The sequence below is a fragment of the Tauraco erythrolophus genome, chromosome 3 (assembly GCF_009769465.1).
Source record: "Tauraco erythrolophus isolate bTauEry1 chromosome 3, bTauEry1.pri, whole genome shotgun sequence".
Lineage (NCBI taxonomy): Eukaryota > Metazoa > Chordata > Aves > Musophagiformes > Musophagidae > Tauraco > Tauraco erythrolophus.
The window spans coordinates 27,360,506-27,504,684 of record NC_141467.1 but is presented as its reverse complement, the minus strand read 5'-3'; the positions used below and the strand labels follow the sequence as shown (position 1 = coordinate 27,504,684).

Sequence of the window (144,179 nt, the reverse complement as noted above, 5' to 3'; positions counted from 1 at the left end):
ACCGTGTATAGACAGAAAAACAGTTAAGTTCAGTGACATTCAGTTGTACGACAGTGATGCAGTTAAGAGAGTTAAAATAGTGTTGTCTTAGTATCTAGCAACCAGGGGAACATCCTTGTAAAACTCAAGGAACTGAGTGAATTGGAGACTTGGTGTTCCTTTTGTGCCTTCTGAAGTGCCTGAGATTTGTTCCGATTAGTGCTTGTCACAGGAAATATCTCAATTCTTCGGAATTAAATTATATAGGCGTAGAGAGGTCTTCACAGGAGCTGTTTTGGAGGCTGCTTTGTGTGATGTTGGTGAGTAGCATGCGTGCAAATGCTCGGGAGATGTGCGAGAAAGGCTTAGGGTATAGATGCTTCCTACACAGCTTTAAGTCCTTGCACGCAGGTGGTCTCAGTAGCAAGCCTTTGTACCAGTGGGTAGCACAAGGGAGAATGAGCACGTGGCACTGATCTGTTTTACTGCTTGTAGAATGAAGTAGATTTTTCTTTGATCCTGCTGGTTTGGTCATCTCTCTCAGCATTTGAAAGCAAATGTGTGACTGTTTTAGGATTCTTTGAAAATTGCAGCCTATCTCTGGATCAATGTGTTCGTCTTTCACACGGAGGTGGGGATGGAAGATTAAAAGCCGTGCTTTGGGCAATGTGCATTGACTAATACTGGAAATAAACGCTACTGTATGGGACATTGCTTCTGGATCTAGCATGTCCACTGTGTCATACGACTGTGCCATTCCTTCCAGAATTGTTCTGAAATCTATTTACATCGAGCAAATGTTGCAGTCATAGATGGATTTATGAGGATAGTGATTTGACAGACCATGCAAGCTTATAGATTGTAAAATTTGCTGTATATGGGGAAACTCAAGTGTTCCCTGATGAAACTCCCCTTATTTACGGGGGTAGTACTGTGAGTTGAAAAATATTTTGGAGATGGCTTGTGTTCCTCAAAACGCCTGTGAAAGATGAGGAGTGAGGGATATCCGCTTTTATTGCTGCACAGTAGGGTACAGCCGTGTTGACATCTGATGCGGACTCAAAATTGCCGAAATTCTGTATTGGCTTGATTCTCTCGTGCTTACGAGACGTGGTAAGCGTGTTTCTGTGGTTTGGCAATGGTGCCTGCAGATTTCACAAGTAGTGAAATTTGGGTCTTCATGGTTTTATTAAAATTATCTGAAAGTACGTCTATGTCCTTGGGAGCTCTGAGTAAATAGAGCTCACTTGGAGAAAACACTTGGAAAAAATGAAACTGACCCGTGATAGTGAAGTTTATTCCTCCTGGCCTCTTTTTTTTTAATTCTCTTTTGCACGTTTCTAATTTTGTGGCATGACAGAAGAGGAGAATTGCATACTTGAATTTTTATCTGGAGTGAAGTTATCACTGCCTGGGGGCTGTGTTATAAAAGCGTTAGAAGCATGCCATGCTCTCCCTCTGCCATGGCTTGCCGTTCGACGGCCACGCTCTGCTTGATTGCATGCTCCTTGGTCCTTCCAGGTCTCGTCTGCAAACCCCCAGCTCTTGGCAGAGCTGTGACTCGCCAGGTAGGCTTCAGCAGCGCTTTGATGCCTCTAATGATGTCCTTACTGCTGACGTTGGCTCAGAAAGTCCCGAACCCAGCAGACCCAGGGAGTGTGTGTAAAGACACAGCTGGGCATATGGTAAAGGAAAGGTTTGGAAGTGCACAGCTATATTAAATCACTTTCCTCAAGCCATTTGCGTTTTTTTTTTCCTGGACACCTTTCAGTTCTCTCTGCTGTCTTCTCTCACCAGAGGTTTCTGTGCTGCAGAAAAAAGAAGGGAAAAACGTGTTCATGAAATAACGAGTTAACTTGTGTAGGTATAGTAGTAATTGTCATAAAGTTTTACATTATTAGATGTAAATTTTACAACCAGCGTCTTAGAAGAAACACTTAAAACCCTTAGATTTAGGCTCATAGGTACAATTTAGATAAGAATAGAATTACTTTTTTTTTTTTCTCACGTAGTCTGATTCTAGCTCTTTTCAAGCTTGGACAATGTGAGTGTATTCTGATACAAACCTTTGTAATTACATAAAATTGATAACAAGCCATATGACCTCTGGTTGCAGATCTAAATATTGGCATCCATTCATTTATTATGTCTGAGTATGTCTCTGCTTAAATCAGTCTCTAATTCATAACACTGTCTTTATTACAGTTTGCATAAAGAAATGTATTCAAATAGAACAGTATTTCAAGGAGCACTTAAATGGGAGAACTCAGTGGGTGATAATGCACTTTTTATGGTGAAAAATGTTTTCCTTTTTAAATAGCATTTGATACTTTATTGCATTAAATTATTTTTGTAACAAAGTGGCTTAATTTGTATGTACCTATTCAGTAGATGGAGTTATGTTGGTTTAGTACTTCAACACATTACTTTTTTCACCTATCTCAAAACTTCTTAATAATCAAAACAAGTGAATGTTGTGTAACTTTATGATACTGTTATGTAAGTCATGAAATTCAGTTTTAGTAATGAAATTAAATGTAACGTACAAAGAGCAGGGACCTTTTCATCTACAAAACTGACTTAGTCTTAAGTGAAAGTCCAGAATTTTACAGGTGGCAGTTTCATTTTCCAGCAAAGCTGAAAGTAATGTTTTAATGTCTGAATCCAGTTTTCAAAAAAATATACTTGTGAAAATACAATATTTTTCACTTTATACAGCAAAAATATGTGTTGTATCTTGCATATTTTGGTTTCATAGTGAAGAAATTCTAGTTTAAATAAACTGCAAGTTGCCTTTCAGAGAAGGAGGAGGGGAAAAAACGATATTTTTTTTCTTCTAGATTAAGTTTTAATATACAAAGCTTTTTTTCCTTCTTTCAAATCTTTCCTGAAATTACCAAGTCAAAAAGACTTTGGTTTCGTGAAGCCTGTTTTTGATAAATTTGATTGAGTTTTATTTACCTACTTAATCTGAACTGTGTCTTCTCCTTATCCTGTGAAGTCGCTTACTGTTGCTAAATATACCCATGTATTTTAAAGAAGCAAAGCTGTGCGTGAGTACGACCCATTCAGAGCGGGGTTGTGGGGTAGGGAGGGACCTGCTGGTAACCCGAGAACAAGAGCAGATGCTAAATTAGCAGCTGGATCGTTAGTAATGGGTCCACAAATGTCTTCTGGAAAATGATCTTCTCTGGACGCATGTAGCGTGGGTGTGTGGGTTATTCAGAGTTTCTAGCATCTAGTTGCTCTTTGCTCATGACTCAAAGGAAAGTCGTGGAGCTGCGAGGATTTTTATTTGGGGAGTGACTGCCAACTTGTTTTCATTGAAAGTACAGGCTGCATTTATAAATTCTTATTTATTGTGTGGCATTTTTTAGTAAGACATGAAATTGGTAAATGCAAGTGCAAGGAGATTGCTAGCAGTGTTTGAGTTACAAAGTTCAGTAGAAAACACTAAAAGAACTGTGGAAAAGCAAATAACATTGTAAGGGCATTATTAATAGTCCCAGGGTTATGTTCTGTTTCCACCTTTTACATTAATAGCTATTGACCATTGACTGCAGTCAGAAGTGAATCAGATCGTGACTGCATGGGACCCTAAATTGTGACTGAATAATGATGACTTATAAGTGATGTGTGTTAAGTGGTAGCCAAGCAGGAGAATCCAAATAAATAAACATCAGCAAGGGGAGGAAAAAAAAAAAAAAAAAAGTGAGCAAGCTGTCAGAAAAGCACTATTTATTTGGGAGATGAAACTTTAATTTGTCTGAGTCTCTCGATAATACGTGGTTGAAATCTATCCAAACGTTTAGTGTAGCTTGCCACAATCTGCTCTTTCATGGCCCCCAACTACAGCACATCTTTGCCCGCTGCAATACTATGGACTCAGCTGCGACAAGGAGTATCTGTCTGGCTTTACATTGAAAACTAATATATTTCTTTATTCCCTGTGCCAATGATTAAGTAAATGTGTGCATCTACAAGTCACCATTTCCCCATGTTGAAGAAAAGTCTTTTTTTTTTTTTTTTTTTAGCTTGTCAATGTGGTGAAAATTATTTAGCTTTCTAATATAAACAGCTACAAAAATGATACAGGTAGAAAAATGGTACCTGCATGCCATGGCCCTAGTGTACATCAGAAGCTTTTGTGATTTCTTTGTTACTCAGGGAAGACTTTTTTGTGGAGGGCAAGAAAGCCTCCCAGCTGACTAGAGTGACTATTAACAGTGACAGCCTTGTGGTTGGCAGGATGATAATCAACAAAGTAAGTTTGTGGTTTTCTGAGACGGTGGCTGTGAACTAAAAACAAAACAAAACCAAAACCAAAAAAATCCCCAAATGAGCCCTCTCCAAACTTGTGTCTGGACACCCACATAGCTGTAGTTTAACATACGGAGGTGCTGTATCCTGTTCATCTGTCCTCCTCCGGTATTTCCACTCCAGTGCCAGGAGCTGACTGAAGGTCAGGAGAAAGTTAAGGCTTTGGGGCTGGCAGTGAGGTCTTCACTGAAGAGGTCAGGAAAGGCTCCGCAGGTCGTAGAGGTGAGTCTGACAGGAGCCCCCTTCTAGATGCAAGCCTCTTAGCAGGTACAGAAAGGGATACACAAGCTGGATCTACAGTTCAAGACTTTGCTGTTCTGAAGAGGATGAAGAAGAATTGTTTGAATTTGCGAACCCTTATCTGCTAAACAACTGGTCAACTAGACTAGATCTTCCCTCCTTTTCCCTTAAAAATTAAGCATCTGTGTGAAAGAGAGGGAACAAGCCGAAGTCAGTGTGTTTCTGTGGAAGTACAGAAGGCAAAGAGAAAAAAAGCATAACCAGTTTTGGATTGTGTAGTGGCTATTTATCTAAGGGTAAGTATGGAAGAATGTTGAGTTTGTATGGCTGGTCAGAAAAAGGCAGAGATATTGCTTGTTTTTTCTGTGTGTATGTGTATACACAGATAACATTATCAAGTTTTAATTAACATGTTAATGTCTGTGGTAGAATAGTGCATATGGGTGAAGAAGATATAGTGTTAATCAGTTTCAAGTACATGCATGGGGAGGGTTTTATTTTGGGAAGAGAAAAAAAAAGTTACCCTCTGGTAGCTTTTTTACGGGGAAATTAAGGAGTGTGATTCTTTAGTTGCCTTTTGGTGAGGAATTGCTTCCCATCTTTGGTACGCATGACTGTAATTTAGCGTTAATGGAAAAACAGAGTAGCTTGGTGTAAATCCCCCAGACAGTACACTCCATTCTAGTGGGGATTCAAAATGTTCTGCTGTGTAGCTGATGTGCTGGATGAGACCACTGCCTGTCGTGAAGCAGGTGGGAAGAAGGGAGAGAGTTAGGCAGTGTTTGTGATCACCAGGACAAAAGCAGCTACAAGTTTGGTGTTTGGGATTTGGTTATTTTGTGGTTTTTGTGTGTTGGTTTTTTTTTTTTATGTAATCCTTTTTTTAAAAAAAATAAACAAGTATCTCCCCCATACAACAGTTTACCGTGAGCCTTTGTCAATAGCAAAGAAGATTCTTCAGAGTGACACTGATGCGCAGAGAATGGTCAGGCTGTTTCTGTGTACAGTTGTACAGATTAGCCAGTTGTCTCTGAATACTTCCGTCTTGCAGGATTTTTTTAAGTGACAGTTCTATGCAGTTTTCTTACATATACACTTCCATGCTTTAAGCCAAACCAAAAGTCTGCATTTGCGTTACTGTAAATTCCTGTAGTTATTCAAATACAAATCAGTGCTGCAAGGAGTGTCTGCTGTCTTATATTTCACATGTTAGTTTTGAAACTTTTGGGTAGTGTCTAATGTTTTTTTTCATTTCCATTGTTTAAGGTGAGATCTAAATACGAGAATGCACTGCATGGTCTTTGCGCGTGAGATTGTCTATATTACAGTATTTCGTTGGATTCTGCGCACTTTCCTGAGGTTAGCACATCTTCAGTGTACCTTAACCCTTATTGAACAATTATGTGTTCTTCGTAAACAGAACTAGATATTCAGGATCAGAGAATTCCTATTTGGCTAAATTAACTTCCTCTTGTTTGTACCAGTGTGCATGGTACAAAATTTTCTAATGCTTCCTAATTTCAGGTATGATGTGTGATATGAACACGGTGATACGTTGATCTGTAAAGCTCTGGATCACCCCATGTAATTTCGTGATAGAGTGCTGTCCATTGCATGTATAGGGAAGAAACCAAGCGCAAGCTTCAGTCTTCTCGTTTATATTGGTGTAGATGAGGAGTATTTCTGTCTAAATTGGTGATTTGAGAGACAGTAGTCACTGTTTTTTTACTCGATGTGGCTCTTTAATACAGCGTTTTAATATAAATTATATAGTAATTTTAAAAAGCACTATTAATGCAGAAATAGTGTTTATAATTTATCATAATTAAACATCTCTTTGGCGATTATGGGAGCTAGTGTGGAAGGTCTGGCTCTTCAGTCTGAGGCTTTGGTCTTCAACCCTGAGCTTGGGTTGCGGACAAGAGCCAGCGAGCGCAGTTAAGGAGTCTGCAGAACAGAGCTTTTAAGGTCACGTAGGCATAAGCTTTAGCAGCACTTGGGATTAAACTGTTTGCCCAGGTGTATGCATCCATATTCTATCAAATTTTATATCCTTTGAAATTGTGGTTAAAACAGAATCCTCGTTGAAGTAGCTGATTGAAGTAAAGTCTCTCTGCAGTTTCATGTAAAGACCTGAGGGCTGCTTCAGTGCTGCATCTTCTGGGAGAGAAGCAGCACAGAAATCATAGTCAATGTGTGGTTTGATGCCTCCTTTATCCTTATTCTAGTTGCTGAGCTGCTGCAGAATCTAAAATACCTCAGGTACAAGTTAGAGCAGCCCCTTGGAGAGCTTTATTTCAACATCTGAATGAATATACGAGTCATTTTTTTCAGCAAACCCTTTGCACTGGGTTTGCAGTGGGAAACATTTTCCCTTAGCATACGGCCTAGCATATTTTTGTAAAAGTTCTTTGCAAATTAGAATTACTACACAAGGCTCGACTCAGAAATGGAGTGAGTTTGTGTCCCTAGGACAGGTAAATTCTGCAAACGCAGGCGTGACAGCAGATGCCCTAACTGTGTGAACCCAGGTCCTGCACAGAGAACCTCTTCTGCACTTGCCTTGTGTCTTTCTGATTGTGGATGGGGCACAGATGATGCAGCTTTATCACAAAGTTTTGGTACTTCAAGGCTAAATTAAAATACAACAATAACAAGTAAAATTTATTCCAGTCTGCCGCTGCCATCACAAAGGAGGAACAGTCTCTTACATTGCATGTCTTTTGGTTTATTTATTCCTTATATTATAGTTTTGTTCTAGACCCTGACCATACAGTAGGCATCTGTAACAGATGAGCAAAGCTGAGGATTTTTGCTGTTGGAAATCACAGTGGATTTTTCCAGTAGATCCAGCTGTTGGGAAATACAGTTTAAGCATTCAGACAAAATCCTCGTGGTTTTTTAACTCATGTGAATGGAGGTATTGAAGACTCAAGTGATTTTATGCCACCTCTTAAGTTATTTGAGTTCTGTTTGGGTTTCTGCAGCAGAGGACAAAGAACAAGGAGGCCTGACGGAGGACAAGTATTAAGAAATGCTCATTAAAAGCCTCCAGTTCGTCCGGGAGCCTCTACAGACATTCCCTCCTTAAAGATGTTTCAGTGATGTACCCGTTTCACTGTGTGTTTTGACACAGATCCAGTATGATGTAGCATTTCTCCTCCTTGCCAGCCCTTCCCCCCCTCCCCATTTCATGCTCTTTCAAGTTTGCCGTGTCCATCATGTTTCTCCTGCTGGCTACACCTACGTCTCAAGCCTCCATCCTGCTTTTTTGCTGAGCTGAGTTTCTGGCACGTCATGCTGTGCCAAGTTACTTTGACTCCATTGCTTTGTAGGAAAGCCCGTTGATGCTGACTCCAAACCCCTCGGCCGGCTTACATGCCCCTCTCTGTTCAGCAGGCAGGTGTAAAAAGTCTGCTCCTGTGTGCAGGATTATTCTTGGCCAAAACGTTTCTAAGATAACACAGGTGTTGCCGCGTATAAACCCACTTCAGAGGGGAGGGTGTGAAAGGAACAGGGCATAAACAAGGCAGATCCTGCGCATTTCTGCGGCACCGTGATCCCATGAAACCTGCCCAGAAGAGACGCCAGCTTGTGGAGAGATTGCTTCATGCTGTGTAAACTGAGGTTTGGCTTTGGGAGAGGATTCCTTTTTTCTTTTTTTTTTTTCTTTCTTTTTTCTGGAGGGGGTCATTTCCCTTTCATATCCTTGCTAACTGCAGACAGAGGAGCCGTTGTGATTTAGCTACCAAAGACTCATTGATGATTAGCTACAAATATAAATCCAAGATCAAGAAAAACAAAGCGGAGCTCCAGTGCTGCTACGGAAATAGTTTCTCTTTCATGGCCCTGGGAGGATGAACGAAGGAGGCGTGATACTTCAGCAATTCGAATAAAGCTGCTGTTTGGAGTGATTTCAGGCAAAACTCTCCCCCAATAGATTGCATGGTGTACTGTATCTACCTGAAAATAATAGTACTATTATGGAATGGCATAAATACACAACCTCATATGGGTAATTTTAGAAAAGAATGGTGGCATAAGTGTCTGGATTTTATATTTGAAGAAACATGTACAGCAATATGCCCAAGAGGAGGAAATCTGTCTTACTTTTTCACCCACAATTCAGCCATGATTTTCAGCTTTCAGATTCACACCACATATCATATGAGTTCCACTAGCAGGCAGGTAGGTACAGATGCTGACTTGTAGGTTTGCGCTGGAATACAGCAGTGAGGGCACAGAGGGAGATGTGCAGCTGGCTGCTGCTTACAATAACTCATGTGCTTTGTACTTCTTAGATCCTCGAAGTATATGGGATTCCGATTTGATTGGAAAGGGTAGTTGAAAGCAGAGACTTTACAGAAGGTGTCATTTGCCAGCCTTGGTTTATACCAGAGGTGAAAGCACACAGGTAGTTAGCACAGGAAAACATCGGCTACCATGAAACAGAGGGGATAATTTTTGTCCAGTATGTCTTGGTGTCACTGCTATTGAAAGTTAGAGATTTTATTTTCCAATGTTGAATATTCTCTTGAGACAACATAAACAAATACTGTTTCATTAACTTTTTTAGGTATTTTTTTTTCAGTTTGAGAAAACAAAATGCATGTTTTATATTGTGTGACAGCTGTTTAGTTATTTATGATATTGAGTTGTCCTTTTTTAATGCCAAATTTTCATCGTAAAATACAGTAGTAGTACAGATTATTTTAGAGATTATGACAGTTGAGGACTATAAACTTTATATAGAGACACAAACTTCAGGAGCATTTCTAAAGTGGTAGTGTTTTGTATTTAGTCTAAGACCAGACTGGTAATGGGAGGGAATGTGGAGCTCATTTCCAGGAATTAAATCAGACTAATAGGACTAATGTTGCTCTGCCTATAGCACAGTATCAGTGGCTTTTCTAGAATAAATTTATGATATAAAATAGATTAAGAACGTGCTTCACTGGCATTGCTTTTTGGCAGTTCGTAGTAGCTCATCCATTACCGTGTTGTGATCTGGGAATCCTTGTTTTAGCATATGTTGTTCTGGGAGACTTGCATGTTCTTCACCTGCTATGTGCTTTCTCGGTGAACTTGCAATCCAATAGCTAAAAGAAGTCTGGCTGTTACTATTAAAAAACAATTGCTGCCTTTTTGAACTAATACTGCAACATGCCAACAGGGTTCTTCGGTTTTCAAGCTGCAGATCTGACTCAGACTAAATTCATTTGCATTTGAGTGTATCAGAAACTGATCTGCACTATTGCTGTAGCTGGTGAGAACATTCTTTCAAATCTTGGACAGATGTCAGATCTCCTTCCTTCTGTTAGTACATCTTTCAGCTCCTCTGCTAGTGCGATTTTTAAAGTTTATTACATGCAAGATCGAACAGTAGAGTGGGAAAGAGAAGTTTGTTTTAGAGTATCCCTGAGTGCAGAAGGTATTAATGGGTTTTTCCTCTCCCTTGAAGCTCATGTTCAAACTTGAGCATTGTTAGTTTTCTGTGATAGTAGTTGGCATCAGATGGAGAGATAATGAGAAATCATGAATTATGATGCTGATTTGCTTCAGTTCAACTACTGGTGCTGCCAGGATGTCCCGCTGCCTAGAACAGAACAGAAAATGAGCTTAGGATATCTAATCAAGAATTAAACCAGAGATGAGTAAATTGATGTGAGGAAAAATGAACAACCACTGTTTCAGGATCTGTATCTAACTGTAGAGTAACTATGACTGATGCAATATTAAGCATTTTTCTGTTGGTGAGCACTTTCCACAAAAATACTAATAAACAGTCAGGAAGTCAAATATGCAGATATGCTTAAAGAGTCTTTTTTTTTTTTTTTTTATTCGTCAATTTCTTACTCTCAGCAACATGAAATGGATGTGCCCTGTGATGCATCATCCCATTATATTGACTGTAAAAAACTGCTTCTGCTTTTCCTTCTTGCTCCAAAATGGGATGCTGTAGAATAGTTACTGTATATGCAACGGGAGTAGAGACAGTGCTCTTTTTTTAGCACACAATGGCTTACTTGTGATACTAAAGATTAGCTTTCAGCAGATTACTGAAAAAGAACCCCAGATATACTGGCTATCTGGCAGTAATGGATTTCTCTGCAGACTCTTTTCAACTGGAAAGCATGGCACTTTAAACAGCTTTTGGTTAAGTCTGTACAGAGTGTCACTTCTGTTCTTAAAAAATAATTAGAAACATAAAAATGAGTTGTTTGAGTCTGAGGGCCAAGTTGCAGAATGGCTGATTTCTTAATATTAGCTGATGAAAATACTTGTAGGAGGTTGGGTTCAGAAAACCTCAACTCTTAATCCCACTGTCTGGGCAAAGCAGCAAAATTCAGTGGTTCATGCATCAAATTCTTCCAGCAGCCCTGCTGTTGATTTTTGGAGAGTGAAGGCACTTGCTTCCCACTCTTCTTCTCAATTTACATCTTACAAAAAGGGATAGCTTGCCTACCTGTTACTAATGGTTATAAATTTTGCTAAAAATGCAAAATGTTACTCCTATTAGGACATAGGTAATTAATAGAAGTAAAGTTTCCCACCTGGATTTAAGCTTTTTCATCCTTTTATCAGTTTTTCAGTTTTGTAGTACTCCACTGTTCTTTTTAAGCATACCTTCTCTGTATCTTTCTTTAATGTATATTGTCTTTGTTCCTGCAAGTTATTTTTTCCTCTTTTTTCCAGTTTGTACAAATACAGCTTTCATATTCTTTCTTTTTCTCCTGATGCCTTCCATCCCAAAGATGTGCTTTGTCCTGCCCCGGCAGGGGATTGGACTAGATCATCCTTTGAGGTCCCTTCCAATCCCTAACATTCTGTGATTCTGTGATTCTGTCCCAGGCTACTAGATTTTAGAAGGGTAACATTGCTGTTACTGTATCTTGGGTTTGCTGTACAATCAGGAAACGATCCTAAGAAATCGACCACTGGTTTCCCATTCTGTAAGTAATAATAACATGCTATAAATACATTTCATACATACTCGCTTACATTTTTTGATCATGTACGTTTTTAGTTCTGTTGTTGTAATGACAATTAGAAAGTTTAAAATGTCCATGCCTTGTGTATAGTTTCCTTGAATAAATTTTGTATGATTTTTTTTTAGTATGAAAAAAATGGAAACTTTCAATTTCACTGTTAGTTAGACACACAGACATTTTGCTCAGAAATAAAGTCTGGTAATAGGGTGTGTATGTTAAAGAGATGGCAGGAGCTGTTTATTTCATTGGTTAAGTTACAGTTATTCCGTTAATGTAATGGACTATGCTGATTCACATACCAAGGGAATTAAACATTTGTCGATTTTATTTCTATAAGGGTTGTTACAAGATCAGCCAGATGGTTGTTGTTAGCACTCTCCCCCTTCCCACTGCCCCCACCTCCCCCATCAATAGTGAGCTCAGATGCCTGTTTGCCTCTTGTGATTCGAGCGACTTCGTTCCCTAGTGACGGTGTGGTTAGCTCGGTTTTGCCAAAGGAAAGGGGATTTCTCTTTTGGCTCTTGTATTTGTTTTTCATCGTGAACAATAAGAAGGCGGTAGCTAAAAATAGTAGTCTTCAAAAGAACAGGAGTTGGAGCGTCCCCTCCGAAACGCTTAAACAGCGTGGGGTACGAGCAGCTGCTGCCAGCCTGCTCAAGCCGGGGGTTCAGCACAGGTGGGAGGAGGGAGGGAGGGATGGAGGGAAGGGACAGAGGAAGGGAGGGAGGGAGGAAAGGAGGGAGGTGGGTCGCGCTGCTGGCGCTCCGGCGGGTGGCAGAGCTCCCCCGGGCGGCGCCCGCGCCTCTCTGGTCCCGCGTCTGTTCTCTTAGATGAGTTCGTTTAAAACTGCCATCAAACACCTGACCGAGGCGTTGATTCCTTAAAAATACTTACCAGCATCGAGAGACGAGTGTTCAGTATCAATATGCATAAATACCTTTTTTCCTCCTCTGCTTTTCTTCCCTCCGAAGAGAAACATAAGAGGTTTTAACGCCCTGAAAATAGAAGCAATGCTATACGTGTGAGTCATTTAGAGGGGTGCTTGCTCCTTGATGAGGTTCTTACACACCCGTTTTACCAACGGGTGGCTACAGCAAGTGATCAGAAAACAACAGAAAGCTGTGTTCGAGCCAGGGTAGCGCTCTGCTGGCTCAGGGAAAGGATGTGAGCAGGAGGACAGCTGCAGCAGTAAAGGTGCCTTAGAGACAGGTACCTCCATGTCATGAGTTGCTTATTTAAGACATTGTGATGTTTTTGGAGATCCTGAGTTTAGTAGGAGTGTCAGAATTTGGCTCTTTGTTTTTAAGAGAGCTGACTTAACCTGTGTGAGAAGTTAGTATTTTAGCGCTTGCAGTCGTTGATTTACCAGCATGTATTCAGTAGCAAGATAAGTGAAAACCTGAAGTAAAGATACAAGGATGGGGTTTTGTAGTTTGGGCAGAATACAGAGCCTGTCTGCCACCATCCAGATGTGTTGCTGCATCCCTGTGCTATGTTGCTGCCAGAGGAAGCAGCAGTTCTCTTGCTTCAGTGTTTGGCATTGAAGTAGCATTCCCTGAGTTGGCTTTAAGAAACTGTTGTTTATATACTGACTTCTTTATGTGTTTTTTTTGGCTGGGTGCTTGGGTTATTTTATTTCTATGTTCATGAAAGTTTTCTACGTTTGTTTAATTTAAAGTCGTCTAGCTTGTTTGAATGATAGACTTTCAAAGTTTGAGGAAAGTGTTCATAATTGATTACTTGCAGGTAAAACATTTCTGTATCACTAGTGTGCTAAATTTGAGTAAGTGAGGAAAAATCAGGGCAGAAATTAAATGTAACTTCGTTTTTCCTGAAATAATTGGAGATCTGTGTTGATGGTGACTCTGTAGGTATACTGCCAGTCAAAGCTGCAGGACACGGGTAAGGCTGAAGTCCTCTTGCCAGAATCCTGAGACAGTGTGTCATACCATGGTGGTGGCCTTAGAATGAGGAACGCGGCCATCGCTGTGCCACCTCTGTGCCACAGGTGAAACTTCTCATTGGCCTTCATAGTTTTCTTATGTAGTTTCATAAAGCACATATGGTGTTTGACATGGAGTGAAGGTGAACCGGATGGCTCAGGGGGAGAGATGAACTGGCCCTAAGAGTTTTGCGCTGTTTTTACTGCCTAGCCTTCTTGGGCTCAGCATGAACCTGGGTTTTAGTGGGATCTGCTGATGTTGGCTTCAGCTGCCCCTGTTGCTTTGTGTTCTTCTGTCGCCAGAGACTGAATTGTCTCTCACAAGGCTTCTTGCAGGCAGCCTGGCACTTAAACCACCTGCAGGTCTCTGGCAGCTCAGGTGCTGCAGGTGGGCCTCTTGGTAGATCACTGGGCACATCATCAGGGAACCTCGTTTCTCTCTTCATCTCTGTTAGCTCTCCACTTCCATGGTGTCTGAGCATTTTGCTGTAGTATGTGTGTTGCCAGAAAAGGAGAAACTGGATGACCTGGAAGAGGTGGAGGGATCTGCCCAGGTTATGGAAGGATCTGCTTGCAGCGGAGAAATGAGTGGGACCTCACTGTCTCACAGCCTCTACTTGTGCCTCAGCTGCAGGCTCCTGGGCGACTTTCCTTGGCTAGAGAAACCAAATGGAAAGTGACGCTGCTTCTCTTCTCCATTTTGGTCACTGGTGCCAATTACTAACTATTACTAACACAACTGCCAAGGTGTTGGGATGGCGGCTGCAGGGCGGCACAAGCCCAGCCAGATGCTTTTGGTCAGGCACTGGGAGAAGGATTCGCCTTTCCAGTCAGATGTGCAGGCCTGTATACATGGCCTTTAAATACTCTTCCCCTCTGCCCTTCCAATTTATATCAAGAAAATATCTGGGGAAATACTTGTAAATAAGTAGCCTGTTTGGGCTGCATGTGTCTGTGGGTTTCCTTCAGAGTGGCTGAAGTGGAAACTGCAAAGTGGTTAAATTAATTAGCTGTAGAAGTTACTCAGTAAATAATACCAAATGAAAGCAGAATAAGATTTCTGTTAACATTAGTTGTTTCTTCTTTCAACAGTGAAGATGTTGAAGAATTGAAAGAAATTCTCTTTTTGTATGTATATGTATGATTAAAATACAAAAGCACACTGATTGTCTACTTGACACCAGTTCCTCGTGGGTGTAAGTTTGCTGATTCAAGGGAGACACTGCTAAGTGAAATTAAGGTTGGGCTATTTTATTTTTATGAAGTGTATTTTTCATGCTAGCACTGATTCTTTAATATTAATGGCATATACAGAGGTCTTACCCCATCCTAAGCTTGTCCCATCCTTTTCTGAAGCAGAAATTAAAAATAATAGCATGCTACATACTCTTTTCTCATTAATATCATGAGTATAGGAAGTTTTTCCTTTTTTGTGTTTCTGTTTCAGATTTCTTCTCTTTTTTCAGTACTGTCTTCTACTAGCAGCTATGCAGACTGAGTGTGTGGAAAAGGGTGTGTGGAATTACTTTGCAAGCCCAACCCAGATATTTTCAATTGTTCTGACTCTTCCAAGTTTAAAAATAAGTGGTTAGACTTGTTATGTGACACCGTTCATATATGTTTAATTTAGTTGTCATTTGCCAAGACTATCAACATGTCAGGTATTCAGTGAAAGATTAAACTTTTAATTCATTATTTACTTTGAGAGAAGAAGCAGTTGTGAGATGAAATTCTCTCTCTTCTCTTCCTACCCCATCTCCCTGGGCCTAATCCTTTGGTGAGGGACATCTGCGATAAAGTGTATCTTGCTTTTAACAGCAGCGTGGTCAGGATAATTGGAATAAGGTTGATGCATTAATAAGTCTTTGGATAGTTACAGTGAAATGGGAGCTGCTTGCAAATAGCACTTTGGCTAATCTCTCTGTGTGCGCGCGTGTGTGTGATTCACTCAGGGTGGACTTTTTGTGTTGCTACTTATGTTAGCAGGCATCTACTTCCAGGTATTCATTTGCTGCCTCATACAAAGCACAAAGAATCCATGACGTTCGATAGCAGGGAACATGTTTTTTGACACTCACAGGCCAGGCAAAAGCTTCAGCGTGTTCTGTTACCCTGCTTATGGACCTAGCAGACCAACTGCTCTGTCAAAACCGGTGCATCCTCTTGGGAGGATTTGATATTGCCAGTGTAGTCAACAAATGACTCCATGGTGCATAAATGTCTGCAGTGGCTCTTTCCCTAGCTCTGAACGTGGGCAGTGATGACACACAGATGATTATGGATCTCTTGTGTCTTCCTTTATTGCATGGTAATATTTTTGGCATATCATGGCCTGCTTGATCAGGGTGGGAGAAAAAAGTTTGGTCTAGCAGTTTTCTGAACACATCCATCCTTTGGTGGCTGATCTCGTCCCCTGATACTGTGTGATTGAACTTAGCCTGCTGGGCGGCCTGGGCTGGCTGCAGTCTGGGTTGGAAGCGTCCTTGGTTTGCCAGCAGCATTTGATGATGTCCTTCCTTAGAGCAACAAGAAGCAGTCAGCCCACTTTGCTCATGCCTGTGTCAGTAGATATCTAATAATTTATTTGTTTAAAGTACTGTACAGGAGTACTGCATCAGAAGTTACGTAGAAAATAAAGCAATGCTGCACAGAAATAGCTGAATTTAAATAATGAATGCAATTTATATAGTATTTAATTCTACTTCTCATGTGTTACTCCTGACTTAGAAGCAGAAACATACAGCATGTAAAGCATATAGCATAAAGCATATAGCCTGGTAACGTTCTTACTACATCACATACGTATGCATGGTATCATTTGGGTAAGGGGAAGCAGCATTTACTTGCTGTATGTCCTGTGAAGGTGAGAAGCGTGCCTGTGCTCTTCTCAATTACAGTGTGCAGCAGCCACAGGTGTGGGATGCTTTTTGTTTCCCTGAAAGAAGGGTGCAATGTTTTGTAGCACCCTTCCCACACTGATGTGAGTAGCCCATGCTCCTTCAGCAGCATTTATCCTCAAGGGCAGGGTCTGGGTGAGCTCACGGGAGCAACTTGGACAGCATCGCTGGTGTTTCTTCAGGGCTAGAATTAGACTTAGGAAACAAGGTTCAGTGGTGGGTGGTGGCCAGTGGGAAGAAGCCTGGTGGTCTTAGTGCCTGTGTTAGTCAAAATTCCTCCTGACTCCTCTGCCCCACACTGGTTTTGGTTACTCTCTGCTTTTCCATTGAGTTCAGCCTTCATTCAGCAGCTCAGGCTGAACAATGGTCCATGAGGCTAAGGCTGGTTGCTGCTTACCTTCCTGCTCCAGGACTGGGTTAATGATTCCTTGTAGGCAGACGTGTAGGATTAGACACGTGTACTCTGACACACCTGAGTTAACCGGGCAGGCCACAGAGGAGGAAGTTTTGTTTTTCAGTGCTGGTAAGAAACAAAACCCAAAATTTAGGTTTGAATAATGAAAGGTACCATTGTTTTTGTTTAGTTCTGTCCATGTATGAGCCATGCAGAAGATAAGTTGTGAGCCTGTGATAGCCCACAGAGTGTGGGGTGGACCAGATTTCATATGGTCTGTTGTAGTAAGATAAAGAGGGCTGCCAAAATTTTGATACAGAGCTCTTGTAATGACATGGCTTTTAACTAACATGACCTTTTGAGTAGTCTACCTTTTAAAGGTAGAATTTGGTGGAAGTGTGTTTTATTTATATAAACTAGTAAGCTTTTTTTTTTTTCTGCAATTTGTACTATAAAAGGGGGCGTGAAAGGATAAAAAGCTTGTATGCATGCCTTCGCTATGGTCTGTATTTCAAGCATGGCACTCAAACAACATTATAAACAAGATCTTATACTGGAGGTTTATTACTTTTGCTTCAGGACATGGGGAAAAATATGCATGTTTGTTTGGTTTAGTTCCGAAATAAAAGGCAGCGTTTTTTCTGGAGGATCTGTCAGAAATACCGGAATTCTGTATTATTTATTGAGGGGCCAGCTCTAACTTTTTGGAAACTTGAAATGCTGTCTTGATATCTTTCTGCTCTCTTTTCACCATCGGTGTTTCTGTGTTGAGTGTGAAAAACTCGTGACTCGACTAGAAAAGCGAGCCCCTTTCACTTTTGTTTTGGTAGATGCCGCTCTTGTTTCTCCTGCTGTGCTGCTTTGTTTGGGTGCAGCAGAAGAGAAGTGTTTGGAGGAACCTTGCTCTGTAAGCTGCACCCAGGATTTTCCTGGCTGGGAAAGTCTAATAAACATCAGAGAGGATGCTCGATCTGCTAGCGGTTGAGCGTCTTCGTCTCTTGGAGAAAAACGGTGCCAGCATGTGTCAAGTGAGCAACTGTTAGGCCCTGGCACAGGGAGTGCTCTCTGTATGCTGGTAATTTCACCAATTATCACTATGCCACTGACCTTCCTATTTCAGAAGAGGTGACCAAGGAGGTTGTGGTGTGGCAGCTCTGACTTTATCTTGTGTCCTCAAATTTCCTTGACCTCTCTGGCTCATTTTGGAATCGGAAATGATACAAAGTTGGGGTGATAGTGCATGAAGATGGGCTTGCTTGCTTTTTTTAATTGTTTTTTTTCTCCTTGTTTTTTTTTCTTTTTTTTGTAGGTTAGTTATATTTGATACTTTCAGTTTTCAGTGAGATGTAGTAAGAACATGTAAGAGAACTGTGCCTTTGCAATTCTAAAAAGCACCTGGTTGGATGCTGAGGACAGTACCACGCAGTTGCACTCAGCATCCCAAATCTTCTCTAGGTGCCATGCTGCTGCTTGGCTTTGTTCTGGTGCTTGAAATCTGTATTCAGGCTGGGGGAGGCAGCAAGCAGGACTGTCAACACAGAGATGGAACTGAGTTCAGCTGATGTTCTGTCAGGCAGAAAACTTGGCTTTCTGCAAGGTCAGTGGCAAAACTCCCATTGACTTCACTGACTGAAGGACTTCTTTGTTTTCATTTTTATCGGTTGTGAGGAGGAAACTGTAGTTAATCCCTTCCGAACTCTGCTATTTTCATTCAGCATTTCCAGGTGGCAGCCCTCAGATGAGACAGACACCCTTGTTTCAGCATAGTGTGCCACCAGCTTGTGTAGCCATGCAATGCCAGATTTTAACGTGATTTTCATGTAAGATGAAGTTTATTTGATGATGGTTTTGCCTGTATTTTATTGAAAAAAACTGTTTATTTGTTTTTTTAGCCATCGGTTTGATTACTGTTTAGTTGACAGAGGGAAAGATAACCCTGATACATAAAACTCTTATAAGTTTCTGGAAAGTTGGTGTCTGGTAGAGAGGAGAGGCCTCATAATCACCCCACTCAGAGGATAGCTGCAGGATAAGGTCCAGAGTTTAAGATAGTCATTAAGTGGTCCAGAATTGAGAAAATCTTCAGTGAGACTTCTCACCTTTTTTGATACCAAAATCAGTCCTAACAAGACAAGGAAAATGAAGGAAATCAGATGTCGTTAATATTGCTGTTTCTTTGTTTTTTACAAGGAGATGATAGAAATCTTTTCTTGTGATTAAAAGACCAGCTCTAAATTGCCATGGTTTTTGGAGCATGCTTTTGAGGTATGTGCACCTTTTGCCCTTTCTAGTTAACTCTGGCAGTTCACGTTATAAGGTAGTCTAATACACCCTGCTCCTTGTGTGGGTTTTGTAGGCTCTGCTGGGTTTGCAGCTAGCGCGGGCATGTCTACGCAATCTCGCTGTCACTGCCGTGATGCCCCATCAGTATGTACAGAGCAGCCTCAAGCAACTCAGCCCCAAAGGCTGGAAAGATACCATCTTGTCTTTCTCAAGCACAAAAATCACAGGAGAATTGTGGTTTTTTTAGGAGAGTGGAGGAGGGAGAAAGGGAAACTGTAAGATGCATGTCAAGTATTCTCAAAGTCCAAAGTCATACTCAAATTCTGTGTGATGCACTTTATGGACTTGCCGGCAGTGTGCACTTGCAAGCCGGAAAGCCAACCGTATCCTGGGCTGCATCCAAAGAAGCGTGGCCAGCAGGTCGAGGGAGGTGATTCTGCCCCTCTACTCTGCTCTTGTGATACCCCTCCTGGAGTACTGTGTTCAGCTCTGGAGTCCCCAACACAAGAAGGACATGGAACTGCTGGAGTGGGTCTAGAGGAGGGCCACGAAGATGATCCGAGGGCTGGAACACCTCTCCTGTGAAGACAGGCTGAGAGAGTTGGGGCTGTTCAGCCTGGAGAAGAGAAGGCTCCGGGGTGATCTTATTGCAGCCTTCCAGTACGTAAAGGGGGCCTACAGGAAAGCTGGAGAGGGACTTTTTACAAGGGTATATAGTGATAAGACAAGGGGCAGTGGATTTAAACTGAAAGAGGGGAGATTTCGATTAGATCTAAGGAAGAAATCTTTTACATCGAGGTTGGTGAGGCACTGGAACAGGTTGCCCAGAGGAGTTGTGGGTGCCCCATCCCTGGAAGTGTTTAAGGCCAGGTTGGATGAGGCTTTGAGCAACCTGGTGTAGTGGAGGGTGTCCCTGCCCATGGCAGGGGGGTTGGAACTAGATGATCTTTGAGGTCCCTTCCAACCCTAACCATTCTATGATTCTATGATTCTATATTTGCGTTGGGTTATCTCCAAGCAGCATTTAAAGCTCCTAAGTGGTAGACATCTTTGCTCTCTTGGTAATGTTTTCTCATTTATAACATGTACCACCTTTCTCTTGGTTTTACTCTGCTGACAGAGATGATGCAAGATCTTGGTTTTACTCTGTGAAGTCCACTATGGCCCAGACTCCTGCCTGTCTCCTGTGTCCTGAGCCGGTGCCAGGCATCAGTAAAATGCCCAGAATAGTTGTTCCTGATTTGAATGTGTGTGATAAAGAGGGAGGGTATTTGGCTGCTTCCTCTCTTGTTTGATACTGTCTGGGTGTGTTGACATGCCTGATTTATCTAGATTTTCCTCATAGTGCACTCCAGTTTGCACTGCAGGAGGCTGTTAAGTGCTCAGTTGATACCACATCCTTCTTTGTTTTGTGAGATTTAAAATCCGTTAAGTACCACATGTGCCTACAGAACGCATTAAACAGAATTTTAAATGGAAACTAACTAAACAAATGGTTTTTGCCAACATTTAAAAATCATTAAAACATTTCTGTTCTTACTTGATAAATCAAGATGAAACTTCCGAGTCCTACTAATCAGCTGGTTGGTGTTGTACATGTATTTATCTGTGTTAACATTTGCAGTTTTATTTTTCGTCAGACTTTCTGTTTTTATATTAATGTATGTATCTTAACTCCAGTGTAAAGTTAGCGTTTATTGCTTTACAATTAAGTTTGATTTGCTTTTAATAAATCAAAATACGCAAATTTAAATTTAAACTAAGTACTTGATTCCTGTGTCATTTAAAAAGAAGATCTTGAGTATCTTAAAAGTGAAAGCAAAATATATGTGATTCTCATAAGAAATTTTAGTAAGCAAATCAGCACCAGGAAAATACACAGAAAATCAGGTGAAGCAGTGAGATTTCCTGATAAAACCACCTGTGGCATCCCATAAATACAGAGTCTGACAACAGTTAAGACTGTTGTATTGAAGTTGAATATTTCTTTATCTCATTGACACTGTGTTTTTGCTTCATTAACCTTTTTTAATATACTGTTGTACATGATTTCTTCCTGTGTGATGAAGTATGAATTAAGACTGAATTATAAATGCTAATTAAGAAGATGATTAAGACAGTAAGGAATCTCCTGACATCTCTGATTCTATTTCTCTATGAGTAAACTGTATCTCACAAAAATACTTTAGGTCTTTTAGGGGATTTTTTTCTAGCTCTAAAGAGAAGCTCGTCAGCCCTGTAGTTCTGCTGCTTCTTCTGTGACGTGTAGTTTGCTACAGTTAGGATTCACAAATGATGAAAAAAGAGGGTGGATTCAAGTCTTTGGTGTTCTAGATTGGGCAATCCAAAACAAGTAAATTGTGTCTCCTTGTTTATCTTCCAGTGCATCAGCAGATGTGGGCTTTTGAATACATGGGAACAGTGGGCATTGGGCTTGGATGCAGCCTTCCCCTCCTTGCCCCACAAAATTTGATGTAAGGTCAGCTGTGACAAGATCACAAGTGCTTCTCCAAGGGCAAGTGGAATCTCTCCTTTTAGGAGAGCTCAGTGCTGCTGGAAAATAAATGGCTTCAGTAGTCCTGCCTGCCGTGCTTTGTGTCTCTCCTACCTGGTACCATCTAGCTTAAGAGATTAACTCTAGGTTTCAGAAAAAGCACAGATACCTCCTGGCCTGCAGCCTGTAAAGACATGGAGTTAGTTGCTGTTGATTGATTTAATTTCTGCGTAGAAATATGCATTTCTAATGTTTTGGGAAGCCCTTTTGGATCTCAGGGGTGCTGTGGAACTGAGCCATGAACCTATTTACTCTAGTCTACACCCTTCAACTTTTTGGCTGTGCCATCTTCTTTGGTACATTAGAGTGCGTAGGTTTTCTGAAGTAACTGTGAGCTTGACACCATTTGCAGACAGATGAATTTAAACCTTTGTCGTGGCTGTAGGTGGAATAACATAGGTTTAATTCTGCAAAGAGCTAAATTCCCTCAACTACCATTGCCTGCCTGTTTTTGTAGGATTTGTTTGTATAGGGGTGAATGGGTGAAATGAACTTTGGTAGCATACTCCTAGAGTGTTCTCATAAATAAGAAATGATGATCTGTCAGCTCACAGTTACATGTGTTAATGTTTACCATTGGTGTACTTACTTAAGCAGGTAATCATTCTAAATATAATTCTTACCCATCTCTACATCAGATGTACACTGTTTTAGGGCTGTTTCTAGTTGAAACAGGTATTGGTAGGAATATTATTCTATAGTAATACCAATGGTTTTCCACTGAAGTGCCCACTGGCTTGTTAGCGTATTATAAAACTAGGAATTAGCCAGCACAGTGAATCACATCAGAGTTTCACTAGCTATATATGTTGTTTTTCTCCGATTCTTTCGAAACTGTTCCATCTTCTCTGTCCCCTGTGAGCAGACAATAAAGAAAGCACTTTACTGCAGTAAGGCCCTAATCTACAGAGTCTGTGAGCCTCTGGAGAGTGATTCTTAGTAGGTGGTAGTGAGGTTGAAAAGTCTGCGGGCACAAAAGCAGAGCACGGTCCAGGATACATTTGCTTAGTAATACAGTGCAAATGCACCTTGAAGTTGCATCTTAACAGACAGAACAAGTCACCACAGGAGAGTTTATAAATCAGTGTTGCTAAGCAATAAACTTTTATATTTGTTTATTTAAATGGCCTTACTGGAAGTGATTGTTGATAAGAGATTAAGAAAGGACAATCACACTGAAATCTGTACAGCACTTAAAATTTCAGGGGACATACCCATACAGTATTGGTATTTCTGAGCTAGCCTCAGGCTTGCATAATCAAATCTTTCGTCATTGACCCCTCTAGAAACAAGTTATCTTCTCATTGCTTTCTTGGTTTGCTATTAATGAACATGATGAAGACTAATGTTACTATTGGGTGTTAATAAAACCTATTCCAACTAATAAGTTATCTTTCCAGACCTGAGAATGTTACTAGAGAGCTTGGCACCGAGTTGTAGCACCAGGCACAGGCAGTGAGGTGAGAGCTGTAGCGTCCTCACACCACCACAGCTGACGGGTAGTAGAGTGAGTGCATCTGAAGGATGAGTGTTTACCTGCAACATGCAGATGATGCAAAGCCAGCAGTGATTCCAGCCTGCTTAAAAGTGGTCATGGCTTTGATTTCAAGCCAGTGTTTTCCCACAGGTGAAAATAGTAAGAATCCTGTTAGCCAACATGAACCTGACTATGATGTCATGAATAATGCCAAGAAGTCTCACTGATTGTCAAGATTAATGATATTTTAACCTTGTAGTTTTTGCAATTCAGACACAGGATTCGCCATCTGCAGGGAACTCAGTGTGCAGTGGCAGTCTGCATGGTTGTAGCCTCCTGTCTGCTAAACTGAGCATCCTTAAATCATCTCAGTGAAGATTTTGAAGCACTGAGAACAGAACAGAGTGCCCTGGCAGCGGGGCTTGGTCATATTACAGTGTAAGTGGCAGTATGATGAATGTCTGTCTAAGAACATTTAGGATGTTTGCATGGATGCTTTGGTTTGGTGTTTGGGTTTTTTTGCTAAGCAGTGCCATTGTGCTTAAGTATCATTAACATAAAAATAGTGTCATTCTCTTTTCCTATTTAAGCATACTGTGCAAAGCAGCCTGATTTAGTCACAGGTGAAGGAACTGGATAACATTTCAGATGAGCGTGAGAAACGTGATGTTTTCATTATTATCTCTTAGTGTTTTCATTATTATTGTTACTGGGTGGTGAGGCACTGGAATAGGTTGCCCAGAGAAGCTGTGGATGCCCCATCCCTGGAAGTGTTTAAGGCCAGGTTGGATGAGGCTTTGAGCAACCTGGTGTAGTGGAGGGTGTCTCTGCCCATGGCAGCGGGGTTGGATCTTTGAGGTCCCTTCCAACCCTAACCATTCTATGATTATTATTGTTATGTTTGCTTGGAATGGAATGAGACTAATAGCTCAGCACTTGATAAGCAGGGAAATCACAACACGAGCGAGTGTGTGGATAATGGAGGAAGTCAGAAATACTGGTGGGAATAGGACTGGATGGCTGGTCACTGAAAGGTTTGCAGTAATTCATTGTTGGTTCTGCTACAAATCATTTTAACAGCCATTGCTTGGCAACCTTTTGATTTTGGTCAGTGTGAAAGTGGCAGGTAGTTTTACCTCAGATGCTGGTGGCTAAACATTTGAATCCTAAAGCCTAAATGTATATTGCTTTTATCAACGTTTTGGTTCACCTGAGTTTTCTCCTCTGGCAGATGTCATTGTGGAAAGAGCAAGGTTCCACCATCCCTACCTACTGTGCTATTTTTCTATTTTTACTTCTCTATATCAAATTTTTCTGAAGGTGAAGTTTTTAACCCAACCTCCAGTATGAATTGTTAGTGAGGTTTTGTTTTGATCACATCTCCCAAGGTAAGGAGGTAAAACTATTGGTGTATCTCAGACTCAGAGATGGGATAGTACCGCAGTTTAGCTTGCAGGAATTTAACGTTCCAAAATAGAGCAATTCATCTATGCTTTCTTGCCTTTAACCACGAAAGACTTCTGTTTTTCTTTAGCATGTGTTTCAGCAGATGAGGCAACTAATTACATAACGTTAGCTTCTCTCTCATTTAATTCCTCTTTACCGATGTGCAACCTGATGGAGTTGCACATGATGGCACCAGCTCATAGTGTGGTCTTTGCCACACACTGAATGTGTGGGTGGTATCTCAAAAGTCCTGTGATACAGCTATTAGGCCAGACCTTGCAGTGCTTATTCAGGCGGTGTTTTCATTAACTGCAGCGGGCGTCTACCCAAATCCTGGGATTTGGCTGCTTTTTAAAAGATTTTCTCTAGGGCTTGTGTTTTATTTTGTTTTGGGAACTGATACAGGTAGATCTGTTAGGCTCCCTATTGTGACTGTGGTTAATAAGTGCAAAAGCATTTGTAGGCTGCAGTATTATTCCTTGATCAGCTAAAGCCCACCCCACGGACAGCTCCATCCTTGCTTTTGCTCTAAGTGAGGGCTCTCTGAAGTAGCGGTGGGATGAGTTGCATGGCCTGCGCACTATAGAAAATCGGGTTAGTGTGGTTAAGGCTTCTTCTGGCCCTAAAAAACGACTGTATCGTGAAACTGATACGTGAACTGCTTTGTACTGGATCTTGAGGGAACGCCTCAGTGACTGAAAGGAGGATTAGGCTTTTATTGGAAGATAACGCACTTTTAATCAGAAGTGTCAGTGATGGATCCTCAAATGCGCTTTTTTTTTATACCAGCCGTGGGCTGACAAGTCGTTCGGCGTTCCTGCCAGAGGATGAGCTCTCCAGAGTTCAGCTACACAGTGTCAGTGCAGGAGTCTGAGTCCCGGCCAAATGGAAGCCGGTTTTCTCTTGTTTGGCAGCTGTGCAATGCTTCTCAAGCAGCGGGGCAGCCAGGTCTCTGCCGTACATTGGGACACATCTCAGCTTCCCATGGAATGGGTCACATCTGGGGAGGTGTCCCTGGTAGCAAATTTTGTAACACTGAGTTTATTCACTTGCACGTTTGAAACCGGGAAACTGCAACACAGTGCTTTTTAACGATTAGCTGGTTAAGTTTGTGAAAAGTTTGAAATTAGAAGTACAAAGTTGGGAACTACTTCCATTAGACTGTATCGTCTCACCTTGACTTTTGTTTCTTTTTCTTTAATTTCACCCTTAGGCAACTATGGTCATGTACTTCCCTCCCTGCTTCCTCTTCTGCAAATGCTCTCATTCAGTTTGCTTCTGGTCTTTTTTGTCTTTTTTTTCCTTCTGGCATTAAGACTTTATTTTTAAAATACGTAAAGCTGTAGGGTTTCTCATCAGTAGAATCAAATGGAAGATCAAAAATATAATTAAATAACTTTAATTTCTTTTCCAAAAACAAATTATTTTTTCATGTCTATTTTGGGTGACTTTATCACACCCGCAAGGGAATCATTTTCATCATGTCTGTCAGTGTGATCCTGCCTCAGAAATGGAATGATCTTTTAAATGTAAAAAGAAATTCAAATAAATTTTTGAAAAGAGAAAAGCATAAAATAAATATATATCATAATAGCCAGGGAATTCAGAGTAAACACTGTTTAAAAAAAAAAAATCCTATTTAAAAGAATAAAGTAACGTAGGGAACTCTAGTTGTTCCTGAGCCATATCAATATGGGAGTAATCCAGTTCATTAGATCTTAGTGTCTGCTGAAAAGTTCAACTGTAATTGTGTAATAATTTTGTAATATTGCAAAAGTGTAATATTTTTGTAATATTGAAAGTGTTAGGAAATGTTGTAAAATAATACTGGAAACACATTACTATGAGAGTAGTATATTTTAGACCTTTAATTTACTTACTGTGTGTAAGACGTTTAAAGGCGTAAGTTACCTGTGTTGCACATACTTGTAATGAATCAGTATGTTTTGCCTGTAATAGACTAACTAAACCTGAGAATCTTCTTTGATTGTTTTTTTTTTTTCTCCCCTCTCCTGTCACCCCAAATAAAGAGCAACCCAAAACCTCAGTTTAATTAGTTAATTTAACTGTTACAGATGGCAAAGCGGAATGGAGCTCTAGTTTACGATGTCAGGCTGTCTCGATGAACTCCTGCATGACATTATCATGCTCTCCTGGTTTCTATTCTCCATCTCTGTGTCATTGTTTAACTTTTGTTTTCCATTTTCAGAATTCTTGATGCGGCTTTATGTTGGTGTTAAGCTGTTTGTATTTCCTTTGCATTTGCGTTGAGTTATAAATTTTCTGAGCTGCTGCATCTACAAGCTGAAAGGATTTTATTTATGAAGGGGGAACTTGGCATGCTATTAATTCTGATATAGTGGGTGTCTTTTTCCCAGCCTGTGATCTGAGTTTTCTTTGCTTTGCCATGAGCAACGAAGAGTGAAAAAGAAATGTTCTCTGAAGGATATCTGTTTTGCAGGCTGGATCACTAGGCAAGACCGACTTCTACCATGCTATGTCTTGATGGTTTGGAGTACGAGGTGTGCCTCAGGGCTGGGTTTCTAGCTTTGCTGTGCAAGTTGTCAGAGAGAGAGAGAGTCAGTGAGAGAGTGAGTGAAGATATTCGTCTGCTTTTTATTCTCAAACAGAAACATGCCTAGATTTTCCCCTCAAAAGACTGTAGCAGTGCAATCACATGAAAGTTGAGAACGTTTACTTCAGTGTCTCCTGTTTTCCGCCCAAGGGACACTGTGTTTGTATACTTCACTCATTGCAGAGCACTCATGATTTATTCCTCCTAATTCTGAGATGAGGTGTACACAAATGTCATGGAGAGACCCTCTGTAACTGCTCCAGCCTTGTACTTTGAAAAGATTGCAAATTGACTGGACTGGGTTGGAGCTCCTGTGCTAGTTTTTTACTATATGGAATGAATGTTGTCCATAATTGTGCTGTGTTGAGGTGAGGGTTGGTGTTTGATTTGGTTTGGGGTTTGTTTTGTTTTATTTGGTTGCTGTTGCTTTTTTGTTTAAAATGAATGGTTACGGAGAGAATTGGCATAGAAAGGACCAGATTCTACAAACTGGTGTAGTATGGAGCTTTTGCCAAACTCCTGCTGATATCCATGGAATGAAGTCTGCCCCGTACCTGTTAAGTGCTTTTGCCTTACCCTCAGAGATAATTTCAGATTTTTTTGAGCATGATGGAAATACATAAGATCACTTAGTTTTTTTGTTTGTTTTTGTTTGTCTTAGACCATATCTGAAGAAAGACAGTCTCTGCATAACGTTGCCATGAGAGTGGAAGTCACAGGACCACTTCTATTTGAAATAAGAGATCATGTTTTGTCAGCATGGGATTGTAAAGTCCAGGTCCCATCCTATTGCTTGATAGTTATATATTAATAAAGTGTAGGTCCAAAGGGCTTGTGTTACCTTGCCTTGAAGTTCTTAATCTGGTGAAACTTTTCTTCATTTCTGTTGTATATCCTCTATGTGCTGCACTACAGAAACACTGGTCTCATCGGTCGGTTTGCTTGTTTTTTTTCCTTTTCTGTTTTGGGAAGCCTCATGCTGTTACTGAGAACAGTGCTGGTAGGTTATTTATGTGTTCCGCCTAATTATTTCATGGCTATGTGCATTTTTTCAGTTTACAGTAAAGTGAGATGAACTATTTCAAGCCTTGATAAAAGATACTGTATGTTTGTGTATTAGAATCAGCTGTTTGTTTTTATTCTGTCTCCTTATCAAGGGCTGGATTGAAGCATTTGTGTAACCATGAGTGAATCATAGGTTTGAAGTGTTCCCGCTTGTAACCTAATTCGCAGACTAATAGCAAGTAGAGGGACTTAACAAGTATCTCAGTACTGAGCACAGTGAAAGATGTTCGTGGGAAAAAAAATTGCTGTTGAGCTAAATTTAGTTTGAATATAGCTCACACTGAAGAATAGTATGCAAGTTTTATATAGTATTTTGTGTTTATAGCGTGAAAAGCACCTGTGCTTAAAACAGGCTTGTAAGTCACACACTGTGTGTGTTGTTTTAGTGGGGGAACAAAAAGGCTTTTATTATGGACTGCTTTTGTATTGTCCTTTATAGGCATCGTAACTCTGACAGAGAAAGCTGAATTGTTTTTCTGACTCACGTTCAATAGTATTAACAGGCTTCTCGGCACCTTCAGACTGCAGTTGCTGGAGCCTGTCAGAAGGCAGCTGCTTGTGCAGATCCAAGGTGGAGCGAGAGCTGTGGATTTCAGTCTGCCGTTCATGGAGCTACTTTCTACTACTGAGATGTTTCAGAAAGTTGGCTGGGAAATGCAAATCTGTGCCATGTATCGCTCTACGAATGTGAACTTTAAAGGGATCTGCTGCCACTGAAGTAGTTTGAAATCTGTCATTTGGAAAATGTTGAAAACCAGGCATTTAAGGCAGTCGCAGCATTTCTTGAAAATGGGTAGTTGCTCTTGTGGAAGAGTTCATATGAGGTCACCTGAAGTGTTGCTAGGTTAGAGAGACTGTAGTGGGAATGTTTTCCCTTTTCCTTTCTCTGATGTCTCTGAAGGAAACAGACCTGCACTGTCCTTTCTGCACAAAAGAAAAGGATTGTAGTATCTAAAAGGCCCTGACTGTGTAATGCTGAAAAGAAGACCCATTGTTACATATTTTATGGAGGTAAAGTGGACGCTGGTCAATGCATAGCTGACGCTTTTGATGGTGTGATGCCTGGTTTCCTGACACACACCCCTGCCCTGGCCCCAGGCAGTCTTGTACAAGGTCTGTAACTGCAGAATAAACTGAAATAAACTGCAGTAAAGAGTACTTAAAAAGTAGCCAAATAAAAATCGCACTACCATTTCAGAGCTGTAAATTGGTGTTGAGGTGTCTGACCTTGTTTATCTCTTCCTTCAGAAAACCAGATGAAGCTTTATGCTATTGCTAGGGAACAAACACTTGAGTAGCATACTCCCAGTTTACTTCCAACTCCTTCATCAGCTTCAAAACTCAGTCATTCTTCACTTCTCTGAAGTTTCAGGTCTCTTCAGTTTCAGCTTTGTTTCCTCTATCTCTGTTCACTGTGAGATCTGGAATTTACAAGTCCGGGTAGATCATAATTAAAAAAACCCTAGTTCTGCCAGGCTCAGGATGCTTGCCTGCTTCTTTTCTTCCCACCCACTTTGGGACTTTGTACTGGAGATTGTCCCCCACATTATAGGACAAGTTTTAAAAACAAGAAAGAAAGAGTTTTTTAAGAAACAAATTGATGTGAATCTCTGTAGCTACTTATATTAATGCAGTTATGTTACAGAGGGCAAGAATTACATCAGTAAATTGATCTCAAGTCCTTAAATGTTGCACTGCGTGATTGTAAAGCTACATTGGCGTGGTACAGATTCATGCAAAACTCCCATGTCTCTCACTACCTGCTTGCAAATAACAACTGCAGCCGAATGTAAAGGGATCTGAAGATTAATCCCAACTTCTTTTCTTTCTTTTATAGACAAGTAAATAAATTAAGAGTTTGGTTTATGGACATACAGTAAGTCAAGGTAGTTTGACAAACAATAAAGCCTTGAACTTTCCATCATCACCTCCATGGGGAGGAGCGTAGGAGCTGCAAGTTGGTGACTGATGACTGCATGACTCATGGGGTGTATACAGGAAAAAAAAGTGAATGTTCAGGGAAAATTTCCCATGGAAGAGAAATTGCTGTATGCTAGTAAATATGGCAGTAGCTCTCTCACTGCATATTTGTAGAGAATGCTATTTGTTCTGCACACAGGAAATGAAAGGAAGTATGAATCACCACTAATTTTACAGTGTCCTGCTGAGGTCTCCCAGAAATGTGTGTTTTCAGGGCAGTGTAGTGATTTTTTGCAAGGTGAGATAAGTCACAGGAATTGTTGGTCAATGCAAATACTGATTAAAAAGTGTAGTTTCTGAACTCATTTTTGTGTGATGTGATGTAGCTCTTTTTTCTCTGCTGGGATCTTACATTGGTAATCCAAACTGTATGTTTAGTCTCTTTATCTGTGAGAATACAGGTTGTCTCTAATTAAAGAAGAGTTTGGTTTGGTATTAATCCTGTTCAGTTTTTAATTATTTTTTTTTTCCCTGACCACAGGTTTGCCCTTGACTGATTCAATGACTAAGCTTTACAGGCTTTTAAGGGTTAGAGTGCTTTTTCTGTACTCTTCTTTTCTGGACTTCTGTTTATGTTGATTGCAGGGTGAAAATGATGTGCAAAATAATCATCTTCTCTTCCTGCACCCTAAAAACAGGCAGATTGAAAAATGCAGGCAGTAAGCCTGGGTAATAATTTCTCAGTAAATATTTTACTGCTTTTTCCATGTGTTACACTAAAATCTGACTTAAACTAGGCATAAATCTAGTCAGAAGAGATCACTGGGATATTAATCATCAGAATTAATCCTCTTAGACATGTGCTTGGTATGAGGCCAACTATTCAGAAGTTTAATAGCGCACATATGTTGCTTATCAGTCTGGCAGCTTGCCAATGAAGTAAACTTTGAGTTTGTGGTGGTTTTATATCTTTGTAAAGTACACTGCTTGTTTGGTGCAAGTTGATGCAGCTTTTCTGTGTGTCGCACATGGTGCATAGCCTGCTCCTGAAGAATGAGCTATAGTCTCTTAGTGTTGCATGGGAAGAAGTGGTATCATTCATGGTTGACCTTTTCACGGTGCTTCCCTATGAAGTACGATGAGCTGAATTTAATACTACTTAGTCAGAGCAGAGGAAGAGACAATATTTCAAGTAGAGTAATACTGTGGAACCCAAATATAGCTGAATGAAACCTCACCCTGCCTCCACTCCTGCTGTTCTGGCTTGGAGGAAACATTCATTTACTTAAATACAACTCTTTCTTGAGTCAGGTCTGGACTGGACCCAGCATTTCTGTTTCTCTCTTCATAGGAGCATGCTTCATACTCAACAGAATAATGATTATTTCATACCCTAATTATGGAACCGATTCATCCCCTGGGGCATGGAAAGCAAACAGTAGGAGTGAGTGCATCGTTAAAAAATTAGCGTGTCTTTAGAGAAGAGGTAGAAATAAAATGCAACTCCATTGAAAAGTTTTATGATAAAGAGGAACTTTTATCATAAAAAAATTAGAGGAACTTTTTACAACAATCTGAGATTATGGCTGAAGGAATGTATTTTCTTATTAATGTGCTTATACTTTGCTTGCAAGAAATTATTAATTTTCTTCTTGCCTTTATTTCTCAAGGAGAAGGATGAAAGCTCGTGCTCCTCCTCCACCAAATCAACCTTCTGCAGCAAGTAGAATTCACAGTGAGCACAAGTCACCTGCAGAGACAGCTGTAATTTCTGATCAGAGCCTTGTGAGCATGAAGGAGAACATGATAAACAGATCGGTGGACTTCACAGTCGTTTTACCCAGCGGGGTGGAGCAGAAGAGCACAGTACAAGGAAGGTAAGGCTTTGATTAGCTCCCGCTTTCTGGAGCCCTCCGTTCCCAGTGGTATACCTGCTGATTTTAATGTCTCCATTTCTGAGTTGATGGAGTTTCTCTGCCATGCTTCTATCTGCATTTTAGGTAGCTGTTGTACCAGAGAGTCTTGAGCGCCACATATAAAGGACCCTCTCTGTTGGGGTAGGAAGGATTGAGCAGCTATCATGTCACTGTTTTTCCCGAGGATCACTCTCAGCATGTGTATGGATCTGTCTCTTCCATGTAGTGCCACTGGGCTATTCTTAAGTTGTATCACATCTTGTAATGCAGAGGAGTTTTGGTGCAGTGGAAGTAGGTGCTGCTGGCAAACAGCAGTCCTGACAGTATGTCTGTCTGGAGCCATGCCGAGAAGCAAGCTCCAAAGATGAATGATTCATCACATTCAGAGATCCTGCCTTCACAAATGCACTGCGATTGTGTAGACAGCAAAGCATCTGCTGGTATTTAAGAAACCTTTTCTACGTAAAAGTGTATTGTTTTTTTCCACAGGAAGAGAGAGGTCCTCGTTGTCACTGAGTACAATCAAAGGCAAATTGTATTGGAAAGGCAGTTTTGAGATAGTTTTCTTCACCATGGGAGCTGTTCCTTCTCATCCTCTCTGAGAGAACTGTTTTGAAAGAGGGAAACTTACTACTTTAAGAAAGAATTCGGAAGAGCAGTGGTCAAGAAACTGTAGAAAGTGATCATTCCAAAATAGGAGCATATGTAGATGCCTGTGGATAAATCAGGGCCTGTCCTTATTTACATTTGAGGTTTTCAGCAGTTAGTCTGCATTCCTGTAAAACCAGCCTTCGTGGCCTGATATGTTAGTCTATTTTGACTGTTTGTCTATTAGTGCATATTGATGGCTGAGGAGGATGTGTATAGCAGCGCGTAGTGTCTGGTACTTCATTTTTCCTTCTATTTTTCTTGTAGACATTAGTGTTCGCTTAGCCACTCTCAGGAGACTAGTGCAACTTGTGTGGGTCAAGCCCCAAAGCCAGAGTGATGTTAAAGGTTTGAAAGGAAAACTCTCAAATTACACATTTAGTGATCAAGTTTTTATGGGGAGATTTTCACTTAATGAGAGAAAGAAGACAACAGACCTGGAAAGTAGAACAGGACATGAAACTCACTGGCTGTTTAAATCCCAAAGAAAGCTGCTATTCGTTGGCAAGTGCAAGCCACCTGAGAGCTAACAAGAGTCTAATCTTCATGCAACATTTTGTGTAGAGAGATACATAATTGCCATAGCTTTAGAAAATATTTTCTTTTCCCTAAAAAAAACAACAAACACTCCAAGAGCACAAGAGTGGTGTTTTAATATGACCTTTCAAAGAACATACAAACTACAGGAGCAGAGAACAAATGGAACATCCCTGTACCATAAACATTCTGCCTCTTGGACAGGTGTTTATTATCACTACCATTGCTATCACATACATTGAGACTAAGTATCAGAGTCTTTGGTTTGTGGACTAAAACCTGAAAGAAATGTCGAAAAGTAAACCTTAGATGTTTCTTGGGGGTATGTATACCGTCTGTGTTAAGTGCTCTGAGCAACCAAATGTTCTCTTCGTTGTTCTGTGAAGATGGCCACTTTTCTCCACTGGCTGCATGACAGGTCTAGGACTCTGATTTAGGCAGCAGTTAAATTCCTGATTGTGCTAATCTGACATCACCAGTGCCTAACGTAGGTAGTAGGTGTTGTCCCTCAGTGCTGTCTTGAGCACTTGAAATGGAGAGGTAGTGACAAATGTCAGACACTGATAGCCAGCTGTGGGAAGTAGAAGATTATGGAAACAGAGGAAGGGAGTAAAATCATCTTAACAAGTTATGAAATAAGAAGAGAATATCCTCTAACGAGCTCTGTGTTACAGTGGCATCAGTCTGTGAACAGACTGTGTGTGTGCTGCTGTTTTTCTAACCACTGGAAGATGAAACTTTCTGTATGTTAACGCTGGTTACATTTTTAGGGATGTGGAATTAAAAAAAATAAAAACTAAAAGTCAAGAGCATAAGAAATTTTTAGGAGATGGACTATTTTAATTCTCCAGGCTTGAGTGAAAGCCCAGGCTTTTTCACCTTTCTGCATCGTTTTGACGTTGCGAACTGGACAGGTACAATGATACTCAGAGGTAAACATTTAATGATGAAAATACTGGATTAAAAAAAAAAAAAAGAAGTTTAATTTAGTTAGAAGCAAGTATGGACGGCAGTGCAGGTAATAAATTATTTTCCCTTTTCACTCTTTTTATCTATGATGATATCATGGAAGGACATTTCAGACAAATTTTGCTGTTGTTTATACTGCTATAAATCTTCAGTATTTTCATTGCCATCGTTAAAACTTCATTCTGCAAAATCTGCTTTTGAGTACCCCAGGGAAGGAGCTTTTCTGTTGCATAATAATTTACAAAACCTGCTCTAGGCATCATCATAATGAAAAATGATTCTGTAGTTTCAGGAAAGCAGTTCACAGAGCAATGAAGTACACTAGAGGATGTTTGAAAATATAACTACTGTAGTTAATTAGTATCACTTAAGGCTATTATCAGTGAACCAAGTTAAAAGTCAAAATTTTTTCTTTCAATGTGTTCATTGTATGTAAGCAAAGCAGCATTTTGTTAATTTTACTTTGTCCTCTATATAGAAAGTTCCTACAAATATCGACAAAAGGGCAGAAAATTCTTACCAAATTTTCTTCAAAGTTTGTGCTATTTAAAGATATTTTACTGGAATCTGGAGTTTTTAAGTAGATTTATTTATAAAAGTTAACTCAAGCTGACAGCCTCTCTTTAAGAGTTTATTGCCGTCTTGTAACACACAATTTATTCTAGATTCTGAAATTACATAGTGCAGATTTTAGGACAAAGTTGAGTCCTTAAGGGCTGTATGCAGCAATAGAATAGTGTTGAAAAACAGTTTGCTTTTTTTGAAATACTTGGTCTCTGTGAACTCTACTGTAAGACATATAAAAGTATTCTTGAAAAACTGTTAGCCTTTGCCCCCCTGAAAATGATTATCAAATACCCCCACAACTAACCCATATTTGTACTGCTGTGTGAGCACTAACTGATGTGCTGAAAGGATAGGCAGAGTGTTGGCCATGTTTTATGCATATAGATCTGTAGCAGATCTACACAAACTGTTAGCAGGTCTGACAGAGGTGATGGCTAGACAATTAGAAAGAAAATAAGTGGAAGAGCTCGCAAGAGTTACCAGAAACTTTTTCTGTTTGTAGTTCTCACAGGTAATACTTTCGATGGGTAACCTATAAATAAAGGCATCATGCGACCGTCTCCATTCACACTGAGTGACACTGAGGAGGACTTCTGATTAACACAGAGACATTTAGTGTTAGCAGCTTGAAAAGTCAGAGTATTTGAAATATATCGCAGAAAAATTGGGATGTTTGAAGTTAAATGATGTCCAGTTTGGAGTTGTCAGCACATGGATGACCAATATGCAGAAGAGTAGAATGGGCAGTTGTTGCTCCTGCTGTTATCTTACATGTTACACAAATTCTCTCATATGTGTGATGCACAGAGAGCAGGATACTAGAAGAAATAATAAGCTGACTGAAATGGTAGTCCCATTCAGCAAATACTGGAGCACAGAGCTCAGTGCAGAGTATACGTTATAGGTAGCATAGAGCTAATGTCATCACAGAACAAATATTCTCACATGATTCTCAGTGAAAGAGAGTTAAGTGATGTTAATTGTGGACTTACAGCGTAGCATACAGAATGTTGTCTCAAGAAAGACTGAAGGTGTGACATCAGCCCAGGTTGGTAACACATGAAAGAGGTGGTGTTAGAAGATGATGAACAAAGCACATACAGCAAAAGGGTTAAAAATGAGCTTAACTAAATGCTAAATAGGGGTCAGATCAAAACTACAGTAGTTCAATGTAGTGAGATATATATATCTTTTTTAAAGCCTAGAATAATTTACAGAATAATTTACGTTGGAAGGAGCCACTGGAACTCATGTGCTCTAACTCCCTGCTCAGTGCAGGTCTCACAAGAGCAGGTTACTCAGGACTGTCTCCAGGCAAGTTTGAATACCTCCAGGGTGGAGGTTTCCGAACCTCTCTGTACCCCTGTTCCAGGGCTTGACAATCCTCGTAGTGAAAAAATGTCTCCTGTACCTGAATGGAGTTTCCTGGGTTGACACTTGTCTCTTGCCCCTTCTCCTCTTGCTGTTCACTGCCAAACAGAGTCTGGCTCTGTAACGCTACTGGTTGGTACTTACAGACAGCAACAAGGTCTCTCTTTACCATTCTCATCTTAAGGCTCAACAAACTCAGTCCTCTGCCTCTTCATGTGTCATCTTGATGTTCTTTCTGTGAACTTGCTCAATTTGGAAAACAAAAGCCAGAAGTTGGGGTTTTTTTTAAGTGTTTTAATGAAATAGTTTACGTGAGGTCAGATAACTGACAAATTTGAATGAATAATGACAATATTATTCACTATCAAAATATATTAGTGTTCAACTTTAAATAGGAATGTGTAGCAAGTAGAACACCATGTATTGCAGTTCTGCCAGGTTATTTGCTTTTCTCTGAAACAACAGTAATAAGTCTGAGGGGGGAAAAAAAAGCAAATTTCACTGAGAGGTTTGTCTGTAAACAAACAAGCTGAGATATTTATCAGATGGACTGACACTTTTTAAAATGCTCACTACTGCACAGCGTAATGAATATTCAGGTAAATATCAGTGTAGGTAGGGTTCTATAGTTTGGACTTAGTAGGTATAAATGTTTAGGTTCGTTTGTGGCATATTACATATGAATTAAACTTAGTTGTCAAGTACAGACGTTTGCACCTTGGAGACAGTGCCAGAATAAGTCGTCATGAGATGACCTGATACAGTTTTGATTTAGATATTACACATTTCTATTTAGGTGCTCTCTATGTTAGCAGTTACCACAGTGCCCTATTTTTCTGAAGCCTCCTATACATATTAATGACATCTGTTTTCCTTGTTTGATCTTCAGTCATCATCTTCTCACTGTGTTCTTACCTTTTCAGTGCTATCACCTATTTCAAATTCTGCACACTCGCCACTTTTTCAGCTCACACTGCGTAACTCAGTCAAACTTGAAATAGGTTACTGTAAAGAAGATCCTTTCTCATCACTTGCACAGGAAGAGCTGTCACCTACATATGTTTTAGTCTTTCGTCTGTTAATAAGAGATCGTTCTCACTTTCCATTCTTGTTGTCTTTCTCTACCATTAGCTCTCCAGGGTTCTTCACCAAATTCTCAAGCAATTGTTGGCCAGCAACATATACACAGAAGGAAGATGGGCAGCCTCCCACAGAGTAGTTTCCCAGATGCCAACAGCTTGCAATTGAAGGGCGGTTTGAGCTACAGATGTAATAGTGGTAGCTAATAACCTGTGAAGGATTTCATTTCCTTTGAATTTGCTTGCATTTTGAATCTGTATTCAGTTTTTCTAGTTTACACATTAGAAGAGCTGCCAATTCCTGTGGCAAATACGCTCTCTATCCGGTAATTTTCACTTCTGCTGGGCGAAAAATCTCTCACGTGTATGACAGGCTTCAGGTACAACTGGTAATTTTTTTCAACTTATGCCATTTTGTTGTTGACAAATACTGGTTTATGAAGCCAAAACTTTTCAGAAGCATAACCAGTTTTAATAAACCTGTTTTCTCTGATCCTGGATGGAATTTCAGGGAGGAAGATTAAAAAAAAAAACCAACACACCACAAAAAACTCTTCAGTACCTTGGTAGAAGAGAATTTCTGAGATGTAGATGAATATAGTTCATATGTGCTCTGTCAGGCAGTATCAAGCTCCAGTGAATGTTGAGTTATTGACACAAAATGAAGTACCTTTGTGCGGAGGCATAGAATAAGAGAGGAGCAGTGACTGACTCAAAAATCTCATGGTTTAAGAATCACATCTGCAAGAAGAGTTCTTGATAATGCAAATACTTGAAAACGTATTTTTATACAGGGTTAATATTCTCATGAAAATAAAGATGGAAGGGATCTCGTGTATTTGGAAATATTGCTGGTGTCAAATGGATTGGGGGGAGGAGAGTAACTCAAAGGTGTAAACTGGAAAAAAAAAAATCCTGTCTACCTTTTATTCCAGATTTAAATGCTCCATTTTGAGTTGCATTATGAGATGGTTCAAATTAGAGTTTACTGTACAGTGATTGCATCATTTATTTACATCTTGTTTTCATGTTAAAGAACAGGGTTTGAATTGGAGAATTTAATGTATGGATTTGGCAGATAAGCTGCACTTTGTCTGCTCTTGGCTTATGTTTTTTAGTGCTATTATTGGCACTGTTGTCTGCCTCATAGTGCATAGTTAATTGCCAGCTCAAAAACACACACTGAAATGCAAATATATTTAATTCCTAACATTTTATCTGATCTGTTTAGCATTTCAAAGCATTAGCACTGTTCTCTCCTAGAGATGGTTAACTAGTGACACATCCACAGCTTGTACTGTCTTTTTTTCTCCTGTACTAAAACTGAGGTAAATTTTTTAGCGACTGTGTTTTTTCTCTTGCTAATGGTGAATATCATCTTCCCTGCAGTAAAGCTGTGATGGATCTATTGGTTGATTTATGCAGCCAGTATCATTTAAATCCATCCCAACATAGTCTTGAGCTGAAGTCTTCAGGAACTCAACAACCTTTGAGTTACAAGCCAAACACTTTGATAGGAGCACTGGATGTACAGACGGTACTTCTGAAAGAGAAGGTTCCGGAAGAGAGGATAAAGCGACCTCTGCCAAGGGTCCCTGAGGTTGGTACTCTGTAGGGCTAAAATAATGCCGTGAAACATCATTTCATTCCTATGATTTCAAGCAGTTCTTCCAGTTTTTGCGTCTTCAAACCAGATGAGAGAGGCTTGGGATTGGCTATAACCAGCCATAACAAGCACACTAGCTTAACTGATTTGCATGCAGAGTGGCAATAGCCAGTCAGGACTCCAACATTTAGACAAAAAAAATATTGTATCTTACAAAGACCCTTGATTGAAGACCGAGGTGATTGAAATTGGCAGTAGTGGCCGAAATGCGGGTTGTGGGATTGTGTGGAGGTAGGTAGGGGTTTGGTGGTGTATTGTTCACCTTCTTTATTGAAGAAATGGGAGAAGACTGATAGTTAATAAATGTATTTCACAGTATAGTGAAGATTCAGAAGTAGCCATTTTCCACATGTTTGCTGAAATTTTTATTATTATGAATCAGTACAGCTAATTACACTGTCACACCTTTCAGAGTCGCACTTGTAAACATTCACAAATTACATCTGCCTCTGATTCCTTTTCCTTACTTGCGTGTTCTTGTGAATGTGTCCTTAGTGATAGGGGAGTTGTGATATTTTTTTATTTTTTATTTAAATAATATTTTTTGCAATAGTATACCTGTGGGGTAAGTTTGCCTAGGAGGAGTCAAGACAATGGGGTGGTTCGCAATGCCTTTCTCATCGTAAGAGAGGCTAGCCATCATGGAGGGAGGGCTGAGGGCTGAGAGTTTGTGTATGTTTCTGCAGAAATCTGTGAGGCTGGTAGTGAACTACCTGAAGACACAGAAGGCTGTGGTTCGAGTTAGTCCGGAAGTGCCTCTCCACAACATCATCCCCGCTATTTGTGAGAAGTGTGAAGTCAGTCAAGAGCACATTGTTCTTCTGCGAGATGGCATCACTGGGGAGGAGCTGGAGCTTACCAAGTCCTTGGAGGAGCTAGGGATAAAGGAGCTGTACGCCTGGGACAGAAAAAGAGGTGAGCTGGGACAGAAAAAGAGATGAGCTGGGACTGAAAGCTGTTGCTGCAGGGTTAGATGATGTGCTGACAATATTACATGTAACTTAAAAGCATTTGTGCTCTCGTTCCTTTGAAGCTTCGCTGAAACAGTAGAGTGACATCTCAGTCCGGAGAGCAGCACGGGTTTGTTCAGTGAACCGTGCCCGGAGCAGCAGCCAGGACAGCAGCATGCCCAGGCGTCCTTGGCTGCTCTCAGGCTCTGCGCCAGGTTTGACTGGCCCCTGGTAGGGCACAGGTTGCCTTGGGGCTGGGCAAAAGGAGGAGCTTTGCTACCTCCTGGAGCTGCTGTCAGTACAGGTGTGCATAACACAGGGGCCTCGTCCAGGCAGAGCCTGTTGCCTACTTGTGCTGCGGGTTGGAGAGGAAGAGAGAAGAGACATGCCATAGTCATGGCAGCTGCGAAAGCTGAGAGGCAGAAGCGGCAGACTAGGGCTTATGAGAAACAGACTGTGGGTAGTAGGTTCAGAGACGGATCCTACGAAGAGCAAAGTTATTGATGGCTTAGTGAAGAGGAGCTAAGAGGTATTTGTATTTAAATTTTTTCCTCGTTTATTCATCTTTGCCTTTCTGATCTTGTAGATGATATTGTGGCAGCAGCTTCTTGGGCTTGAGTTTTATCAGCCTGGTTGTGTATTCAAATAGTATAATTATATGATGTGCTTTAAAATATACCTGCTTTAAAAATATACATTGACAAGCACTGCTTCCTTTGAGGTCAGAAAGCGATATTCATTAAAATTGTCTCCTGCAGTTTGCCTCAATCGGTATCGCTTCCAGCACAGTAAATGTCCTTATTTATTGTTTAGATAACGTCAGTCTTGTGGGTGCTGAGCAGAAGCCTTATTTTTTATTTATACAGTTATTTATTTATGTTGATGTTCTGTCTCCTCTTTCAAACTCCTTTGGTAAGTGACAGTTCTGCCTCTCTGTGAGTCAAATTTCAGTGAGTTTAGACTTTTAAGTAAACTAAATGTCTCCTTTTCCTTTGAATTGCTAAGATGCTCAAAAATGTAGCTGACAACATGTCATAACTCAATTGCATGTTTATTTGTTTTTTTTTTAAGATATATCTACTGTAATTAAGCTAACTGTTTTGGAGCAACATATTGAACATGCAGAATATTCAACAGAATTCATTCAGCATACTTCAGGGACAACTTAAAGAGTACTTGGCCTAAGCCTCTATTAAATTCTTTTCCTTTGAAGTGAAAGTGATGTTGTATATACTGGTGCAATATTGGTCCTCAAATCCAGTTGTAGCCTGTGCAGTCAAAGCCAAGACTTTACTTCAGGGCTGGAATTATAACAGCAAATGATGCAGCAAATAACACTTCATAATGTGCTGCTCTCTGCATCAGATTTAAAAAAAAAAAAGTTACTCTTTTTTTAACCTTTCAGTATACCTTTCATTGTGATAAAATCCTCTTGATCCTGAGCATATTTCAGCCTTTTCTGCCTTCCCTTTACTCTGCGCCATGGTGTCTGATGAGAAAACTGGTAAATATACATAAAATTTACAAAAGGATTCCTTTGTTCCCGCGAATTCCTTCCTCCTGTGTTCTCATCTGTAACCTCCAAGAGGAATAATCCCACTGGTTTCAGTAGCAGTTGGTCTATGAATTGTGCATTGAGTAGGTGTCCAGTCTGTTTAGTTATCACAACAGACAGATTTTTAAAACACATTCCCACTAACGAGTAAGGCATCAGAGGTGCTGAAAGCATAGTCTGTGCTTGGAAGAGCAGGTTCTAGAAAAACTTTGTGCTCGTCATTGTCTCCTTCCCTGAAACAGAAATGCCAAGCGCTGAAGGAGGATTAAAAAACAAACTCTGCTGCCACCTGCTTACCCAATTCGATTTAGCAGTTGAAGCAGCTTCACGAGTGAATCGGGAATGAATACAAATGCAGCGGAACTGCCTCCTCTGAGTGTCTGTTGTTGGTCAACATTTTTTTTCTGTAATGCTTAGGAAAACAAATACTAGGGGTAATTAATGAATATTGTGGCTTACAAGGCAATATTAGAACTTTAATATGTCTTCTCTTGTCCTTTCATTGCCTGCCTTTTCCAGTTCCTCCATCAAAAACTCAGTCTGAACCTTCTCTGAACTATAGAGGTACTGTACAATGCTGCTGAGGGAAAACTGTCTTTCCCTTCACACTGTGTTTAATGTGGGTTTGGAAGATGGATCTTTAAGAATGTCACATAAAATGCTGTAGAGAAACTAGCTACTTTCATCAGTGTTGTGTTTTGCAAAGTGTTGTTTACATGTCTGTGCTTTTGGTCCGAACAAACACACTTCTGTGCACGCTGCTTTTTCAGTAGCTACCATTAAATGTCAGCAATTAACAAATCCCATCATTTAACTGTTGTGTGGTATGGTATGTTTCTATACAGAGTCCAAGCTTTTTTTGGGTTACCTAAAGCATGATTGGTTGAACTTCAGAAATACTAACATTCCAGAAGTCTCTTGGGTTTAAAATTTAGTTAGTAACAAAGATTATTTTGAGATCTATGAGATCTTCCACTAATTTCAGTTTACATGCAACAAAGCATTTTAATATAAAACCTATGTATGCACGTTGGATAACTCTGAATAGATGCTGACTTCTAATTGCTACGGTAGGTGGGGTTTGATTAGATTACACTGGTGCTTCTGCTTCTAGTTAAGCAGAAAATGTGTGTATGTAGTATATCCTTTTCCTCCACTGAGTCCATTGTAATACATTGGTTATTATCCTCAAGAAAGGTATGGTTGATTTGTAACTGGCTTTGCTTCTTTGCATTACCAGTAAACACAACATAACCAAAATAAAACTTTAAATTTAAAGGAAGGAAGTCCACCTCCAGTAGGTGACAGCCATCATGTGAATCTTCAGGCTCGTGGCCTATTGTCTCTTGGCTTCACTAACACTTTTCCCTCTAATCCTGTCATTACCTGCTGTGGCTTCCTCTTACATAGAGCATAATACTAGAGAGAATACCTACTGTATTTATTTAAGAAAAATTGATACAGATTTGTAAAGATTCCTTGTTGTTTTGAGATGACATGCTGTGTTTAAAATCCCAGTCTCTTTGGATTATACAATGTTTAATGGTAATGTTGATGATCAGCAGTTATTGACATAGCTCATACTTGAAGACTACGGAAGGGATTCATAATCCACATCTAGTAGCACCCCAGCCCTGAGCAGAAAAACAACAGTTTCTGGTGAATAAGCATAGGCAGCGCTTAGTATTTGAGAAAAGTATTAATTTACTACTGTTTTTTTTCTGCAGTGCAGTTGCAGCCTTTCTTAAGGATAATTTCTCCCTGTTTTCCTTTGAGTTCATCGTCCTTACTTTTCTACTGTGCTTTGAACTACTATATGTATTTAACACCTTCTAACACTTGACATCGTTGATACGCAAAGTGATCTGTGTGAAAATCATGTGCTTTGTGTGAAATGCAAATTGGTTTACAGGAGCTCTGGGATGAGGCGGTTTTTGTGAAGTAAATATTTTTTTTCAAGAAAGAAATCATTTTTCATTGCTTCTTAATTGTTATTAAGTAAATAAACCAAATATTTACAAGAGAAAGCAGTTTTTCTCTGTATATTAAACTTTCTGTGTACTAGTGGGATACTCTGATGTGCTTGGAACCAGGGAGAAATCTTTATAGCGTTATGTAGTGTCCGTTAAGAAAAGTGGGAGAGCTTTACAGTTTGTATGTTGAATGTCGAACCGGTGGTTGTTCCCTGTAATGCATGACCTTATCATGTTGCTCATCCAGCTCGGCTGGTGTGGGGGAAATTGAAGGGAGACTAAACAGTCTGAGAATTCGTACAGTTCCGTATCTGGTTCAAGGAGGATGTGCATGTTTGAGCTCTTACAGCTCAATGCATATAAACTTGCCTCTCTTCCCACCTGAAGTAAAAGCACCAAGATGAGAAAAGATGACCACTACCAACTGGTTTCAGTTCTAAGGAGAGCCCTTTTTACAAGGGAAAGGTCTCTTTCCTCTTCACGGAGCTTTATCCAAATTCACATTGCGAGTCTTTCCATTAACGTCACTATGTTAAGTCAGGCCTGTGGATTGTTAAAGATATTCACCGTCATCTTTTGAAAAGTCTGGGTTTTTAGGTGTTAGAATACTCCATGAGTTTTAAGTGAGACCTCTTTAACAAGCATTTCTAAAGACTAAGTAGCTTGCTCATGTTTTGTCTTTTAATAAGGATTACTAAATCGTGATTGAAAACTTACTGAAGCTTATTAAATTATTCAATTTTCTTCCGCTAGATTTTGGAACAAACTCAGGGGGAAAAAAAAAAACACAAAAAGATGAAAAAGAAAGTGAGGGATCTGGCAGTTACTTAGATAATTCAGTTAATGGCATCTCCAGCTAAAAAAAAATGCAGCATTTATCCAGGGTGTTTTAAAATACTGATCTTCTGAATCTATTTCAGAAGTGTAAAAAATATTCCATTATAATTGTTTCAGAACCAAGTCGAAAGGCTTCAGTAAGCAATGATGCAATAGAAAAAGAAAAGACAAGACTTCTGGGATTGTTTAAAGCTGATAGAAGAAGCAGCAAGGTAAGTGTTCAGCGTGTACTACCTCACTAAAGAGAATTGTTTTCTTTCCAGATGTATTTTGTTTGTGGGTGGTAGTGTTTGTTTGGGTTTTTTTTCTTTCGTTTTTTTTTTTTCCTTCAAAGGAGTAATCTGTTAGCAGATGCAGAAACTATATTTCATCAGTGCAGCCTGGTGGAGATACCAGCTGCTTATTGAAGGAGTCAGGCACATTGACTGTTTAATTATAATTTTTTTTAATGATGTGGGTGCAGTAGGTTTTAACAAAGGGCAGTAGCTTCAAACAACTTGTGTTCACTTATTAGTAGTGCTCAGATTGCAAAAGGCATTTATGAAAAAACTGATCTAATATAGAATACATTAAGATATCAAGTAGAAGTGTCTTATTAACTCTTCTGTGCATGGGTGATGCTCAGTTTTAAAGCATTTATATCTTTAGGAAGCTCTTTGCAGTCATGCTATTGCCATCTCCAAGTCTGTAAAACCAGTGAAATCAAGTGTACAAGAAATAACTTAGAGTAGTAAAAGGAGTAATAAACTGAAGGATCAGTATCTGCTGGGGTGCATGTTAGGCATTTTTAACTTTGTTTTTAATCTTGAGCTGGAAAAATTAAAAAAGGAATTTCTTATAAAATAATTTACTTCTATTGAGATGTCTTTATGGAAAATTTGACATTCATCACAGAAATTAAATACAGAAAAACTTTCTAACTCAAGAACATATAAAAATACTGGGCTTTTCAATTCATACTTTTTGCATCCTTCACTACAAATATCAGTGTCAACTGATTTTGATTATAAAGTATTTAATACTCTGGAGTGTCAGAGTGAGAAGAGAGTTCTCTTTTGTCTGGTTTAAAAAGCCTTCCAAGGCTTTTGCAGTGGAATCATAAAATGTGTGTCTGATTAACTGGTACTAAGAAACATATGCTTGCTAATCGATCGGTGTTTCACTTACCCTTCAGTCTTCTCAGTCATGTTTTTAAAACTGTGAAAGCTTTGCAATGTCTTTATTAGTTCTCTGCCCTTTTCTTTTGATTATGATCAAATTTGGAGTGTTTTTTTCTGGGCAATAAATTCCTTTCTGGACACTGGGAATTACCATGTTGAAAAATCTCATCTGTCATGGATGCTGAGCTGTTCTTAACATCTTATTAAAGGATACGTGGAAACTGTATTTTATGAGATAGGAAGTCAGTCACTTTCAGAGCATAACTGGAGCAATAATGCTGTATCTGCCTGGAAGAATCAAGTAAACAAGAGAGCTCAGCTTGAGTCTCTGCAGGGCGCGCTGCGGGGCTGTCGTTGCTCTGGAAGAACCATATGTATTATGGCACGCAGTTTCTGTGTTATAGTTTGTCCTCTGATTCAGTTTTCCTGAACTTTGGTATGAAGTGTGTGCTCTTGGAGTTCTAACTCCTGAAACGACTCAGATTTTAACTTGTAAAATATTTACACTTGCAGTCTTAGAAGAAGTTGCTATGAAACATCCCAATTCTTTGGTTACTGCGGTGGGTTTTCTCACAGCTAAGTTTGGGATGAGTGTCCCAAGATTGCAAACTCTTCTTTTTTTTTTTTTCTTTAATTTTCTCTTCCTCATGCTTGTTAATCAGAGACATAGCAGATGATACTCTGAGGGTTTTTTAAATACAAATTTTAATACATGCTAAGGATATTGAGGATCAATTAACAAGTTACAAGTAGTATTTGACCTGCGAAAAAGTAGGAACTGTACAAACAGGTATGAGAAACAGCTTCTAAATCTGACGTAAAGGTGTAAGTCTTTCTTGCTGCTAATGGTTGGACTCGATGATCTCTAAGGTCTTTTCCAACCTAGAAATCTATGAATCTATGAATGAATCTATGAATTCTAACAAGTTAATTGACTTTTCTTGGTAATTCCTTTATTGGACTCTTTCTTTCAAATAACAAATACTCTGTAGAAAAGGAAACTAAACCAACCACTTTGGTTCAGCAAGGAGATCCTTGTTACCTTTTCAATGCAAACTTCTAGGAGTTTGAACCCAAATAGGCAGAAGAATTGCTGACAGCTCAAGAATAGCACTGCACATAGGAGCAAGCAGGTGTTAACTGGCCATAATACATCTGGCTTCATGTTGTGGAAGACTCCTAGCCAAAACAATAGTGAAACTGCTGAACAGACTAGCAGAATGAGGGCAAATTAATTCAGTTCTTTTAAGAAAGGATTTGGTAGGTTTATGAAGGAATTGTATGATGGAATGCCGTGTGATTTCAGGGTACTGTCATCAAAGGCCCAGAGTTCCTAAACTTGCTCTTTACAGTTATTCTTACATTTTTACTCCTCCACAAGACTTAATTTGGTTCTGCTTATTTGTTTTATTTTTTTCTTTGTTTGCATTATGGTTTGCATGGATTCTCTGTGTGTGTGTGTCTATGTGGTCATGCATAGTCTGTGTTTTAGAACTAGTTGATAACAAGTATTGTTAAAAGTCTTGCACTGTAGTAGTGCTGCAGAGTTTCAGGCATTTACAAGGGGAAGGCAATTTCTTTTGCAAGGGAAGAAGGGTATTAGCCTGTGTTGCAAACTGTCCTGGATCAGGTATCACGGCATGCTACACGCCTACGCTCAGATTTCCGTGCCCACACACATGCTTTCTTTCTCAGCTAGCTCACTGAAGGCAATAATAGTGGTATGACAAGACACTAGATCTATCTTTTCGAAAAAAACTTTCTGCTATATGAAAACCACTATGACACAGAGTGAAAGCAGAGTCCTATTCTCATGGTTAATACAAATTCGTTGGAAGTATTTCTTTGGTTAACTTTGTACTGTCAGGCTTAATGCCAGATCAGGTATCATCTTGTTCTCTCCATTCTAATTTTATGCTGGATCAGTTACCCTCTGTTCTCCTGCAGCTGGCATAAAAACCATAAAGGTGGCATGAACTCCATATCTTTTTGATGTGAAATGTAGTCACATGCCTGAGGCTAAATCCAGATCAAATTGGCACTGCTAAGCAATCCAGTAGAGCAGAGGTCCTGTGCAGACAACCGTGAGATCTAGGCTTAAGTAAGGTGTATGCTAGTGCACAGAAGCAGTCCTGTCATTGACAAGTGGTAGGGAAGTTCTCTGCTTGTTCGCCTGTGTTTGTGGGTGTAGCAGAGACTTGCAATCTAGTCCCTGGTGCTACAGGAGCTTCTTACTCCTGATTTTCCTCCTTGCCCAAGAATTGTTCTGTTTCTTTATATTCTTCTTCTTAAATCTTTCTGCTAATGGATTTCTTAGGGCCTTGCCTACCTTACCGAAATTTTGCAGACTATTTCATAGTTTCTCAGCAGTCAGTTCCAGCACTACTGAGACAGTTTGTCTTGGTTCTGTGATGAGGTTTGATGCTTTGCTCTGGCATGTTTTTGCTGTTTTCTTTCCTTTGCTGCTGCTTTGTAGGATACTTGTTTGTGTTGCAGACAGAAGAACTCTTGAGGATGAACAGAGATTGTGGTGAGGAGGATGTTTTTAGTTCTGCATCTACAAGTGAAGGAAGCTTGGATGTAAGTACTAACATAGCTTGTAGACGCAATTGCATTCCTATTAGATCCTGCAGTTTGAATAACCAGAAACCATTGCTATTCCTGATGCTTAGCCAAGTAGAAGTAGAAATAGCCATAGCTTACCTCTTACCAGGCTTAGTTACGGGAGAGCGCAACTGCGTATCTTGATGAAGGTAAAATGCAATACGCTGTCTTCAAATAAAACTTTTCAGCTTCATTATAAACAAAATTTCTTTTGAAATTAAATTATAAGCAATCGTGAGCAGAAAGTGTTTTAACCAAGGACACAGGTGGTGTGACCATGACACAGAGACAGTACTGCATGATGCAAGAGTATGTTTGCCTTATCAATGACATTAAGAGAGGACTTTTTTCTTGTAAAACCGCACCTCTCATTTTTATCCCTTCACATGTCTTCTGCAGCATGGCAGCATTCCATTTGTTTCTTAAGTTGCTTGGTGTTGGAGAGTACTTCTCTTTTAAACACTGGAAATAACAGAAAGGATTTTTAAGTACTTCAGTAGGTTTTGAGGTACTAAAATCCTGTGAACCACATTTAGAAAGGTTTTTAAGTGCCTGACAGACTACTAAACTATGAGGATTTAGGTGTCTAATTAGACAATGGGAATCCTAAATATTTTTGTAAGGCTACTCTGGTGGATTAGTAATCGTAACAAATGACTTGTCTGTCTGTTGCTTTTTTTAATTACTTTTATTTTGTTACTGTATTTTCAAAGCCTGGAGAAGACTCTGTTGATGACATGATAGAAGCCTGAAATGTGAGGTTCAGGTCTGAATCCCCCTTTCACAAACAGATATTTGGAAAAGGAGTGCTAATCCGCAAAATGTGCAGCTCAGTAGCCACACAGAAGGGTGACAGAAAATTGTGGAAAGAATGGAGGAGTGAGAGAACAAATCCCAGATAAAAAGGATAATATAAAAGAAGTCAAAAGGGAGAGACAGATGAAGAAGTGATTGTCTGTGAGGTTAAAAAACACTTAACTGTGCAAATCTGTGAAGACTTCATGATAAAAGAGTATTGAAATAGGAAAGTTTTGTTGACACTAAAAATTTCAGTAACGCTATAAAGGTGCCTATTCTAGTGAGAGAGCTCTATTAATATAGTCTTAGTAAAGGGTAATGTGGGTAATTGAAATACACTAGGTAGAAGTATAGAAACACCATCACAAGCTCTTCCAAAATAAAATAATCTGGTGGTTTGTATTCACTGCCGTTATATATTAATCTCAATATTTTGATACCCAAGTACTGGAAGAGGAGGGATTCCAAGTGAGGATATGAAGGTAGTTCAGATATTCTGAACTGTGTTTTACGCTAGTGTGTGGTGCTTTCCTCAGAAGAGAGACCTCTCTTAATTTTTTTTTTTTGTAGGGAATCTTAGGGCAAATCATAAACAAAGAGGTGGGTTTTTTTTGCCTTTGATGAAAAAAAGTTTTCAAAACTGTCTTGTACATGTAACTTTGTCTTCTAAAGGTACAAATAGTAGGGACCAAAGGGATCTTGAAGATGTAAAAAATGTTCATACATGAACATGTCAGGGATTTAATTTTTTTCCTCTTTCCTCTTAATAGCAATTAATCTTCAAGAACAATGTAGACATCGTTCAGTATTTACATCTTTCACTTCTGGCTTGACACCTGTATTTGTATGAGCACTGATCCTGCTAAGACATATGTACATGCTTAAATGAATGTATTGACATAGTTCTATTTAATTTGGTACTACTCTGCTAAAGCTGGTAGAAGATGTGTAAAAGAAGTCTAACAGATCCACTCAGCAGCACAGAAGGTCCATCCTTCAAACAGGCTAGATGGACTTCAAGAAAAAGGTCAACAATTGTGACATCTTAGGTTAAAAAAATCTAAAATAATAGATGTAAAATAAAATAGATGTAAACTTGGCATAGATAGTTGGAATAGATAACATATTAACTTAAAATAAAATTCAAGTGGAAACGCCAATGAAAGCACTTCATAATTTCTAAAATTCAGCTTAGCGGTTCCTTACAGACGAGACTTTGAGACCCTTAATCATTCTAAGTATTTCTTTATTCCACTTGCTCAAAAGATATCCTCACTTATTTCCTTCAGTGGAACTAGGTATCCTTATTCAAAACAAGTGGTATCTTACATAGCCATATATGTGAAATACAGATTTAGATTTCGTTACATAGACGTTTCATTGAGCTCTACTGGATAGATAGGATTTGTGGCAAAATATCCAGTAGGCACTTCTCGTTTTCCTCAGGTCTATCTTCTGTTACTGTTTTAGGTCATCTTGAAAGCATTTTACATTGCTGTGCAAGAATCAAAGCCAAAGTTTCAGGTTTATTGCTGAAAGGAAAATAGTTTGTCATTGCCTTCAGCATAGTGCCAGGGTATATGCTGGCTGGATCAGGAAAATTGTTCTTGCCTATAAGGAAACGGACAACTCATTAAGTCCTACTGAGGTAAAGCCATGAACTCCAGTATTCTTAGTTTGAATCCTTTTCTATTATGTAGTGGTGATGTGCACTGAATTGTAGAAAAAGTAGTGATTCTATTCTACATATTGATTGAGGTTTTTTTTGAAAACGGGGCAATATGAAGGAATGGAATAAAGGCGTAAGAAATAAGAGATGCTTAATATTTGTTCAAGCACAAGTTATATTTACTTTTTAACCACCAAACTACCATTCTCAGTGCCATATTTAATTATTACTGGAATTATTAATGCCTCTAAAAATATGAGGAGTCGGATTTTCAAAGTTAAATTGGGAAAATCAACACTTAAATGCTTGAGGTGAAAGGACATTTCTCCACAGTATCAGCAAAAATAAAAGCGCAAAAAAGAAGAATTTGTTAACACCTTAGAGAAAGTGTAAAAAATGCAAGAAAATAATTCTCAGTGACAATCCACAGAGTGCAACAGTTCATTATACCACACCCCCCTAAGGGATCCGAAATCTAATGGTGTATTGTAAATGAAGCAGAAATCTTTTTCTTTTATCTATTCCACTTTTGTGCAAAGCAGATGAGCTTTATATCCAGGTTAACTTTTCACAAATCAAATACTATTGAAATACACTGGTGTATACATACAACATACAAATAAAGCAGTTGGAAGTTGCAGCACAGTTAACCATATTCTGCCTTTTGTGTGCCAAATCCTGGCAGTCGGAGCTGGGATTTAGAGCAGCTGGGAAAAAAAGGGGCGTTTAACTCATCTCTACCACTTGGTGTCACTATCCTCAAATAAACAGTTGATCAGATGAAACCTGATATTTGGAACGCAGTACTAAAATTAGATGTTTTTATTTTTGAGGCCTTCATGTTTTCATAAATCAAGAGCAAAAAAAACCACATCCCAAGTGCTGAACGACGTGTATCTCTGATGTGGAATTTGTTTATGTAACAAATCAGCTTGGGAAAAAATATTTAGAAGTACAGCCAGGGACACTTATCAGAGGATTTGAAACTTCAGCACAAAGTCTTATCAGACAAGGTTTCTCTAGTTCAAACAGGGCTTCAGCAGAGCAATGTTAGAGGATTTTCATCAGGACCGTTTTTAAAAAATCTGTAGTCTTCAGTGTATGTGTGAAGATAGGTATTGCCCAAAACATAATCAGTGAACCTAAATGAAGCAGATAGTCCAGTAGTTCACTGCTTAATGAATGTGTCATGGCTATTATTATGTGTGTACATGAACAAAACTATCGGGGAACTAAAACGTCATTTTATATTCCAAACAGTTATCAGATACGTTTAGGATATGTGTATGGTTGTTTGTTGTTTTGGTTTTTTTTATTTCATAATACCTATATGGTTGCAAGATGATGTTCCAGAAGAAAAATCATAGACTGATAGAATTATAGAATAGTTTGGGTTGAAAAGGACCTTTAAAGATCATCTAGTCCAACCCTTCTGCAATGACCAAGGACGTCTTAAACTAGTTCAGATTGCTCAGAACCCTGTCCAACCTGACCTTGAAAGTTTCCAGGGATGGGGCATCTACCACCTCTCTGGGCAACCTGTTCCAGTGTTTCTCCACCCTCATTGTAAAAAATTTCTTCCTTACCTCTGGTCTAAATCTACCCTCTTTTAGTTTAAAACCACTACCCCTAGTCTTATCGCAACAGACCCTACTAAAAAGCCTGTCCCCTTCTGTCCTATAAGCCCCCTTTAAATATTGAAAGGAAAAATACTGCTCTAATGTTTGAAAAACATCATCAGGACTTCTTGGGCATTAGTAACCTTGGCAGTCACTTCTTAAATGATGGGAACAGCTATTTTCCCTATAAAGACTTTTAAAAAATATTTATCTTTTCAGGGCCTTGTTTGCTCTTAATGTACTCTAACTTTTATGCCCTTGATGGCAGAGTTACGTCATTCATGATATGCTCTCCCAATTCAGAAGTGGTTGGAAAGAATGATCAAGTACAGTTATGCAAAAGTGATTGGAAATATGATTTCTCTTCAACCATGTCAGGTCTGAGGTGATCAGTTAGTACCATCTACTGTTAAGGATTTCACCTCACGTGGCCAGGTGCTGTTTAGGGCTATAAGAATGAACATACTGCCCATGTCATCTAAATCGAAGTTACCAGCCATCTATGTTTAATGTTTTCTTGTTTCTGGCAATCACATACACTTTGAATTCCTATTTTTGTGTTCTTGCTTCTTGGTGTCCTGGCAATGCTTAGGATAATGTTGGTTATGTGTGTTTATTTGTACTAGTAGAGTCAAATCCTGGGATAGTTCTGTTGCATTTTATACAATTAAAGCTATCTATGTATGTTGTCGAAGGTGTAGGTTGTGATCTGGCCTTGAAACAATTTTACTTAGTGTGAATTTGTTTGCAAAATGTAAAACTCAACAAACTGAGTACAGAGAGTTGTCTAAATACTACATCAGGCTGATCTGTTCTTCTCAGTCTTCTGTTACAGGGTGGCTGTAAGCCAGTAGTTAGATGCCAGAGGACGACACTAGGGAAGGTACAGTATAGTTATAAATGTTTTCTTTTGTGCAACTGTTTACATGATTAGAAGAAAAATAGATTTGTTAAATACCACATATCTCAGGATAAGGTTCACCATCACAGTAGAGTTAGTTTTATTTTGATATCCTGTGATACTCTCTGAAAAAAAACCCCAAACATTTTATTGTTAACTTTTCCTAGTAAGAAGAAAGATTTGCCAGAGCCAACTGGCTTGTAACTGGCATTCAGAGAATTCTAATAGGTAGCAAAGATGACAGTGATCAACTTTCTCTCTCCTTGTCTCTTGAGAGCAGGACAAGAAGTAATGTGCTATATATATTCAGCAGTGAAAATTTAAGTTAGAGGGAGGAAAAAAATCTGACTACATGAAAGTTTCACAACAGAGCAGGTAATTAAAGAGACTGTGAAATCCTTATCTTCACCTAATCTGTAAAACCTTCAACAATGTCTAGAGGGTGAGATGCTCATACTTGATTCTGTCTTGGAGCAAAGGGATAGATTAGGTGGACTGTGGAGGTGCATTTCAGCCAGATTATGTTTGCTGAAGAGATGCAGCAGTACCCACCTCTTTTTGTGGTTTGCATTTGCAGGATATTAACTATCTTCATTCATGTGAATCATAGATACTTTTACATAATATAATATCTTTAGATTTTTCTTACAATATGTGATAGCAGAAGGCAAGAGCTTGAAACAGTGGCTGCCTGCCACCAGATTTCAAGCTCTTGCTCCGAAGTGTGGTGTCACTAGACCTCTTCAAAGAAGAGGTCCTTGGAGTTAGTGAAAAAAAAAAAGGATAAATAAATCTCCGAACCAGCTGAACTACTCTGGCTCAAAAAAAAAAAAAAAAAAAAAATAGCCTGAGGCAGACACCTGGAATGGAAAGTCTTGGCATCTATGGTTAAAGCATGGTGAAGTTACAAGCTATTAAAAACAGTATCTGGTGAAGAGACATGTCTGCTGACCCCTGTTCTGTCTGTGCTGCTCAGCTTGTACTACCACAGGGTTGCCAACGTCATACATTCAAAAATCACTTGTCCGCTCTTGCCCTCACCACACAAAAGTGGCTCAAGATCAAGAGATTTGAAAACAAATCATTTAGGGGTGGACTTCGCTTCCCTCCATTTGGCTTCTGAGCTTTAGGTTTGTAGAGGCCACATTTCTAAATGTGGGTTTTTTTTGCGACCATGAAAGTTATATTAAAAACAAAAGATATCACGTAGTCATTGGTTGCCAGATCCTGCATCTTTACGTAAAATTGCATGGTTCAGAGTAATATCATCACAACACTTTGCATTCAAGTTGTTGCTTTTGAAAAGACAATTTGGAAACTTCAGTTCCTGCACTGGTTTTTGCAGAGATTTGGAAGGAAGTATTCTCAAGAAATATTCTGAGATGAACAGAGAGAAATGTATCAAGTCAAATCGAAAGTTAAGTAGGGCAACAAAAGGAACAAGGAATTGGGCACAACTATGCCATCTTTGAAATGCCTGTCAGTGCCTGTTTTAAGTACCCAGTAGTGTGGGCTTCTGTTGAACACTGTATCTATGTATCCCAAAGTCAAATTTCCCAAGTTTTGAAGCCACTGAAATCAGCATACCAGGAGTTGCACGTTAAACTCTGCCCATCCTCTGTGTCTGCTACCTGCCTCTGCTCAGGACTGAAATACTGAGTCAGCTGCTAGATTTTAGATGTTTAAAGCTTTTACCCTAAAAGCTTACCACCTACCACTGTTAGCCAAAATGCGAGAGCACTAAGTTCAGTTCTCCTCTCTGCCTTTAGAGATACCAGCCAATCTTGTAGACCTCTCATGACCAATATTGAGAGAACTATTTTCTCCTCTGCAAAGAAAACTGAAATACTTGCTGGGCTGTAGACTGCCTGGAACAAAGCTGTGAGGTATTCTTGATGTGGGAATCACCCTTTTGTAAAACACCCAAATATTCAGTGACTCAGAAAGAGAGAGCAAGAGCAAGCTTAACTGTTCAGACCAATAACGAAATAACTTAAGTGCGGTGGCAGGTCTGGGTTCCAGTGCCAGCACTAGAGATGTTTTTCTATATTTTATGCTAAGCAGATGTTAGATCCAGCAAGTAAGTAGTCACTGAAGCTGGAACTGGAGGAGCCAAATGGTTGTTTCTCCCTGCTCAGATGAGTGCCCCAATCTGTGTCTCTTTCTAGCTAAACTCATATTCATGTCCTTGAACAGAGAATAATCTCACTCTGCTCCTGAGAGGGGGAATTTTGTTTTTTCTCAAGTAGAAGAACGTTTTGAACCTGGGTTTCCCATATTCTTACTGAATCATTGAACTTGGGTGAGGGGGAGGGAGTGGACAAGACAGGACAGAAATACTATAGCTGCCTCTTCTGGCAGTTATGTTTTGTGTGGAGCCAGGTTTCTTAGTTGTGCTTTAAACTCACCTATTCGATTAAACCCCTTGGCTGATGAAGACAGAGAGATTTGCCAATTTTATAGATCCTGATGGAATTTAGGCGGGAGGTCAGCAGCATAGTTTCTCAGCAGTTTTCATGCTCAGCGTGCCCAGAAGCAGAATTCAGGCACCAAAATGGGAGTAAGCACATCAGAAGGGTATGTGTCAGGCTTATTGAAGGGAAGGCACAAAGCAGTGGAGTTAGGGAGGCCCAACCTAACAGGAGCACAGTAAGTTAGGCTGGCGTGAGGCAATTCTGCCTCCAGACCTGGGTTGCATGGCATCGTTGTCTGTTCTACGGATGTACCCAGTCGGTCTGGCGTAAGTTGGCTCAGATATCTCCCTCGGATGTTTAATTAAGACCTAGTGACACACCCTTAACCACCCAAATCCTTTTATGTCTGATTCATCTTTTGTTACTGATTTCACTGAAAAGTTCTTCAGTTAACTCACTGGAAAAAAATAGAATAAAGCAGTAGCTAATAAGACCAATGGCTTTTAATTTGCATTAATAAAAGGACATTAAAAAAACCCAAAGACAAACTTAAATTCCATTTGAGATTTTTCTAGTGACATCTCAACCACTCAGGCTTTACTTCCTTGGTATTTAATATTACCGGAGCCCCTTAATAGTGTATAATAGCCTTGTAATTCATATTCAGTCATAATTTATTCAACATATTCTTCTTACTGTAACTGGTAAGCATGAAGTTGTGTGGAAAATACCACCCCTTTAAAGAAAAGTTTATCCCAGGATCAGACTTTTCTGCAATTGGATAAGTAGAAATGTAGTTCCTGAAAAAAGTCTTTCACGTATTTCTGTGTACGTGAAATGCTTTTTGTGTTTAAGTTTGGGATGATCTGGAAATGAGTCAAGGAGTTATTAATTCCACTGCAAAGTACGTTTCTGATTTAATGATGGATAGCCAAAATATTTCACGTAAAGCTTTCTGAATGTAACTACAGTAATGAAAGGATTGGTGTGTATTTTTACCAGTGTCCTTTACTAGATGAAATCAGAAACGGCTAATTGCATGTCATGGACTCCATGTTGCTAATATACAATGGAAATTTTCTTTCAGACAGTAACGCTTGTTTTTGTAGTGTCATAATCTGAATCACCTGTAACCATAGATTTATTATATTAATCTAAAATATTATATTAGCATATGTAGATTTTAGATACAGTGAAGATTTTCACTGGTTAAGGTATAATTTATTTTCTTTTGCAAATAATTTCTGAGGCATGAGTGCTAATAGGATTTGGTTCTTTTCCAGCCTCTTCTGTGGACAGCGAGGACTCAATTTCATTAAAAGTAGTGGCAAACAATAACATTTCTTTTAATTAGATGATCTCATGATTTCCACACATATTTGTTCTTTGCATTACTGTTCGTTGGCAAAACTGAGCTGCTTGGTAGCGTGTGAAACCATATGTCTCAATAACATCTTATGGCAGGTGAGGGAGGATTTGCAAAACAACATTTGCTGACAGGACACAATGCATTTTACTTTGATGGGGAAGTTTTCCTAAGCGAATTTTATGGCTTAGTTCTCTCATGCAAAATCAAACCTACATGAGCCGCCTTGCAAGTCTCCGTGTAACTCAAAGAGGAGTTGTGTGTATGAAGCAAAGACCGTATAGCACTAAGTCCTGTGTGTGCTGCTCGGTCACTCATCATTACAAAAAGAGACCTTCTAATACCTCTAGTCTGTGTAGCTGCTTCACGCTCTTTCTCTTCTTCTAATAAACAATTGTTAAATTAGGTTTTATTGGTCTTTTACTTGCAGCTCAAATACTGATCTTCCCCTTTGAACTAAGCAGAAATGATTACAAATAATTTCAGACATTGCTTTTTTCTTACTCTCCAGTGTTTAATATTTCATATGAATTCTCATCAGCATTTCGAGATGCAAGCCGAAAAGGAGAAAGAGTGTGACAAATAGCGATCAGTCTTTTTAAAGACTTTTACAACAGCACGAAATAGTAATACCCTCAGTCAGATCCATTTTCTTGATTTTTTTTTTTTTTGTTGTTGTTATATCATTTACGCTTTTAAGCTGACCTCAAAACACTTGGGGAAACTAAGGAAAGTATTTCTGGTTTTATAAATGGTCAGCTGGAAACCAGAAGAGAAAGCAGATCAAGGCGAATAGTAAGACATGGCCCTTTCAGAGTTCTTAAATAGGTGCGTAGCTGAAGGCATAGGAGTTGGATCCTCTGATTTTTTCAGTGTCACACCAAACACCTATTGAAGTGTTTTGCTGGTTCGGTACCTCAGTGACCTGGTGAGAGAGCCAGGTGTAACCGACGTCTGGGACATGAGCTGTGTAGGCAGTCACTGAAGTATACTGACATAGCGACGGAGAGATTGCGGGTAGATTTATGACTGTTAGTGTTTGGTTTCCCCTCACCCCCCTCCTCTGATTATAACATTTTCTCCTTTCCATTCCAGCAAGCGCTCAGGTACACATCTTGATTTTGATCTCTCCCAGTTTCAGCACAGAGATTTCATTGACTCTAAATGGAGCTGGTTGTGATTTACAGTTGTTTGCACAGCACAAGAGTCAGGGCAGTAAAGCGCGCTGTGGAGGTTTGCCTTGCAAAAATCTAATGGCGATGGGTTTGACAGAAGGGGGAAGGGAAGAAGCAGCGTTTAAGACTATTTATTAATCAAGAATTCCAGCAGCGAGGCTTCTCTTGCCTTGATTCTGGCAAATGTACAGATGAGAGATACTGTGCAGAGACCTTTTCTGCACAAACAGAGAAAGTAAACATTTGAGCAGCTGGCATGGGAGATTAGTGCAGCAGTGGTGGGAGGCGGGTAATACTGGATAGTGGCACTGTCTAAATTTAGCAAACGTTAAACAAGGTCCTTGTTCTAGTTTAAGGGTTACAGGTCAGAAAGACAATATCGACTAAAAATACTGGCAATTGTACAAGTTAGTCAAAGTCATTAACTAGTATTTAATTAAAAGCAACTTGCCTTTCCGAAGTTGTGACGCCTTCCTCCCCCACCTCCTGAAGGATTAAGAAAAAAAAGGATTTGGAGAGAAAATGTCCTACTCAACCTGTTTGAATTAAGGAAAAAAAAATCACTTTATCCTCTATTTGTGGAAAGGCAGTGCTTTGAAACTTCTTAGTGTTTTTGCTCTGGATTGGAAACTGTCTTAATATATTGTGCTGCTTTTAATTTCCTGTGACTGAATATTACATCAAAATAAAGCATCGTGCTGAGGGTGAAAGTAGTATAGAATCTGTTAGCTTTGTAGACATGTGTTCATATGCTGTTTAACATCATCTGGAGGGGGTTACATTGTTGGTTTTTTTCAAACCCTCACCAAATAGTTACACAGCTAGGCTATACATCAAGATATGTGATCATGCGTTGGTTTTTTGGATTGTGTTTTTTAATTTGTGTTTTGATCACACTTTTAAAACAACTTGCCTCTTGCTTGTGATCTGATTCATGCGTGGTTTTTGGAGGTGCTTTACTGTCTTCATTTCTTTAGCAGTAGAGGCTAAAGTACAAATACCTGGCCAAATTTTATGTTTAAAAAAATCACAACTATGCTTTCTGTCCTAGCATTGTTATGATTTTCATTGAGTTTGAAAATCTGAATAAATATACTCAAGAAAAAGATTTCCTGGAGAAGTGACAGCTGCAGCATAGTTCGGAGCATTCCTGTCTTTTGGCATCATAAAGTTAGAGTGACCATCGGAGACTTGATGCAGAACTCACTAGAGCCAGTGGAAAAATTCCTGCTGGTTTCAGCGGGCTTTGGACCATGTCCTTTCTGAGTTGTTAGCCATTATCTACACTAGGCCATTTTAAAATCATTCTTTCTTGTGCTACTTGTTGAACCTCATGAAGTTCAACAAGGCCAAGTGCAAGGTCCTGCACGTGGGTTGGGGCAATCCCAAGCACAAGTACAGGCTGGGCGGAGAATGGATTGAGAGCAGCCCTGAGGAAAAGGACTTGGGAGTGCTGGTGGATGAGAAGCTCAACATGAGCCGGCAGTGTGCGCTGGCAGCCCAGAAAGCCAGTCGTATCCTGGCCAGTAGGTCAAGGGAAGTGATTCTGCCCCTCTACTCTGCTCGTGTGAGACCCCACCTGGAATACTGTGTTCAGCTCTGGAGTCCCCAACAGAAGAAGGACATGGAGCTACTGGAGCGAGTCCAGAGGAGGACCACGAAGATGATCAGAGGGCTGGAGGACCTCTCCTATAGAAGACGGGCTGAGAGAGTTGGGGCTGTTCAGCCTGGAGAAGAGAGAACTCCAGGGTGATCTTATAGCAGCTTTCCAGTACCTCAAGGGGGCCTACAGGAAAGCTGGAGAGGGACTTTTTACAAGGGCCTGTAGTGATAGGACAAGGGGCAATGGCTTTAAACTGAAAGAGGGGAGATTTCCATTAGATATAAGGAAGAAATTTTTTACATTGAGGGTGGTGAGGCACTGGAACAGGTTGCCCAGAGAAGTTGTGGATGCCCCATCCCTGGAAGTGTTCAAGGCCAGGTTAGATGAGGCTTTGGGCAACCTGGTGTAGTGGAGGATTTCTCTGCCCATGGCAGGGCAGTTGGAACTAGATGATCTTTAAGGTCCCTTCCAACCCTAACCATTCTATGATTCTATGATTCTACTTCAGGTTCTCTTTTACATGGACAAAGATTTTCTGACACTTTCAGCGTCATCTTTGAAAATACAAGACCTTCATTCCTTTTCAATGGACAGTTGACACAGATAAAGCCCTGAAGTTGCTTAATTTCTAGAGCATTTTCTCACTGTGGAAGGAGAAAACCCCAAAGTAAACATGTTAAGTCTTGTAGAAGATGAACTGGAAATAGTGGCAAAGGAAGGGAGTGGCTTTCACCAACCAATAATTTGTTGCAAAAGCAGGTTTTTCTTTGTTATCTGAAGCAGTGCATACCCAGAGGAATAAGCAGAATTCTCAGCCCTGCTTGCCCTGTTTAAGTAATTGTGCCACTGAAAGTCCAAATGTGGCTATATATTGTATCTATTTCCACAGTTTTTAACTTCAATGGCAGTTAAATTTGGGACTAAGCTTGAAAAGTTTCTGCCACAGCCTCTCAGTGGGGAGTGCACGCCACTGGATTGGAATACTCCAGTCAGCGGGAATAAATAGATCAGACACCTATGATATCTTAGGATTTCCCACTAAATTTGCAAAGGAAACAAGGTTACACACAGAAAATTATTTTCTTAGGAATAACAAACATTCACAAGTCAAGCTCTGGTATCCTAAGGATATAGTACTGACTTTTTTTAGACTTGGAGAAACTTAGTTGGCTATGATATACTGCAGAGGAAGATAAAAGTACAAAATTATATATATATAAAGTGAAAAAAAAAAAAAAAGCTGAAGTAGCTTGGGCTCCAGCACAGCTGTACTTCCAGTTACTTTGCAGTATCCTGTATTCTTGCTTTGCTTTTATTTAGAAGGTGTTCTGGCCTAGACAAATTCAGAGTTAAAAGGATAATGATGAATGCTCACTGTAGCAAAAAAAAAAAAAAAAAAAAAAAAGGCCAAGTCTATTTAAAGTAATGTTTGAATATAATTCTAAGAAAATTCAAAGGGGGGAGGGTGTCTGCTTCTTTATTCTTAGCCTGTTGTTCTGAGCCTGATTATTGATCTTGCATGATTTTTGCTAGCATGTTCAGGATATTGATTATTTTTCGAAGAGAATAGCCTTTGGAGAATCCTCCAGGATGGAGAGGAAGCTTGGACTTGAATTTTACGGTCTTGCAAGATTCAGATTCCGAAAGGAATTTGCTTATTACTTCTTCAGAGTATAAGCAGATGTATTTTCTATCCAAATTGTTCATCTCCTTTAATGGGACGAGCTTAATTTCTGTAGGTATTGATCTGTTGGTGTTATGAAACAGAAGATGGATGCGTACAACACCTGGATATGCTCTATGCATTGTCCAGCAGGAGAGCATTGCCTTTAAACCTTTTCCTCACCCCTGTGCTGCCGACCACTGATGTTGTTTTGGGACTAAATAGTCAGCTGTTACAATTCAAAATGGTTTGTTGACATCAATACCTGAGCATCAAGCTATGAGCATGATGTGTGTGTTTGTCTTTTGTTTTGTCTTCTGCAGCAAGATGTCATATCTCCTTAAAGTCTGTTTCACTGCCGTTGCTTGCTGCCAGAAATTCTCAGCATGAAAGTTGCAGATAGAGTTTGGGGACTTACTTAAACCATCCCTTAGGGTTTCAGACTCAGCTTGTTGTACTCGGTGTGTGTAAGTATGTGTACATACATGCACAAATGTGCATACAGACATCCGAAAGAGCTAACTGAAGTAGTAAATTTGTGTGTGTATACGTACTTGTGTTTGTATGTAGATACGTGTATGTATTCACACAGATCACATACACACACACATGCTCATCCAGACATTTGAAAGAACTAATTGAAACTATAAAATTCCTAATTCATGTTGCTGGAATCCACTTACTGACTCTGTAATTAGGATTTGTGCTAAGATTTGCACTAATTTCAGAGTTCAAAAGCTGATTTGTTCTTCTACTTTTAATATCTTCAGAGGTTGCATTGTGTTTCAGTAATATTTTTGACAGTGTTTTGTCATAAAAAAAAAATTAAAGCTTCCTTTTTGAAAATTTGCTTTCACAGTTGGATGAGTTTGTCTTCCTCCAGCTGAACACCTACAGTTACCATAGACTTAACAGGGAAAAGTAGTTTCACAATTTCATTCTAAATTAACAAAGTAATTCTGTGGGAATTGGATTATAGGGACTGGAGCTAGAAGTCAGTTCTCTGAGCTTGAGTAAATCAGAGCAAATTCTTTGACTTTAGACAAGTTCTGCAGATCTTGATGAAAATTTGCCTTTGAACTTCAGTACAGTTATTCTCTATTCATCAACAGCTATAATAAGTAGATATTTTCAGAGGCCAAAAGTCATGTGTGTCAGAATTTCAGCAGACAGTGAAAGATAATGAGAATTGATAATTAATGTTTCTTATCTCTGGAAAACATGCATAAAGACAACACCTTCATTCAAATGAGGGAAAAACACTTTTTAATTTAACGGAAATAAAAATACTTTCAGTAAAAAACAGAAATTATTTCTTCAAAACCAAACAAATACACACCCAAAAAACTTGTGCCAGGAACTATTCCATTCGTAATTCTGGTCCCCATAAAAATTGACTGTGCAGACATTAGAGCAGATACTCTTAAAATTGTGTGTTTTATGCAAAGTTTCCATCTCCTTTTCCAGTACAAGTTGGCATATCTACAATAAAAATATATTGAAGATGATCAGTTCTAGTGGTTTGATAGTTCCTATATGTTAAAAGAATTTATTGCAGCAGAAGTTCTTCTCAGTAGTTTTTCAAAATATGTGAGATTTCAAAAGGATATATATTGTAAATATAGCAACTTCTGTCTTCTATGAACCAAACGCTTTGACTGGTTGATTTAAAAGAAATAGTAAGGCTAGAGAAAATAAACTCGTATTAAAATGATGAGTTCATTTGACTCAAGACCCCAGATCCTTTTTTTTTGTTATTTATGATTGATTAATATTTAACACCAGTGGAAATTAAGAAAACGTCTTTTTTGCTGTTGTTGATCTTTGATCTTTTGAACTCCCTGTTTCCTGAAGCCTGTTACCAGATCATTAATAAAGACAGATTTTGGTTTTCGACTTGGTCGTTCAACACTATTTGATTGACCTCATCTATTTTCACGTAGTGTAAAAGTGTAAGTGAAAGGAGAAAATAGCTTTTTCTGACTAAGAAAAATTTGGCTTTTTCGGTCCTCACTCTTCCAAGGTTACTCTCACTAGATCTGCTAATGGCCTTAGAAGGCTAAGCATAAATGGCCTCTTTTCAAATGTTCTTTCCTTGTTTTCTTTCTGTCTTGGTATTTTTATGTCGTCTTTCCATAATGGGATTGATTTGAATTTTGGAGTCCGTGTGAATTTTCATCTGTAATTCTTGCTTCTTCAGGTTTCTTTAAAATGCATTTTTCAATTAAGATATGTCATTGACTTTTAAACCTCTCTTGATAGGTTTTAAGATATTTCTTTGGTTATTTTCTTCCATTCTGCCTCATTCCAGATCTTCGTAGGTGTTGAATTCCTAGCACAGAAGTATTAACTACCCATTCACAAATCTATATATTAAACCTCTTTCCTTTCAGTACTGAATCTTTACCAGTTTGAGTTCTGTTCACGTGATTTTTTTTTCCCCCCACTGTCTTCATGTCAACAAGTGAGCATTATCGTTGCCATCTTTCTGGGCTAACATGTGAGCAGTCATTTGAGTTTTCTTGCAGAATATGGTTTATGTCCCGTGCAGTCTCCTTAGTTCATTGTTCCTTCCCCAGGATACGAGCCAGTACTCTATCATCACATTTACTGAAATCTTCTGCTTTTTGCTTTGCTCCTCTCCTTTTCCAGATTTTTGTCTTTGAATTTCTGCAAGGACTTCCTCTCTGGTAAAATCTGGTGCACGTATTCGCTTCATTTTTCACCATAATGACTATATTTTTGTTTCTTTCCGTGCTTCTTCCTGTGTTCTTTCCTACTTCTTTCTCATTCTGCTTTTGTACTGCTTGGACAAATATCCAAAAGAGACTTGTGGTGTTTTCCACGTTTTTCCTCATTTCCTTTTAGAATTCACCAAACTCCGTGCAAGTCTGTTGCTGTAAGCCCATCTTCTGTCCCCATTTGGTGAGACATTTCATCTTGAACAAATAACCTTTTCCTTTTCTTTATAGATTAGCTCTTCTGTTTTTTTCAGTAAGGCATAGTATGTGACAAAAATTTTTCTTTGTCATCTATCTATTGCACTGTCAGGTAACAATACACTTATTCAGCGTATATGCATAGCTATCAAAGAATTATAAGTAATGTTAGTAGCTGAATTTACTGTTTACCTATTTTTTGTTAGTCATTCCCTTTTGAGAATATTTTGAATTTAATCTTTCTCCCCATATTGCCTTTATGTATTTATATTTTGGACAGTTATGAAAAATCTATTTTCAAAATATGATCTTTTTTTTATAGGCTGACACATTTTGACAGTGCGCTGTGACAAAAAGAGTTGAACTTGTGGAAGATAAGTTTTTAGCAGTCTAACCAGAAAGATGTAAATCAACCCTGAGAGGATGCATTTTATATATAAATTGATTCTGGTATTTTCCCAAAACAATACTAAAAAAAAAAAAACAAACAAACAAAAAAAAAAAAACCACAAACCCAAAGAAGGCTCTTGGAAGCTCTCTCTGGTTGAGCAGCGTCTTTGTCCTCAGTGTAGTGCAAAGGGCTTGCATTGATACCCGTAGTTGTTCCCTACTTCAAAATTCACAGTGAATTTAAGCCCCTTGATCTGTTTCGGAAATCTCTTCTGGAGGCTTCTGCTTTTCTAGTTCCCTCCCTTGGGTGGTTGTTCTTTCAGCTTTTCTACTGGGAAGGAGGTTGTACACCACAGGAGGTGCAAAATGAACATAAAGCAGTTGGAGCTGGAAACTAAGGTTGCACTCCTGACTGTAGAGACAAGGAGATACCTTACATCACATGACCTTACCTAAGCGATGACAAGAAGTGATCGGATAAACTTCTAAGAAGGGAAGTTATTGTTAAGGTACAAGGGGAAAAAAATCTGATGATAAGGATAGTCAAGCAATAGAACAGCATAGTTGCAGATGGTGTGGACCTGTGTCATAGCAAGGTTTTAGTAACCTCTGCAGGGACAAATCGGTCATGCTACTTCAGTTTTGGGAGATGAAGTAGATGACTTTGTAAAGGAGATGACCTCCTTGCACCTGACACTGCTAGGATTTCTGATCAACAACCTTTGTACTAAAACAAGAGGAACATGATCGGCCACAGTGAGGGAGAACTGGCTGGAGCACAGGAGAAGGTTCTCAGGCATTTCTAATTCTGGCTGTAGAAGTCCTGGTGTCCATCAAATGGGCCCTGGCCACAAGATCTGGAATTGCTGGCTAGATACTATAATAGACTTTTGCAAGCATAAGATAGCACTGTAGTTGTACAGATTTCAAAATTTAACTCAAAACTTTTGCAGTAAAACCTTGACAGCCTACTCGCCAGACATTTAAAGTCAATGTGGTACGACTCATTAAAGCAACATAAAGTAAATTGGATAAAAAGGCTATTATTTTTTTTTTAGTTCAGAGCAGGAAGAGGTTAATTTTTTTTCCTTTCTGACTGTAGACCATATGCAAGTAGCAGAATCACAAGTGCTTCAGGGAGTACAAAAAACAAACTGTATTCAGTGTGGCTAGTAAGAAAGGAAAATCTGAGTAGTTACAGTTTTGGGTTTTTTTTACGCTATGTCTCCAAGCAATCTCATGACCACAGTATTATGCTTTAGTTTTGAAGCAGGAGCTTGGATTAATTCAGTTTTAGTGTTGTGAAATTTAGTGCTAGGAAAAGGAATTTCAGTATCATGTCAAGGAAAGCAGCCTCCAACTTCAATTTGTGCAGTAGGTCTGACATAACCTGTCTGGCATTTTAAATGGCCAATTGTAATCAGTTGTGTCATTCAGCAAATCAATAAAAGTTTGCATTAATGGAGTTTCAGTGTCCAACAGGCATAAATATTCTTGCTGTCACTGAGTAGATGGATTTGTCTGCCTGCTCTAGATCTTACCTTTCGTATTTACATTTACCAAAAAAAAATATGTTTCCTTTATGCTACTTTTATTCTTATTTTTTGTCTCTGTTTTGGAAAAATAAAATCCCTTGCATTTGCTGATACATCTGGTGCTTTGAGTGCTTGAAAACAGCTCAATTGATTACTTTTGATTTAAAAACTTCTCAGAAGGAAATTGCGTAACAAGACTGGGAGCTCAAATATGTGAGTTTTGGCAAAGAGCTGCGGAAGAAAGGCCTGGCTGTAGCAACCTCACAAGAAAAGAACTTGACATTTTGAAAAATTTTCATTGACCGATGTGGACAGGGAATGGGAAGTCAAATCACTCACACAGGCAAGCTGCAGTCTCTTCCTTGCTGACCTTTAAATGCCACTTAGTGTCATCAGAAAATCAAGGAAATGCTAATAACAGGGCTTTGAGTAAGAGAGTTATATATGAGGGATATCTTTTGAAAACAAACATAAGCTGACTTCCATCTTATACACATCTGGTTTTGTAAAACAAAATTCTCAGGGCAGTACAGTTATATTTTTAATGGATTAATCTTACATTATTTTATTAACATTAAAATTTTCAGAAGTATCCATAAGATACCAGAGCTTCTGTTCATCCTTAAAAAGGGATTAGTTTGCAAACAACGTTTTGTAATTGCATTCTAGGTTGATGACCTTGGAACATAGACTGGCCTCTGCTTTTGATTCTTAATCTAGCTTGTTTTGAGTTCAGCAGGGTATGGACTTTGATTGTCATGTAGAAAGTTGACTTCTTAGTGCCTTTTGAAAATGGGAGTGTATGCCTAAGTTACTAGGTTACTCTGAGCCTTCCTACTTCTGTGTTTTTGACAGCCTCTCTTTGCCTTTCCAAAAAGTCTTCAAAAGCTAAATTTCAACTAGAAGAAGTAGTAGGAAAAAATCCTAAAATTAAACTGCTTAGTCCCAAAGAAAGCGTCTTATACGTTAGAAAAAAAGGAAGTTCCTTAGATTTCAGAAGTTTAATGAGAGGGAAAAAACTAGCTGGCAAGTATAACATGAAACAAGGGATCCATGAAACGTGATGGCACCATATGTAAGTACTGCAGCTGTTTCTTGCTTCTTTCCAGCATCCACTTCATGGAATCGAAATAGGGTTTAGTCCATGGTTGTGGTTCAGTACGTGTTCAAGACCCTTGCTTGACTAGAATCTAACTTGACTGCTGACCTATGCTGGTGTATCTGTGTTTGTGCTGGGTTTGCTTTGACTTAATTCAAGGGGTGAGGGGGAAGGTGGGAAGAGGAAACTACTTTTTTCTTCCTGGTTTAGATTACTTAATTGTTGTTTGAACTGCTAGCAAAGTACCATAACACTGGTGGTCTACTAAAGACTATGATTTTACAAGTTGGGAAACATTTTTTAAAGCTCTTTATATAATTCATTGCCATGAATTTTCTTTTTCTGATATTACTTTCTTTTCTTTTTTTTTCCTCCCTTTTTTTCCTTTTTTTTTTTTTCAATGCAGTTACAAAACATATGGACTGTAGGAACCGATTTTGATTCTGAGCAGAACATTCATGCTAACTTGTTTGTTAAATGAAATGGAGGATAACGGCTGACTTTTTTTAGCCAGCTACCTTGGCTGCCATACTTGAGCTTGGCTTTCCTCTCACTTACACTGCTGTAACTTGAATAATTCCACTGAAATCGATCCATTGATAACAAATTGAACCACAAGAAATGAGAGATGGTTTGGGTAAATGGCATGTATGTATCAGGTCCCTGCAAGTTTGCTTAATTAATGTGGTATGCTCTTAATGGTTGCCCTGCTCACCTGCCTGAAAACCAAACCTCCAAAATCGAATGATTTGGAAAGAAGCTGCACTGCATCTAACACAACGTAGAATATAAAAGCTAAGTAAGGCGTTGTCTCTCTAGATCAGGTTTACAACAAAAGACGAGTCATGCCAAAAACACTCGCTGTCAGTGGTTTGTGTCCAACGTTTGGGGTTTTTTTGAAGCTAATGAAAAGGACTACGCACATGGGAGAGCTTGAAGGTCTGCCTCCAGTTAGACAATGCTCTCATTGCTGAACGATGGCATGTTCAAAACTACTTTGAAGTTGTCCTCATTCCATTCCCCTGGAAGCTGTAGTGAGCTTTTATTTTAAGGGAAGAGTCTTAACCTGAGCATTCTTGAATGCTCAATCAGTAAATAATGCGCTTGATATAGAAGTTGGACCTGGAGAAGAAAATGTAGATGAATTTCCAAGGTTTTTGTTTTTTCTTTCATTAAAGTCTTTTTATTATAAACTATCTATAGTGTCCTGTAAGTATTTATTCTTTTTTTCCTGTATCTTCTGTTAGGAAATCCAAGCTTTAAAAAAAAATCAGCTTTAAAATGTTGTTGTTCATCACTGTATTCCTTCACAGTGATCTGTTGCCTGGAAAAAGATTCTGATAGCTCTTTAGCCACAAGACCTTGAGGTAGAATTGAGTAGGATATTAATTTAAGACTGTATACATCCTATTTTCTTACCAGTACCCTGTGTTTGTACTGCTGGGAGGGAAGTCTTAGGGTTTTTTTGTCATTTGTATAGATCTTTAAATCTCTCAACAAAATTTCCCAACCTTTTTATCCAGTAAGGAAATTTGAAGAATTAAAGCAGTCACAAAAGCATACCTGTAGAATACACTTTAAAATTATTTTGTGCAGTCATTTTTTAAGTGTGCAAAAATTGGAGACTACTTTATGTTTCACTCTGTAAACCTTGTCATTCCTTTAGGAGTAAATAAACTTTGTTTGATAGAACTAGGTACAATATGCACTTAGAATGACTTAAAACTTACTGGTTACAGGTGAGATCATTATTTTTTCCACTACCCAAGATGCAGGGCTGAGAAAAGAATATATTTCTTTATAAAATTAGACCTAATCTTTTAAACCTCGCCTTCCACTTTGAGTCTTTTCCTTCATTTGCAAGAAAGGTGAAGAAGCTATTTACGCTATTCAGTTCAGAGAAACTGGTGATGAAAAAAATGTGGCAAATACTGCTTTAGTCCGTCAGTAGAACTCTAGTCAATCAGAGAAGACCAGTAACTTGCCTTGTTTGTGCTAAATAGAGTATTTCAAGATGAAGTCTGCTGTACAGTGTGCAACATAAAAGATAACAAAAGCATCTAGCTGTTAGTTTTAAGTCAGTGATAGTTATCACATGCATAGTAAATGCAGGACAAGACACGAATCAGCTTGCTATTTGCATTTAGCATTTTCAATTGCTTTCACAGAAATCTACAGAACGTTGAACTTTACCAGGCAGTCAGGAACCTGTATTACATATGTCTTTTTGCATTGCTGTATTTTTTAGCTCTTTATGCTTCATCAGTGCTTCCTCAACAGTCCTAAAATTAAATGAATTGTCTTCTTGAGCTTGCTGCCCTGTGTTTTTAATTTTTACCCGAGATTGCCCTTGGTGCTTGTGGAAAGGAATTATCGTGCCATGTCACGAATCAAATTCACTGCAAGTTACGCTCCTCCGGAAATCCAGATATCCACCACAATGATGAGACAACCATACAAATGAGGCAAAGCATTTTCCAGCACTTTCCAGACTGGAAAACTTAGGTTCAAAGAACTACCTCTTTTATTTGCAAAGTGATGGGATTCGTGGGGGCCTTTAGTTTCCTGCCAGTATTTATGCTGTGGTCTTGGACAAAATTCTGCCTGAGAGCTTTGTGTGCTCGATGGGTGAGTTTTGCAAGTGCGGTAGTGTGTTCTGTTGTGATAAGAACAGCGTTATCAGCCATGGTCATCAGCCTGTGCTTCCAGAATAGGTATCCTGCTCCAGCTCATGGTGGATTGGTATCAGTGGTGATTTGACAGAAGCCGTTTCTGAGAAGAAGTGACAGTCTCATAACTTAATTAAAAAGTAAAATCTTCAATTTAATATGGTAGCTTCTCTTAATTAAAAATAGCAAAAGGTGACTCAGGTTTTGCAGGAAAAGTTTTTGCAAGATCTTTATTAGCAGATTAAAAAAATTAATTGTATTGAAATGTCAAAACTAAATTAAAAATGCACATTTTCAAGTTGTCATGTCTCCTAGTCTTTCCTATTTATAGATTTGCTACTATATGACTTCATATATTTCTGTTTGTATATTAATATAAAAATGCATTAAGGTATTGATCTGAAATCAGTGAAGCTTTTTTCATTGATTTTGTTAAGATTTCAATGAGAACTAAAGTAATGTTTAACATTAAGGAATTATCAAAATAGTTTTACCATTTGGGCCTGTTAAAAGCCATAGTGGTGCCTGTCAGTAGGCCTTGTTTTGACCAGGTTAAATGGTTGTTTTCAGTGGATTGTAAATTATTATGCTTGGTTGTGCATGTAAATTGGAAATAGTTGGATGGTAGCAGAGTTTCTCTTATGTAAATCTGCAGAGAAGACTTAGATAAATCAGATAGATTGATAATAAAATAGACAAGCCTGGGACACAGACAGCATGTGATTAATACAGTGTTCTCATTTAAAAGTAAGTCCTGCTTTCAGAAATGTGTATTGCTTGTAATTTAAATACAACTGCAAATGCATTTGGATAACCATAATTATGTGTCTTGATGAAGCTTATATTTTAAATAGCAAGCAGCTCTAGTGTTCCCATCAATAGGACTGTTAAACTGCAGTAGGTTCTCACTGTGCCTTCTGACTTATTAATAATGCCTTTAAGCTTTGTTCCAGTTAACCTTTAGAAGTTTCCAAAAGTTATAGTTTGCAATTCAGCAAGTTTGGCAGAGGAACATACATGATTATTTATATCATTGTTTAAATGGTAACCAGATGTGTCTTGTTTTTCTTCTTTCTTCCCCATTGTTTTTAAAAAGTGGTGTTAATCCAAGATGTTAATTCATTTACAGGGTTTTTCCACAGCACCAAATTCCCCTTCGGTGAATTCTCGTTCCAGTAGTCTGGGTCCATCACTGTCCCTTGGTAACATCTCAGGAATGACAGCAAACCCAGAAGTGAAAAAGCGCAGAGCACCTCCTCCACCAGTTATGACACCTGCGTTGCAGAACATCGAGATGAGTGGACAAGAAAAGAGAGCAGCACAGGTAACAGTGACACCACAGAATGGGCTGTTTTGCTTGATGTGCTGGCCACCATCAGTTCATTCATGAGAGCTAAAGTTATTCACAGGTACTTTGGCTAGCCATTAACTACAGCTCACCAAAACTCTTGATCTTACAAAACAAAATTATCGAAAGCCTTGGAGTTTTTACTGGGCTTTCTTGAGACTGCCCCAAGCTTTCTCCCATGTGAAGAGTCTTTCTAAATCAGAAAAGTTTTGTGAGGCACTAAACTAAAAGAAGGAGAGTGAAGAAGACAACAGAAAAGCTGGAAATTGTATAGAATGACTAAGTATCCTTATTGGCCAGGGCAGTCCTGGAAGATGGATGACAGTTCTAACGGCTGATGAAAAATCCTCAGCGTGCCGTTTTGCCCAGATACTTGTCAGGTTGTCACCTACATCCCTATTTCCAGTGCTGCCATGGGATACCAGAAGATGCTCTGCTTTCTGAGTTGTGCCATGTGACCTTTTAAAGCAGTGCTCTGTTTTTGCTTTTAAAAAAGGTCACCGTTGTGCAATACAGTTATCAAGAAATGGGAGGAAACCTTTCTGAGGACCTGACCCTTTGAAAAGAATAGAGTTAAGGGTAAAGGAAATTGTTCTTGTTTTTATAGTGACATTCAGGTAGGTATGTTACTTAACATGTGCAAGTACATTAAGACTTCTGGTTCCACCACCACCAAAAAGTGTTATGTTCTAAACATAAACTGTAGAAGTCAGTGTGTAAAGCTGTTATATGGATGCCGAATAAGAATGCGAGGAACCAATACCTTCAAGGTTGCGTAACGTGGACTGAATCTGTCTACTTAGGGCCTGTCACCTTTATAGGAGACTGATCTTTGGAAAGCAAACTGTATTAGTGCAAAATGGAGTCAGGAAGGAAGCTTTCAGTTCAGTATAGTGGACAAGGAGTGTAGTGCTCAATCTCACTCTCTGTCACTCTTTTATGTATCTGCATTAGGACTTATGTTAAGTACCTTCTCCAGTGAAGCATTGTGTTAAGCAAAGTAGATGCACGCTCTTGGTAAAGGACTGTGGAATCTTGGTTTCCCATTCTTAGGATATCTGGAAGTGTAATGGCTGGAACATAGTGATGTTTCATCTTTCAAAATTGGAATGGGTGCCCTTGAAATAGCACTCATTTATAGACACAGCTGAAGTGAATCAACAGTGTTTTCTTGCAACTTTTGGTGCACTTTCTTTTTTAAAGTTTCCTTTTGAAATTCCTACTGTAAATATTTTGATGAGGTTTCTTGTGGGATTTAGTGCACCCTCAGCAAGTTTGCTGATGACGCCAAACTGTGTCAAACATGCTGGAGGGAAGGTATACCGTCCAGAGGGACCTTGACAGGCTGGAGAGGTGGGCCTGTGCGAACCTCGTGAAGTTCAACAAGGCACACGTACAGGCTGGGCAGAGAGTGGATTGAGAGCAGCCCTGAGGAGAAGGACTTGGGGGTGCTGATTGATGAGAAGCTCAACATGAGCCGGCAATGTGTGCTTGCAGATCAGAAAGCCAACCATATCCTGGGCTGCATCCAAAGAAGTGTGGTCAGAAGGTCAAGGGCGGTGATTTTGCCCCTTTACTCTGCTCTCGTAAGACCCCACCTGGAATACTGCATTCATCTCTGAGGCCTCCAACTGAAGAAGGGCATGGACCTGTTGGAGTGAGTACAGAGGAGGACCACGAAGAAGATCAGAGGGCTAGAGCACCTCTCCTATGAAGACAGGCTGAGAGGGTTGGGCTGGTTCAGCCTGGAGAAGAGAAGGCTCTGGGGACACATTCTAGCAGCCTCCAGTACCTAAAAGGGACCTACAAGAAAGCTGGAGATAGACTTTTACAAGAGCATGTAGTGATAGGACAAGGGGCAATGGCTTTAAACTGAAAGAGGGGAGATTTAGATTAGATATAAAGAAGAAATTTTTTACAATGAAGGTAATGAAAGACTGGAACAGGTTGCCCAGAGAAGTTGTAGGTGCCCCATCCCTGGAAGTGTTCAAGGCCAGGTTGGATGAGGCTTTGAGCAACCTGATCTAGTGGAGGGTGTCCCTGCCCATGGCAGGGCGGTTGGAACTAGATGATCTTTGAGGTCGCTTCCAACTCAAACCATTCTATGATTCTGTGATTCTTGTGTCCCCCAGAGTTAAACCTTTAATGTGTTTAAGATAAGTAGATTTTTTCATACAAAAAATGCTATCACATTATAACTCTTAAGTTTATACAAATATGATAATCACAAACTATATTATTCTCTCTTTCTCTTAAGCTTATCTCTTAATGCAGTGTGGCATTGAGATTTTAAATTGTGTTGCACAAAACCAGTGAAAACCTAACTTCTCTTTAAACATGTTAACGTTTCTGTTTTCAGTGTTGTTGCAAATAGATTGGAGTGCTGGCTTTCTGAAGCCATTGGGAGGAAAGTGTTTGTTTAATTTATCACGAGTAGCATACACTACAGTGTCAACTTCAAATTCTCTTAGTCTGAAGGAAAAGCTGTTTTGAAGAAGAGGAACAGATGAAGGTTGCGTCAGAGGATTTACCATGATGAAGTTAATTTTGGGCAATAGAAATGTCTTGTGTAGCTGACAAAGCCAACGAAGAGCACAGCAGACTGAGCACAATTGCTAGAGTCTGTTTGGCTGCATTTGTTGGGTAAAGGACATCTTTCTAAAAATGCTTGCATAGGTCAGAATATTAAACAGTTATGGTGTGCTTTCTGAAGCTCACAGACTGAAAGTGACTCACAGGCTGCTCTGTAGTTCGAACAAGACTGTGTGGAGTACAGTTGAACTGAAGCACTAGTTACATGAATCAATCAAAAACCAAGGGAAGAGATCAATTATTTGGTATTATACGGCAAGGTAGCAACAGGGATATTATTTATAAGAAAACCCAAACAGTTCTATTTTATCTACGTGCAGACTATCCAGTTTGCTGTGAAAATAGAGTAAAAAATCTCAGGGTGTAAGTATATTTCTTTAGTTTATGGGAAAGAATTAGCACTGATCTTTTTTTTTTTCAGGGAAGGACGTCAATTCCTTATTAATGGACTTCCTTCCATAAAAAGATAAGATGTTTGTTTAGAAAACTTTATTTATGTGCAACTGTTACTAACAGGAAGATCCTGCAAAAGAAGAACATGCTTATTTCCAGTGAGATTAGCACATTAATGGAAAATGAAAAAGGTGGTATTTTGAACTTTCTGAAGGTTTTTTCATTTTTAACTATCTGGTTACATAAAGCTGTGTAGAAAAGCCAATACTGTAGCTCTTATGAATACCTGTAGTTTGACTTTCCAGCCCAGTAAGCCTCTTATTTTTAACTCATTGTCAACCTCCAGGGCATTCAGTTTTCTTTACAGCAGAGATGATTCTTTAGGAATACATATCTCATCTCCCAGCTTAGTGGTTGCAATCAGGAATTTCCATGTGTATGAAGACTGGGCCGTTTTAATTTATGCTTTAGATTTAGATTTTCTCCACTCACTTTTCTGGATAGGTGGATTATTGCAATATAATTTTACATATTGGAGCTTTTGTTTCTGTGGGGTTTGCAATAATTTACCTCCTTGTGGGTAAGGCCCCTGCAGTAACTTCAATTACTTTTTAGTGCAGCATCATTAGTTTTCCTTGTCTATTTAAAGGGTAGTGTTCCCTCTGTAACTTTTAAATCTCCTCTAGAAAATACTAATTTCTGTTCAGAGCACAACTGAGCAATGTTTCAGAGTGTGCTGAACATGCACTAAGTAGTTTGCAAAGGAATGCAGAGTCAAAGAAAGGAGTCTCCATATTTCTTCCCTGGAGTCTTCCTCCCTGTTTTTTTAAACATCTCCCAAGTGATGCTATTTAGAGTAATGAGAAGTCACTTGAAAAAGATATTCTTCAAAGGCCAGGGTATGGTAACATTTCCAGTATAAAATCCAGAAAGTTGGATGCTTTAGAAGCAAGAAGGTCCCTTCCTTTGTTAAGTTGCAACACGGAGCCCACACCGTCCAGAGAGTAGAGCAGAAGAGTGTAGGGGGTGAGCAAAAACTGAACCCCTTCTGCAAACAATCTCTGTTCTTTGCCACAGCAGTTCAGATGATGTGCTAGCAAAATTCAGGGCCACCTTACAGTAGACATAGTGTAAACTGAGTCCCCACTCCAAAAAGCATGCACCATATAGACAAAATACGTAAGAGAAAACCTGCATGAGTATGCCATTGTAGATAGAGCACACATAGAAAAGCCACACGTGAAGTCTGACAGAATTAAACATATCTCCTCAGAGGCTTATTCAGTGACCTCTATTTAAAAGAAAAAGAAGTGTGTTTGGTTCATTTCTTGAAATAACCATAGAATTGAGTATTTGAGTCTTTTGGAGGTCAAGAGTATTGTGCATTGACAAATTAGCTTATAGGAATAATTACTTTTTTTTTTTTTTAGCGTATATGGGAAAGTACAGAAGTTGGAGTGAGGGCGGATGATAAAGAAGGCCTCAGAGATTTTCTGTAAGAGCCTTTTCTTTGAAATGGAGTGGTTTATTCAGAATAAAATCATGAGGCTTTTTGGAGACATCATCAGAAATAGAAGAGGGCTCTTTAGTGCCTTCATCTGTATAATAGCTCTGATGTTCAACTCCAGAAGCCAGAAATGCGACTTGTAGACTGTAATAAAGGAGCCGTGTGCTCTTTCAGCTGCTGTGATTTTCAGAACAGAAGCACTTTCGTATAATATGTAGATGTAGCAGGAGGCATCAGGGATTTGTTACTAGCCAGTCAGATTCCTGTACTAATTGAAGAACAGGGTGACATAAGAGATACAGTATTTTAACATTCGTTTCATAGCTTTTAATCTTAGTTGTCATATGGCAGGACAGTGGTTTTAAATAAAAATTGTGTTGTTGCTTTTAGTGCAGGTCAGGGAACTGGCCCCACACGTTCAGAAGGTTCCATTGTAAACCAACACAATTTTCAGGTTTATTTCCATGTTTGTATAGTTTCCTAGAGGTGGCTGTAGACAAACTGACGTATGTGACGTACTGTTGGTTTTGCCCTGCTTCTTACGTTCCTCTCGTCTCCATTTAGATCTCTAACTTGGATTGCTGAGTAGAGTTGTTGACTCCTCATTCTTGGTCAAAGCCATACCTTTAGAGCAGACTATTTGCTCCCAGCGTTTTATCAAGGCTGACATTTTCTCACCAAGAATAACTTATTCATTGGAGAGGCTTACTCACATGAATAAAAAGGAATGTTGCAGCCAGAGAGAGTCACAGGCTTACTCATGTCGTTGCTGGGAGGTTTTTCTCCCTACCTCCAGTTTATTTTTGACCAACTTTGAGCCTAATTGAAAAGTTCAGCTTTATGAGAATCTTTTTAACGTGAATAAATATAAATGAGACTTTCATATTTTTCCTGGAGAAAATAAGGTACTCACATTAAAAATTCGCCTAATTTCTTGTTTATATAGAGAAGATACTTCCTGTATTTGCTGTACGGCTTTCTAAATGGAAGGAAATTTAAAATGTGGAAATGTTATTTTTGCCATCTGAGTTGGTGATTTCTAATGCTGACTGCCACATAGGGTAGTTCTTTTTTTTTTTTTCCCAAGTTTTTTTTCTTTTCAAGTGTCTTCTGTGGGAGAGGGCAGCCTCCTGCAACGTATGTTCCCCCGTTCCAGTGCATATTGTACTTGAAAGAATTACGACTCTGCTGGCAGTCATTGACAGGAGTGCCGGAGAGCCGGCAGGACACTGAGTTAGGCATCCTAACCATTTAATACCATTTTCTTGCCTTTGGTAGGGATGCCTTTCTCACAGCAGAATTTGTGTTACGATACTATTCACTGTCCTTTTATATATAAACCAATATGAATACACCAGTGACTAAAAGCTTAGGTCCCCTCTGGTTGATTGAACATATGAAGAGCATGTCGAAAGGAGGAAATACTCCAGTGAAATGTCCTGACGAAAGTCATTGAATTTGTGTCCATCTCCAGGAAACCCTGAAGTACTTTAAATGACATTGCAAGTGAGCACAGCGTATAGTGACAACCTATCTGAAACTCATTCTGCCAGCAAGAACCACAGAAAAATGTTCAAGTAGTAAAAATAAAGGACAGACAGTGAAGGAAATGTATGAATAAAATTATATTGAAACCATAATTGACATATTAAAATTGTTTAAAGTGTTATTAAACCACAGGGCCACAAAGATGATCCGAGGGCTGGAGCACCTTTCCTATGAAGACAGGCTGAGAGAGTTGGGGCTGTTCAGCCTGGAGAAGAGAAGGCTCCGGGGTGATCTTATTGCAGCCTTCCAGTACTGAAAGGGGTCCTACAGGAAAGCTGGAGAGGGACTTTTTACAAGGGCCTGTAGCGATAGGACAAGGGGCAATGGCTTTAAACTGAAAGAGGGGAGATTTCCATTAGATATAAGGAAGAAATTTTTCACTCTGAGGGCGGTGAGGCACTGGAACAGGTTTCCCAGAGAAGTTGTGGATGCCCCATCCCTGGCAGTGTTCAAGGCCAGGTTGGATGAGGCTTTGGGCAGCCTGGTGTAGTGGAGGGTTTCCCAGCTGATGGCAGGGGGGTTGGAACTAGATGATCTTTAAGGTCCCTTCCAACCCTAACCGTTCTATGATTTTATATACTTACCCATATTTCCAGAATCAGTCCCTGAATTTGCAGTTCTCAAATTTCCCATGTGTATGTGTGTATGCTACAGGCATGGACTTGGAAGCCACTTGGAAATGTGACTCATTATCTTCCTTAGAAGTAAAATGTATTTTAAAACAGTGGCCAAGATTTTTGGAAATGTTAGCTCAGCTGTCCATAATTAGGAAGCTGAGTTTGTGGGTTGACGTCTTCTGAACTTTTAAGATGTCAGAAGCTATGTCTGGTTGCTCAGCAACTCAGTATCTGGCCACTGTGATTTTAGTATCATTCTTCACTATGCCACCTTCTGTTGCAAAAGGAGTTTAAATTGAGATTGTTAATATAAAAACCCGAGCAAAGTAAGCATTTCTTCCTCTGATGTTCCCCCAGCTTAGCGGGGTTTTTGCACAGATATCTTTTTTGCACGTTTGCGTGAAGCAATTACCACTCTTCCACCTTCCTACTTCATAATCTAATGCCACAGATTTGTGGTTAGCTGACTGCAAGGATAATCTTGATTAGTATGAAATCATACTGTTACTGCTGTTCTCCTCAGGTTTTCAAAATGACGTATATCCCTGTGGCTGCAAATTAAGCCCTGAAGCAATGGATACAACTCCTGTAGAACAGTGTAGAGTGAGGTACGTTCTTAGAACACACTGCTGTGTCAGTAAAGATGCCATCAGCAGAGGTCTGTGTGCCCTGTGAGTTAAAGTTTCTTGAATCTACTTTGTCCCTAGATATTTCAGATAAATCTGGTATTTCAAATAGTAATACTCCTGCAGTTGCGTTTCCTACTGAGAAACAGTTAAGTGCTTAGACAGAACCTGTCTTTGTGTGGATGACAGCCCTTTTTGCTCACAAATTTTCTTGTACTATCAGAAGCATCATTTTATGGGAGAGGCATGATACCAGCAAGCACTGCAGTAGTAGTGAAGCTGAGGAACAGAAGAATCACAACTGGATGGGAACATCTGCCACAGTTACCTACAGAATTGAGATTTATCATAGGCAGGCGTCTAAAACCTGCTTTATTAACATCTGCTGAGATTACCTCTGTAAGCACCATACACTTACCAGCTTACTGTCTTCTGCCTCTTCCTTCGTGCATCTACTGTAATTCATTATTGTGAAAACTCCACTCTGATCAGTCCTTTGTCCTGAGAGGAAGAGTTTCAAATTGCTTTAGGTTTACCTAGTTGGTTGATACTACTTTTGTACAAATTATTATAGTCGTGCTTGGGGAAGGAATTGGTTTGTTTTTCTTACTGCTGCAGAATAGCCTTGTGCTGTAGGTATTTTCTTCCTTTTTACCTTACCTTTTTTTTCTATATTTCTGTATAAGGTTAGAGGTAATGAGCAGTTCACGGTGGAGACATCCGACAGTTGTAGTCTGTTTTAATAAGGAGCCCGGAATTCAGCAAAAGGGTGGATGGACTCAGATCAGTTATCTCCCTTTCCTAGGTTACACCTAAGCCAGAAATGTCTACTAGAAGTCAACAAGATATGAGTGCATGTTTTTTTTATCATCTTTCAGAGAGGAAGGGAGGTTTCTTTTGACTCAGAGGTCTTCTGGGTGAGGTCTTCTCAACCTTTCTCTTATGACACATTTCCTTTCTCCCTTAAGTGTTCTGTGAATGTATTTTTGTTTTGCTTTGTTTTTCTTTTTTTTTTTTTTTTTTTCTGTGGAGCATCCAGAATTCTCCTTTGAGAATAACAGATACTTTTTTCATGTTCTGAGGAAGGATGCAATGAATCAGTTTCTGCTGTAGGAAAAAGCTGTTTTTCAAAATGTGTCTTTTACTTCTACAAAATATTACATCTTCTAGGTCACTTCCCAGGTTTTTGTAAGTTCCCTGAGGATATGAAAGGAAGATTTGTTCTGAAGGAAGAGGGAGAACACTTGACTGACTTTTTAAGTTTTTTAAAATGTTGATTAAAAAAAATTTCATAACTGAGTTTGTACAGCATTTTAGTTTGTTCTGGTTTGGTTTTCTTTTTGTGTAAGAAGGCGGCCTAAAATGTGAATGATGCATGTTATTTCTAAAAGTTCCTTTGTCTTTGTTTGTTAACTGAGGATATGATGAATGTTAGCTGTTATCTTCTCCAGTTTTGGTGGCAGACTTGTTAGAACTCTCAGGCAATGTGTGATATCTCTTGACAGCATTTTTATGGGATATGGAATCTTTAGTAAAGATGCTCTTTCTTCAGAGTACTGTTCAGGTCCCCAAGTTGTGTAAGCAGAAAAGAAGAATTCTATGCTTACATTAAATAAGCATAAAATTATACTTATTTTATAAGCTTTTTTTTTTTTTTTGTAAGTAGTCAGCAGGTAGTCAAGAATGTATGAGATGTCCGTTCATAGTTCAAGAATAAACCTAATGCTAATTTCCTGAGTTTTTGAGACAATAGAGGGATAGTGGAGCTGCTAAGAAAACTTAAGTCATGGTCTTTTCCTAGATTTTGTATTAGAGTTTTGATATTAGGGGCTGGAGTGCACCCTGTACTGTGGTACGATGCCAGATCAAGAGGTTGGGAGCTTGTTACACAATTGGCATGAGGCACTTGATAAGATCAAAGAGCAGCTGAGTCTGTGTGTTAATATAAGTAGATGGATTATCAATAGATAAACCCATTAAAAATGGAAATTGTAACTTTTTCTCTTTCACTTCAAATTCATGTAGCAATTGCTTATTTTGGATGTACTAGGCTGTAAATACTGCATGATAATTATGAAACTTTCCGTTAGGCTTTTAGTATCCATCTCTCTTAGGGACTTTTATTCCAGTCATTCTGTCTGAAATTTTATTTAGAAGCTTATTCACTTCATTTATGCATTTCTATAGATGTTGAGAGTTTATGGATAAGATGGGATCTTTTTCCTTTGCTCATATAGACATATAAAAATAATTTGTTTTGCCACACTACCTTACTTTTCGACCAGAGGATTGCCTACTGTTCTCCTAGGATGGTAAAATAGTTCAACTTTGCGTTACATTTCTCGTAGGTTAAGATTGCCCACATAGGCAGATAACGAACATCAAGTTTGTCCAAGGACATTGACAAGGAATGCACTTTAGTTCCTTTGTCAAAGGAGTGCGCTCTAGTTCCTTTGTCTGAGCACTAGCTGTGCAAAGTATTTTCAAGATGATACACCGGAAACCACAGTGCTTTCTGAAATGGAGAACATTGTGTAAAATAACTGTATCTGTATTAAGTCTTATTTCTACTGTGTGGAGCAAAGAACTAGAGAAAATATTGCTGAATACTGTTGCTGAATGCTACCCATGCCACACATTTCATAAGGAAATTCAGAGAAAAAAGGTGGAAGTAGAGTTGGTGTTTGGAAGGTATGAGGGAAATCAAGAAAACTATAAGCCTCCTAATGTAGCTTACGTACTGGAAAAATTACTAGAAATATAATAGAGAATAAAATGAGTTTGCATCTCTATGAAGATAATAAATAAGGTAAATACAGCTTTAGTAAAACAGAAACCCTGCCTTACAACTCTCTGAGAGCGCTCTTGACGCGTTCAGCAAGTAGATGGATATATGTATGTCATCTGGTTGATACAGTCAGTCTGGGTTTCCACAAAACTTCCACCAAGGTCCATCTCCAGTAATTTCTTAAGGAAACCAAGTCTCCATTCCTTAAGGAGGAAGGTTGTCTCGCTCTTAAATAATTGACAGTAAAGAGAAATCGCAAGTTAGGAGTAAATGATCTGCTCATCTTGTGGTGGAATGTTAGAGCAGTTTTGGAGTGTTTGAGGATTCATGTTCATCATGTTAAGAAGTGACCTGGAAAAAAACAGTAAAGTGACAAAGTTTGTTGCTGGTATCCAGATAGTAAGGACAAAGGCTGAGTATGAAGAGCAACTGTTGAAAGACCTTACGCAATTGAGTGCTGGCAGTAGTTGCAGGTGAAAGCAAGTAAAATTCTATGTAGGTAAGTGTGAAATGGTATACATGAGAAAAGACCTCTCTTAATTTTGCCTAATACCTTGTAAAATACAGATCTCTCAGCTGGCAGTAACTAGTTAGGAAGATCTTATGATCATCAGATGTAGTTCTTTGAAAAAAGTCAACTCAAAGCCCAACAGCAACCAAAAAATCAAATCAGATGCAGAGCAATTTAGGAGAGGAAAAGAGGGTAAAAAGAGAACTTTATTACACCACTGTATTGTGAGCTTTGTTATGTCATCTTAAATACTACAGCAGTGTTCCTCTTGTTTCAAAAGAGCGTTACAGAATGGGAAGAGACTCATAGAAGGGCATCAAGGGCGATCAAAAGTTTGAAGTAGCTTAATACAGAGATAAATGTACAACTTCAGTAAACCATGATTCTTCATCTTGAAAAAGTGGCATGAAGACTGTGGATAGAGATTTGACTGTTCAACCAGCCATTTCAAGTGCATTTGAAGTTAGTAGGAAATAGAAAAACCATGCAAAACCAGAGTATGGGTCTTCCTGCAAGTGCTAGATCAGTGGAACTCCTTGCCAAGGTTTGATGTGGGCACTAAAAGTTTACATGGGCTCAAGAAGAGACTGAACAAATGCTGCAAAGACGACAAATCCATTGTGAATTTTTAAATATAAACCACACCAGGAAGTTCTCGAAATGAAGATGGTTGTTGGCTACAAAAGTATTGGGGAAAAGGCAGTACTGAATATAACTTCCCTTGTCTTCTGCTGTCCTCTAAGTGCTTGCCACAATCTGATACAGAAGCCTGAGCAGAAGCCTTGATCTAACCTAGTACAGTTATTTTTGGAGAATACTGAAGAGATTCGTACCTAAATATTTGTCTGATATGATCTGATACCACTCCAGGAAAGTCACTGGCAGCATTCTCAATGACTTCACTAGGTCTTCTTATCGCTGGTAATTTGATAATCAGGAGACATGTCTCTCATTAAAAACAGAAACAGCTGTCTTTGACTGCTATTCCAAATCATCGCTCTCTTTATTTTGTGCTTGGAAGTGCAAAACTTTGCACTTGCAGAATGAGGCCATAAGTTTCGCCAGTAAATTATATCAGCAATAAGACTTTTCTAGCATGAACCCTAAAGCAACTTGCCTAGTATATGTGTTACAAGTTAGTTCCGTAACTGCAGTATCAAAGAGCCCTACAGGACTTTGAGGGTCGTATTTGGAGGTCCCTTGGATTGCATCTCAAAATATTGAGAAGCAGGTATGCAACTAAAATTACAGATAGCTGGGAGATATATGGGTGATGTCCAGTGCGCTCCACTAAACATACGCCTTTCACTGACAAAATAAAAAGCAGCATGAAAGACTTGATCCTATTCCATTTGAAATCAACGTGAGATCCAGGTCTATGCCAAATGTTGTCTAGATTGCAAGTCCTCTGAGGAAGGAACTGTTGGGACGTTTCTGTCTTGTGCAGTAATGAGGCTATTGTTTTGCTTAGAAAATGATGTTTCTACCTTTCAGGAGATAGCAAGTCAAACTGACCTCTTACAGCATGCTGCTTCCCTGGATCTATGCAGTGTTCCCCAAAGGACTGGGCAATATTTCTTTAAGAGTGTATAAGGGATGAGTTTTTCTTAATGACTTTCAGTTAATTGCCTTGTGTTGAAAAAGTCATGTACAAACTGTTGTCCTTCACAGACAGGAAATTATATGATGACATGCATTAATTTTATAGAAACAACGGTCTTTGTGACAGTTCATAAACTTGAAAAGTTTTATCTATTTAATATTTTCACTGGAGCTGAACCTGACTAGTGCTATCCTATTGCAGAGCCCATTATCAAGATGTGCCGGAACCAATTAGTAGAAACAAGAGTGAGTAGTAAAAGAGGTCTGTCATCCTTAAAATGCCCTACACTGCAGTAGATGAGTAAGAAATTAGAACACAGAACAACGAATTTCCAATTTGAAGGTGATTTGTGCATTTTTCCCTAAAGAGCTTTAAACATGACATTCAGTTAGCTGAATGAGAAGTATCTGCGCTTGTTATTTTTGTGTCTGACAAAACATTGCTCAGATGACAAACATGAAACCAGTCGATAGAACATCAGATAATGTTTGCCGTGCAGTCTGGATGCTTAATTTAGCTAGACAAGTACACTCTAGTTTGAATAAATGATGCAGGCCCAAATTAAAAGAGAGAAAAGTGCAATGATGGCTGAAGGCTTATCTTACTGTCATGTAGAGCATCAAATTTAGGAAAGCTCAAGAAAAGCTACCAGCGAAAGGGAGTAGTTTGTACCTCTTTTTAGGAGAAAAATGGCTCTAAATATTAATTCTGGTATTTGCACACTTAATCAAACGTGTTAATTCTTTTAAAATAATTATCAAAGGCTACAGCTAGATGATACATGTACTGTAATGACCACTTTCTCAATATCTTCAAATAGTATCAGTTAAGGGTATGTTACATTTTAGTATAATATTACAGAATTTTCTTTTCTGTGCATCTAAAGAAGGTCTGTAGTTTCAGTCCAAATTGCCACTCATCCTCTTTAGAGCTCCTAATGCTTAACTTTGTGTTGCCGCACGTTCATTTATTAACAGAATGTGTCCCATTTCAAAAACAAAATTTCAGAAAGCATTTTAATAACTTTATTTTCCAGGAGTTTTTGTGTCTGCCTTTTTTTAAAAAAAAAATACATATACTTATTTTCTGACTATTCTATCCCATAATTTTGGATAGAGTAAGATGTCCCAGTGTGGTGAATTAATTAAAAGGAATCTTAGCTTTCTCAGTCACAAAGTGATTAAGTGCAGTTGATTATATTTGGCCAGTATGAATGAGGATATTAGTGTAGAATTTCAGTGGAGGTTTTGATGTTAGCCTGCAGGTGCAGCCTCTCAGAAGTGCAAGGGGAAAAGACTGCCTTTCCACTGACGCTTTGAGAGTCTGTCTTTACTCAGATAAAGTTCACGGTCAATTAATAGGTTTTGCGCCAGAGGAACTTGAAATTTGAAAGTCTGCTTTAAAATTATGTCTTTTTCTGAAAGGCTAATATTACTTCTCTAGCTTGGGGTAAAAACCTGCTGCTGCATAAAAGGGGTCCACTGTGTGGCTTTACTGCATTTTTAGGGATAGTTATTTGTTGCAACTTTGTCCAGGAAACGGCAGTGATGTCAGTTCAATAGTGACTTAAATTGGGTACCTGCTCTATCTGAGGGCTGGACTGTGTGAAGTGCGGAGGGTTTCACGCTTTGACTTGGGTAGGCTGTTACTGGAGAGGGGTGGGAGAATGTCATCTACAAAATGCTGTAAGATTCCTCCATGGTCTGCTGTCCTGTTGCTCTCTGCAAGGTAGTCCAGTCCTGCCCTCTAACCTGTGTAGATAACCATCTCTGAATTGACATCAAAGTCAGAGTGACCTGGTGATCCATACGTGTACAATAACCCAAGCCAGGTTAGCTTGCACTGTCTTTGTTTTACCATTTATTGTACATCACATAATAATCATGCAAGAATACAAGATTTGTTTGACAAGAGGCTTCTGATTTAAGATAGCAGTTAATAAAATAGATACTTCTTTTTTTTTTTTCCACGAAAACGTGTGTCCTGAGAGTTGAGTGCTTGAGTTATGTGCAAGAAAAAGTCCTGGAATAGTCTTTTCGCCAACATCAATAGCTTTCTTGGTCTTTTGCAATAATCCAGTTGCTTCTGGCTGTGAGTTCATGGATCACCTGCCAACTGTTTCTGAACAGACTATACCACCTGCCTTGGGAATAATACCACAACTTACCATCTGTTGAGATCATGATAGTATCACCTGACCTCCACATGTGATCGCTGTCAAGCGCTTCATTGAAAACGGGCAAGACGTCAGGGCCCGAACATACTGTTCTATGCAGCCCTGAATTTTGGCAGGGTTGCAACATTTAGTAAGTAAACTTCATCTGGCTTGCAAGTCGCAGACAAATAGGACAGGCTGATGTCATTGTAAGCTTTAACTCTCATTAAAGAGAAAGTATGTGTCAAGTACTTGTTAGGCTTTGTTGGGCGAGGTATTTAGGGAAAGTTAGTAGACAAAGATCATTTTAAGTAGCAAGGCTTCTGAAAAAACAGCATTTAGTAAGCAACAAAAAATTACCCAAACACCGTGCTTAAGTTAAGAACTGGATTGTTGCTTTTCAGATTTTGCTTGTAACTCCACCTTTCTTAGATCCTAAATTAAAAAGGTAAAAATGCTTATAATAGAAAAATTAACCAAGTGCATGCTGCGTAAATCAGGTTTAATTTGATGGCCTAATAGCATTGCATTCTGGTCATTGTTTAGCCAAGTAAGAAAGCAAGAAAATATATCACACACGAGTATAATCTAGTAAAAACTTCTCTGCTACGTAAAGCTATGTTTCATTTGAGTTAATTTGCAGTCATATCCCAAAATTAATAGAAATGAGGAGAGGGGGAATGCAAATCCAGTTCCTCTGACTGCATACCACTTCAGTTTTTCACCATTTCAGAGGAAGGATGGTGCAGGTTACTGAGAGAAATAGGCACCTCATTTTGTTTGCAGTGTGCTCACCTCAGTCAGAACATCATAGCTCAACAGGCAAACCCTGAGTCCTGCTCAGCTCTATGTCACTGACACTTCCAGGCATGGATAGCAGGCAAGGTGCCATGGAAGGTTTCTCTAACAAATCTTCACAGCAGAGTCTATTTGTAATTTTGGATCATAAAAATCTTATACTTGTGGGGAGTAGCTTGATGTAGACCCATGTTATGCTACGCTCTGTAGTAACACATCTAATTGACACAGTGGTACCACTTTGCTATTCCGCCCTCTTCTTGGTTTCTAAAGATTGTGGAAGTGGGGGCTTCTGGCTGCCCTTCATAAGTGCTGGAAGGAACTAAACTGAGTGGAAATTTGCAGGGGGCGGTGGGAAGGGATGACACGAAACTATCGCTTGACTTACTGCCCAGACCAGGTTTCCCAAGCGTTGTGTGTGTGTGCGGATGGAGAGGGCTGATATAAAGGGGGTGAACGCGGGAAATCAGTCAGGTATGTTTTTCTCTAAATTGAAAAGACTTCTGAGGTGGTTGCCTAGGACTTGGAGCTAAGCACTAGAAATTCAATGTGACTATCTCTACAGAGGAAGATTTTAAGTGGAGAGGAAAACTTAAGCTTCAGTGAGGTATGTCACTTAGTGACAGTAAAATGGATATGGTTCTACTTGTTTCTTGTCAGATGTTTGTGTGATTGCCTTCCACCTTCTAGCCCTAACAGATTTTAGGCTACAGCCCATCCTTTTGGCAGAAAATTGGACAAAGGCACAAATTAAATTTTACAGATCTTCAGTTGGCTCATAACATCTCAAATTTTTACGGACAGACAAGCAGACCAACCAGTCAGCCAGCCTGTAATCCTGGGTGTGAGACTGAGGAAGAAAAGATGATGTATAAAATCCTTATGCCAGTGAGCTGCAGTCCTACTGTGTGTTTTAGACTCTTATTAATATTCATTTGTTAATAACTATTAATTGTATTGCTCAAACTAAAAAGATAAGCACAAATATGAAATTAAAATTTGGAGATGGTTTTTGCCTTTTTTGTTTAACTTCTCTAGAGGAGAAATGAACCTTAGAAGCAAATGAGTTTGTAGTGGGTTTAGAATGCGATTTTTAAGTGTTTGAGGAGTTTTTTGTGGCTTTTTTTCCCCTCTAAATGAAGACATAAATGAGGAGGATTACATTGTATTCAGAGAAACAGAGGAAGTTCAGTTCTCTGCCAAGGCAAACATCCGCAGGCTTGTGTAGTCTACATGTTTCAATGCATGTGAAAATACTTGGTGTTGTAGAGTGACTTCCTTGAGTGGAAATAATATTGCGGCTAGTAATGAGATTTTGCAAAAGAAGGAAATCACAGCTATCTTAGCAATTTAACATCTCAAATTTGTTTATGGATAGTTTCCTGTCTGACACATTTAACTGAACAAGTTAGAGTGTTTAAAGAAGATTAGAATGACATTAATTTTTAGCTGCCCTTGACCATGACATTTCACAAAGGGTGTGTTCAATAAAAACAGATGGAAAAATGAGCTTGCCCCTTCACCTTGTAGTGGCTTTCTTGTGTCAACTGATTTAGCTTTCTGTCACCAGTCAGCTGAATATTCAAGGACACCATTGGCTTTCGTCTTCTTTATTTTATGAATAAAACAGCATAAGAGCATAGCAATTTCTGTAAAATCCAGTAATGCTGAGCTTTCTGTCTGCTATTAAGACTGAGATGTTTTTGCAGTCACAGCTTGATTTTTGATAATGAATACTAAATGTCATTACAAAACCCTGTTTAATACCAGAATTATATAATGAGGGGGGAAAATTGAAATTAATTGGCATAAAAGTAGACAAAATTATACAATATTTTGCGTCACCTGATTAAAATATTAATGATACGGGTATTTTTGGAAGAGCAATGCAGCTTGTGCTCCAAATATAAACCAAACTTCCCACCTAACACAGCGCGTGAACACTTCCAGCAGCAAAGCAGCTCAGAAGCTGAGGCCATGAGCACGGCTGCGGTGCAGCCATCACGTGGGCCAAACACGGTACAAGGAAGCACGGTGCAGAGCTTCAAAGACAGGAGGAAACGCCCTGACGGAGAGCGACGTTGTGTAACCATGCAAACGTGACTGTCCTGCTTGAAGAGTTATTTGGTGTTACATTATGGACTTGAACTCATGTTGGCACTAGCTTGGGAGTCTCCCCACCTACACTTGTTCCATCTGAGAGTGACATGTCCAGAGTAACATGAGCTATTGGGTCTAGTCGGTCCAAATGGCAGGCTTGCTATCACAACGTGCTTGTTTGTATGACTTACTTAAAAATCTCCCTTTCAGTTTATTATCATTCATTCTATTGTCAAGTTTGTGAGATCTAACACTAAAAAATCAAGATGTACAGAACTAAAATGACCAATCCAGAGAAATTGTTTGCTGATTTCTGAAGTGTAGTTATTTCTATGCATTTTATCAAAATGACAGGTGTTTCAAAGAGTATCCTCTTTAAAACAATTTTCATGTGCCAGATTTTTTAGTATCTCTGTCTATATTGTTTTTGCAGTATGTTATTGCGTTGCATGGGATCCTAGTAAGCATTTTCAATAACCCACACAAATGCATTCTGCAACACAGGGCAATGTTATTGGGAAACGTCAAGCTGCTGTCTTTGAATGCCGTTTGTAATGTACTTGTGGATAAAACACTCAGTTTTTAATCAAATGAAATGGGGTACTACCCAATAATGAAATAAGGAAGAGAAGTTCAGTGCTGAATAGGCAGTTTAATACAATGTAACTTTCAGTGGTCAGCCTCATGAATTGCTCATATGCCCAGTTTCTTTGAGAGCTCCCTGAATTTTCCTTTGTCAGTGTATGCCAGTGAAAAGCCTAATAATGTATGACCTATCCAGGGAATATTAGACATATGAGTAAACATTGTTTAAGACACATTAATGTTCAGTTGGGACTTCTTGTGGTTTCTAGTGCTAGGCATGTTGAAGCATCTGTTGCCCTGTGAAAATGCAGAATCAGCTGGGTAGAATGGCTTTTATATCATCAAGTTTAGTGGACAGATTTATGTCTCCGTTCTGCAGCTGAAAGATTTATTTCTGATTTTCCTAGAACGGCTCCTCTTGGATCAAAATATTTTCTTCTCAACTGCTTTAAATTATGTACAAAATCATAGCAAAATATTTTTACAAACTCTCAAAACCATAAATCTTACTTACATACCAACCTACCAGTTGTCTTTCATACAACACTATGGAAGCATCGATGGGGTTATGATTATATCAAGAGTTTAAAACTGGTAAATAAACTGTGTGTCTTTTCTTTTTGCTTCTAGAGCTTCTTGTAAAATCGTTTTTAATTGTTTCAAGATTTCTTAAAATTCTTTGTGAAGGGAAGAGGGTTGGGATGTTTCCACACATAGTTTGAGGTGATACTGTTGTTTGTTCAGATACAAGTTAGCTCAGAATTTTTCTGTGGATCATATTTAAACACTTTTGTAATTCAATAGGCATTCTGACCCCACACAATATCATCACCAGCAGGTGTATCAGAATCTGGCTTGCTTAAATCAGAGTGTATGTCTAGTCAGTGTTAGATGATGGAAACCAGTTTGTAGTCAGGGCATGCCAGTGATTGAATCCATGTGTTCTTTTTCCAGTCCTTTTTATTTACTTCTAAAAATAATTTCTACAAACAATCACTCTCTGTTTCCCTGAACAAGGCATTTTTTATACAAATTAGACAGAAGTTGCAACAATACAAGCATTCTATAAAACAATAAAACATCCTGACATGTAATGTTGCATAAAAGGAGAAAGAAGCAAGAGAGTATATGAGCTTTCTTCACACAGTTTATATCTTATGCTATGCAGTTTTTTATTTGTATATGCTAAACCGTAATGGGACATCTTTTAAAAACAATTATTTTTCTAGACATAATCTTATTGCTGATAGAATATGTGTATCACCTGTAGCTGCCATGTTTGAGCAGGAAGAAAATGGTTTTAAAGAGGATTTTGTTAAGTAGAAAACCTGGAAAATTGTTAAGTTTTCAAGTTTCCATTTTTCCTTTTCTATGCAAAATGATAGCAGTGAGAGTAAAAGGAAAAATCTGTTGCCGTACAACAAATGTTTCTTGTAATGTTCATGAAAATATTGGGAAGCGCGGTTTGGCTTTTGAAACACAAACTATACAATTTTCTTTTAACATCTCAATCACATATTGACTGGATCCACTGAGGAGTTTTTGTTAAGGCACAGTTAGAACTGTTTAGATCTGTCTGCCAGTTGTTCAGGCTTTCTCTGGTAGTCATGGATGCCAACTACAACACAGATACTGAAATTATTCGGGGAAAACTTGTTCCAGGTATCTCAAGAAGGTTCTGTTTGCTTTCAGTGTGCAAGTCCAAGAAAGTCTTTCCACAGCAATTTTTAAGTTGTTCTTCCCTACATGTGTTCTTAGTTGTGCTTCTGAGCTGAGATCACTCATTTTTTTTCCAAACTCTTTTCTCAGTTCTGCCATTTCTACCATCTATGGCAAGAGTGTGTCCACTGTCCATAACAGAACAGACATGGGGATGTGTGTGTCTCTCTGAGTATGCTATAGTAGAGTCTTTAATCTGTTTTTGGAGACAGTAGAGTGAAATTTCCTTCTTGGTCAAAGCAGTGATTCAGATGACTGAGAGATATAGTCAGTGTCACTAAGTGGGTTGCGAATCTTGGTGGCTACTGGAGGGACAGAGGAAATTAATGATGTAGTTTCTGGCTTACAGAAGGAGGCTCAGTTTCAGGAGCAGTAAACCTGCAGTAAATTTAGTCCTAGTCTGGTCTGTCAATAAAAGAAAGGTGGCATTTGCCAGATGACTTAGCAAGTACTTACATAGATAAACATTTCTTTTAGAAAGATTAATAGTGAAGGGTTGATAAACCAGTGTTTGACCTGTAAGTGGAGGACAGGCAAGGCAAAGGAGCAGAGCTCACATTGGAAATTTATCTGAGAACCTCCTTGTCTTTGAATGCTTGAGGAATTAATGGAGGTCCGAGGAAACAAAAGCCATGACTACCACGGCTTTTGTTTCCTTGGACCTCCATTAATATTTTTCATGAATTCATTTTCAGTGCGACCTAACCCAAAGAAAATATTGCACTGTTAGGCATGAGGAAATTCAAACTCAATTTACACATCTACTCTTACAGTATCCAGAGACCTTTTGCAAGTAAGGTGACTGTCAATTGCTACTGATTGAAATTGTAGGATTCTTTTCCACACAATTTTGGCACATAAGCTCCTAATGACGTTGTTATTATGATCTAAATATATTCTACGATCTTATCTAAAGCTCTGAAATTTTAGTAAAGATGTTGAGCTTTCACAGAAGGAAAAGACATTCAGCACATTCTTCGGATATTTCGTCTGCAACAGTGGAAGTATTTTTCAAACAGCATGTGAGCGATTGCATGAATTTAATGGAAAATTGATTTTGCATCATATGTGGTCTCATCAGTGTGGGAATAGAAGTGACACTGTTTGTCAGACTTGGGTCTTTTGGCCCACTTTGTTCATTTCTAGCTCAGTTTATGGTATTAATTATAGTCAGAGAATACTTATTAACATCTTTAAAAAATATGTATTTGTTGGGTAACAGAAACTGACCTAATAATTTCATCTAGTTAAAAATGCTACATAGGTGAAGCACAAGTGCTAAAACTAGGAAGTATTCTATTAAGCTCAGAGAGGAGCTCCTCTAACAAAGTTTGAATGGGAAATTACTTCAGATAGTGTTATTAAGGCTTGATTTCTTTATAAAAGAAGCAGCCAGCCATAGCAAATTATTTTCAAGTTCTATTGTTTTGATATATACAATTTCAAGAAAGAAACAGAATGTTCTTTGTGTTTTTTGCATTTATGCTTAGCCTCATAGGTTTACCAAGGTTGGCATTACAGAACTATTTTTAGTAGTTTTTGTGACCTGTTCTTGAACTAGATACTTCTTATATACATTTTAGTGTGGATGGCTTTAAATGAGCTTTTCATCTTCTTTATGGTGTTTGTGAAGTATACTGCACTTAGCTGACAGTATAATAAAAGCATTTTTGTGTGTGCATTTGACCAAACTTGCGTTATTGCAGTTGTGCACTAGCTATTTTCTAGCCTTTTCTTTAGCTGTAGCAGCATGTTCACCCATCCATCCATCTAATGTTCCTCAGTAGATTCAACTATGTAAGAATGCATAGAGCTGAGAAAGATAAGCTGGCTTCTAACAAGGATCCTTTTTTCTTAGTAAAGCAGTAATGTATCTTTGAGGAATTCAACTATACCAGCTAACATCCAGTAATGTGTCTTTGAGGAATTCAATTATACCAAACTAACATCCTTCCCTCATCTGGTACTTGGGGAGGGTTCATTAGTGATCTCCGTCATTTCAACTAGAAACACACGTTTCCTTACTTTCTGCCTTGATTCTCAAGATTTCCTAGACTTATCTTTTAATTCACCAGCCCAGCCATTTTTTGTCCTCAAGTAAAATGACCTCTCTGTCTGGAAACGCAGAAGTCAATGCAGAAGCTGCAAAATGCGATTAAATAATTGTGAAAGTCATGGCTTGTGCGTGTGAAGTGTTGGGGAAGTTTAGATGCTGCCTGTGTCCCAGATGATTCAAGTTGTCCATAGCTAATGAATTTTGGAGACTTTTTAATCAGATTAATCAAAGTCTCCACTTGGATGATTTTCTCTTTTTTATAAGGTAGAGGAGTCCTAAAGAATCAAGATACAGTTAAATGCTCACGTCTTTCGTTATTTAAAATGCAATACCAATTGCCCCAAACAGACATGGACAAGAATGCAGCATTAGGTAGCTGTCCTCTATGCAATTCCTCCTCTATAAACCAAAGCCAGAGTTTCCTGTGTTCAGCTCAATATTGGGCTTTTTGGTTCTATAAGAATTGGGAGGGTGGGGAGTGGAATTCAGCTTCGGTCAATTGCAGTCAGTTCCTAACCTCTGGCAGGTAGTTTCTTCATTAGGAGAGGTGTTCCATCTTAACATGGAGTAACATCATAACTTTGGGCGAAAGGGTTTCAAAAGAGCTCTAAAATATTGCTGTATCCCTTCCTGAATGTTCGGCCTGGTGATTTTTTCTGGGTTTAAGTCTAATTTTTCAAATTGAATGAAGTGTGGTGACCAAAATTGAAGTCTTCAAAATCACTAGTTACTATTGACATTCTTGCCCATTTACTAAGCCTAACTATCTAGATTGGCCTCACTGGCTTTAGTCATGCGCTGTATCCATCCAGTGGACATTTAATATAAAATGCAGAAATAATTCATGGGAGTAGGAAGCAAGACCAGGACACCTTTACTTCCCACCCTCCATCCCCTCCACCTTATAGAAACTGCTTGTCACAATGCTGCAGCTCATCCTGATCAACACGCTCTGGGTCCAGTACAGTTACAACCAAGTTTCTCCACATGCAGGAAGCAGGTTCACCAGGAATGGGTGCAGAGTGTCCAAATGTCATATGGCACTGTGGTTAAAACATTCTTTTGAAAGGTGGGAACTGAATGTTTGTAGTTTATAACCTAAGACCCTCCTGAGTGCTTTTAAAAAGGAAGGCTAAGTGAGGGAGGCTCTATTCTTGTCCTACTCTTTGTGAATTCATTTATTCTCAAGAGTTTTCAGTCAACACAGGAAAGGACTCATATAAATGAGTGCCTTCCTCTGAACTCTGAGCTTTGACCAATGTGAAGCTACTATTTAAGGAAATCTCCCACAACAAGTGTACTTCAGGGGTTCATTAATCCTCTGGATTAAATAAAGGATTATTATTGTTATTGTTTGGCCTTTGAAATATTAGAAAACCACCAGGCAGTTCTGTATATTAGATATCTTCAGCTATGGGGAGTATCAGTGGACAGAGCAGTGAAGTGATGCATGCGAAGGCAGGAATGCCAACAGCATGCCATGTTGGGGCAGCTCCCATTACCCTCTGCCCCAGCTAAGCCTGGTTCTGTCTTTTGTTGTCAGTACCTTTCAAGTATGAGAATTCAACAGATTTTCCTACATGGTTTTGTTTTTATTATTATTTTTTTCTGGAAGAAGGACATAGCGCTGAGTTCCAACAAGCTACAGAAAATATTATGCAACCCAGTGAAACCCAAGTCACTTGTAATAAATTTTTTTATATTTTTAAAAGCAGCATAAACAGTAATGAAGGCATTGCATTGCATGTTGCAATTATTGGAAGCAAAGATGTTACAGATCTTCAAAAGTATGTCTGTGAAGTCCAGTGGACATAAATAGAGTAAAGTATGATCTCATATCATCATGCAAGCAAACTTTCAATTCCGATTCTTCTCTCCGAAGTCTTTAAACAAGAATTTGGGAGAAAAATCAAAGAAATGAGGGAGAGTTTATTCCCTACACTTACCAGTTGGAGTATTTAACCATAATTTAAGGTCTGAAAAAACTGATGGAAAAACAAGGTCATGCTGTGGCTCAAGGTTAACAACACACAGTGTCATGCCCTGCACTGCTGAGTCTTGGACTATCTAGTTCCCTTTTACCAAAAGCATTGTCTACCAGACTGGTATTTCTGCTGTGGCATTCATTCATCTGCAGTTCTTGTCCCATTCCTTCTCTGAGTGCAATATTCCTCTACCTCTTCTCATCCGTCCTTTTAATCTCCTTTTATCACTTTAAATGCTCATTATAGATATACTGTGCTGACAAGTTAGGTCATACGACAATCACATTTTTCTGTTACTGACAGTTTACAACATTGACAAAACATATCCTTTACTGTGCCTGTTTTTCAACTTTGCCAGATTTCACAAGGAGCATCTCTAAATGATTTACAGAAAAAGAAGAGGCGTGCCCCTCTTCCACCAGCTGCATCTGCTCCACCTACTCCTGCCATGCCAAATAGGACAGAAGACAGGGAAGACAAGAGGAAGAGCACAATGGGTGAGAGGCATTCTTTTGTCCTGTGTAATCCCATGCATGTGCTTTCAGTGCTTACTGTTCAAAGTTTCCTTAGTTCTGTTTTGCTGTGAGTTTGGAAACTTTTGTAACTGGGGATAAAAAACACATTTCTCTGTGGAATGAAAGTCTGGAAATAAGTGCTTGTATATTACCTCTTTTTTTTTAATGGCACCATTCAGAGCACCATAGCGTAGTAAAGGTAGATTATACTTACCAGATGATTTAAATGTTTGGTATAAGCTGGATATCCAAAAGCACTAACCCTGGGCCTATTCTGCACCTTTAAGGTCATGGTGGTTTTGCTAGTAAATGGAAATATGGAAATAGTGAACAGAAATGCTCGTGAATGTAGATAGACCAGGCAATACTGAATGCATCTGAAGCCATGGGGTTCTGCTGGAACCAAAGTACAGTCAAGATGACTCAGTATCTCCTCATTTTGCTATGGCCTGGAAACATTTTCTTTTCCTGTAGTCCTCCAACAGTTTAACATCAACTGACCATATTCAGTGAAGTTTTTCTTTTGAATTTAGGCCTCAATTTTATTATAAATCAATCTCTGCTGAGTCTTCAGCAAATCAGTAGAAGAAAAGAACTGGTGCTCTCAAAGGAATGCTGTACATAGCTGGAGACAACAAAAGAAACTCTAGCCTTCAGCCATGTGTGACACCACATTTACACTCATACAGGAAGACTGAAAAAAGTTCTCCCAGACCTCTGTCGTTATCTGACTGCTAGCTTATCGAGATCAGTGGGAGCTTTGCCCAAGTGAGGACCCCAAGATTATGCTTTTAGCAAACAAAGTGATTTTATGATGGGTAAAGATATGAGATAATAACCCCACATACTGGAGCTCATTTTTCAGTACATTAAGAGAATCATTCTTCAAGTGCCATAATGCACTCAGTGCACTTCAGTTCGTGCCTTTGACCTCCTGTTTCGTAAAGTGCCTAAGACATACAGATATGACATCCTGTCATACATAATTGCTTACATTACAAATGCCTCACAGTTTAGAAAGAAACCTCTTGGCTTTGTTCCAACATTTATTTTCGGTAAATGCTTCACATTTAATGCCTCAGCATTTATGTAGCAGCAGGAGTCCATTATCTTGTGACATGTTCGACTCCATTGACATCTCTTATTTAAACCCTCTACGGGGAACGTTATCGCTGTGCCATATAACAGAGGAGTTTTCAGCAAATTGGCTTACTTTTAACCGTTGCAGATGTCACAGTCTGTTGCTCCTCATGCTTAGCCCTACTGCTGGTCACTTATTGATGACATTTGGTGCTGTAATTTCTAAGTGTTCGTTTTATTTTGTATCAGTGCTTAGAATGTTACAGATGAAATAAAGCAGAGCAGAGCCGCTTCTAATCCGTTCAGGACTGTGTACGTAAGTGCTTGCTGGCCAGACTCTGCTGATGTAGGAACCTGTAATATCGTTTACTTTAGTGGAGCCTTATTAATGTACACCAACAAAGAACTTGTCCCACAGTAGCCCCATCTTCAGTGCTTTTCATTTTCTGCTACTTTCTTGAATGAATTTGTTCATTAGCAAGAAAAAACGTTGCAGCAAGGGAAGGTTGGTAAAACCGCCTCTCTTCGAGGCCTTTGCAAGAAAACCATGAGAAAGCACAGATGGCTCTGAAAGCAAGAGAGAAAAGCTGTGAAAGAAGCAAGACTGTAGTGAGGGGAAAAAAGTCCTGCAAGAAATAGGCAGCCATGTGATGGAAAAAGGATTAAAGCTACCTATCTATCTCCTCAGTTAGCCACATGAATCAAAGCAAAAGATCCTATTAAAAATATTCTCAAACTGGTAAATTCACTTTCATATTCAATACTGAATTACTTATTCTGACCCCAAAGAATTGTTCCCAGTTTTCTCAAAGCAGTCAAAAAGGGTCTACACTTTTGCCAGCATTAAATTGTGTCGTGAATCTCTGGAAGCTAGTGACTCCTAAGTCGAAAATCATAATGGTTTAATCTTTTTTTTTCTGTCGGTGCTACTTCCTTTCTCAGCAGCACCACAGCTTAAGCCTAGGAGTATAGGAATGATCAGAATGGATCAGACCACAGATCCATCTCTGCCAGCATCCATCTTCAGCAATGACCGCAGCAGATGCTTAAGGCAGGGAATGAGAGCAGAATGAGCAGACAGTCATGGTTCCTCAGTGCACTTTCGGCCTCTAAGAACTTTCCAAATTGCAATAGCTCTAGGTCTGTACACTGCAAACTGGCAGCAGCTTTTTCAGATTGCAAATGGTCGATAGAATGCAAAGGTGTCTGTATTTATTTGGTTATTGCACGTCATATTGAAATAAGCCCCCAGCCCAAGTTACGAGCATTTCCTTTGATGGCTTAAAACACTGTTTTGCGAAAAACAACTTAATCATCTGCTTCTCCAGATGATCAAAATAATAAAAAACCTACTCAGAAAAAGAAAAGAAGAACCTGTCAAGGTACTTACTTAAAAATACTGACCTGAGGCATCTTCCTCTTTCTCTCAAAGAGTCAGAAAGATAATCATGGAAAGTATCCTAGAGGTCAACAAATTCAGGCAGTTTGACACTTCAGAAGATAAAAATAAAACACATTTTTCACACTTCCTTACATAGCTTTTTTCTTTTTTTTTTAAATAAACTTTTTTTCTCTTTCCTTATGTCTGCCAAAACCAGTGATTTTAACTGTTAGTTGTGATGTACATGTACGTGCTGGGCCCAATTCTGGTCCCATTGCTTTTTGTTTAAGTGAGACCTAGCTTTTCCTCCTCCCTTAATTATTTGGGAGCAAATAAGAGCAGAATTAGATCAGAGAGACTTTGGATATGAGTAAGGGAAAATCAATGTGTGTTTGAAAAATAACAGTAAACAGAACGATCATTATCTTGCAATGAAGTAACTAGTCAATTGATCCCCCTGTAGGTGATGGACGGCAGGTGCCACAAAAGCCTCCTAGAGGCACCGCTCGTGGTCCACCCCAGTTAGTGATCCCCCCACCCCCACCTTACCCTCCTCCTGACAGAGACATTGTGGATCCAACAGTCAGAGAAGCAGATGTTACAGCACCAACAGAGCTGGTACCTAAACGTATGTTTGAAAATATATCTATTTGCATTTCCACTCTTTCGATGGTTACTTTCAGGGGTAGCTTTTCCAGACTTTCCTTTCTGCTCTCTGGACATACATGTCTGTTTTTTCCCTTTTTTTTTCCAGCCAGTTGTCTTTTAAAATGCCCAATGCAGTGTAACTAATTAATATAAAGTAAACAAAACACTTGTTTGGAGACAGTTTTGTGAATGATACCTGGCCATTGTATGAAAGCGTTTAAAAATAACCATCAAACCTTGTGACTTTGTGCAGCTGGAAGCAAAAATCTGTTGTCTTGTATCAATTCTCCGTGTTTGTTTTTCTGTACTAACATTTTTTCTGTCTCTCCAGAGACAAGTTCCTTTGAGAGTCAGTAGGTGTATCAGACACTGGGTTGAAAACTACTGGGTGTTTCTCTTAGGAAAATTAAACCACTTACAAGAGCTGTGTATGGTTAAAGGCCTTCCTGTCCTAATGGGTACATCTTCCTTGCCATCTCTGGATAGTCCTTTGGGTGCTCTTTCCCGTGGGGCATAACAGTTATCAGACAAAGAGATATGGTATTTTCCACATCCTTGTGTATTTGTGAAAAGCATGTTTTCATGCTACTTTTTCGTACTTATCCATCGACTGTCTTTAAATCTTTGTACTCAATCCAAGTCTTTGATCATGTATTATATTCCCTGTGGGCTTGCCCTGCACACCCATGTAGATCCTATAAAGCCAACAAAGCTCTGCACATTATGGCATCTCGTGGACACACTTCCTTTGAAGGTTAGGAGAGTGTTTCCTAACCGTGGGATAGAGAAATGTCTCCATTAGCTGCTAATTTGACAAAAGATCATTTTCCGAGATGTTTTCTGTACCAAAATTATTCTGCAGGTAGCAGCTACTCTGACACATTAATGTTGATGTGTTTGCCGTTGGATATGAGCTACATCTAAAGCATTATTTTTCAAATCTGTGCTGAGGAAATACAGATTGCCAAGTTTTATTCAGGGTGAGAGAAGGAAATTAAGGAGATCCAGACTAACAGAAAACCTGAATCTTTTTGTGGATTAACTCTGATTCATTTTTACCAGCATAGGCACAGAAGTCATATCATACTTAAAATCTTTTATTTTTGCTAGATGCCATCAGCTTGCCTACAATATTTTCTTTATTAAAAATCCATTGTGGCCTTCTTTACATTAATATTTCTGCTTCATTTGAGTTTCTACCACTGTTATTTTGCAATGCTTTCCTGATCTATCTTGGTGATCACATACGCTTTAATCAATGCAGCTCTGATTTTATCAGCCTGATCGTTTGCTCTTAAACAAACACAATATCCCAGCCAAAAGGATTTGATTAAGCTTGTACATGGAAACATAACAGGAGCTTTTATTATCCTCAGTTTACTGAGTGCAAAAGAATAGTGCTTAGTGGGTACTCATTTTAGACTTAAAGCATCAGTGTTGGAGAGGGACAAGTTTAGCTTTAAAATTATGCTGTGCTTTACCTAGATGAAGATACGTGTATAGATTTACCCAGGAGGAGTGTGTTTAGATGTACCCATGAGAGAAAGCAGCATGTATGACAGATTCTAATTATATTGCCTAATGCCATTCTGAACCGTGCTTAGATACTGTAGCGATTGAGCAGGGTAAGAACAGAGTTTTGCAATAGTGTTTTTTATTGCCTGAGAATGCCTCAAGCAGTGCAAATAGGGCTTTGGCGGTAGATTCAAAGAACAGCAACGTTTTCAGTCTTTCTAACTCTAACCTCAGTAAACGTGTTTTCTCATAGATCAAGGTGGGAAAGAGGATAAGCTACTGATGCCAGCTATTGATGAAAGGCGTATTTGCTCTGAAATCACTCTCAAAACATCTTTCTCTGAGGATTGTGGTCTTCCTTTCCTGAGTGGGTGACTGTCAGCAGCAGTTTGTCTTTCACGAGATGAGATTCCCATTCAGAAATAAAAATTCTGTGATCATGCGGAGTTTAAATTCTTGTTTCTTATGATCTGCCACTGTCTGTGGGGCACTGTGCTTCACTCCTCATTCCTTCCCAGCAAGCACACAGTTGTCCCATTGTGCTGTGGGAAACCCATGTTGAGGAATTTTCATTTCATAGAGGATGGTGGTAATCACTTTTCATGGAGGTTTCCAAACTGGTTGTAAGTCATTCCTGAATAGGGCCTTTAGTAAGATAACTTGGGCTTTTTTTACTCTAATGGTAAGAATCTCTTCCACAAACAAGACTACAATTGTTCCTCACAGTCTTTGCTCTTTAAACTTTTTATTCTCATTACATGACCTTTCCTCTTAACTTTTTGTCTGGTAGACCCTTAGCTGCATGTTGTGTGCATGTCTAAAATCATATGTTTATAGGGTCCTTTCTCCTTCCTTATCTTACTAATCAGATTGTTCATGGCATGTGAGTCTAAGACTGACCGCACTTTGGGGATGCAGAACTGGAGGTTGTCACCTCTGTTGCATGGCATTTGGTTATGTCACATAGCTTGTGAAGTTCCCAATAAATGAGTCAACAGTAAGCTCTGTGCTACTTACCTCAGGTAAAGAATGCACATATTGAAAGATTGCTGCACCTCGTCAAGCGATTAAAACATGCTGCCTTGAAATGTTTTCAGCTAGTTCATTAGAATAAGTGCAATTTCCTGTGAACTTCCATGATTAGCTCTTTATTTGGCTTGTTATGAGCTATCGTTAAGAAATACAGTAAGAAATTAAAAACTGTTTGAAAAAAGAGTAAACAATTCACGTTCTTGTAGAGTGAGATCCTGACATTTAATTCTTCACTCTGAGACTGGATAAAGTACTAGTGAACTCAGGGTTCGCACTGGGTAGGGACTTGACAACTGATTGATTTTTAAATTTAGGGAAGTGTTTTGTCTTTAAAGAAGTGAAATCATGATTTGAACATGTCTTTGTTTTTAACTATAGATCAAAATAATCAATCATTGCTTCACCAGGTTTGAAAGGAATGAAGGAGTGCGTATAAGCACTTCCCAGTTGTTTGGTATACATGACATGTATACTACATGATGGATAGTACCAGGTTAATTTTAAGAAACAAGGAGAACAGAAAGGAGCCTTGTCCTAATTTTTCATGTTTTTCATTATATCATTGATACATTAACAGGCGATACAAGCCACTTGACAAAAGCTGTGACAGTTTCACAAGCAATTTGATCATATTTCTTCAGTCACCTTAGATATTATCTAGTCTTTCACAGTTGTTGGGGATAATCTCTAAGGGTTGGACTTTGTTAACTTGAAGCAAAAATAGGTAGCGAAAGAGAGAGAAACCTATATTTTCTTGTGTGTGGTTCTGAATTAATTGAGAACTACAGACTACTGAATTTTGGGAATTTAGGGAATTTTGAGTTTAGGGAATTTTGCTGGCCTGTGATAGTGCACTGCCTGAGAAGGAATCTGTCAAGTGACCCAGCCTTTTCTTTCTTAGAGATGGTCTTTAAAGGAAGAAAACTTGCAAATATGACTTAGGAGGCTTGTACCGCCATCACTCCTTTTACTCATCCGGCCTGATCTGAGGCTAAAGAATGAAGTTGAATCTCCAACATCATCTGTCTTATACCTTAAGGAGAATTAAAATTCAGGCCAAGTAAAGCAGAATTCGTAGACATGCTGCATGTCAGTAGGTGTTGTGCTGTTGGGGGTTGAGGTAGCTTGTACACGAACCCAGGGAGTTAGTCTCAGAGCATCTGTGGAATTCCGAGTTTTAATACATATGCCCACCTACACCTCCTTTGGGTGTCTGGTTCTTTAACGTTACTGAGCATGCTAGCCATTCTGCTGTCTGAACTACACAATATTTATAATTTTGTCCTTTTACTCTTTTCCTTCAACAGTTTACTGTTGTGCATCATTCCCTTCATATACCAAGCGAGTCTGACAGACCTTGCCACTTCCTATGACCTTCATACCTCTGAACCTCCTGTTGCCTCTGCTATCCTGATTCTTCTGTTGCCTTCCTTCCTCCCCTGCTGGAAAAGAACCTTTTTTTCCTGACTGAGATTGTGGCTTCCTTTCTTTTTGAACTCGCACATTCTCTTTTAATTACTATTGATTATTTTTGGCTGTGGTTCATGCTCATTTGTGAGATGTGTACTCCAGAACTGAATGCTGTGTTACATAAATCTATATATCAGCCTCCGAAAGATTATCCGTATATTTGTCTGTTATTTTTCAAAAGATTCTCTTTACTTTGAGCCATGGTTTAATTTGATTTGGAGTTTCAAAGACTGTATTTTTGGGACGGGGTGTCTTATCTTCAGTACTGTCTAAAGATTTAATGAAAACTTCCTAAAAACATTTTTTTTTTTTCCTGTTAGCCTAGGTGTAACATTTTACATTCTCTAATATATTCTACTTTTCCTTCATTGCATATGTTTTGTTCCTTTGGAACAAAACTAGAAGTGGGCATGGCCTAGTCAAGTTGAAGTGCAAGATTCTTTCTATATCTTGGCTATCAATCAAGCTGCCGAGAAAACAGAAAGATCTGTTAGATCTATAAGGGGCTTAAAAGGAACACCAAGAACCAGTACCAAATGCACTGATTCATGGACTTTACTTCTGCTTTCATCCTGATGCTTAGTACGAGTAATTTTATCTTGATGCTGGAGACATCCTGTGGAAATCAAGGTGTGTGTTCTATTTCTGTAACAAAAGATGCAAACACTGTTTGCTCAAGATAAATCTTGTTCTACAAGTCTCCTTTTTACAGTTGTGCTAGGGAATACTCAGTGAGTTATAATTAAAATATCAGCTATAGGATTGTACGTACCTAAAACTTTGCACTAAAGAAAGTTCTTCATGTGAACGCCCCATAAGGCATGTATTTGTAATCGTTCTGAACTATAAACATGGATTTTATGAGTTGCAGTGGTGCACACACCCAGAACTATTCTGACCTACATGTACTGTGATTTAAGACATCTGTGTTATTTAAATGAGTGAGTTGCAATACATAACTAATTTAAATGATGAAAAATTATTGGTTTACCCTCAAGCAAATAATCATGTTCATCTTGAATCCTTTCCAGGTAGGCAAAATGGAGAATAAGAAAGCAAAGCATTCCTACAGATAATGTGAAACATGACTGAAAAGGGGTTTGATGGTTTTTAATACAAATATGACATGTAGTTAATAAGTTTTAAGTGATGCTTCAGAAAGTATACTTAGTACCCTAAGGATCTTCTAAGAAAGGTGTAGTAGAATTGAACTCTCTGTGCTGCCAGGTACTTTGTAATAGCTTCTTAAGACAGGACAATGGTTTAATTGTAAGTCTTCTCTTAAAAAAAAAACTAGTAGGTGTTCACAATGTGAAGATTAAGAGCCTAATTTGCCCATTCTCATTACTCTATTTACATCCTGTTTGTAACTCCACAGAGTTACATGCCCCATGGAGTTCAGACTAGTATAAAAATGGGATAATGAAGTGGTGAAACACAGGTTTTTATATTGAGTACTAAGAAGAAGAACAACGTATTGTAAAAGCAGTTCTTCGCATTGACACCAGTTTAGCTTAAAGGAGACTCAAGTTTTCAACACAATTACATTTTTGATGAAAAAGTTTCACTGCTTTGAAGAAATACAGCTCTCCACATATCTGACAAGTTTACTGTTAAAAGCTCTTTTCAGGTGGTCCGCTCAAACTTTTAAAAGCTCTAGTACTCAAAAAGTTCATTACTCATCCTCAGTTTACTTTTTTTTAATTAAAATGCAAAATTTACCTCTGAAAATATGTTTGTGGGAATTAACATTTTCTGTGAAACTCCTCTGTAAAATATTGTAATGACAGTTTTAAGCTGGCCAGATCTGCCTTTCTGAATTTAAAAAAAAAGTTCCTTGCTTATGCTACCTTATATCCCTTGTTTCTTACAGTTTCGTAAGTGCCAGATACATACATAGTATTAAGCAGAATTTTTAAGAAAAAGACGACAAATTGCTGCACCTTTACAAGAAATCATCTTAATTATAAGAAATTATACTAGAACATTAGCATGTTTAAAACCTCCCATTATTATACATAGTGTGGGAAAGAACTTTCAGCAACACTCATTAAATCCAAATCTTTTCAGTGGAATTGCATAGATACTCTGTTTCACAGCTGTTAATTAATTTATAGTGTGTGTGTAAGGGGGTAAAGTGTTTAAGCAAAGTGTGATTATGGGAACGTGAACTCACTGGAAGTTTGGTTCGTGAGCGCCGAGGGACAGTCGGGAAATCCCTGCTTGTTCCAGGCTTCGACTCAGGATTTCTAATGTCGCCTCGATTCAGCTTCTGGAAGAGAATGAGGGGTTTTCTGTCATTTTTGATGAGAGGAAGAAACATCAGTTTAGGTCAGTTTGATGGAGTCTTAGGTTAGCAGTGATATGGGAGGACATTGGCTTAGTTTGACTCCTTTTATTTTAACCATGGTGACATTAGAAGTGTATTGAAAATGACATGGAGAAGTTGATAACAAATTGACTACTATACTATAATTTGTCACCAAAATGCTCTTCCGAGTTAGTAAGAAACAGATTTAATAAATTCAGGATTTTTCTGCAGTATCAAACAGCATTGCTCAAATACTGTCCTTCATGGTAAGATACCTGGGGTGAAAAAGAAATACACAAAAAAAAACACAATCCGAGTTGGAAAATATTACTGAACCCTTTCAGGAGGACAAGTAAATGCATAGATAGCTTATAAATCAAAACAAGTTCCAGTATTACGACTCCAATGTCAGTGACATCCAGTGCTTTTTGGAAATAAGGACAGATTTATAATTTGTGATTAAACCCATTCTGATACATGATGAATCTGCTCAACCCCTATGAAATCCAGTGAATTAGAAACAGATTAAGCTTGCTGGAGCACAGATTTCACTAAATGGCTATATAAAACTTTCTTTATGGTGACCACCAGAGGGAGCCGATGTTGTCACATTTCTGCAGTAGATAGCAAGTAAGAACAATGCTAAAGGTGAATTTTAAGCTAATAGATACCACACTTACACAAAGATTTTCAGTTCTTTAAGAAAGGCATAAAATTAAACCTAATTTACTGAGTTGTTTTTTTCAGCAACTACAAAGAAAAATAAATATTTTTTTCTAGATATTTTTAAATCAGTTTCATCACGAATAGGAAAACGAAGATAAAATCTTATTTGCAGATGATGCTACTGTGATGGCATCTTCCAGACGTAAGCACAGATTTTTACTCTAGACATTCTTGCAGAGGGTGGTGGCATGTGGGGTTGGCTGTTATATTGCATAGATATTGCCTATATGTTTTCATGGCAGCTGTGTTCGAGGTGTGGGAATTAGTGCCTATAGCTGGTGTATGTGCTTAAGAACAAGTGCATAGGAGTAGGTCAGGTTTAGTGCCAATATAAAAACATGCGTTCTGCTAGAAAGGTTTATCAGCTTGAGTTTTAGCATTTTAAAAGCATGAGCAGATTGTTTTAGTATCCATCCTCTTTCACAGACAAATGACTTTGTTGCCAACAATTCAGTCATTCGGAGACTAAAATCTGGGATTCAGAGACTCTCCAAACGTCCTTAAATGTCTTTTCTACGTGTAATGCTTTCTTTTTTTTTTTCTTAGGACTGAAATCTTTTGAGGGTTGAAATGAATGTTGTCTCTTTTACTGAGCAGCTGGATTTTTTTCTTTTCCAGTGACAAGACTGTAGAATATTAAACTTTGAATTCATTCCATTTTTATCTTTAGAAAATGTGCTACTGGTCCAGAACTGAAACTTATTCTGGACAGGTAAAATACAGAGAGAATATTCTAAATATATGAATAGAAAAAGGAAATATTTCTCCTTTTGTTCATTGTTAACTGGGACTATTGAAAGCTGTCTGTGGCATCTAGAGTGCTCAAACAAGCACCAAGGGAGAGTGATTGGTAGAGAAATCATCCAGCCCAAATGGTATGATGAATTGCAAAGGCCTATGATGCATTTAGTTAATAAACATATGGCCGTGTGATTTATCATATGCCCATCATCTGTCCCTGTATTCTGCATTTGTAAAGTAAACTCTGTGGTCATGGTTCTCACACACTCATCATTTATGTTTACAGCTACTTTAAGCCCTCTTTATTGTTCCATCCCAGTATAAAAGTGCCTCTTTGAGAGAGTTGGGCCGTGTGTGTGTATATAAGACAGTAGTTCTGTCTTCTGAACTTGGCTTCCAGTCACTACCGTGACTCTCAATATATATTTAGTACGTGCAGTAGGCACCATTTAACTTTCCATACTAAAATACATGTTATTTTAGAAGACAGAATGTAACTTATTCCATCTCTCCAAAATTACAGCCATGCTGTGTTCTAATGTCATTTCAAAACTATGAACTCCCCCCTCAAGGGCAGTGAGACAAACTTGCTGTCACTGTTTACACACTTCTTACTCAGATATCTCATGTACAGTGTGCAGATAGGCTTCTGTATAACACCTGTACGGCTACACATAATACATAAACACATAATAAAGTCTGCTGATTTTTGCTGGGGTGGAGAAGGTGGAAGGTGATCTTGTATTTTTCAATGGAATTATCACCTGCTTTATTCCTTGTTTATTGCATATTCTTGTATGGTGCTTTGACTTCAAGTGGGAAATGACTGTTGAAAGAATCAAGCCCAGTAGCAAGAATGGACTACTTTAGTCATTTATAACATACTGAATAGGTATCAACTACTAAGTCCTTTATATCCGTTGAATGTTCTTTCAACATGAAAGATTTATTTTTTTTCCTGTTCAGTTCTAATAGGAAAATTGTAAATTTGAGTCACCAGATCTGCTTCATTTTCTCGTGCCTTGAGAAAGTTCTGCAGAAGGACACTCAGTCCTGGGTAAGGGTGACACCAGTTTGGAAAAGAGGAATTTTGTATTACCTTACATGTTCACTCTGCTGCCTGCCACACTGGCGGAAATAATACCTGTGATTTTGCAGACTTTGAGCCAGAAGTCGGTCCTACTGTAAGGTAGCACAATTCCTTTGAATATAACAAAGTATTTTCTGGTTACGTTAAGTATTTTATTCCAGTGAATCAAATAGTCTTTCTAGCCTCATTTCCTGATATTTAGGTTTTTAACTGGTTATTGACCTATTTCATAGAGCGTGGAATAAACTTGAGCTTCGCATTTCCCATCCTGACTAAATGTGAAGACATTTCTCTCTAATTCCCTTACAGCCCAGCTCTGCAATTCAAGTGGTCTGCGGATAAACTGTGGATGTTTATTCTAAGTGAAACTAAATTCCCTGTTTTCCACTTCCTTAGTCAAAATAAGAGCAGTTTAACTCTGTGAGCCATACCTTTAATAACTGAGTGGCATCTTAAATGTAGTCAGTTGTACTTGGAGAGGGGTGTATGAAGAAGTCATCACACCCATACGAGTAGAGAGACTTACACTTTATCAGTAACAAGCCGGACTAAACACCTGTGTCTAGCCAAATACATGTACATACTGTGTGTGTGTGTGAGAACTTTAGTCCTGGGTGGGAATTTGAAGGTATGCTTCGTTTACACAGTATGTATGGGCCAAATCAAACTGGAAGGTTGGTATTTGAAATGACATTGAAATTTGTAGTGCAAGATCCACTGATGCGAATGCAAGCAGTGCACAAGTAGCAACAGAAAGGAAACTGTTGAAAATTTTTATATTCATTGTTCCAGGTAGGTGATAATACCCCATCTAAAGTGCTTGTGCATCCTTAGAGATGCTCATACTCAGCTTTTCCTGTTACCACTTCTAAGCCAGTAAACACTGACTAAAATGCCTGTATGCTTTCTTGTAAGAAATTGAGAATTCCGGCCATGCACGTTCACTTCTGGGTTTTAGGGCCTGAGGGAGCAAAAGGCTGAGAGCAGAGACAGAGTCTCTTTTGTCAGCTCCTTTTGTGGATTCCATAATTGCTTCCTGGCATGGATAAAAGAATGACTTTCCAACCTGCTGTACCATAAGCAAAGGTGGGGTGTAATGGAGGACGAAGACCTAAAACAAAAGAAGACCGAGGAGAGAATGAGAAAGGAGGACTGTGACTGACAAATATTTTTTTTCTTTTAAGGCTATTGTGATTAAAAGGTGAAAGTAAAGTTGCTAAATATATGGTAACCTCCTATAAACAGTGAAGGACTGGTAGGGGAGTATCTACTTGCCTGTTAAAGCAAACAAACAAAACAACTATTTTTTTCACTTCAGGCATCTAAGGAAATTATCGGTATCTGAATTTTGAAGCATGTAGGTTAGCATTTTTCTTCTTTTCTCTCCCATAGTTGTTTCTTTCCTCCATTTTTTCACTTGATAAGAAGTTAAAAACTAAAAGGAAAAATGTTTTTTCAGTTTGTAAAAACATGAAAATTAATGGAGAAATGTTTTCAACACTTTTTTCTTAACTAAGAGAAAACGTACAACCAACTCTATTTATAAGAAGTGTCTACAGGTGTAAAAGTAGACTTGAATGTAAGAATTTAAGAATTCTTAGATTTATATAAGAATTATAAAGACTGTAAGAAAAACTAATCTACTGGCTTTAAGTTCAAGACAAGAACTTTCTTTACTTGACTTTTACTTGTAAGAGATGGAGTGTTTTGGAAGCTAAACAGACTCTTATACTTGACTTGCTATACAGAAGGCTTCACAGTGGACTGCTAAGGGCTGTAGAAGGGCCAGCCTGTATCACCTCCTGGTGTTGCTGGAAGTAGAAACTACTTTGGGGACTATTGTGGGAATGTATTGGTATTTTGATATTTTTTTTTTTTATTCTGAAACCCTTTTTGGGTACTACCAGTCTCTCAGACGTGTTAAATCAATGCTCAGGAGTGATACGATTCTTTTTTACCAGGTAAAACTTTTTCTCCTTTCTCCCCAAAAAGAGAAAAGATATTTTTTTTCCACAAGAAATCTTATTTCAATTAAACACATGTATGTGAGCATTTTATTGATTATTTGTAATTTTAAAGCATATTTTTTAACTTTTAAACCCCTATTCAGCTTGCCTTCAGAAAAAGAGAACACTATGCTGATTAACTGACCAGTCAGTTAAAGAAACTTAGAGGTTTGAGTGTCCAAGTTTTCCAAGTGAAAACATTTGGTTAAAAAAAAAAAAAGCATACATATACTGTAATTTGCTTGTTTGCTCCACTCCCTTGTGGACATGCCCAGCTTCCTCTGTACCTGGCAGCTTTCCTGTTCTGTATTCATCAAGCTAATCAACGGGATTCAGATGTTCTTCAAATAAAATCATTTGTCTTCAGTTTGCTCTTACGAAGGACAGATTTTAGTAAAAAGGCTTTTCTTCACTTTCAGGATACATTAAATACATGGCACTGTTCATAATAAAAGGCTTTGGCAATGTATCGATTGCATTTTTTTACATAAAAAAAATCCTTGCACGGGGAAACTCCTTGCGGTTTTTCCATGAAGTTTAATTAATGCCTCTCAGAAAATCAGCAGACTAAAGCAATAGAGACAGAAGTCTTTAAACCTACATGCTGTACTGAGAAGAGTAATAACAAATCACCAGCTTGATTCTGTGCTGGTCTGATAGGGACCACTCTAAGGTGAGAGAAGAGTTTTATCATCTTATGCTGAAGTTATGAGCAATCAGGAGAACGAAGATTATGTTTGAGCATTACTGTACAAACTGTACTGTACAGAGTGGAACAGTGGCCAGTCACACCTGCTAAAAAATTTTCCGAACGCAATTCTCATGTGATGTTTTTAGGAAAAAAAACCAAACAAACACTGTTTCTTCGGAGTTTGAAAGAGGAGGTGCTTTTATGTTAATTTTTTTTTTTTTTACATTCTTGTTTGGTTAGGGATAAGAAGGGGGAAGAAGAGGGAAAATAGATAATAATGGATAAAAAAGGGGGAAAATAGATGGAGGAGAAAATCCCAGAAGCTTCACCTTCTTGCTTTTCAAAACCAAAATGAAAGTTAGGATCTGGGAATTTTTCCTTTTTTTTTTTTTTTCTTCTTTGTTTTCTTCTTCTTCCTCAGACCCCATCAAGTGATTCCTTAAATGTTTCTTTTTGATTTCTGCATTAGTGACTCATTTCTCTGGTATCTAAAACCCAACACACTCTGATTTGAAGCTTTGCTATTGTTCATAGCATCCTTCCCTCACATATCCCTGGTAGGTAACAGAGAATAAGATTTATGTCAGCACATATATGAGGAAAGTCTCCTTGCTCTGTCCTTCTTCCTGTTTATGAAACTTTTGGAACTGAACTTCTGAGTGTTATCTTTCCTGACTAATTCAGGAGAAGTTGGCAGGTGGTTTAAAAGTTACTGGAGGGTTTCATAGACAGACTTATAAACCTGCAACAGTGTGACCTTCTCAACCTGATTTCTGTAGGAACTGAGGCTAAAAAGAGAGAAACTCAAGACATTTCAAAATTTCCTGTAGGAAGAATGACCTTTTATGCTGATCCTAATTAAGCCTATTAACTCAGGTGAAAAATTCCCCAAACTAACTTGTCTGTTTTGAGGGTATGATCACAGTGAACCTTCAAATTCTAGAAATGGCCCTGCTCCAGCAAAGCACTTAAGCATGCTTAATCAGGTACCCCATTATACAGTGTGCACATTATTATGGAATGAACTGTGTAAATGAAAGACTTAAAATGCTTCACATGAATAAAAATGCGGATGAATTTTCCCTATGGGGATTCATCCCATGCAGGAGATATCTGCAGCTTTGCATTTTAATCAGTGAGTGGTCCGATCTTGCTCCCATGAAGTCAGTCACAAAACCCAGCTGTTTAAGTGGAAGCAGTGTCTGACACTTAACAGTGCAAAATATGAAAGGGGAGAATTTTTTCCAAGCGGGTGTTCAGATGATGACCCATTTCTTACATCAGGCTACTGTTCACCATAGCACCAGAGATGACACTGCCCTTAACGTTTTACTGCCTGCAAATCAGTATAGAACATAACATCCAGTTACCACTCTTTCATGTTTGCATTTCTTCCTCCTGGTATTTCAGGTTAATAGGGAAGGAAAGGCCCAGGGCAAAGCATGATTGATGAGATAATTGGCTTCACAAGAGGACTATGAAAGAGCGGGCCAAATCCAGCTCTGACTTAAGTATTCCCATCTCTGCTTATGTCTGAAATAATCTGATCTAGTCCATCTGCTGTCAAAGAGGAGTAGTGGCATGACAGCAGAGCTCTTCTGTGAGCACTTTGTTCTCTACCTGTCCGGTATTCCCAGGGAGAGCTTCAGTGTGCACTACTGAAAATGATAACCTCATGGCTGGAGCCTGAAGTGGACTTGGTGATACCCTGCCTTTGATTCTTGCCCCATGCAGTGATTTCTTGGCCAATTCTGTGTTACTGGAAAAGAAGTCTGTTTCTTGCCATCCTTCCATGCAACCAATTGCCTTTATAGGCTTCTGCAGCATGTCTGTGGCTCTTTGCTGCTAGCATAACCCCAGGATGCCTGGCAGTGTTTTAGGTGGTGAGTGTGCTTGGCATGCAATGTCCTGATGTCACTGCTCTCGATTTGCCCTCATGCTGGCACGGGAGTCTGGTTTTCAGAGTGCCTAGAAAGTGTCCTTTGAAAATGGAGGGTATCGACAAGATCTTCAGGGAGATGCTTAGCATACGCTGGTCTTCAGTTTTGTTCTCTGCAAGAATAATTCTTTCTTCACTGGGCAGTTTCAGAAGGCAAAATGTCGTAGTGATGAGAAGCGTTCAGATACTCCAAGCAGTGTCAATCCAGGTAGGTACTTCTATTGGCATCATCGGATACATCATTGGATGTCTTAACAGCTATGAGGAATTTGATAGCAGAGTAATTGAGTGTGAACGTGCAGTAAAATGTATAATAACTAAACTGAGAAAAGAAGCATGCTTCTCTATGTTAAAATATTTCTAGAAATATAATTGCCCAAGTAAACCACCAGCCAAAGTATATTGAAAAGCCTGTTGTTTGAACTTTGGAGAGGGAAGCAGGTATTCCATTGGTCAAGAGAAGTCAGTTAACGTACATCAGAAGAGGTGAGAGTAGAGCTTTGTGTCTTTATGGCAAAAAGGTGTATGCAAATGTTTTCATATCTATATTTGGAGCTAGCTGCTGAAAATCTTCTGTGAAGGTATTTACGTTATTGGTGGTTTGGCTGAGGCATGTTTTGACCAATTAAATGGAGTTATTTTGTGCCGTCCTAATTGTAAGTTAGACAGGTGGTTTATGCATGAAACGTTTAATTTTCTCAGGGCCCTGTCTGAGTTCAGATGATACTATAGATACTATCCTATACAAAGATAGAAGGTGATGTAAGGGAAAACGATGGATGCACTGATGAGGGAACTGAAGGGCAACATCACAGATCTGAATGGACTGAGGTGCTGTGAGGATGGATAAGAAAAAAAATCTGCAAGAGTAGTGAAATCCTGTTCTGTTCACCACTCCAGACTGAAGTTCACTCTTTGCTTTTGGTATTAAGCAAAACCAGTGTTTGTTGCTGTTATTGCCTAGTAAGTCTACATTAGTAGGAAGGTACTAAAAGTGTTTTTTCTCATTGGTGCAGCAGTTCTCAACAGAAGTGCTTAAATACCCAAGGCAAGTATACTTTGTCCCAATAAATAGAAAGCAACTGTTCAAAATTGTTTGGCTTTATGTGTGTAATACCTAATGGCTTCAGTAATAGATAGCTTATTACAGATTGACCTGATTATCTTCCATGCTTCCTAACTTTTAAATCACTTTTAATCAGAAATAAATACAAAACCGTGACTGGAATGGTGACTCTGTACTATGGAAGGAGTTCTTAAATCCTACAAGTGTGTGTGTATGTATGTGTAAGTGTGTTTGGCGTAGGCTTGGGGTTTTTTGTCTCTTCTTTGCTGAGTTTGCTGGCAGCTAGTCTCTGAGGAAGGAAAGTATAATTACAATGCAAAAGTGTTTTCTGGTTTTTTCCTCTGTATTATGCTAGAAACATGAAGCTGTAGTAGAGATTTTGTGGAATTGTAAACAGACACACTAAGGAAGAGAATGAATTGATAGAACAGAGTGCACGAGGGGGAAAGATGGTGAAGTTTAAAAAGAAAACTTGAGCAAATGGCCTTTTTTCCGTGGTCTTAAAAATCACCTAATAAAACATTGTTTTATTGCATAGAAGCACTAGTCATTTCTGGTTTTAATCGTTACATTGCATACACTTTTCAGGCAATTTTATAGAGTGTGTTCTCTAAGGTGACTCGTGAAAATCACCTTCACAGTCCATTTGTTTAGATTCTGCAGTGTGCTTGAATGGAAGCCGACCACCTCTGTAAAGGATGTGGATAGCCAAAATCTATCACTTAAGATTAATAATTCCCAGAAAAATGTGGAGAGTGGTTTATTTCTTCACCAGACTCATTATATTGGGCAGTCTCTGGTCTTACACTAGATTTTCCTTTCCCACAAAGGCCTCCAAAGAGCCCCAGTATCGATCACGGCGTGTTACCAGTATTACACATGGTGATTTATGAAGTGCAAGTCTGAAGCTATTATATGCTCTGAAATAGTATTTCCATGTTATCCTGCTCCTCTAACCTACATGGGCTGCTTGTTCGTGGTCTTTTTGAACTGCACGCTGCCCCTCTCCTCACACCTAAGTGAAGGACCAACTAGAGCCAAGAAAGCACCTTGTGAGTCGTTCTGGCTTGCTGTTAACCTCAGATAGTGAACACAGGAACTGTTGTGAAAATCTCCCCATCACGCTTTATTGTGTGTAAAAGGAAATTAACAACTCACACTACTGACTCATTTTTTTAAAATCTCTGCTTCTCCAAGCCAAGTGGCAGTGTTCTCTGGTTAATCAAGAAAAGATCTACTTTGACACACGATCCTTTTCCTGTCAAAGAGCATTTTGCTCTTCATGTCGCTTTTACGACATCTGATCCCTTTGAATGAGGAAGGCTGGTTCCTGGCTATGGCGTAGAGTTGTCAGAGCATCCAAGTAAGGCTTTTATAAAAGTAAGGAACTAGTAAGCTCAAGAGAGTGCCAAAAAGGAGAGGATGAAAAGCAGTTTAGCAATAGCAGCAGCATTCTAGGTCAAATGGGCTTTGCAGAGGTCAGAGAGGCTTTTTCAGTCATTGAAGAAAGGATTGTGGGAAAGAAATGGGCATAATAAAGTCCAATATGTTAATTTTCCCATGTCTGAAAATCTTTATTAGTTCAGAGATTTTTGTTTGTTTACTTGTTTGACAGGTGGTAAAAACAAAGGTGAGGGTAGCAGACATTTACTTGAAGTGGTATTTTCCTCAAAATCTTTGAAGAGCCAGCAGACAGTCTTACGTAGTGTTGTTTTGAGAGAGAGACTTCACAATAATTTTCAGCATAGGTTTGAAAGGAAAATCAAACGTTAGACCTTCACAGTCGCTTGTACATGGAAAACAACAATGGAGAGATTGGAATATTTTTCAGTTCCTGCTCCCTGGCTTGATCCTATCTTGTATTGCCTTTGGTGTAGGAAATACCATTGCCAAAAAAAGCTTTTGTAAAAGTTACAATACCTTTGTGTTCCAATATCAACTAACAGCAGACAGGTTTAACCTCAAGCGAAGTGCTTAACTACCTCAAATTGGTAAGGCAGGTTAAATCAGTCCACGTTGCATTTATTTTTCAACCATAGAAGAGTGGATCTAGGCAGCTAAGTTAACTGTGATTAGCTTGAGATCGACTGTGGAAATGTTGCAGATTCAGGTGTATCTAACAATACTCCATATGCACCTTTCTGATGATATGTCTGGTGAGGTATGTCCTGTGTCTTTTAATTTCTGTTATTGGCTAGCGTGTAAAGGAATGGATTTACTTCTGTTTGCAGGTTTTGTGCAGTAAGAATGACTGCAACTAAAGAACCTGCTGGAAAACATGAGCGCGAGGTGTAAGACTAGGAAGGCGATCGAAAATATCTCTTATGTGAGAACTGAGAGTCACATGCAGGACTGCATGAGGCAGCAACGTGCCCTTAGGGTGATGAAGCACTAACCACAGGCTGGGTTGCATTAGCAAGAGCACAGCCAGCAGATCAAGGGAAATGATTACTCCCCTTTACTTGGCTGCCATGAAGCCACATCTGTGTCCGTTGTCCAAAAGTGGGTTCAGTTTTGAGTTCTGTGGAACAAGATACTGACAAACAAGAGCACAGGTAGCGGAGTCTGGCAGGCCTCAAAGATGTACGTGAAGGTGCTGAGGCAACAGGGCTTGTTCAGCCTGCAGAAGGGAAGGGTAAGGTGAATTTGAATGCTGTCGTGCATCTGAAGAAAAGGAAGAGTGAGCCAGTTCTTCTCTGAGATTCACTGCAAAAGGATAAGACTGCAACAGTGAGGAGTTGTAGCTAGAAAAAAATTGATTTGGCATAAAAAAATATTCTTTATGGGGAGAAACGTTAAAACATTGCCCAGGGAATGATTCATGATTTTCCAGAGAGGCTGTGAAGTCTCCATGCTTGGAGATCTTCAAAACTCAGCTGCTCAAAGTCCTGAGCAACCTCATCTAAGCTGGAAGTTAGCCTTGCTTTGAGGAGGACATTGAACTAGGTGACCTCCAGAGGTTCTTTCAAAATTAAATTATTCTGTGATTCTACGACCTAAATGAACTGAGCCAGCATGAAGCTGCTCTACATCCTTATTTTGGAGGAGGGCTGGAGCTGCAGAGCATGGTTCCTCACCTCAGCATTTCCTGGCCTCACCTTCAGTTTCTGCATGGCAGTTACAGGAATTGGAACAGGAGGAGTGCCTTGGAGCTCAATCCATTCTCCCAGTCCTGCCATGCTATTGTTAACAGTGATCATTTATTTTCTCTTTGTTTCTTTTAATTAAAAAAAAAAAAATAAAAAGAAAGAATGCATGTGGGCTCAAATATGCTAAGAAGCATACTGGATTAAAACAGTTTTAATTGCAATAAACAGGAAGTCCGCCCATTCCATCTTGTGCTTTGACTGCTCACTGAACAGTTTTTTACACCTATCTCTATGTGCAAGTTTTTGATCGATGAGCGAATGAGTAACATGTAACCAGAACACATTGTACCTGGGTGAAAACTCTCAAACTAATCCTGTGTTGTCCATTTTCATAATCTCTGTTAATCATTGCCATAATAAATGTTTTCTTTTCCCATTTCTTCCACCAGCCGTTCTTCCAAGCGTATGAAAAAATGTACACTTTTTTAATACTGGTCTTTTGTGATGGTCTAACTTTTCACTGCCAGTACAAATAATTAGACCAGTGTTTCCTTCTCTTGCTAGAAGTTTTAAGTACTGTCAGTGAAATAATTATGTTGTAATTTGAGGATCATTATAAGAATTATTATTCTTTCACATCATGAAGTTTGTAATATTTTTTTACAACTTCATTGTAATAGACCATTTGAACTACAACAAAGCAATTTTAGTCTATGAAGAGAAAGTTTTTTGGCAGTGGAACGAGTGATGAAAGAAATTCGAAAATAATTGCCAACCTCTTAGCAAGAGCTCAGAGGAATTAGAGGAACTCTGCATCTCTAAAACCATTGCAAAGTTCAAATTATTCACCATGTAGGGGTTACCTCTTTATCAACTGTTAATCAGTATCAGCTGTTACCTCTTTAAAAATGCTTTTGGTTATACTGTTTCTGTCATTATTGAGTGTGACGGTGAACAACCAACAGTGCTGTAAAAGCAGAAGGTCACAGCACTTAGCAAACAGATATAGTCTGACAAGACTTAGGTACGCCCTGTGCCCGTTGTACTCAGAAGGAGTGATGGCGTGGGCTTTGGTGACTGATTTTGTAAGTCTGGGTATGATGTGCATCTTTTGAACACTTAGGTCTGATTCTAATCTCATTCGAAGTCGGTGGTGGTTATTTTCGTAGTAGTAATCAAAGTGAGTATTTTACCCGTGGTAGTCTTCACCTATTGAATTAAATCCTCATTTCTGAAAGTGCTGATTAGCATTTAAACCAGGCGAGGTTTATCTGTCTCCCCATCATTGACATTCTGTATGAGTAATGTGTACATATATGCGATATCAAACTGCAGGAGTGCAGATATGACTCCTCTAAACTTGAAGTTCAGTGTTTTCCTAATTACTTACAGCCTATTGAGATTAAAGCAACAAGATCTCTTTTGTGTTAAACAAGAAGCTCACATTCTTTACTGATGAGCTAGTCTCCCCTTTCCCTCTTGATAATCACGGGCAACATTCTTGCAAACAGACCGTCCCAGTCGCCTCCCCCAGTAACTTGTGGTTGACCTAATTGTGCAGCGACAGCACTGCTGCTGCTGAGCAGAGGAGCCTGGCATGGCACTCACTTGGGCTTTGCACAGTCTGCAGGCTGGAAAAGGACGTAGGTAAGCAGCGATGCACGGCATTGAGAGACACTCCTCAATTTCACCTGTGGGTGAGATGTCCCACGAAGATTTCCGTATGACTTGGAGACCACAGGCCAAGTTCTGCACCCCTTTCGATATCGCACCCCAACTGAAGCCAGTGGACAGGGTCGCATGTTCCTGAAAAAATTATCTTGGCATTGTTGTGCATTTGAAAGTGCGGAGGATCTTGTGAGGTACAGCAGTGTTTCAGCAATATATTATCTGCAGCAGTTGTTATTTTTGTGTCCAATCCTGAAGTACTTGCTGAATAGTCTGTCTTAACCTGGCTGTGTCTACACAAGATTTTGAAGATCAGAGCCCATATTGAAATCTTCTTAATGTCATGGCAGAGAAGAGAGAAATGCATGTTGAGATTTTTCTTTATTCGACCAACAAATAACCTCGGTAGCTGCCATCATTGTGATCACACCGTACTTCACGTGTGGTGGTTTTCTGCATGTGCAGTCCCTCTGAGAAAAAATACACAAAAATCACAAGGCAGAATCACATTTACTACTACGTGTTATCCAGTTCTCTGTGTAAAATTTTCTGACTCCTGGAGTCAAGACTACTCAGTAAAGTTGAGGTAGGCTTTTTTCATGTCACGTTATCCTTACCCAGTAATGCCTGTCCATCTTCAGTTTGCACCAGTGGAGACTTAATCAAGCGTGTGGAAGGAATAATAGTTTCTTACTTAATCCATCCAGGGATGGCTCAACTTTAAAACAGGGGTGTTTCTTAGCTGGAACAAGGTTGTTAACATGACACAGAACTGTAGCAGTTGTGGTTTATGTGTTTGATTGCATGTTCAGACGAGTAGCAGTGGCAATCAAAACGGTTTGCCTCAGCCAACAACTCTTTTTCAGTGCCGTGTGTTAAATATGGTAAAAATTAATGGGTCTTCTCAGTGAAGATAAAAGATTAGGGAACTGCTTTGACAAACTGATAGGCTTGAAGACAAGGGGACATTTTGGTTTTGCTTGAGCACAGGGAATGTAGTTGTTGGATAGCAAGATGTCTTTGTGTAGTCCCATGCTTCAGGATAAAGCTGCTGTTGAATGAGGAGGTTCTTACACTGAACTGGATGATTTAGCTGCCGAGATCCAGGCGTAACAGACAGGGATGGATTCGTACATGGACCCTGGTAATAAGAGAATTGAGTTTTGTTTTGTTTGTCAATATGTGGGAAGAATGGGCTGAAGGATGGAAATCAGCTTACTGGATCACATCAGGGAGACTTGAGTGTTGTTACTAATGGATGTGAGCAGGACTCTGTGACCAAAAGGATCTAAATCCCTGTAAAGAAAGATGCAGGAAATAGTTGCAGGCAGGCAAGAAGAGGATGAGGAAATGAGAGAGAGCTAGGGAGGAAAAGCCTGCGAACCTTGGGTCAGGAACTGGAAGTAGGTACTTTGTTATAAATTGCTGTGCCAGCTATAGCGTGGAGGTCGTTTATAGCATCCTGGTGACAATAGATGTGGCCTGTGTTATACAGAGGTCTCTTTGCATCAAGATATACTGCATTGTGCATTACTTCAAAATCTTCCCATGCACTTCCACTCTTCAGCTTTTGCTCTTTAAATTGATTTTGTTACTATCCTACTTTGTCTGTTTTTAACATATCGTAGCTTTTACTGAGGCTTTGGAGGTGGGTTGTTGCTGGGGTTTTTGTTTGTGTGAAAGCCAAGCAGGCCATATACTCTTACCTGTTCATGTGCTGTCTGTTTTTGTGGGGTTGTATTAACTGGTGTTTAATGTCAAGTTTTTCATGTTTCTCCTTGATGTTGGTGTTTTCCTAACTGTAGTTCTGTCATGAGCATACTCTAATCCTTTCAGTAACACACACTTAGTTCCTGTAATTGCCATTTTTAGATGGAACCATCTCTTGGATTAAATCTGGAACCTAGAGCTAATGTTATAGAAAATAAGGTCAAAGAAATCAAATAACATTACTTCCAAAGTCACAATAGAGTCTTTGGATCATCTTCCGTCATTAATATCGATGCTTGACAGCACTTACAACTTTAATCATGATTTGTAACTCTCTGAATTTTATTGCTTCTGCTGTCAGAAATCAATTTCAGTACTTAATAGCATCATGTAACCTCAGTCAAGGAGAATGTTGGTTTGATTTTTTTTTTAGTTTTACTCAAAGCTTCACTGCTAAACGACACCCTTACAAGATTATATCGATGACATTTTTTAACAAAGTTGTTTGCAGTTCTCTGACTTAAAGAAAATACTTTTGTGTATACAACATAATACGGAAGTATTTCTCTCCTTTGATCATTTTTATTGACCTGTAGCTTCATGTATGCTTCAAAAAGTTGTAGATTCTGACCCCAAAAAACAATGAAGTATACATTTAATCTTAGTCAGTCTGGTAGACCCAGGACTTCTCATATAATTAACATCCACCACAAGCGTCTGCAGGATCAAACCATAAACTATTATTTAATCTTCCTTTTGCTTACTGAGGTTGAAGAAGAAAATGGAGTACATTTATCATTCCAAATTAAACATTTAGATTAGTCTTTATTGATTTCTTTTGATCAAAAGAAGTGTGTTTGGGCTTTATTCTGTCTTCAGTCACTCAATAATTTCATTGAAATTATTGACCTTGTTGGGAGTTCCCCTTTATTAGCATAATTGCAGGATGGAGTCTAGAGTTGTACATTTGTTAAGGAAAATAACAAAATTATATATTTTTCAGAAAAAAAAACCAAACACCAAAACAAATGAAAACCCAAGTAGCTCATAGGAACCAAACTAAAATGGAGTATGAAAAATTGTACTGTGTCTAATTTCTCAAAATTTGCAACTTTCATTAAACACGCAAAGGGCGTAGCCCTTGATGTCCTTTATAAATGACTAAATGTTGGAAAAAGGTTCTGCTTTAAGCATAGTAGTGTCTACTTTTCTGTACACTTACTAGTAGATTTTGTATGCTTTGAAAAACAGACAATTGTTACTCTCCTGCTTAATGCATAGGAAATTGAAGGGTGGTAAAATCAAGTGACACCCAGTAGGGCAGCGATAGATCCATTTTACCAATTCAGTGTCCTGACTGGGAAATGCTGCCCATTTTTATATGTCTATAGGCTTCTTATTGGAAATATCATGATCTATTTGGCAGCATGAAAGAGAAATAATGAGATTCTGTTGTTAGAAGCAGTAATAAGAGTGATTTCTTGCACCACAACATTTAAACTTTGGTTTAATTCCCCAAGAAACTGTCCCTGGAAAGTTGTTTCTTCACAGATGTAAGGAAATTGATTTGCTATGAATGTTATAAAACCCAAATTTCACAGGACAGGCGTAGCAAACCAGCTATCTAAAAGCAAAGAGAGACAAAATTTGTGTCATTTTCAAATCTTCTTTGTCCCATATATGAATATTGAGCTCCATCCTACTACTTCTAACATATTCCATGTGTTTTTTTCCAATTACAAAGGAATATTGCTCTGTATTTCTTTAATATATTAATGACTTTCAGCTAACTTTCCTTGCTATGTTTCATTTAGAGAGCCTGCTGCCTGCACATGATAATGTTTATGTAGTGGATGACATGGTTCTGGAGCTATCAGAGGCAGAAGAAACGGCATCAGAAAGCAGCTGTTTTGCGTCTGAGGACACCACAGAAGACTCGGGTGTTGTGAGCTCCCCATCTGACATTGTATCTTTGGATTCACAAAATGACAGTATGAAGTTGAAAGACATCAAGCTGGTCAATGGCTACATGGACTCAGCTGAGCCAGATGCCATGTATGGCACAGAGACGTGCCCTGTAGAGAACGCCTACCGCGATAGCGTGGGATCTGACAGTGCTACACAGAGGTAAGAATTTATTTGCAACCAGCTCTTAGAAAACATCTTGCATGTCCTTCTTGTAGGGAAGCATTTAGGAAAACCAACTTCTACTTTCTTCTGCTCTTTCACAAACCAGTACCAATGCCAAGTGACTCCTCCCAGTGAAAAGCTCACTGCCAAAACCCCTTCAGTGACATACTTGTAGCAACAGGCAAAGGTCACTTTTCTGTTTGAACTTGTAGTTAGATTTCTTGCAAAAGACCGCTGCCCTTTGGAGTTAATTTCTCCAAGAAGTCTAAAATAATTTTGTTGCAGTTTGATTTATTTTGTAGTTCTGATAGCACACAAAGTGCTTAAAATCTTATTAGATATTGATCTAGAAAAATGACATGCAGGTCATAAAATGGAAAAATCATGAAATGGAAAAATTCAAGCCAGTGAAAGCCAGATGGAAAAGGATTGTATTCAGTGAAATTTGGGGATTGGGTTGTGGGTGTGTGCATGCATATATATGTTCGCCTAATGCTAACCTCCACTGGCATTACACCTTGGAGGTTTTTTTCAGAATATTTCCTTTTTTTTTCCTTTTTTTTTTTTCCATAAACAAACATTTTCCTGCAGTTTTTGCAAGAAAACATGAGAACCTGGAATTTAACTAGAAACTGCCTTCAAGCACAAGTGACTCTGACACTGTTTGTTTGCCAAAACTCACATAGTTGGTGGCAGGGCTGCGAAGGGAACCCAAAATTTATAGGACTTTGCAAATACAAACTGGCCAAATAGGAAGCTGTGCCTCCAGCAAGGAGGGTGGCCTGGTAATACTGACAGGGATCCGCTCTGTGTGATGCTTCAGAGTCATGGGACAGGGGCCAGAAATTCCTCTGAATTCTCAGTTGACACAAAGTCTGTGCTTTCTGGTCTCTCTCCATTCAGCTGCTAATCTGTAGCCCCTTCATAAGAACATGTATCATGACCTAGTTATTTCCTTCCATGCATTTCTGAGGGAGAACTTCATCTTGGATCATGCAGTGGGTGATAAATTAGGGAGGTATTAGGCCAAAGTCAGTATTTAACCTATTGGAATGATCTCAGGGCTTTTCTTTACCCATCAATATCAAGGAGGACAAGGTCAAGCCTCACTTGGATACTTGCTCAACAGTATGTTTTTCTTGTGATTTGTCCTTCTACAGTTTTGATGCAGTCTCTATTTGGAGGATTAGATAGGTTAGTATAGTAACTGCGATTAACGTTCCAGACCCGATCCAAAAAAGCAACCCATTAATTTCAGTAGAGTTAGATTGGGCCTTGTAAGATAACTAAACAATCCCAACTTTCCTCAAGATGGAGGGTATAAACTGGTTAGGAAAACACACGTGCACAGTGGGGCAGGAGGCAGGGAGAGAAGTTACCATAATGTTGAGCAAAGACATCAAAACAATCCTAATTAGTGGGAAATATTTTGGACGTTTTCTGGTTTTCTTTAGTCAAATAAAAGAATGACCACAGATCCTTAAGTGACACACTTCCTCTTCGAAGTCAGTATTTTCTACATCTTTTGCTTCAGCCAGAGGTATGTATTCTGTACATTGCATTGGGATTTACCTTTGCCACACAAACACACAAAATTTTTGATAGTTGGACAAGAGTGCACATAGAAGAGACAACAGGACATTTCATAAGGTGGCCAGCAGGACTGCGGCTCAGGGTTCTCACTGAGCTGGAGGAGTGGAATCTGGAAGGACAGTGTGGGATGCTGCTCCTCACAATCAGGTAGGTGATTACTCCCACTGCTCAGCTCTTGTGAGGCCAGTGCTGTTGTACCATGTCCAGTCTTGGCCCTTCAATTCAAGAGAGAGATTGGCAAACTGGAGAGCATCCAGAGGAGAGCCACGCTGGGGCACTGGAGCACACAAGGTACAAGAGGAGGCAACTGGGTTGTCTACCTTGCAAAAGCGATGTGGGTAAGGAGGGACCTGATCGCAGTCTCTCCCTAAAAAGGGGAGGACTATGAGGTTTCTCAGGGATACACAGTGAAAGGACAAGAGGCAACTGTTTCCAGCTGAGGTAAGGGAAATAAAAATTGGAGGTAAGAAGGAAATTCCTTAAAACAGGAGCAGCTAGGCAATGGAAGAGGAGAGAGCTCGAGAAGGTCAGCAAGGCCAAGTGCAAGGTTCTGCACATGCGTTGGGGCAATCCCAAGCACAAGTACAAGCTGAGCAGAGAATGGATTGAGAGCAGCCCTGAGGAGAGGGACTTGAGAGTGCTGGTTGATGAGAAGCTCAACATGAGCCAACAATGTGCACTGGCAGCCCAGAAAGCCAACTGTATCCTGGGCTGCATCCAAAGAAGCGTGGCCAGCAGGTCAAGGGAGTTGATTCTGCTCTTCTGCTCTGCTCTTGTGAGACTCCACCTGGAGTACCCAACATAAGAAGGACATGGACCTGTTGGATGCCCCATCCCTGGAGATGTTCAAGTCCAGGCTGGATGAAGCTTTGAGCAACCTGATCTAGTGGAAAGTGTCCCTTCCCATGGCAGGGAAGTTGGAACTAGATGACCTTTAAGGTCCCTTGCAATCCAAACCCTTCTATGATTCTGCGATTCTATGAATCTCCGTGCCTGGAGGTTCACAGAACTCAGCCAGACAAAGCTTTGGGCAGCCCGATCTGGCTTTGAAACTAGTCCTTCTTGGAGTCAGAGGTTGGGCTAAGCTTCTAACTTAATCTTTTCTGTGATATTATAGTGCTAAATATTCGCTATTTATCTAATATGTCCATAACTTAAAAAGAGTGGTTTTAGACTGAAATAGGAGACAGTTTTGATTGTTTCAGGAGTGCAGTTATTTTTCATAAGTTCTATTTATTTTTTAGGCTTTGGGGCAGCAAAATTACTTCAGATCAACTTTAGGATAGAGCAGAAACTTAACATTTGTGATTTATTTTAATCTTACTTCAGCTTACATCACCACAGCAGCAATGCTGATAGTAATATCTTTTAGACTTTTATGCTCTGAATGTGCCAGTAATATTTGAAGGTAAATCCAATTCCACTCCTAACCTATGTTTGTAAACAGACCAGACTTGAAAATTGTGCTCGTCTAAATCCTTTTGAGGTCAGTTTGCTAAGTTTTCAAAAGCCACTTTCTAAGTGTAGAAGGAAGGAAAAAAATAAAGAGGTTTTTTAAACCTGTTTGTATGAAATTCTTGGTTTAGTGGGACATAAATCAATTTTGAGTACAATTTTGAGCTCAGCTAAATTTGGAGAACGGCAGTTTCAACTTCCACTGTCAAAACAGCTGCCACCCCACTAATAAAATCTGTTGGGAACTCTGAGATTGTATGTAGTTCTTGTGATGAACGGGCTACTCTCAGGACCAAACCAACCTCCTAAATTCCCAGACAAGTGAAAGTGTAGTTCATGTGAATAGTTGATACCAAGCTATACAGAGTTTTAAATGTTTCACAAGCTACAAAACTTAAAGGAAAATTTTGCATGGAGTTTATTAATTCCTTTCTATCTTCTAGTCTATGTACAAAGATCTTACTCAATTGTAGAAGGAAGATAAGAACAAAGGAATTGGGAGAACATGTTGCTACTGTAAAGTAGCAGCGGTGAATCGGAGTCCTCCTAGAGTCTGAGCTCCACTGAAGCCAGAAATTTTATTTAGTGACTAATTTGGCTGAGGCTTGAGAAAAAGAGGTTAATAAGAATAATGGAAATATTTAACTTGTCATTTTAAATTGTAAAGCTGACTAAAGCTTGGGCTTTTCACCCAGTGAAATAACTAGTTCCTAAGAATTTATAATGCTGTATACTAAAATCATTCTGTACTCTGTGAAAAGTACCCTTAAATTGGTAGCAAATTAAATTTAGAGTGTGAAGGGCTATAAAGAAATTCCAAGTGGTATGTTGCGTGTGCACTGTGAAGAACTGCAATGAGGAGCAGAATCAAGTCCACGGTTCTTACCTAGGTTTGGTCCAGAGGCTTGGCTTGTGCTCCAAGAGATCAAGAGTATTTTGGCAGGTTGCTTACTTTGGTTAATTGTATGTTTATTTTTAAAATCATTTTTCTTAGAGTTTCTGGAGGTGTTTACTAAGTGTCTTGGGTAGTCTCTGTGTAGCTGAAATGCCTGATAGCTGTAGAATATCACAGCAGAGTCTGCACCTCATCTGCTGCGGAAGTCAGGGAAAGTTGTGAGCATTTAAGGGTACGGTCTTCAACATGCAATAGGTTTGTCTGCACACGGAAGCATAATAGTATGGCCGGGTCGGAAATGGCACGTACCACGGGCTTTGCACACACACAAATGACAACCACAGCAGAGCTCAAATCTTGTTCAGTTCCCAGAGCACAGGAACAGAAATTTCTAAAAGAGGATTCTTGGATTCCATGGTTTCCAAGCTGGGGTCTTTTCTCAATGCTTTTGTTTTCCAGTACACGGGGGCAACTTGCAAGTGCGCTCTTCTTTGGTTTGGTTTGGTTTGGTTTGTTTCGATTTTTTGTTGTTTTGATATTCTTGTTCAAGCAATCTTGTTCCAAATACACACATTAGTTAGCATGTAGAATATCAAATTGAATGTCAGAACACTAGTTCTACCTTTGACTCTGCCTCTAGCCTGTTAAACCATCTTTGTCACTGTGCCTCTGATGTCCCGTACGTTTTTAACAGTGAAAACCGTAACACAGCTATCATATCTCATGATATGTTTGTGCAGTGTCTGGTAGAGCAGACTCCAGACCTCAGCTGGAGGTGCCAAGGGCTAACTCCATATAAATAATTGACTACATGCAACGTGCAACATTTGACTGTGAATACTTAATATTAACTGCTGACTGAACACTGTACTACATAGTTCTCTTTCTTCATATCCTTCCTTACGGTTGATTTCTTTGTGTTACGTATCTGTTCACCGAATTTTAATATATAGTGTTAAATGAGTAACAAGAAAACCACAGAGAAGCCGAAATGTTGCTTATGTAGCAGTAAGTACATCTCATGATCTCACAGTGTTGCAACTCTGTCCTCCCATACCCCCTCCTTTCCCATCCCTTGTATGGTGTCATCACGCAAGCTCCTAGGGGCAGGGATCAGTCAATTTTATATGCCTGTAAAGCATCATGCACACCTACTGTCTGGAGCTTTATAAATAATTACACATTAAAAATTATGGTAAAATAGTATTATTAGGGATGCTAGGTCACGCGCCCAAAGTTAGGTAACATTAGTATTAAGGCTGTCTGTGTAACCTTAGCTTCCCCCATTTAACCTTAATTTCCCCCTCTTTTGTGCAGTATGATAAAGTCTATAGTTAAAGTGATCATACTCTATTTTGGTTGGGTTTCTTTCTGAGTTTCAGAGCTCAATGAATAGACCGGGTATACCACCGTTCACTCTCAGTGCAAATTCTCTTTTTGAGACAGGACTGTTTAATTTCCTTTTGCTCTTTTTATCTTACTCCTGACGCTAGCATCCATGTGCCATGTAGACTTTAATTAATTTCTCTTCACAGCACCTATGTGCGAGGAAAAGGTGGCATTATTCTTATTTTAGAGAAGGAGAACATGTGCACAGGGACTCAAGGCAGACTAGTGACCAGTTAGACCACATAGGACCCCGTTTTTTCAGAGGACTGAGCATTAAATAGCATTTCATGTATCAGAATGCAGCTCTCCTTTTCTTTCCAACTCTGTTCTTGGATGATATTTAACCATTTTGGCTGAAACAAAATAAGAGAATGATCATGGGCATGATATAAATTGTCACATTTGGGCTGCCACCTAGCAAAGGTATAATTTCTTAAAGTTATAAGCAATTTAAATCATGGGTTTAAAAGGAGTCTTAAGAGCTTCTCTCAGAGCAGGAAAAACACTTTAAAATACAAACTTTTTTTTTTTATTTTGAAAAGGTTTAAAATGTATTAAAATATTTTAAAAATAAAAATATTTTAAAATGTAAAGGGAACTTGGCGTTATAAAGCTAAATAAATACAGATTTGTCTGGGACAAAAAGATAAAATACCTTCCAAATATTTGAAAGGGATTTTCCCCTCCCTTGAGTTTCAGTTTCAGTAGCCATGAGAGAGGAATATTTTTTCACGTACAGCTAAAGGAGGGCATAGCGTGGGGGTGGGGAAACCCTCCTGAGATCGGTTCATGCTGTGGGTCTGGACAGGGATAATCCCATTTCCTCCCTTTCTCTTGGAAGAATTTGTTACCTTTGGCTCTAGCTGGGGTAGTTGAAGCTATTGGGAGGAGAAGAGTTGTCCTCTTTGTTACCAACCTGAAAAATACTCACCTTTTGCTACAGAACTATTAGGGTTTTGATGAGTTAGTTTAAAACAAAAGTTTAAAAGGATAGGGGTGGGTGAACTTGTTCTGCTTAATTTTCAGCCCATTCAAATTCAAATGTTACAAGGTTTTGTATTCCACTTGAGAAGGACAGGAGGGAAAGAGAAGTCTGTAGCCGGAGAGAATTCAGTGGTGAAGTTGGTTGGAGGAAGAAAACATACAATAGTGAGTGGCAGAAGGCAGACAGGAAGAAAAGAGAAAAACTGTAATGAAAAATAGCAGTGTATGTATGTATTATATATACCTCTTTGTGCACAAAGATGTTCTGTATAATTACATGTCGCTTTTAGCTATCTCTGAGAAATATGGGAAAGTTTTATTCTGTCATTTCTCTATAGGATAAGTTTTATTTTAGCTGGATAGACACGTTTTACTTTTTTGAAAACAGAAATGTAATTTTAAGGGGGAGGAAGGTAGAAAAAGGGTTAAAGCAACAGGGAGAACTTCAGGGATGAAAAATTACTTAATTAAGACCCAGATGTCTGACAGATTTGCAAGCCTCTGCTTCTTACATAGTTTTGCTAATTTCCTTCCTTATCTCTGGCTTTCCCTTTCCCCTTGTTCCAGAAAACTCTTCAAATTTGGATACCCTCATGCACTTTTTTTTGTTGGCAGATCTTCATGGGGGGAAGATACTAATGATATTATGATTAAGTAGTAGATACTCACAGTTGTTCCAGAGCAAGAATCCAGATTAGACTTTCTGCTAAACCCATCCACGGGAAAAATGCCCTATACTTTGGAGCTGTAGAATATTTTACATGTTAGGAAGCAGCTCGGGTTGCTGAAGGTGTAGTGCTGGCTTCCAGGAGAGAAAGGCTCTCGTCCTTGCTCTGTTCCTTGCTTTTCTGTGTAAACCAAGAAAAGTTATTTACCCTCACTGTGCCATCTTTGAACTCACACTGTTATATTACACAAGTGATGTGGCTGTATTAAGATTTAGATCATGCTAGTCCACTGTCCTGGCTATTTGTGGCAATGCTGTCTGCCTGTGGGCTTTCCTGTTGAGAAGCTGTTGCCAGAGGCCTGTGGGAGGAGGGGGAGCGGGGGCATGCTTCCAGCTGTCTAGCAACTACAGGCTGCTGCTTATGCAGCAGGACCTTGAAACTGACATATGTCAGGGGACTCTGGAAGCTTAAATCACCCTGGTATGTAACAAGCTTAGAGATTTCAAGCATTAAAACACAAAATGATACTAAGCACAAGCATTTTCATTTGCTTTCTGTTTAGATTTTTGACCAGTAACCATGGAGGAGTGTAAAAGGACCATAAACCTAGATGCTGCTGAAAAATTACATAATTTTCCTCCTTGTCTGTATTTACAAGTTGTGGTGTTATATCTGAAGGCACTACTGGACTTGTGTGTTCTAGGATTGAAAAATAGTTTAATTCAATCTCTGATGATTTTTGATCAGCACAGATATAATTGCAGTCTAAAGACCTTTTTAAGTTTGATGCAATTCCACAGAACTAGAAACAGAACACAAACTACAGAACTTGGAATAGAAATGGTACTTGCACCTTGCTCTCAAAAAGTATGTGCAGCTTTTCTTTTATCACTCATTGAAGAACACAAAAAGCAAGGTTATCTGGCATTCAGCAGAACATGACTGTGTGCTTTTTCCTTTTCCTAGTTGCCTGCCGCTTTAAGAAATCTTGCATCCAAGACGAGTGATGGCTTTGTTATCTAACCTGTCCTAACTTGGTTGTTCAATCTACAGTTTGGCATTTTAACAGGCTTTGGTCGTTCAAACATTAAAACTTTATGCTTAAGTTCGCAGGAGGCAGCAGAAAAGGAGAATCTCATTGGTCAGGTCACAGTTTAGGTGACCAGAAAGTCCACCACTTAGACTAGCTGCTCTCCTGCAGCTGTTATATTTCTTCCTCAAAAGGAGATTGAAGAAAGTCACGTAGCTTTAGAAATATAAAGAATGGAAAAATGGTCCCTAAGATTATATAAACTATGGGCTAATCTGGAAAATAGTTGCCTCTGCTTTTGAAGAGTGCTTTGCGGTATCAATCACAAAACCACATATGTGAACACCTTGAGTTTAATTAATGTCATCTTTCTTGCCTGGTTGAATAGAAAGTTGCATTCAAAAAGGATGCACTTTCAGCCATGCTTTCTACAACTTAAAATCATTCAGCATCAGTTTTCTTTTTAACACCCACCTTAATATATACCCGAGGTAGAAGTATTTCTTTTTCCAACATTTATGTGGATTCATTTTGAAGAGGAGAAATTTGGATACGCACATAAGGGTTGAAGTAATTCCCCAGTACCGGAGTGAGTGGACTATCAGAGCTGGGAAAGGAGCCCACATGCTCCAAAGCCGAGTCTGGAGTAACCTTAATATCAGCTTTCCACATTGGTCAGTCCCTGTTAACTGCTTAATACACACGTTAGAAGCTGAATGCTCTCGATGTCCATTGAACTGCCTCGTAGCAGTCACTGCTTTCCTGTGTGTTCTGCTGCACAGTTTGCCTGTCTGGATTTTACTCATTTACGGTGGCTCTATCTTCCCTCCCTGGCTTGTAACACACGTACGGGAACTGTGTTCTTAAGTCTTTTGATACAGCAAACATGGTACAAAATGAGTGAGTCTTTCAGGTCACATTCAATTAACCTGAGAGTTATCTACTGCTGTTTCATCTAGCCTGCTGCCACTCCAGCAGGACATGGGTCTCCCATATGTTCCGTATTAGGTCTACCAGCTCCAGACAGATGTCTTGAATATCCTACAGTATTTCAAATAGCACCAAGTGGCCAAGTTTAGATAATTCAGTTTCTTCCTTAGTCCCTTCTCTGCAGTTTACATAGGTCTGTGTTGTATTTAAACAGTTACGGTGGGAGTTGTGGAATCTACCTCTGGTACCATACATGAGGCTCACCAGAACTCCTGAGAAGTGCTCAAAGACACTTGGGTCAATTTTATCATTTGCAAACACCTAGATGAAGTTGCTCTAACTATAACAAAATGGCGGCTTCTGTCATTGCAAATCCATTGTCTTGCCACTGGTTTGGATTTCTTTTTAATGCAGCATTTCCAGCTAGGTTTATCAGAGAATTTTCTCTCTTTCTTAGAATGTAAACTTTCTCATAAGTATCCGCCTCCCATGGCACTAATTTGATGAAACGCTGCTGTAAGTTTCATTTTGTCTCCAACTGCACAGATGACTGCCAAGGAGTAATTATGCATAGTAGCCTGAGCCCAGTGTGACAGTAAAGGCTGTAGTTTAGTAGTCACTTTGCTCCGTTCTGTGCTCTTGCACAAATTTCTGCTATTCTACGTAAATAATAAGTGCTCAGGCTTCCAGGAACCATGCACGTTTGCCGTTCTGAGCTTGGGCTAAATGCTCACCAGTGCTGTATTTTTAGTGCCTCACGTTTTACCAGAAAGGCAGCGTAAAGGTTATCAAGTTCTTCCCTAAGTCAAAAAAAAGCGTGTGTGAGAAAATACCACTGGTAATGTTTATCCAGAATGTAAAACATGGTATCAGAATAAGTCATATTTTTCTTGGATTCTGGCCAAAACGGAGCTGTCAACAAAAGAAACGTGTATAGGGTTAGAAGGAAAGAAGGCTATGAAAAAAATTAGAGGCCCTTTTGTTTTCCATTCTCAAATACTGTTGTGAGAAAGAGTTGTCTTAGGCATATTTATAAATCCTGTGAGCTACGGGAAACTACCATACCCTCACCTCACAAAACACATATCATGTCTCAAATTCCCAATGCTTAAAATTCTTAATTTTAAGAAGAGCTCTGTGATTAATCTATACTTTCTGACTTGCTTTGTAGGTGAGTTTAGAGATGAATTGAACAATAGATCTCTTAAGAATTTGGAAATGCAAAAGAAAAGATCTTCGTTTTCTGATGATCCCTCTATAAGAGCAAATAAGAATCCTTTCATTTTTCACTGCGTTGTTCTCTGTCCTTCAGAAAAAAAAAGTCTGTGAATTGGATATTATTATCCCAGTTGTCTAGATAAGGAGATTGAAGCAGAGATTGAAAGGGAAATTATCTATAGTCACTGCATAGGTGCACAGAGGATAATGAGAGAGACCTCTGCTGACTGTTGAGTCCATCAAGGAGAAGATAATTTTGCTATAAGAGTCATTGAAAGATTCACATTGACTGACATGAGAGAAGGGCTGGTTAGTGCAATGGACTCACACTGCATGTTTGGAGCCCAAGAATCCCTTTTCCAGTGCCAAATATGTTTTCCTAGATAAATTACCTGTATAATTCTCAAGTGGACAGTTTCCTTTATTTCCTGGAGAAAGCCCAGCACCAACAACCTTAGTAATACAGATTTTGGCTATATTGTAGAACAGTCAGGCAAGAGACAGAAGGATATGACCAGGTACCGAAAAGGTGGTGAGCAGGCATGACCTTCGTGAAATTAGGTTTTATTCTCTGGTAGATACGGGTTTACACGTTTTTCTTGCAAGGTTTTGGAAACAACTTCTTCATGGTACCTTCGAGAAAGAATCTCAATGTGTGTCAGTAATTTGCTTCCGGCTGTGGACAACGATCCTGCAAGACCAGCTTTGTAAAGAAGAAAGCAATAGTCGCCCTCCGTGCTTGATAGACCTGTTGCTTAACTGGTGCAGTTTGAATAATTCTCCCATCAAAAATATCTTTCTGAGTTTCCAAATACATTGGTTTAAAATGCACTCAGAGGATAGCAAATATTTTTTATTAATTCTGGAAAACTTTCCACTGAAAAAACAATCTGAAATTCAGTTGATTCATTCTTTTTGCCACCTTCAAGTTGAGGTTTTTCCTTGCCAGACTTCTGTCCCAATCCAAATGCCACAGTAAGCTTAAATCTTTTTGTCAGATTGCTCAGATGAATGGTCTTGTTGATTTGTGTGCATCTGTGTGTATGTGCGTGCGTGCGTACTTCAGGGTGCGGTAGGATTGCAGTCTTGCAGCACCAGTTGCTTCTGCTGGAGACTTTAACTGGTTTGTGCCACCTTTCTCTTAATCCTGCAGGGAGAAAACACAGTTTACCGTGAGTCTTGCAGTGCTTGCAGTGTGAGTGCTGGGCCTGAGCATCATCAGTTCATGTTGGCTTCTGGAGATGTTCAGGGTCTGTTCAAAGCTCAGGTCAATGGCAAGTATTGGAAGAAACTGTATTCCAGATGCAGATCGTTGTGTCTCTTCCTATGTTTTTAAACAATGTTTATGTTTGGATTTGGTGTTGGGGAACATGGTTTAGGGACCCTGACAATGCAGGGTGAATGGTTGGACTTGATGTCATCTTGAAGGTCTCTTCCAACCAGACGATTCTATGATTCTATGAACCAGTACAGATTCCTGTCTCAGATTCCAGATTAGGAAACCACTTAGGCACATATGTAGCTTTGCTTGAATTCATCCCTGTTTAGGAAAAGGATGTGTTTCTGAAAAAAGTTTTGGAAGGCTTACTTGCAGATATATTTTGCTGTCTTCGTTGATCTCACATACATGTACACAGCTTTTTAAGTCCAAGGCAGTTTAGGTGCAAGTAGAAGAATCAGGTTCCAGGATTGCCACAAAAGACATAAAGAAAGGAAAGGTGAATACAAAATAAATAAATAAATAAATATAAAATAAAGTGAAATAAAATGCTTGATGATTCAACATGTGCTTTGAGTTGCTTCTGTTGTGAGCAAGGGAAAAATCAAACAATAATAGCAAAAAAGGAACCTATACTGTTAGACATCATTTAAATCAATGTCAGGAAACATTTCTGAATTTTTATTCAGATTATTATCTCAAAGGGCGCAGAAAAATGGCATTTTTCAAGTAGTGTTCAGTAAACTACCAAAAAAAATGTAATCTGTTACTGTATCTGTGATATTAAAGGTTTGATCTTGAAAAGGACAAATCTGCTCCACCTGACCAGAGTTGGTTTAGGTGTGTCTAGAATGGAAAATTATTTTTTCAATAGGCTAATCACAAGGGCAAAACTTAGATACAGTGTCACAGACGACAACGTCTTAAATTCAGGTGAGGAACAGGTAGCTGGAAAAAATGAATTGCCCAATGTGAAATCCTAGATTTAATGATTTAGATAGAAAAGCTCTGCTGGTCCTTCTGGCTCCTAAGAAACAGAAGGTCTGTTGTGTAACAGGTTGCCATGCGTGTTTTTTTAATTTTAGTTAGTTTTTGTTAGGATTTTTCTTAGGTTCATTCTTCTTTTCTTTTTTTGCTTCAATAAGCCAAGACAACACTTGTCACTCATTCTGATTTCAGACTCGGTTTAGATCGTTGTACAACTTCATCAAAAACCATGGACTTATTTTCTGGCAAAATCAGGCCCCTTGATATGTTTCATTAGAAACAGCTCTCAAGGGATTAGTTTCTCTTTCCTCCTCCCTTCCCTCCCCTCATGATGCAGAGCGATTGTCGAACAGTACTTAGCTGTACTTATTTTTCATTGCCGTGCAATTTTTATTTAATTAAGTTGCAGATAAATTGGCACAGCGTGTGCACAAGATGGCTAGTGGTCTGCTTTAAAATTATATGGATATGCAAAACCTTTGCCTTGGCATACGCTGCTTTTCTGCAGCCCAGCTGCAGAAATGCGTATTTCACAGCGAAGCCAGACCATTACTTTGTGACAGGCTTTATTAATCCTAATCTTTTGATCGCCAGCACACAGTATGCTCAGGCACCACAGAGACCCTTCCGAGATGTCGATGTGTCAGTGTGGTGGTGTGTCTCTCCAAGGCTGCATATTTTTCATACTTTGAGGAGTGAGTTTCAGAACCCCAGTGGAACCAAAGGGGCTGAAATTATAATTTCAGAGCAGCAGTGCAAAGGGAAAAAAGGGAAAAAAGAGGGAGACACGACCTTTTTCTCCTCTTTCATTTAGCAGGAGAGATGAAGAAATGGCTTCGGCTAAGCATGAGAATGAGGATGTATTCATTGCTGCACAACTCCAGCAGACTTTGGCTGGCCTGGATGAAGATTTAGAAGGTAGGGAAGTGTGTTAACTCTGGTGTCCAAAAAGGAGAGGCATAGCCAGGAGATGCAGAGTAAAACTGTACTCTGAGACATCTGCACATTTCTCACGAAGATCTCTGGGAACAACTCACAGGCCTAAGGCAGAATATGGTCCACCCAAAGTGGCTGCTCTCCTTTTGCCTCTGGGACAGCCACACTGAGTATTTTTCAAGCTGCTGACCAGATTGTCGTCGTATTTTGATGTCTGCTACCAAAAAGAGACGAACAGCAGTTTATGGACGCATTTTATGGGCCGAATTTGGTATAATTTCATTGACTTCAGTGAAGCTAAATCAGTTGTGAATTTTTTTTTGTGTTCATGTTTAATGAACAATGCCTCTATTTTGTATTTTATCATAATGAAGTGGAGAAGGGGGGGATGTTTTTGTACCCAATGCCTCCTCTGATTCATCAGATGTATTTTAAAGTTAAAAAACATGAAGAGAAACAGTGGGAAGAGACAGAATGTCATACTGTGCTCCTCTTTTTCCTACTGTGAATAAAAATATTTCTCTATTAATTGTTTGCCACCAAATTACATTGAATAGTTTTTTTTTAAACTTCCTATCTTTATTTCAGTACTTCTGCAGTGGAATAGATTATGATTTAACTTCTGTGAGTTCTCTAACACTGCAGTTTCTTAGCTTCTGTGTTGTAACCCTTGATTTATACTAGCAAATTTGATAGGAGAGTTAAGCTTCTTGCACAATGAGCTTCTGCAGGCACTGGTAATGAAGGTTGAGAAGAATGGAGAAAAAATACAAGTACTGTTTCTTTGTTTGCTTGCTCAAGGAAATCCTTCAGCTGGGCTGTTATTACTAACCAGGTCTGGGAAACATAATTTGGAGTTGCTTACTGTTTCTCAGAAATGTTTCTCCTTTGGAGTCATGTGGTGAAATGTTTATCACTAAGAGAAGTTAGTCAAAGATAAGGTATGAACAATAGATTAAATTCTGCTTTCAGCTGCATTTGTATGTTTCCCACTGGCTGAAGCAGGAGGACTGCAGGAATATTTGGCTGATCTTAATCAGCAACCAGACAATAAAAAGGGCCCAGATTTCTCCTTTTTTGTATGACAGGCATAAATATATTCCTGTTAGTTTTAGTGTAGCTAAAATATCTGATCCACTTAAGCTTGTACTGGCTGTTTGTGTAATTTAAAGTCATACTGCCTAAATACTGCCTGTATGTGATGCTGTATGTCTATTTTGCAGCAGCGGATGAGATGAGTAACTATGACTCCAAATACATCAATGAAGTGTTGAGCCCACATACAGGAAAAGTTGAGGCTGCTCAAGATGTTACCATTTCTGTTCCAGTAACAGTCATAGATGATGCTCCAGAAGCTACCACCTCTAACTCGGCTGGAAATGAAGAGACGCAGACAAGGGTTTCACAAAACATCTCAGCTGACTCTGTTAATACCGGAAACTTTACAAACAAAAACAACAATGCCGGTTCCTTTGATAAAGGACACGCAGACAGTGGAGTTGTACGCATATCCAAGGACCTAATACATCAGCAACCATCTGAAAACGAATTCAGTCACTTGCCTGTGGAACAAAGGAGAGATATGTTTGAATCTCTCACATCCTCCATCGAAAAAAGAAGTGAAAAGAGCTTAAGACTGGACCCCCTCCCCAAACATGGTGTGAAATCTGAGGAATGTAAATCTAAGCTGATTCTGTCTCACTCCAAGGCCACAGCTGAAATTAGTACAGCAAAGGAGAAGATAAATCCATTTAATGAATGTAGTAACAGGGAAAGGTCTCTGAAAAAAAGTAAATCAGAACTAGAAATCAAATGGCCACCAGCAAAAAAAATTGAAGTAGAAGAAGTCCCATCAACACCTGCATGGTGTCATCGTGCCCAGAATTCAGGAACAAACTATGAACCTAAAATGGGTTTGACAACCTTTAAAGTTGTCCCTCCCAAACCTGAAGTAAAGCAATTTGATAGAGGAGTTTCACTCTCCACTGGTGCCATTAAGATAGATGAGCTAGGCAACCTTATAGGCCCAAACACTGGTGTCAGTAAGCACATACCAGGTCCCTCTGCCGATGAAAGTGAGGAAATTTGTCTTGGGAAAGTGAAGGCATTCTGGAGGTCAAGTTCTATGGAAAAGCAAAGTGATGACTCTGCTGAGTATCTTCCTAAAAAGTCAGCAGTCCCCACAAACTCTAAGCCCTTTACTACAAAACATGAACACAAACCTGTCTGTCTTGCAGCTCCAAAACCTGTAACACCACAAACTGTTACTACTCAGGTAGCTGAGAGACAATCTGAGAATGAAAGGACCAAACCACCTCTTCCAGTTACACAGTCTCAGGTAACACCATCAGTGGCCCCAACCATTAATAAGGACAAGCTGGAGCTTCCGTTTCTAAAGCCACATAGAAGAACTTCGAGTCAGTATGTTGCCTCTGCCATTGCAAGACATATCAATGCAGCTACCTTTAAGTCTGACTCTATGGAATATCATGAGAAGGACGAAAATAAGCAAGGGGCAGGAGAGGTTAAAACTGAAGCAGAAGTTTCACCAAAAAGATGTATTATTGTGGCCAAATACGGCCCTGTGGAAACAGAATCAGCAGAAACAAGAGAAACACTTTCAAGTGTTTTTACTTGCAGTCAAAAAGCATCCCACAGGTTTACACCTGGTGATAATTCTGGCATGGAAAACAAAGTAGTTAACATCAGGACACCAAATCAAGCAACTCCTGCGAGTTTCTATAAAAAGAATGCCAGTGTCCCACTTACTAAATCCTCTTCAAAGGATAACAACAGTGCAGAAGATGATCATGGTTTAAACAGCAAACAAAGTATCGCAGAGAAAAAGACGCTGTTTGACCAGAAATGTGAGACTTTGACCCATACTAATTCAGCCTCATCTCACAAGTCTCCTGATCTCCAAGGAATCCCGTCATCTTTTAGCTCGTCTTTGCGAATCACTAAATGGCCTTCTGCTAACAGTGTACAAGTCAGTTCACTTAAAGCTTCACCTGACCTAAATGGTGCAGCAGCAAACATAGAGTCAGATCAGGAGGAGAAACCTGATGATTCGGATGTTAATGCTGTCAGTGAACTGGATGTTAATGTGCAGACCAATATCTTTGGACCAAAGAAGAAGTTCAAACCTGTTGTCCAAAAACCAATTCAAAAAGACACGTCACTGCACAGTGCCCTAATGGAAGCCATTCAAACAGGAGGGGGAAAAGAGAAACTCAGAAAGGTAAAGTGGAGATTTTTTTTAGCCTGTCCAGACTGCAGAGCCCTGTATTCACCCTGTCAGACTCCAGAGGTTTTATAACTGGTACAATTGCTGGTGAGCTGGAGTACACAAGGCGTTTGAAAAATTTATAATGGCAGAATACAGACCAAGCCACTGCTTATTCTGCACACCCTGTATATTGTGCAACACCACTGCTGCTGCACTAGCTAGAAGAGGCAGAGGGTGCAGAAATACAGTGTAAAGGAGAGGTAGTTGAGGTTAGCCTGGGAGCCGAACCCACATTTCAGTGTGTTGTGTAAAAACAGGAACACACAGCATGAAGGAAACTTGTAAATACCTGTAATGAAAGAAATCTGCATTTTGTATTAGTAGGTGATACTAGTTTGCCACTGACTTCATGCTCAGGGGATACGAGGCTGCAGCTGTAAGAACAGCGTTACTATCTACACGTATCCTCACCGTTCGTGTGAGTAAGGGTTGTAAAAGCAGGCCCGAAAGAAGACAGACTGATTAGTCTCTGTAGCTTCCATTCTGGGACAAGTGCCAAAAATATTTTGAATAGTGTTTCCAAACTATCTCTGAGTAAACATCTAATAACAATGTGAGGTTTATTCTTTTTATACTGTAGGTTTCAAACAGCGCACTAAATGGCAATCACAGGAAACCCTCCTATGCTGAGCCGGAGAATGAGCGCTCAGCCCTACTAGCAGCAATTAGAGGCCACAGTGGCACCTCAAAGCTGAAAAAGGTAAGAAATGAAGATGATAAGTGATGTTTTAAGTGCGATCTGTTCCTACTGAGTGTTTTGAATAAATCCAGATATGTCACAAACTGTACCTTGTGCTGCAAAGAGAAAAGTTGAGGGGGAAATAATATGACACGAGACCAGACCTGACTTACACAGATAGCGTAGCGGGTCCGATCCTATCCTCTGCTGTAAAACTTAACACTCTTTCAAACGGTGTGCCTTTAGCTCAGAAAGAAGCACATAGAAACCCAAATAAATTACAGGGAGTGTACATAGAAGACATCGAATGTTAATAATTTTCACATTTATGTGGCGTCTTTTTGTACTTTAGGAGTATGCAGTTAGATTTATATGTTTGCATTACCTACAGTGTGCATCCAGTCCCAGTTACCTGAAAACACGCTAGGGCTTCTTCCTGGATGCTGTTCATCTGTTCACATGAGCTGGTGCGTGCAAGTTGTATGCAAGTAATTGATGTTGATGGAACATCACAGCAGGATGATTCCTTCCGTCTGAAAGATTTACGTAATCGTTAAAGCATCTCTTATTCCTCATAGCCAAAACCTAGCATTGTTCTAGTCTTAGTTTTCACTCAATTCACTAATCCAGCCAAAGATGTGCATTTGGCAAGGAGCTTCCCATTTCCCACGTGCAATGACTCAGGCCATTAGCGTGTATCTAGATAGCTGGCACTAGATAGAAAGAATCTCTTGCCTGTGTTAAGGAATTACTTCGTACTTCAAATATCTCAGTGCCCTTGCTGCAGGTAGGGTACAGCTTCCACTGAGCCCAAGAGCAGGACGTTCTGTGCAGCAGCCATCTTCACACATACTTAACTGCATTCTGCATTCATTGGGAATAAATGTAAATTTCTGTAAAAGGGGCTCTGACAATGAAGCGGTCGTACATTATCACAGAGCCTTTTTGGAATACTTTCCTCCAGCAGAGAAGCTTTTGCCATCAGTTTAAAGGAAGTTGCCTAGAAACCGTATGCTTCTTTTTCACACTGTGTCACCTGTGCTAGTTAAAGCACCCTGTTTGTCTGTGTGCTTTACAGGGCGAGATACAGATGTGCTATGATGAAAGACCTGTCCCTTTCATGTTATCTCAAATGTTCGTGTTTTACCTGACATGACGTTATTCCCATGTATTGAGTGTGTGTGTACAGTGAAGGAATAGAATATAGTAGCTCTCTGAATGTGGACTATTTGATGGGAAGTTAATTCTTCCATTTTTCACTAGAGAAGTTTTTTTGCCTCAGTTTCTCTGAGAAAGGAATGCTCATGCATCTGCTTGAAAACCTCCCATTTGGCACATGATACTGAATTTCCTAATAATCACCAAATCATTGTAATTACTAACACTTTATCATGATTATTACTAGTAATGTTAACAGCAAAAATATTTGCTGAGACAGTTGATGGAAAAGCTGGCTTAGTCTGAAAGATTGCCCCCTCCCGCTGTGTTCATTTAAAGAGGATGAATTTCCAAGCTGGTAATTCGTGCAGAAATTTTCGTTTCAGAAATTCCACAGAAACACACTTGGAAGAGCAATCAATTGGTTTTGTTCTCAGTGCTTTCACGTAGTTCTCTCTGGTCCTATTTTATTACTATTTTTTAGTATGGCTGGAAACTTTAGGTTTAATGGCATTTTTTTCAATGAAGCCACGTCTGAGAGCTCAGATCTAGAAGAGCCTCCCTGTCATCTGAGATTACGTCTGTGCAGCCCAGACTGCAGAAAATAATGAGACTCCTAGGTGGCTACTGCAGCCTTAATATATCTTCCTGATTCCAAAACCCTTGTGGTTGTTTCCAAATGAATACCAAGTCCAACTCTCTCTCTTACCTTTCATGCCAAGAAGAGTTACAGGATGCTGGAGCTCTCTGTAAATAAAGATTGAGTTTCTGAGACAGAGTCAATGCCAAATCCTTGATGCTGGTAATCAGCCCAGCTGAGTGATGTGACTAAGTAGCAACAGATGTTCGTATTCAACCCCTTGAGCAAACAAAGTTCTACGTGTTTTACATCATTCAAGCAAAGTGAAATCGGGGTACTGAAAGTGCATCAAATGTCAAATAATTACAGTTTAGTCGTGTTTGATATTAATTACCTCCTTTCAACTGCGCCATGAGCAGATCTCCTCGTTGGCCTCTGAAGAGCTGCAGAGTTTTAGGAACGCGGAACTGTCCTTGCAGAAGGCAGAAGACCCTCAGGAAGAGCAGCTTTGTATCTCACCTGCCCCTGCCCAGCCACCACCACCACCTCCCACTCAGCTGTCAGCAGCAGCTCCTAAATCCACTGCCACAGCTGCAGGTAACCCTTGGGAGGCAAGGCAAGCCCTAATGGAGGCCATTCGCTCTGGTGCAGGAGCAGCAAAGTTAAAAAAGGTAAATGTACTTCTGTATGTTATTGTGGATGAAACAACCTAGGCTTGTTGTGCTTTGAGAGCCATTTATAAGCTGTCTAGCCACACGTTTCTTTCTTCCATCAGAAAAAGGTACATGCGTGGTTTTGTCTAACTGAATCAAAGATCAGGCATATGTTTCAAACCTTTGAACAGCTATTAAAACATGCTAATAAGACTAAAATATGTCTATGCGTGTATGCAACCATATGAAAGTCAATATTTTTTCAAGAGAACATCAAGAGCATGAATGCCATTTCAGAAAGCATTTTCATGCCCTTTCGTACTTGTGAATCTGAGATACGACTCGATGTCCTTTAAACGAGGTGAACCTGAGAGAGATGAGATAGAAGACCCTGAAGCAAATTTAGAGATAAGTATTTTCTCCTAGTTTCAGTAGTGTCCTAGTTTCGGCTGGGAAAGAGTTAGTTCTTCTTTTTAGCAGCTAGAAGAGCTCCATATTTCGTTTTAGTCTGGGACTCGTTATGAGTAGAACGCTGATAGCGCACTGATGTTTATAGTTGGCACTGAGGTCTCAAAGACTTCTCAGCTGCCGCGTTCTTGTCAGTGTGCAGGAGCACAACAGGCTGGGGGGGAGCATGGCCGGGACAGAGGGTCCACAACTGCCCTTAAGATTTGAACTTAGCCTTAGGATTGATGGATAAATTGGCCAATGGAGTATTCCATATTATGCAGTGTCATGCCCTGTGTATAGACGAGGGTTGACTAGAAAGAAGGGCCTTTGCTCTTCTAGGGGCTCTCAGTGTCAGACTCTCGGAGTGGTGTCTCTTTCTTGCTCTCTTTTCGGGCCTCTGGCTCGCCTGGGATTGCGGTGCCTGGACTTATCTCTTTTGGGACCATTTACCAGGACAGGACAGGTGTTGGTCACCAGGTGGTGAGCAATCATACTGTGCCTCACTTCTTTGTATGTATTAGTATCATTTTACATATTTTTTTTTCATATATTATTATTAAAATTAAATTGTTCTTATCTCAACCCATGGATCTCTTTCCCTATTCCCCTTTAATTCTCTTCCCCATCCCCTGAGGGTGGGGGAGAGTGAGCGAGCGGCTGTATGGCATTTAGTTGCCGACCAGGCTAAACCACAACAAGTAGTGTGTCCTAGACCTTGATTCCCAGCACTTACACCTTGGTTGCCCGTGCTGAGCACTGTCAGTGAAACTGTGGGGTCGTTTTGATGTCTGTCTGAACTTTATTAATTGGATGATGTGTGTTTCACTTCTGTGGTCAGCTATGGGTCAGTCAACTCCCGGATGGCTAAATGCTTAATTACCCGGGTGTGATATTTGGAGTAAGTTCACTTATCTTTTTTATCAAAATTTGTTCTTCCTAGCCTCAAGTTACACTACGTTTTTGGTAAAGAGAATCAGATCAATTGGCCTTACGTGGGGTCATCCCAATATTACACTGCAGTATCCAAGAACAGACTTTGATCCAAGGACTTTGGGAATGTATGAAAACAGATGTAGTTTTCCCAACACATGATTTAGCTGATGCCAACCATAAATGTTTAAATAAGCTTTAACCTTGCTTACTTGTCCTCTTTAAAATAAGTAAAAAGATATGATCCAATTTTAACATTAAAAAGTAGCCAAAAAGATCTTGTTTCTGCTAAACCAGAAATTCCACAGAATCATAGAAACGGTATAAACAGTGTTTCAGGGAACTTTACATCAGCATGCAAACAGAAATCTGAATGTGCAGTAATTTTGCATGTGAAAAATTGCATCTATGTTATACGTACTATTATGAGGAGCGGCTGAGATCACTTGGTTTGTTCAGCTTGGAGGAGAGAAGGCTGAGGGGATACCTCATCACAGCCTACAACTTCCTCCAGGGGAGCAGTGGTGGGGCAGGTGCTGATCTCCTCTCTGATGACCAATGATAGGACACAAGGAAGCAGAATGAAGCTGTGCCAGGGGAAGTTCAGGTTGGACATTAGGAAAAGATTCTTCACTGAGAGTGTGGTCGGTCACTGGAATAGCCTCCCCAGGGAAGTGGTCACGGCACCAAGCCTGTCAAAGTTCAAGAAGTGTCTGGACGACACTCTTAGTCATGTGGTTTAGTTTTGGGTAGTCCTGCAAGAAGCAGGGAGTTGGACTTGGTAATCCTTATGGGTCCCCTCCATCTCAAGATATTCTATAATTCTAAGACTACAAAGGATGAAGAAATAATACTCCAGATCAGACCTTTATTTCCTCACTTCAACAATTTACAGAAAAAAAAAAACACACGGATTTGCACATTCAAGAATACTTCATGCAGTTGTTTTCTAGATCTTTCCAAATTCCTTGCTCTTCCAACTACATTACTCATGCAGAAGTCTCTGAGGGGACCCACAGCGCTACTCATTAAAACAAGTCTTTTTCATATCCTTGGGGATTTATTTCAAAACAGTTGGATAGCCAGTGCAGGCCATGAAAGAAAGCAGGATATACTGATGTATTCTGCTAAATACTGTGCCTATCTTCTTTTGTTTTCAAGGCAGAACAATTTTTGGTAGTTTTTGACATTGAAATGACAGAATAGTACATCTCTTATTATATATGTCTTTAATGAAAATAAAAGAGCTGTGTTTTGTCCAAGACAGAGTATGATTTTCTTATTACTGTGCTGTCCTTTCAGATATTGGATATGCAAGCTAAGTCTTGTATATGCCAAAGACATTGTAGCACTTCGACATCTGAGATCTTATGCCCTTGATAACTGATAAAAGTAAAAATGTTGTCAGATTCCTCAAAGACGTTCTATCCAGTGCGTATTAACATCTCTTCTCGCTTGCTGCATTAAGTGACAGCCGATTTCTAATCCTTCCCTGCAGTTGGACAACTTGTGACAGCAAAAGTTGAATCCATAGAGAATACATGATAGCTGCATGTCAGGGTTTTCTTCCTTTACAGCCGAAGAACATGTCTCCAAGGAACACTGAGGTTTTTGTAGTCAGTGGCTTGCAGGTGGTTTTGT

At 39.2% G+C, this 144,179-nt stretch overlaps 1 protein-coding gene across 1 annotated transcript; it reads left to right on the top strand.

Moving 5' to 3' along the window:
- Positions 1 to 31,761: 31,761 nt before the first annotated feature.
- On the top strand, positions 31,762 to 141,218 carry COBL (cordon-bleu WH2 repeat protein). The gene is made up of 14 exons (XM_009978861.2): positions 31,762 to 31,961; positions 38,561 to 38,771; positions 39,524 to 39,752; positions 41,862 to 41,906; positions 44,270 to 44,364; positions 47,809 to 47,892; positions 70,886 to 71,080; positions 95,046 to 95,184; positions 98,127 to 98,291; positions 121,180 to 121,492; positions 134,678 to 134,781; positions 136,023 to 138,040; positions 138,669 to 138,788; positions 140,925 to 141,218. The coding sequence occupies exons 1-14, from the start codon at positions 31,762 to 31,764 to the stop codon at positions 141,216 to 141,218; spliced, it is 4,212 nt and encodes a 1,403-aa protein (XP_009977163.2).
- The last annotated feature ends 2,961 nt before the right edge of the window (positions 141,219 to 144,179 follow it).

Excerpts from the sequence above, each read along its gene's own strand:
- COBL (XM_009978861.2), top strand. The coding sequence starts at position 31,762 with ATGAAAGCTCGTGCTCCTCCTCCACCAAATCAACCTTCTGCAGCAAGT. Across the intron at positions 41,907-44,269 it reads ACCTTCTCTGAACTATAGAG|AACCAAGTCGAAAGGCTTCA; the intron begins GTACTGTACAAT and ends TAATTGTTTCAG. Across the intron at positions 44,365-47,808 it reads CTGATAGAAGAAGCAGCAAG|ACAGAAGAACTCTTGAGGAT; the intron begins GTAAGTGTTCAG and ends TTTGTGTTGCAG.